Source organism: Hyla sarda, unplaced genomic scaffold (genome assembly GCF_029499605.1).
Source record: "Hyla sarda isolate aHylSar1 unplaced genomic scaffold, aHylSar1.hap1 scaffold_683, whole genome shotgun sequence".
Classification (NCBI taxonomy): Eukaryota; Metazoa; Chordata; class Amphibia; order Anura; family Hylidae; genus Hyla; species Hyla sarda.
Window position 1 is genome coordinate 14,211 of NW_026610700.1, and position 144,179 is coordinate 158,389.

The 144,179-nt window shown below is 47.2% G+C and overlaps 1 protein-coding gene across 1 annotated transcript in view; it reads right to left on the reverse strand.

Moving 5' to 3' along the window:
* LOC130343455 (cyclic AMP-responsive element-binding protein 3-like protein 3) overlaps positions 1-3,405 on the reverse strand; it is a gene marked incomplete at its 3' end in the record, with an annotated part of 11,364 nt that extends 7,959 nt beyond the window's left edge. The window contains exon 1 of the mRNA XM_056554357.1: positions 3,091-3,405. The remainder of the gene's footprint in view (positions 1-3,090) is intronic.
* Positions 3,406-144,179: the final 140,774 nt, after the last annotated feature.

The following is a 144,179-nucleotide window of genomic DNA, read 5'->3' on the forward strand; positions in this document are numbered from 1 at the left end:
GTAATGAGGGATGGGGGGTCTCTGTTTAGTTGTCATGGAGATGATATGGTAATGAGGGATGGGGGGTCTCTGTTTAGTTGTCATGGAGATAATATGGTAATGAGGGATGGGGGGGGTCTCTGTTTAGTTGTCATGGAGATGATATGGTAATGAGGGATGGGGGGGTCTCTGTTTAGTTATCATGGAGATGATATGGTAATGAGGGATGGGGGGTCTCTGTTTAGTTGTCATGGAGATAATATGGTAATGAGGGATGGGGGGGTCTCTGTTTAGTTGTCATGGAGATAATATGGTAATGAGGGATGGGGGGTCTCTGTTTAGTTGTCATGGAGATATGGTAATGAGGGATGGGGGGGGTCTCTGTTTAGTTGTCATGGAGATGATATGGTAATGAGGGATGGGGGTCTCTGTTTAGTTGTCATGGAGATGATATGGTAATGAGGGATGGGGGGGTCTCTGTTTAGTTGTCATGGAGATGATATGGTAATGAGGGATGGGGGGTCTCTGTTTAGTTGTCATGGAGATGATATGGTAATGAGGGATGGGGGGGTCTCTGTTTAGTTGTCATGGAGATAATATGGTAATGAGGGATGGGGGGTCTCTGTTTAGTTGTCATGGAGATATGGTAATGAGGGATGGGGGGTCTCTGTTTAGTTGTCATGGAGATGATATGGTAATGAGGGATGGGGGGGTCTCTGTTTAGTTGTCATGGAGATATGGTAATGAGGGATGGGGGGTCTCTGTTTAGTTGTCATGGAGATGATATGGTAATGAGGGATGGGGGGTCTCTGTTTAGTTGTCATGGAGATAATATGGTAATGAGGGATGGGGGGGGTCTCTGTTTAGTTGTCATGGAGATGATATGGTAATGAGGGATGGGGGGGTCTCTGTTTAGTTATCATGGAGATGATATGGTAATGAGGGATGGGGGGTCTCTGTTTAGTTGTCATGGAGATGATATGGTAATGAGGGATGGGGTCTCTGTTTAGTTGTCATGGAGATAATATGATAATGAGGGATGGGGGGGTCTCTGTTTAGTTGTCATGGAGATGATATGGTAATGAGGGATGGGGGGGTCTCTGTTTAGTTGTCATGGAGATGATATGGTAATGAGGGATGGGGGGTCTCTGTTTAGTTATCATGGAGATGATATGGTAATGAGGGATGGGGGGGTCTCTGTTTAGTTGTCATGGAGATAATATGGTAATGAGGGATGGGGGGGTCTGTTTAGTTGTCATGGAGATGATATGGTAATGAGGGATGGGGGGGGGTCTCTGTTTAGTTGTCATGGAGATGATATGGTAATGAGGGATGGGGGGGTCTCTGTTTAGTTGTCATGGAGATAATATGGTAATGAGGGATGGGGGGGTCTGTTTAGTTGTCATGGAGATGATATGGTAATGAGGGATGGGGGGGGGTCTCTGTTTAGTTGTCATGGAGATGATATGGTAATGAGGGATGGGGGGGGTCTCTGTTTAGTTGTCATGGAGATAATATGGTAATGAGGGATGGGGGGGTCTGTTTAGTTGTCATGGAGATAATATGGTAATGAGGGATGGGGGGGGTCTGTTTAGTTGTCATGGAGATGATATGGTAATGAGGGATGGGGGGGTCTCTGTTTAGTTGTCATGGAGATAATATGGTAATGAGGGATGGGGGGGTCTCTGTTTAGTTGTCATGGAGATGATATGGTAATGAGGGATGGGGGGGTCTCTGTTTAGTTGTCATGGAGATAATATGGTAATGAGGGATGGGGGGTCTCTGTTTAGTTGTCATGGAGATAATATGGTAATGAGGGAGTCTCTGTTTAGTTGTCATGGAGATGATATGGTAATGAGGGATGGGGGGGTCTCTGTTTAGTTGTCATGGAGATGATATGGTAATGAGGGATGGGGGGGGTCTCTGTTTAGTTGTCATGGAGATGATATGGTAATGAGGGATGGGGGGGGTCTCTGTTTAGTTGTCATGGAGATAATATGGTAATGAGGGATGGGGGGGTCTGTTTAGTTGTCATGGAGATGATATGGTAATGAGGGATGGGGTCTCTGTTTAGTTGTCATGGAGATGATATGGTAATGAGGGATGGGGGGGGTCTCTGTTTAGTTGTCATGGAGATAATATGGTAATGAGGGATGGGGGGGTCTGTTTAGTTGTCATGGAGATGATATGGTAATGAGGGATGGGGTCTCTGTTTAGTTGTCATGGAGATGATATGGTAATGAGGGATGGGGGGGGTCTCTGTTTAGTTATCATGGAGATGATATGGTAATGAGGGATGGGGGGTCTCTGTTTAGTTATCATGGAGATAATATGGTAATGAGGGATGGGGGGGGTCTCTGTTTAGTTGTCATGGAGATAATATGGTAATGAGGGATGGGGGGTCTCTGTTTAGTTGTCATGGAGATAATATGGTAATGAGGGATGGGGGGGTCTCTGTTTAGTTGTCATGGAGATGATATGGTAATGAGGGATGGGGGGGTCTCTGTTTAGTTGTCATGGAGATGATATGGTAATGAGGGATGGGGGGTCTCTGTTTAGTTGTCATGGAGATAATATGGTAATGAGGGATGGGGGGTCTCTGTTTAGTTGTCATGGAGATGATATGGTAATGAGGGATGGGGGGGTCTCTGTTTAGTTGTCATGGAGATAATATGGTAATGAGGGATGGGGGGGGTCTCTGTTTAGTTGTCATGGAGATAATATGGTAATGAGGGATGGGGGGTCTGTTTAGTTGTCATGGAGATGATATGGTAATGAGGGATGGGGGGGGTCTCTGTTTAGTTGTCATGGAGATAATATGGTAATGAGGGATGGGGGGGGTCTCTGTTTAGTTGTCATGGAGATAATATGGTAATGAGGGATGGGGGTCTCTGTTTAGTTGTCATGGAGATGATATGGTAATGAGGGATGGGGGGGGGTCTCTGTTTAGTTGTCATGGAGATGATATGGTAATGAGGGATGGGGGGGGTCTCTGTTTAGTTGTCATGGAGATGATATGGTAATGAGGGATGGGGTCTCTGTTTAGTTGTCATGGAGATGATATGGTAATAAGGGGCGGAGTCTCCCCGCTGTAGTAATGAGGGCTCTCACCTCTCCGGTATTTCTCCGGTATAATCACATATAAAGTCACCGCCGTTTCTTCTCCTCCGATCACTTCCCCTCCTCTCGTCTCTTCCGGGTTCCAACACTACACAGATGACGTCATTGTCTCCCTGTCACCGCGCAGCATGCCGGGAGATGTAGTTATCACAGAGCCCGATTACCTGCCACGTCCGCAGCCACGCCTCTTCATCCTGCCTGCTGATTGGCTGAAGGGCATGTGATTTGGAGGTTACGCCCCCTGTATGTGACTTTTAAGGGCGGGAAATCGGATCTATGGCAGCACGTCATGTGATCTCTGCCCCGCCCCTAGACTTCATACGATTGGTCAGGGCTCCTCCTCCAAGACAAAACCGCACGGGCTCCGCCCACTGTGACGTCTGGTTGGGAGGGGTGGAGACAAAGACTGTGATGGAAAGTACCGAGTCCTGAGATACAACTGCGGTACAGCTGAGATACATGAGAGGAAATAATGCGGTACAGCTGAGATACATGAGATACTGCGGTACAGCTGAGATACATGAGAGGAAATACTGCGGTACAGCTGAGATACATGAGATACTGCGGTACAGCTGAGATACATGAGAGGAAATAATGCGGTACAGCTGAGATACATGAGATACTGCGGTACAGCTGAGATACATGAGAGGAAATACTGCGGTACAGCTGAGATACATGAGATACTGCGGTACAGCTGAGATACATGAGAGGAAATAATGCGGTACAGCTGAGATACATGAGATACTGCGGTACAGCTGAGATACATGAGAGGAAATACTGCGGTACAGCTGAGATACATGAGAGGAAATACTGCGGTACAGCTGAGATACATGAGAGGAAATATTGCGGTACAGCTGAGATACATGAGATACTGCGGTACAGCTGAGATACATGAGAGGAAATAATGCGGTACAGCTGAGATACATGAGATACTGCGGTACAGCTGAGATACATGAGAGGAAATACTGCGGTACAGCTGAGATACATGAGATACTGCGGTACAGCTGAGATACATGAGAGGAAATAATGCGGTACAGCTGAGATACATGAGATACTGCGGTACAGCTGAGATACATGAGAGGAAATACTGCGGTACAGCTGAGATACATGAGAGGAAATACTGCGGTACAGCTGAGATACATGAGATACTGCGGTACAGCTGAGATACATGAGAGGAAATAATGCGGTACAGCTGAGATACATGAGAGGAAATAATGCGGTACAGCTGAGATACATGAGATACTGCGGTACAGCTGAGATACATGAGAGGAAATACTGCGGTACAGCTGAGATACATGAGAGGAAATACTGCGGTACAGCTGAGATACATGAGATACTGCGGTACAGCTGAGATACATGAGAGGAAATAATGCGGTACAGCTGAGATACATGAGAGGAAATAATGCGGTACAGCTGAGATACATGAGATACTGCGGTACAGCTGAGATACATGAAAGGAAATACTGCGGTACAGCTGAGATACATGAGATACTGCGGTACAGCTGAGATACATGAGAGGAAATAATGCGGTACAGCTGAGATACATGAGATACTGCGGTACAGCTGAGATACATGAGAGGAAATACTGCGGTACAGCTGAGATACATGAGATACTGCGGTACAGCTGAGATACATGAGAGGAAATACTGCGGTACAGCTGAGATACATGAGATACTGCGGTACAGCTGAGATACATGAGAGGAAATACTGCGGTACAGCTGAGATACATGAGAGGAAATACTGCGGTACAGCTGAGATACATGAGATACTGCGGTACAGCTGAGATACATGAGAGACTGTGATACAGCTAAGATACATGAGATACTGCGGTACAGCTGAGATACATGAGAGGAAATACTGCGGTACAGCTGAGATACATGAGAGGAAATAATGTGGTACAGCTGAGATACATGAGAGGAAATACTGCGATACAGCTGAGATACATGAGATACTGCGGTACAGCTGAGATACATGAGAGGAAATACTGCGGTACAGCTGAGATACATGAGAGGAAATACTGCGATACAGCTGAGATACATGAGATACTGCGGTACAGCTGAGATACATGAGAGGAAATACTGCGGTACAGCTGAGATACATGAGATACTGCGGTACAGCTGAGATACATGAGAGGAAATACTGCGGTACAGCTAAGATACATGAGATACTGCGGTACAGCTGAGATACATGAGAGACTGCGGTACAGCTGAGATACATGAGAGGAAATACTGCGGTACAGCTGAGATACATGAGATACTGCGGTACAGCTGAGATACATGAGATACTGCGGGACAGCTGAGATACATGAGATACTGCGGTACAGCTGAGAAACATGAGAGACTGCGGTACAGCTGAGATACATGAGATACTGCGGTAGAGCTGAGATACATGAGATACTGCGGTACAGCTGAGATACATGAGATACTGTGGTACAGCTGAAATACATGAGAGACTGTGGTACAGCTGAGATACATGAGAGACTGCGGTACAGCTGAGATACATGAGATACTGCGGTGCAGCTGAGATACAACTGCGGTACAGCTGAGATACATGAGAGGAAATACTGCGGTACAGCTGAGATACATGAGATACTGTAGTACAGCTGAGATACTTGAGAGACTGCAGTACAGCTGAGATACATGAGAGACTGCGGTACAGCTGAGATAAATGAGATACTGCGGTACAGCGGAGATACATGAGATACTGCGGTGCAGCTGAGATACAACTGCGGTACAGCTGAAATACATGAGAGGAAATACTGCGATACAGCTGAGATACATGAGAGACTGCAGTACAGCTGAGATACTTGAGAGACTGCGGTACAGCTGAGATACATGAGATACTGCGGTACAGCTGAGATACATGAGATACTGCGGTACAGCTGAGATAAATGAGATACTGCGGTACAGCTGAGATACATTAGATACTTCAATACAGCTGAGATACTGCTGTACAGCTGAGATACATGAGAGGAAATACTGCGGTACAGCTGAGATACATGAGATACTGCGGTACAGCTGAGATACATGAGATACTGTGGTACAGCTGAGATACATGAGATACTGCGGTACAGCTGAGATACATGAGATACTGCGGTACAGCTGAGATACAATAGAGACTGCGGTACAGCTGAGATACATGAGATACTGCGGTACAGCTGAGATACATGAGAGACTGCGGTACAGCTGAGATAAATGAGATACTGCGGTACAGCTGAGATACATGAGATACTTCGATACACCTGAAATACTGCGGTACAGCTGAGATACATGAGATACTGCGGTACAGCTGAGATACATGAGATACTGTGGTACAGCTGAGATACATGAGATACTGCGGTACAGCTGAGATACATGAGATACTGCGGTACAGCTGAGATACAATAGAGACTGCGGTACAGCTGAGATACATGAGATACTGCGGTACAGCTGAGATAAATGAGATACTGCGGTACAGCTGAGATACATGAGAGACTGCGGTACAGCTGAGATAAATGAGATACTGCGGTACAGCTGAGATACATGAGATACTTCGATACACCTGAGATACTGCGGTACAGCTGAGATACATGAGAGACTGCGGTACAGCTGAGATACATGAGAGACTGCGGTACAGCTGAGAATCATGAGATACTGCGGTACAGCTGAGATAAATGAGATACTGCGGTACAGCTGAGATACATGAGATACTTCGATACAGCTGAGATACTGCGGTACAGCTGAGATACATGAGATGCTGCGGTACAGCTGAGATACATGAGATACTGTGGTACAGCTGAGATACATGAGATACTGCGGTACAGCTGAGATACTTGAGAGACTGCGGTACAGCTGAGATACTTGAGAGACTGCGGTACAGCTGAGATACATGAGATACTGCGGTACAGCTGATATACATGAGATACTGCGGTACAGCTGAGATAAATGAGATACTGCGGTACAGCTGAGATACATGAGATACTTCGATACAGCTGAGATACTGCGGTACAGCTGAGATACATGAGATACTGCGGTACAGCTGAGATACATGAGATACTGTGGTACAGCTGAGATACATGAGATACTGCGGTACAGCTGAGATACATGAGATACTGCGGTACAGCTGAGATACAATAGAGACTGCGGTACAGCTGAGATACATGAGATACTGCGGTACAGCTGAGATAAACGAGATACTGCGGTACAGCTGAGATACATGAGAGACTGCGGTACAGCTGAGATAAATGAGATACTGCGGTACAGCTGAGATACATGAGATACTTCGATACAGCTGAGATACTGCGGTACAGCTGAGATACATGAGAGACTGCGGTACAGCTTAGATACATGAGAGACTGCGGTACAGCTGAGAATCATGAGATACTGCGGTACAGCTGAAATACATGAGATACTGCAGTACAGCTGAGATACATGAGATACTGCGGTACAACTGAGATACATGAGAGACTGTGGTACAGCTGAGATACATGAGAGACTGCGATACAGCTGAAATACTGCGGTACAGCTGAGATACATGAGAGACTGCGATACAGCTGAGATACATGAGATACTGCGGTACAGCTGACATACATGAGATACTGCGATACAGCTGAGATACATGAGAGACTGCGATACAGCTGAAATACATGAGATACTGCTGTACATGTCATCCGGTGATTGTTACTCATTATTACTTCTGTCTGTTTTGGTTATTTCAGGAGTCATGTCTGATGTCATCTGATGATTGTTACTCATTATTACTTCTGTCTGTTTTTTGGTTATTTCAGAAGTAATATCTGATGTCATCTGATGATTGTTACTCAGTGTTACTTCTGTCCATTTCGGGTTATTTCAGGAGTCATGTCTGATGTCATCCGGTGATTGTTACTCATTATTACTTCTGTCTGTTTTTGGTTATTACAGGAGTCATGTCTCATGTCATCCGGTGATTGTTACTCATTATTACTTTTGTCTGTTTTTGGTTATTTCAGGAGTCATGTCTGATGTCATCCGGTGATTGTTACTCATTATTACTTCTGTCTGTTTTTGGTTATTTCAGGAGTCATGTCTGATGTCATCTGATGATTGTTACTCATTATTACTTCTGTCTGTTTTTGGTTATTTTTAGGAGTCATGTCTGATGTCATCTGGTGATTTTTACTCATTATTACTTCTGTCTGTTTTTGGTTATTTCAGGAGTCATGTCTGATGTCATCCGATGATTGTTACTCATTATTACTTCTGTCTGTTTTTGGTTATTTTTAGGAGTCATGTCTGATGTCTTCTGATGATTGTTGCTCATTATTACTTCTCTCTGATTTTGGTTATTTCAGGAACCATGTCTGGTGTCATTCGGTGACTGTTACTCATTATTACTTCTGTTCGTTTCGGGTTATTTCAGGAGTCATGTCTGATGTCATCCGGAGATTGTTACTCATTATTACTTTTGTCTGTTTTTGGTTTTTTCAGGAGTCATGTCTGATGTCATCCGGGGATTGTTACTCATTATTACTTCTGTCTGTTTTGGTTATTTCAGGAGTCATGTCTGATGTCATTTGATGATTGTTACTCATTATTACTTCTCTCTGTTTTTGATTGTTTCAGGAGTCATGTCTGATGTCATCCGGGGATTGTTACTCATTATTACTTCTGTTCGTTTCGGGTTATTTCAGGAGTCATGTCTGATGTCATCCGGTGATTTTTACTCATTATTACTTTTGTCTGTTTTTGGTTATTTCCTGAGTCATGTCTGATGTCATCCGGTGATTGTTACTCATTATTACTTCTCTCTGTTTTTGGTTGTTTCCGGAGTCATGTCTCATGTCATCCGGTGATTGTTACTCATTATTACTTCTGTCTGTTTTGGGTTATTTCAGGAGTCATGTCTGATGTCCTCTGATGATTGTTACTCATTATTACTTCTGTCTGTTTTTGGTTATTTCAGGAGTCATGTCTGATGTCATCCGGTGATTGTTACTCATTATTACTTCTCTGTTTCTGGTTATTTCAGGAGTCATGTCTGATGTCATCTGATGATTGTTACTCATTATTACTTCTGTCTGTTTTTGGTTATTTCCGGAGTCATGTCTGATGTCATCCGGTGATTGTTACTCATTATTACTTCTGTCTGTTTTTGGTTATTTCACGAGTCATGTCTCATGTCATCCGGTGATTGTTACTCATTATTACTTCTCTCTGTTTTTGGTTATTTAAGGAGTCATGTCTGATGTCTTCTGATGATTGTTACTCATTATTACTTCTGTCTGTTTTTGGTTATTTCCGGAGTCATGTCTCATGTCATCCGGTGACTGTTACTCATTATTACTTCTCTATGTTTTTGATTGTTTCCGGAGTCATGTCTGATGTCATCTGATGATTGTTATTCATTATTACTTTTGTCTGTTTTTGGTTATTGCCGGAGTCATGTCTCATGTCATCCAGTGATTGTTACTCATTATTATTTCTGTCTGTTTTTGTTTTTTTCCGGAGTTATTTTATGTCTGATGTCATCCGGTGATTGTTACTCATTATTACTTCTCTGTTTCTGGTTATTTCAGGAGTCATGTCTGATGTCATCTGATGATTGTTACTCATTATTACTTCTGTCCGTTTTTGGTTATTTCAGGAGTCATATCTGATGTCATCTAGTGATTGTTACTCATTATTAATTCTGTCCGTTTTGGGTTATTTCAGGAGTCATGTCTGATGTCATCTAGTGATTGTTACTCATTATTACTTCTGTCCGTTTTGGGTTATTTCAGGAGTCATGTCTGATGTCATCTGATTGTTATTCATTATTACTTGTCTGTTTTTGGTTATTTTAGGAGTCATGTCAGATGTCTTCTGATGATAGTTACTCATTATTACTTCTCTCTGTTTTTGGTTATTTCAGGAGTCATGTCTGATGTCATCTGATGATTGTTACTCTTTATAACTTTTCTCTGTTTTTGGTTATTTTAGGAGTCATGTCTGATGTCATCCGGTGATTGTTACTCATTATTACTTCTCTGTTTCTGGTTATTTCAGGAGTCATGTCTGATGTCATCTGATGATTGTTACTCATTATTACTTCTGTCTGTTTTTTGTTATTTTGGAGTCATGTCTGATGTCTTCTGATGATTGTTACTCATTATTACTTCTCTCAGTTTTTTTAGTTATTTCAGGAGTCATGTCTGATGTCATCTGATAATTGTTACTCATTATTACTTCCGTCTGTTTTTTGGTTATTTCAGAAGTAATATCTGATGTCATCTGATGATTGTTACTCAGTGTTACTTCTGTCCATTTCGGGTTATTTCAGGAGTCATGTCTGATGTCATCTGATTGTTACTCATTATTACTTCTGTCTGTTTTTGGTTATTTTAGGAGTCATGTCAGATGTCTTCTGATGATAGTTACTCATTATTACTTCTCTCTGTTTTTGGTTATTTCAGGAGTCATGTCTGATGTCATCTGATGATTGTTACTCTTTATAACTTTTCTCTGTTTTTGGTTATTTTAGGAGTCATGTCTGATGTCATCCGGTGATTGTTACTCATTATTACTTCTCTGTTTCTGGTTATTTCAGGAGTCATGTCTGATGTCATCTTATGATTGTTACTCATTATTACTTCTGTCTGTTTTTTGTTATTTTGGAGTCATGTCTGATGTCTTCTGATGATTGCTACTCATTATTACCTCTCTCAGTTTTTTTAGTTATTTTAGGAGTCATGTCTGATGTCATCTGATGATTGTTACTCATTATTACTTCTGTCTGTTTTTTGTTATTTTGGAGTCATGTCTGATGTCTTCTGATGGTTGTTACTCATTATTACTTCTCTCAGTTTTTTTAGTTATTTCAGGAGTCATGTCTGATGTCATCTGATAATTGTTACTCATTATAACTTCCGTCTGTTTTTTGGTTATTTCAGAAGTAATATCTGATGTCATCTGATGATTGTTACTCAGTGTTACTTCTGTCCATTTCGGGTTATTTCAGGAGTCATGTCTGATGTCATCTGATGATTGTTACTCATTATTACTTCTCTCTGATTTTGGTTATTTCAGGAGTCATGTCTGATGTCATCTGATGATTGTTACTCATTATTACTTCTGTCTGTTTTTGGTTATTTTTAGGAGTCATGTCTGATGTCTTCTGATGATTGTTGCTCATTATTACTTCTCTCTGATTTTGGTTATTTCAGGAGTCATGTCTGGTGTCATTCGGTGACTGTTACTCATTATTACTTCTGTTCGTTTCGGGTTATTTCAGGAGTCATGTCTGATGTCATCTGGAGATTGTTACTCATTATTACTTTTGTCTGTTTTTGGTTATTTCAGGAGTCATGTCTGATGTCATCCGGTGATTGTTACTCATTATTACTTCTGTCTGTTTTGGTTATTTCAGGAGTCATGTCTGATGTCATTTGATGATTGTTACTCATTATTACTTCTCTCTGTTTTTGATTGTTTCAGGAGTCATGTCTGATGTCATCCGGTGATTTTTACTCATTATTACTTTTGTCCGTTTTTGGTTATTTCCTGAGTCATGTCTGATGTCATCCGGTGATTGTTACTCATTATTACTTCTCTCTGTTTTTGGTTGTTTCTGGAGTCATGTCTGATGTCATCCGGTGATTGTTACTCATTATTACTTCTGTCTGTTTTTGGTTATTTCAGGAGTCATGTCTGATGTTATCCGGTGATTGTTACTCATTATTACTTCTCTGTTTCTGGTTATTTCAGGAGTCATGTCTGATGTCATCTGATGATTGTTACTCATTATTACTTCTGTCTGTTTTTTGTTATTTTGGAGTCATGTCTGATGTCTTCTGATGATTGCTATTCATTATTACCTCTCTCAGTTTTTTTTAGTTATTTTAGGAGTCATGTCTGATGTCATCTGATGATTGTTACTCATTATTACTTCTGTCTGTTTTTGGTTATTTTGGAGTCATGTCTGATGTCTTCTGATGATTGTTACTCATTATTACTTCTCTCAGTTTTTTTTAGTTATTTCAGGAGTCATGTCTGATGTCATCTGATAATTGTTACTCATTATTACTTCTGTCTGTTTTTTGGTTATTTCAGAAGTAATATCTGATGTCATCTGATGATTGTTACTCAGTGTTACTTCTGTCCATTTCGGGTTATTTCAGGAGTCATGTCTGATGTCATCTGATGATTGTTACTCATTATTACTTCTGTCTGTTTTTGGTTATTTTTAGGAGTCATGTCTGATGTCTTCTGATGATTGTTACTAATTATTACTTCTCTCTGATTTTGGTTATTTCAGGAGTCATGTCTGGTGTCATCCGGTGACTGTTACTCATTATTACTTCTGTTCGTTTTGGGTTATTTCAGGAGTCATGTCTGATGTCATCCGGTGATTGTTACTCATTATTACTTTTGTCTGTTTTTGGTTATTTCAGGAGTCATGTCTGATGTAATTCGGTGATTGTTACTCATTATTACTTCTGTCTGTTTTGGTTATTTCAGGAGTCATGTCTGATGTCATTTGATGATTGTTACTCATTATTACTTCTCTGTTTCTGGTTATTTCAGGAGTCATGTCTGATGTCATCTGATGATTGTTACTCATTTTTACTTCTGTCTGTTTTTGGTTATTTCCGGAGTCATGTCTGATGTCATCCGGTGATTGTTACTCATTATTACTTCTCTGTTTCTGGTTATTTCAGGAGTCATGTCTGATGTCATCTGATGATTGTTACTCATTTTTACTTCTGTCTGTTTTTGGTTATTTCCGGAGTCATGTCTGATGTCATCCGGTGATTGTTACTCATTATTACTTCTGTCTGTTTTTGGTTATTTCAGGAGTTATGTCTGTTGTCATCCGGTGATTGTTACTCATTATTACTTCTCTGTTTTTGGTTATTTCCGGAGTCATGTCTGATGTCATCTGATGATTGTTACTTATTATTACTTCTCTCTGATTTTGGTTATTACAGGAGTCATGTCTGGTGTCATCCGGTGACTGTTACTCATTATTACTTCTGTTCATTTCGGGTTATTTCAGGAGTCATGTCTGATGTCATCCGGTGATTGTTACTCATTATTACTTCTGTCTGTTTTTGGTTATTTCAGGAGTCATGTCTGATGTCATTTGATGATTGTTACTCATTATTACTTCTCTCTGTTTTTGATTGTTTCAGGAGTCATGTCTGATGTCATCTGGTGATTTTTACTCATTATCACTTTTGTCTGTTTTTGGTTATTTCCGGAGTGATGTCTGATGTCATCCGGTGATTGTTACTCATTATTATTTCTGTCTGTTTTTGGTTATTTCCGGAGTCATGTCTGATGTCATCCGTTGATTGTTACTCATTATTACTTCTGTCTGTTTTTGGTTATTTCCGGAGTCATGTCTGATGTCATCCGGAGATTGTTACTCATTATTACTTCTGTCCGTTTTGGGTTATTTCAGGAGTCATGTCTGATGTCAACAGGTTTTTTGGTTATTTTAGGAGTCATGTCAGATGTCTTCTGATGATTGTTACTCATTATTACTTCTCTCTGTTTTTGGTTATTTCAGGAGTCATGTCTGATTTCATCTGATGATTGTTACTCTTTATTACTTCTATCTGTTTTTGGTTATTTTAGGAGTCATGTCTGATGTCATCTGATAATTGTTACTCATTATTACTTCTGTCTGTTTTTGGTTATTTTGGAGTCATGTCTGATGTCTTCTGATGATTGTTACTCATTATTACTTCTCTCAGTTTTTTTCGTTATTTCAGGAGTCATGTCTGATGTCTTCTGATAATTGTTACTCATTATTACTTCTGTCTGTTTTTTTGTTATTTCAGAAGTAATATCTGATGTCATCTGATGATTGTTACTCAGTGTTACTTCTGTCCATTTCGGGTTATTTCAGGAGTCATGTCTGATGTCATCTGATGATTGTTACCCATTATTACTTCTGTCTGTTTTTGGTTATTTTTAGGAGTCATGTCTGATGTCTTCTGATGATTGTTACTTATTATTACTTCTCTCTGATTTTGGTTATTTCAGGAGTCATGTCTGGTGTCATTCGGTGACTGTAACTCATTATTACTTCTGTTCGTTTCGTGTTATTTCAGGAGTCATGTCTGATGTCATCCGGTGAATGTTACTCATTATTACTTCTGTCTGTTTTGGTTATTTCAGGAGTCATGTCTGATGTCATTTGATGATTGTTACTCATTATTACTTCTCTCTGTTTTTGATTGCTTCAGGAGTCATGTCTGATGTCATCCGGTGATTTTTACTCATTATTACTTTTGTCTGTTTTTGGTTATTTCCTGAGTCATGTCTGATGTCATCCGGTGATTGTTACTCATTATTACTTCTGTCTGCTTTGGGTTATTTCAGGAGTCATGTCTGATGTCATCCGGTGATTGTTACTCATTATTACTTCTCTGTTTCTGGTTATTTCAGGAGTCATGTCTGATGTCATCTGATGATTGTTACTCATTTTTACTTCTGTCTGTTTTTGGTTATTTCCGGAGTCATGTCTGATGTCATCCGGTGATTGTTACTCATTATTACTTCTGTCTGTTTTTGGTTATTTCAGGAGTTATGTCTGTTGTCATCCGGTGATTGTTACTCATTATTACTTCTCTGTTTTTGGTTATTTCCGGAGTCATGTCTGATGTCATCTGATGATTGTTACTTATTATTACTTCTCTCTGATTTTGGTTATTACAGGAGTCATGTCTGGTGTCATCCGGTGACTGTTACTCATTATTACTTCTGTTCATTTCGGGTTATTTCAGGAGTCATGTCTGATGTCATCCGGTGATTGTTACTCATTATTACTTCTGTCTGTTTTTGGTTATTTCAGGAGTCATGTCTGATGTCATTTGATGATTGTTACTCATTATTACTTCTCTCTGTTTTTGATTGTTTCAGGAGTCATGTCTGATGTCATCTGGTGATTTTTACTCATTATCACTTTTGTCTGTTTTTGGTTATTTCCGGAGTGATGTCTGATGTCATCCGGTGATTGTTACTCATTATTATTTCTGTCTGTTTTTGGTTATTTCCGGAGTCATGTCTGATGTCATCCGTTGATTGTTACTCATTATTACTTCTGTCTGTTTTTGGTTATTTCCGGAGTCATGTCTGATGTCATCCGGAGATTGTTACTCATTATTACTTCTGTCCGTTTTGGGTTATTTCAGGAGTCATGTCTGATGTCAACAGGTTTTTTGGTTATTTTAGGAGTCATGTCAGATGTCTTCTGATGATTGTTACTCATTATTACTTCTCTCTGTTTTTGGTTATTTCAGGAGTCATGTCTGATTTCATCTGATGATTGTTACTCTTTATTACTTCTATCTGTTTTTGGTTATTTTAGGAGTCATGTCTGATGTCATCTGATAATTGTTACTCATTATTACTTCTGTCTGTTTTTGGTTATTTTGGAGTCATGTCTGATGTCTTCTGATGATTGTTACTCATTATTACTTCTCTCAGTTTTTTTCATTATTTCAGGAGTCATGTCTGATGTCATCTGATAATTGTTACTCATTATTACTTCTGTCTGTTTTTTTGTTATTTCAGAAGTAATATCTGATGTCATCTGATGATTGTTACTCAGTGTTACTTCTGTCCATTTCGGGTTATTTCAGGAGTCATGTCTGATGTCATCTGATGATTGTTACCCATTATTACTTCTGTCTGTTTTTGGTTATTTTTAGGAGTCATGTCTGATGTCTTCTGATGATTGTTACTTATTATTACTTCTCTCTGATTTTGGTTATTTCAGGAGTCATGTCTGGTGTCATTCGGTGACTGTAACTCATTATTACTTCTGTTCGTTTCGTGTTATTTCAGGAGTCATGTCTGATGTCATCCGGTGAATGTTACTCATTATTACTTCTGTCTGTTTTGGTTATTTCAGGAGTCATGTCTGATGTCATTTGATGATTGTTACTCATTATTACTTCTCTCTGTTTTTGATTGCTTCAGGAGTCATGTCTGATGTCATCCGGTGATTTTTACTCATTATTACTTTTGTCTGTTTTTGGTTATTTCCTGAGTCATGTCTGATGTCATCCGGTGATTGTTACTCATTATTACTTCTGTCTGCTTTGGGTTATTTCAGGAGTCATGTCTGATGTCATCCGGTGATTGTTACTCATTATTACTTCTCTGTTTCTGGTTATTTCAGGAGTCATGTCTGATGTCATCTGATGATTGTTACTCATTTTTACTTCTGTCTGTTTTTGGTTATTTCCGGAGTCATGTCTGATGTCATCCGGTGATTGTTACTCATTATTACTTCTGTCTGTTTTTGGTTATTTCAGGAGTTATGTCTGTTGTCATCCGGTGATTGTTACTCATTATTACTTCTCTGTTTTTGGTTATTTCCGGAGTCATGTCTGATGTCATCTGATGATTGTTACTTATTATTACTTCTCTCTGATTTTGGTTATTACAGGAGTCATGTCTGGTGTCATCTGGTGACTGTTACTCATTATTACTTCTGTTCATTTCGGGTTATTTCAGGAGTCATGTCTGATGTCATCCGGTGATTGTTACTCATTATTACTTCTGTCTGTTTTTGGTTATTTCAGGAGTCATGTCTGATGTCATTTGATGATTGTTACTCATTATTACTTCTCTCTGTTTTTGATTGTTTCAGGAGTCATGTCTGATGTCATCTGGTGATTTTTACTCATTATCACTTTTGTCTGTTTTTGGTTATTTCCGGAGTGATGTCTGATGTCATCCGGTGATTGTTACTCATTATTATTTCTGTCTGTTTTTGGTTATTTCCGGAGTCATGTCTGATGTCATCCGTTGATTGTTACTCATTATTACTTCTGTCTGTTTTTGGTTATTTCCGGAGTCATGTCTGATGTCATCCGGAGATTGTTACTCATTATTACTTCTGTCCGTTTTGGGTTATTTCAGGAGTCATGTCTGATGTCAACAGGTTTTTTGGTTATTTTAGGAGTCATGTCAGATGTCTTCTGATGATTGTTACTCATTATTACTTCTCTCTGTTTTTGGTTATTTCAGGAGTCATGTCTGATTTCATCTGATGATTGTTACTCTTTATTACTTCTATCTGTTTTTGGTTATTTTAGGAGTCATGTCTGATGTCATCTGATAATTGTTACTCATTATTACTTCTGTCTGTTTTTGGTTATTTTGGAGTCATGTCTGATGTCTTCTGATGATTGTTACTCATTATTACTTCTCTCAGTTTTTTTCATTATTTCAGGAGTCATGTCTGATGTCATCTGATAATTGTTACTCATTATTACTTCTGTCTGTTTTTTTGTTATTTCAGAAGTAATATCTGATGTCATCTGATGATTGTTACTCAGTGTTACTTCTGTCCATTTCGGGTTATTTCAGGAGTCATGTCTGATGTCATCTGATGATTGTTACCCATTTTTACTTCTGTCTGTTTTTGGTTATTTTTAGGAGTCATGTCTGATGTCTTCTGATGATTGTTACTTATTATTACTTCTCTCTGATTTTGGTTATTTCAGAAGTCATGTCTGGTGTCATTCGGTGACTGTAACTCATTATTACTTCTGTTCGTTTCGTGTTATTTCAGGAGTCATGTCTGATGTCATCCGGTGAATGTTACTCATTATTACTTCTGTCTGTTTTGGTTATTTCAGGAGTCATGTCTGATGTCATTTGATGATTGTTACTCATTATTACTTCTCTCTGTTTTTGATTGTTTCAGGAGTCATGTCTGATGTCATCCGGTGATTTTTACTCATTATTACTTTTGTCTGTTTTTGGTTATTTCCTGAGTCATGTCTGATGTCATCCGGTGATTGTTACTCATTATTACTTCTGTCTGCTTTGGGTTATTTCAGGAGTCATGTCTGATGTCATCCGGTGATTGTTACTCAATATTACTTCTCTGTTTCTGGTTATTTCAGGAGTCATGTCTGATGTCATCTGATGATTGTTACTCATTTTTACTTCTGTCTGTTTTTGGTTATTTCCGGAGTCATGTCTGATGTCATCCGGTGATTGTTACTCATTATTACTTCTGTCTGTTTTTGGTTATTTCAGGAGTTATGTCTGTTGTCATCCGGTGATTGTTACTCATTATTACTTCTCTGTTTTTGGTTATTTCCGGAGTCATGTCTGATGTCATCTGATGATTGTTACTTATTATTACTTCTCTCTGATTTTGGTTATTACAGGAGTCATGTCTGGTGTCATCCGGTGACTGTTACTCATTATTACTTCTGTTCATTTCGGGTTATTTCAGGAGTCATGTCTGATGTCATCCGGTGATTGTTACTCATTATTACTTCTGTCTGTTTTGGTTATTTCAGGAGTCATGTCTGATGTCATTTGAGGATTGTTACTCATTATTACTTCTCTCTGTTTTTGATTGTTTCAGGAGTCATGTCTGATGTCATCTGGTGATTTTTACTCATTATCACTTTTGTCTGTTTTTGGTTATTTCCGGAGTGATGTCTGATGTCATCCGGTGATTGTTACTCATTATTACTTCTGTCTGTTTTTGGTTATTTCCGGAGTCATGTCTGATGTCATCCGTTGATTGTTACTCATTATTTCTTCTGTCTGTTTTTGGTTATTTCCGGAGTCATGTCTGATGTCATCCGGAGATTGTTACTCATTATTACTTCTGTCCGTTTTGGGTTATTTCAGGAGTCATGTCTGATGTCAACAGGTTTTTTGGTTATTTTAGGAGTCATGTCAGATGTCTTCTGATGATTGTTACTCATTATTACTTCTCTCTGTTTTTGGTTATTTCAGGAGTCATGTCTGATTTCATCTGATGATTGTTACTCTTTATTACTTCTATCTGTTTTTGGTTATTTTAGGAGTCATGTCTGATGTCATCTGATAATTGTTACTCATTATTACTTCTGTCTGTTTTTGGTTATTTTGGAGTCATGTCTGATGTCTTCTGATGATTGTTACTCATTATTACTTCTCTCAGTTTTTTCCGTTATTTCAGGAGTCATGTCTGATGTCATCTGATAATTGTTACTCATTATTACTTCTGTCTGTTTTTTGGTTATTTCAGAAGTAATGTCTGATGTCATCTGATGATTGTTACTCAGTGTTACTTCTGTCCATTTCGGGTTATTTCAGGAGTCATGTCTGATGTCATCTGATGATTGTTTCTCATTATTACTTCTATCTGTTTTTGGTTATTTTTAGGAGTCATGTCTGATGTCTTCAGATGATTGCTACTTATTATTACTTCTCTCTGATTTTGGTTATTTCAGGAGTCATGTCTAGTTTCATCCGGTGACTGTTACTCATTATTACTTCTGTTCGTTTCGTGTTATTTCAGGAGTCATGTCTGATGTCATCCGGTGATTGTTACTCATTATTACTTCTGTCTGTTTCGGTTATTTCAGTAGTCATGTCTGATGTCATTTGATGATTGTTACTCATTATTACTTCTCTATGTTTTTGATTGTTTCAGGAGTCATGTCTGATGTCATCTGGTGATTTTTACTCATTATTACTTTTGTCTGTTTTTGGTTATTTCAGGAGTCATGTCTGATGTCATCCGGTGATTGTTACTCATTATTACTTCTCTCTGTTCTTGGTTATTTCCGGAGTCATGTCTGATGTCATCCGGTGATTGTTACTCATTATTACTTCTGTCTGTTTTTGGTTATTTCAGGAGTCATGTCTGATGTCATCTGATGATTGTTACTCATTATTACTTTTGTCTGTTTTTGGTTATTTTTAGGAGTCATGTCTGATGTCTTCTGATGATTGTTACTTATTATTACTTCTCTCTGTTTTTGATTGTTCCAGGATTCATGTCTGATGTCATCCGGTGATTGTTACTCATTATTACTTCTGTTTGTTTCAGGTTATTTCAGGAATCATGTCTAATGTCATCCGGTGATTGTTTCTCATTATTACTTCTGTCTGTTTTTGGTTACTTCAGGAGTCATGTCTCATGTCATCCGGTGATTGTTACTCATTATTACTTCTCTCTGTTTTTGGTTATTTCAGGAGTCATGTCTGATGTCTTCTGATGATTGTTACTCATTATTACTTCTGTCTGTTTTTGGTTATTACAGGAGTCATGTCTCATGTCATCCGGTGATTGTTACTCATTATTACTTCTCTGTTTCTGGTTATTTCAGGAGTCATGTCTGATGTCATCTGATGATTGTTACTCATTATTACTTCTGTCTGTTTTTGGTTATTTTTAGGAGTCATGTATGATGTCTTCTGATGATTGTTACTTATTATTACTTCTCTCTGATTTTGGTTATTTCAGGAGTAATGTCTGGTGTCATCCGGTGACTGTTACTCATTATTACTTCCGTCTGTTTTGGGTTATTTCTGGAGTCATGTCTGATGTCATCCGGTGATTGTTACTCATTATTACTTCTGTCTGTTTTTGGTTATTTTTAGGAGTCATGTATGATGTCTTCTGATGATTGTTACTTATTATTACTTCACTCTGATTTTGGTTATTTCAGAAGTCATGTCTGGTGTCATCCGGTGACTGTTACTCATTATTACTTCCGTCTGTTTTTGGTTATTTCAGGAGTCATGTCTGATGTCATCTGATGATTGTTACTCATTATTACTTTTGTCTGTTTTTGGTTATTTTTAGGAGTCATAGTTACATAGTTACATAGTTAGTACGGTCGAAAAAAGACATATGTCCATCAAGTTCAACCAGGGAATTAAGGGGTAGGGGTGCGGCGCGATATTGGGGAAGGGATGGGATTTTATATTTCTTCATAAGCATTAATGTTATTTTGTTCCAGGAATGTATCTAATCCTGTTATAAAGCTGTTAATTGTTCCTGCTGTGACCAGTTCCTGAGGTAGACCGTTCCATAAATTCACAGTCCTCACGGTAAAGAAGGCGTGCCGCCCCTTTAGACTAAACCTTTTCTTCTCCAGACGGAGGGAGTGCCCCCTCGTCCTTTGGGGGGGTTTAACCTGGAACAGTTTTTCTCCATATTTTTTGTATGGGCCATTAATATACTTATATACGTTTATCATATCCCCCCCTTATACGTCTCTTCTCAAGACTAAACAATTGTAACTCCTTTAATCGCTCCTCATAGCTAAGATGTTCCAGGCCCCATATTAGTTTAGTCGCTCGTCTCTGCACCCTTTCCAGCTCCGCAGTGTCCCTTTTATGGACTGTGCCCAAAACTGAACAGCATATTCCAGGTGAGGCCGTACCAATGCTTTATAAAGGGGGAGTATTATACACTATAGACTGTACCAATGCTTTATAAAGGGGGAGTATTATACACTATAGACTGTACCAATGCTTTATAAAGGGGGAGTATTATACACTATAGACTGTACCAATGCTTTATAAAGGGGGAGTATTATACACTATAGACTGTACCAATGCTTTATAAAGGGGGAGTATTATACACTATAGACTGTACCAATGCTTTATAAAGGGGGAGTATTATACACTATAGACTGTACCAATGCTTTATAAAGGGGGAGTATTATACACTATAGACTGTACCAATGGTTTATAAAGGGGGAGTATTATACACTATAGACTGTACCAATGCTTTATAAAGGGGGAGTATTATACACTATAGACTGTACCAATGCTTTATAAAGGGGGAGTATTATACACTATAGACTGTACCAATGGTTTATAAAGGGGGAGTATTATACACTATAGACTGTACCAATGCTTTATAAAGGGGGAGTATTATACACTATAGACTGTACCAATGCTTTATAAAGGGGGAGTATTATACACTATAGACTGTACCAATGCTTTATAAAGGGGGAGTATTATACACTATAGACTGTACCAATGCCTTATAAAGGGGGAGTATTATACACTATAGACTGTACCAATGCTTTATAAAGGGGGAGTATTATACACTATAGACTGTACCAATGCTTTATAAAGGGGGAGTATTATACACTATAGACTGTACCAATGGTTTATAAAGGGGGAGTATTATACACTATAGACTGTACCAATGCTTTATAAAGGGGGAGTATTATACACTATAGACTGTACCAATGCTTTATAAAGGGGGAGTATTATACACTATAGACTGTACCAATGGTTTATAAAGGGGGAGTATTATACACTATAGACTGTACCAATGCTTTATAAAGGGGGAGTATTATACACTATAGACTGTACCAATGCTTTATAAAGGGGGAGTATTATACACTATAGACTGTACCAATGCTTTATAAAGGGGGAGTATTATACACTATAGACTGTACCAATGCTTTATAAAGGGGGAGTATTATACACTATAGACTGTACCAATGCTTTATAAAGGGGGAGTATTATACACTATAGACTGTACCAATGCTTTATAAAGGGGGAGTATTATACACTATAGACTGTACCAATGCTTTATAAAGGGGGAGTATTATACACTATAGACTGTACCAATGCTTTATAAAGGGGGAGTATTATACACTATAGACTGTACCAATGCTTTATAAAGAGGGAGTATTATACACTATAGACTGTACCAATGCTTTATAAAGGGGGAGTATTATACACTATAGACTGTACCAATGCTTTATAAAGGGGGAGTATTATACACTATAGACTGTACCAATGCTTTATAAAGGGGGAGTATTATAGACTATAGACTGTACCAATGCTTTATAAAGGGGGAGTATTATACACTATAGACTGTACCAATGCTTTATAAAGGGGGAGTATTATACACTATAGACTGTACCAATGCTTTATAAAGGGGGAGTATTATACACTATAGACTGTACCAATGCTTTATAAAGGGGAGTATTATACACTATAGACTGTACCAATGCTTTATAAAGGGGAGTATTATACACTATAGACTGTACCAATGCTTTATAAAGGGGGAGTATTATACACTATAGACTGTACCAATGCTTTATAAAGGGGGAGTATTATACACTATAGACTGTACCAATGCTTTATAAAGGGGGGGGGGTATTATACACTATAGACTGTACCAATGCTTTATAAAGGGGGAGTATTATACACTATAGACTGTGCCAATGCTTTATAAAGGGGGAGTATTATACACTATAGACTGTACCAATGCTTTATAAAGGGGGAGTATTATACACTATAGACTGTACCAATGCTTTATAAAGGGGGAGTATTATACACTATAGACTGTACCAATGCTTTATAAAGGGGGAGTATTATACACTATAGACTGTACCAATGCTTTATAAAGGGGGAGTATTATACACTATAGACTGTACCAATGCTTTATAAAGGGGGAGTATTATACACTATAGACTGTACCAATGCTTTATAATGGGGGAGTATTATACACTATAGACTGTACCAATGCTTTATAAAGGGGGAGTATTATACACTATAGACTGTACCAATGCTTTATAAAGGGGGAGTATTATACACTATAGACTGTACCAATGCTTTATAAAGGGGGAGTATTATGCACTATAGACTGTACCAATGCTTTATAAAGGGGGAGTATTATACACTATAGACTGTACCAATGCTTTATAAAGGGGGAGTATTATACACTATAGACTGTACCAATGCTTTATAAAGGGGGAGTATTATACACTATAGACTGTACCAATGCTTTATAAAGGGGGAGTATTATACACTATAGACTGTACCAATGCTTTATAAAGGGGGAGTATTATACACTATAGACTGTACCAATGCCTTATAAAGGGGGAGTATTATACACTATAGACTGTACCAATGCTTTATAAAGGGGGAGTATTATACACTATAGACTGTACCAATGCTTTATAAAGGGGGAGTATTATACACTATAGACTGTACCAATGCTTTATAAAGGGGGAGTATTATACACTATAGACTGTACCAATGCTTTATAAAGGGGGAGTATTATACACTATAGACTGTACCAATGCTTTATAAAGGGGGAGTATTATACACTATAGACTGTACCAATGCTTTATAAAGGGGGAGTATTATGTCCCTGTCCCTGGAGTCCAGGCCTCTTTTTATACATGACAATATCCTGTCGGCCTTGGAAGCAGCAGCCTGACATTGTGCTATTCTGTAGTCTGTGATCTACAAGTCCCCCAGATCCTTCTCTACCAGTGACTCTGCCAGTTTAATCCCCCCTAAGACATACGACGCTGCAGGTTATTAGTATACACAGCCCCCCTCTATATACACAGCCCCCCCTCTATATACACAGCCTCCCCTCTATATACACAGCCCCCCTCTATATACACAGCCCCCCTCTATATACACAGCCTCCACTCTATATACACAGCCCCCCCTCTATATACACAGCCCCCCCTCTATATACACTGCCCCCCCTCTATATACACAGCCCCCTCTATATACACAGCCCCCTCTATATACACAGCCCCCCTCTATATACACAGCCCCCCCTCTATATACACAGCCCCCCTCTATATACACAGCCCCCCTCTATATACACAGCCCCCCTCTATATACACAGCCCCCCTCTATATACACAGCCCCCCTCTATATACACAGCCCTCCTCTATATACACAGCCCCCCTCTATATACACAGCCCCCCCTCTATATACACAGCCCCCCTCTATATACACAGCCCCCCTCTATATACACAGCCCCCCTCTATATACACAGCCCCCCTCTATATACACAGCCCCCCCTCTATATACACAGCCCCCCCTCTATATACACAGCCCCCCTCTATATACACAGCCCCCCTCTATATACACAGCCCCCCCTCTATATACACAGCCCCTCCTCTATATACACAGCCCCCCTCTATATACACAGCCCCCCCTCTATATACACAGCCCCCCCTCTATATACACAGCCCCCCTCTATATACACAGCCCCCCCTCTATATACACAGCCCCCCTCTATATACACAGCCCCTCCTCTATATACACAGCCCCCCCTCTATATACACAGCCCCCCCTCTATATACACAGCCCCCCTCTATATATACACAGCCCCCCCCTCTATATACACAGCCCCCCCCCTCTATATACACAGCCCCCCTCTATATACACAGCCCCCCTCTATATACACAGCCCCCCCTCTATATACACAGCCCCCCTCTATATACACAGCCCCCCTCTATATACACAGCCCCCCTCTATATACACAGCCCCCCCTCTATATACACAGCCCCCCCCTCTATATACACAGCCCCCCCTCTATATACACAGCCCCCCTCTATATACACAGCCCCCCTCTATATACACAGCCCCTCCTCTATATACACAGCCCCCCCTCTATATACACAGCCCCCCCTCTATATACACAGCCCCCCTCTATATATACACAGCCCCCCCCTCTATATACACAGCCCCCCCCTCTATATACACAGCCCCCCTCTATATACACAGCCCCCCTCTATATACACAGCCCCCCCTCTATATACACAGCCCCCCTCTATATACACAGCCCCCCTCTATATATACACAGCCCCCCCCTCTATATACACAGCCCCCCCTCTATATACACAGCCCCCCTCTCTATACACAGCCCCCCTCTATATACACAGCCCCCCTCTATATATACACAGCCCCCCCCTCTATATACACAGCCCCCCCTCTATATACACAGCCCCCCTCTATATACACAGCCCCCCTCTATATACACAGCCCCCCTCTATATACACAGCCCCCCTCTATATACACAGCCCCCCTCTATATATACACAGCCCCCCCCTCTATATACACAGCCCCCCCTCTATATACACAGCCCCCCTCTATATATACACAGCCCCCCTCTATATACACAGCCCCCCTCTATATATACACAGCCCCCCTCTATATACACAGCCCCCCTCTATATACACAGCCCCCCTCTATATATACACAGCCCCCCTCTATATACACAGCCCCCCTCTATATACACAGCCCCCCTCTATATACACAGCCCCCCTCTATATATACACAGCCCCCCTCTATATACACAGCCCCCCTCTATATACACAGCCCCCCCTCTATATATACACAGCCCCCTCCTCTATATACACAGCCCCCCCTCTATATATACACAGCCCCCCTCTATATACACAGCCCCCCCTCTATATACACAGCCCCCCTCTATATACACAGCCCCCCTCTATATACACAGCCCCCCTCTATATACACAGCCCCCCTCTATATATACACAGCCCCCCCCCTCTATATACACAGCCCCCCTCTATATACACAGCCCCCCTCTATATACACAGCCCCCCCTCTATATACACAGCCCCCCTCTCTATATACACAGCCCCCCTCTATATACACAGCCCCCCCTCTATATACACAGCCCCCCTCTATATATACACAGCCCTCCCTCTATATACACAGCCCCCCTCTATATACACAGCCCCCCCTCTATATACACAGCCCCCCTCTATATATACACAGCCCCCCCTCTATATATACACAGCCCCCTCTATATACACAGCCCTCCCTCTATATACACAGCCCCCCCTCTATATACACAGCCCCCCCTCTATATACACAGCCCCCTCTATATACACAGCCCCCCCTCTATATACACAGCCCCCTCTATATACTCAGCCCCCCTCTATATATACACAGCCCCCCTCTATATACACAGCCCCCCCACTATATACACAGCCCCCTCTATATACACAGCCCCCCCTCTATATACACAGCCCCCCTCTATATACACAGCCCCCTCTATATACTCAGCCCCCCTCTATATATACACAGCCCCCCTCTATATACACAGCCCCCCTCTATATACACAGCCCCCCTCTGTATATACACAGCCCCCCTCTATATACACAGCCCCCCTCTATATACACAGCCCCCCCTCTATATACACAGCCCCCCCTCTATATATACACAGCCCCCCTCTATATACACAGCCCCCTCTATATACACAGCCCCCCTCTATATACACAGCCCCCCCTCTATATACACAGCCCCCCTCTATATATACACAGCCCCCCCTCTATATATACACAGCCCCCCTCTATATACACAGCCCCCCTCTATATACACAGCCCCCCTCTATATACACAGCCCCCCTCTATATACACAGCCCCCCCCTCTATATACACAGCCCCCCTCTATATACACAGCCCCCCTCTATATACACAGCCCCCCCTCTATATACACAGCCCCCCTCTATATACACAGCCTCCTCTATATACACAGCCTCCTCTATATACACAGCCCCCTCTATATACACAGCCCCTCCTCTATATACACAGCCCCCTCTATATACACAGCCCCCTCTATATACACAGCCCCCCTCTATATACACAGCCTCCTCTATATACACAGCCCCCCCTCTATATACACAGCCCCCCTCTATATACACAGCCTCCCTCTATATACACAGCCCCCCCTCTATATACACAGCCCCCCTCTATATACACAGCCCCCCTCTATATACACAGCCCCCCCTCTATATACACAGCCCCCCCCCTCTATATACACAGCCCCCCCCCTCTATATACACAGCCCCCCCTCTATATACACAGCCCCCCCTCTATATACACAGCCCCCCTCTATATACACAGCCTCCCTCTATATACACAGCCCCCCCTCTATATACATAGCCCCCCCTCTATATACACAGCCCCCCTCTATATACACAGCCCCCCTCTATATACACAGCCCCCACTCTATATACACAGCCCCCCTCTATATACACAGCCCCCCTCTATATACACAGCCCCCCCTCTATATACACAGCCCCCTCTATATACACAGCCCCCCTCTATATACACAGCCCCCCTCTATATACACAGCCCCCCCTCTATATATACACAGCCTCCCTCTATATACACAGCCCCCCCACTATATACACAGCCCCCCCTCTATATACACAGCCCCCCCTCTATATACACAGCCTCCCTCTATATCCACAGCCATTCCTCTATATACACAGCCCCCCTCTATATACACAGCCCCCCTCTATATACACAGCCCCCCTCTATATACACAGCCCCCCTCTATATCCACAGCCCCCCTCTATATACACAGCCCCCCCTCTATATACACAGCCCCCCCTCTATATACACAGCCCCCTCTATATACACAGCCCCCCCCTCTATATACACAGCCCCCTCTATATACACAGCCCCCCTCTATATCCACAGCCCCCCTCTATATACACAGCCCCCCCTCTATATACACAGCCCCCCCTCTATATACACAGCCCCCTCTATATACACAGCCCCCCTCTATATACACAGCCCCCTCTATATACACAGCCCCCCCACTATATACACAGCCCCCCTCTATATACACAGCCCCCCTCTATATACACAGCCCCCTCTATATACACAGCCCCCCCTTTATATACAGAGCCCCCCCTCTATATACACAGCCCCCCCTCTATATACACAGCCCCCCTCTATATACACAGCCCCCCTCTATATACACAGCCCCCCTCTATATACACAGCCCCTCCTCTATATACACAGCCCCCTCTATATGCACAGCCCCCTCTATATACACAGCCTCCTCTATATACACAGCCTCCTCTATATACACAGCCCCCTCTATATACACAGCCCCTCCTCTATATACACAGCCCCCTCTATATACACAGCCCCCTCTATATACACAGCCCCCTCTATATACACAGCCCCCCACTATATACACAGCCCCCCTCTATATACACAGCCCCCCCTCTATATACACAGCCCCCTCTATATACACAGCCCCCTCTATATACAGAGCCCCCCTCTATATACACAGCCCCCCCTCTATATACACAGCCCCCCTCTATATACACAGCCCCCCCTCTATATACACAGCCCCCCTCTATATACACAGCCCCCCCTCTATATACACAGCCCCCCTCTATATACACAGCCCCCCCTCTATATACACAGCCCCCCTCTATATACACAGCCTCCCTCTATATACACAGCCCCCCCTCTATATACACAGCCCCTCCTCTATATACACAGCCCCCCTCTATATACACAGCCCCCCTCTATATACACAGCCCCCACTCTATATACACAGCCCCCCTCTATATACACAGCCCCCCTCTATATACACAGCCCCCCTCTATATACACAGCCCCCTCTATATACACAGCCCCCCTCTATATACACAGCCCCCCTCTATATACACAGCCCCCCCTCTATATATACACAGCCTCCCTCTATATACACAGCCCCCCCACTATATACACAGCCCCCCTCTATATACACAGCCCCCCCTCTATATACACAGCCTCCCTCTATATCCACAGCCATTCCTCTATATACACAGCCCCCCTCTATATACACAGCCCCCCTCTATATACACAGCCCCCCTCTATATACACAGCCCCCCTCTATATCCACAGCCCCCCTCTATATACACAGCCCCCCCTCTATATAAGCCCCCCCTCTATATACACAGCCCCCTCTATATACACAGCCCCCCCTCTATATACACAGCCCCCTCTATATACACAGCCCCCCTCTATATCCACAGCCCCCCTCTATATACACAGCCCCCCTCTATATACACAGCCCCCCCTCTATATACACAGCCCCCCCTCTATATACACAGCCCCCCCTCTATATACACAGCCCCCTCTATATACACAGCCCCCCCACTATATACACAGCCCCCCTCTATATACACAGCCCCCCTCTATATACACAGCCCCCTCTATATACACAGCCCCCCCTTTATATACAGAGCCCCCCCTCTATATACACAGCCCCCCTCTATATACACAGCCCCCCTCTATATACACAGCCCCCCTCTATATACACAGCCCCTCCTCTATATACACAGCCCCTCCTCTATATACACAGCCCCCCTCTATATACACAGCCCCCTCTATATACACAGCCTCCTCTATATACACAGCCTCCTCTATATACACAGCCCCCTCTATATACACAGCCCCTCCTCTATATACACAGCCCCCTCTATATACACAGCCCCCTCTATATACACAGCCCCCTCTATATACACAGCCCCCTCTATATACACAGCCCCCCACTATATACACAGCCCCCCTCTATATACACAGCCCCCCCTCTATATACACAGCCCCCTCTATATACACAGCCCCCTCTATATACAGAGCCCCCCTCTATATACACAGCCCCCCCCTCTATATACACAGCCCCCCTCTATATACACAGCCCCCCTCTATATACACAGCCCCCCTCTATATACACAGCCCCCCCTCTATATACACAGCCCCCCCTCTATATACACAGCCCCCCCTCTATATACACAGCCCCCTCTATATACACAGCCCCCCTCTATATCCACAGCCCCCCTCTATATACACAGCCCCCCTCTATATACACAGCCCCCCCTCTATATACACAGCCCCCCCTCTATATACACAGCCCCCCCTCTATATACACAGCCCCCTCTATATACACAGCCCCCCCACTATATACACAGCCCCCCTCTATATACACAGCCCCCCTCTATATACACAGCCCCCTCTATATACACAGCCCCCCCTTTATATACAGAGCCCCCCCTCTATATACACAGCCCCCCTCTATATACACAGCCCCTCCTCTATATACACAGCCCCTCCTCTATATACACAGCCCCCCTCTATATACACAGCCCCCTCTATATACACAGCCTCCTCTATATACACAGCCTCCTCTATATACACAGCCCCCTCTATATACACAGCCCCTCCTCTATATACACAGCCCCCTCTATATACACAGCCCCCTCTATATACACAGCCCCCTCTATATACACAGCCCCCTCTATATACACAGCCCCCCACTATATACACAGCCCCCCTCTATATACACAGCCCCCCCTCTATATACACAGCCCCCTCTATATACACAGCCCCCTCTATATACAGAGCCCCCCTCTATATACACAGCCCCCCCTCTATATACACAGCCCCCCTCTATATACACAGCCCCCCTCTATATACACAGCCCCCCTCTATATACACAGCCCCCCCTCTATATACACAGCCCCCCTCTATATACACAGCCCCCCCCCTCTATATACACAGCCATTCCTCTGTCAAGGCTTCTACTCACCTCTTCATAAAAGCAGATTAGATTGGTGACACCTTCTATCCTTAGTAAACCCATGCTGGCTATCACTTATAATACTATTATCCCCTATGTATTCCTGTATGTAGTCCCTTATAAGTCCTTCAAACTATTTACCCACAATGCACGTTAAACTTACAGGTCTATAGTTTCCTGGGGAAGACCTAGAGCCCTTCTTGAAGATTGGCACCACATTCGCCTTGCGCCAGTCCCTTGGCACAATACCAGACACCAGAGAATCTCTAAATATCATGAACAGGGGTACAGATATTACTGAACTTACCTCTCTAAGAACTCTTGGGTGTAGTCCATCCAGTCCTGGAGATTTGCTTACATTTATATCACTTAACTTACCTTGTACCATCTCTACATTATGCCAGTTCAGTACATTACATGATGTGTTACCAGCACTGACCTGTACATGATTTGTTACCAGCACTGACCTGTACATGATGTGTTACCAGCACTGACCTGTACATGATGTGTTACCAGCACTGACCTGTACATGATGTGTTACCAGCACTGACCTGTACATGATGTGTTACCAGCACTGACCTGTACATGATGTGTCACCAGCACTGACCTGTACATGATGTGTCACCAGCACTGACCTGTACATGATGTGTTACCAGCACTGACCTGTACATGATGTGTTACCAGCACTGACCTGTACATGATGTGTTACCAGCACTGACCTGTACATGATGTGTTACCAGCACTGACCTGTACATGATGTGTTACCAGCACTGACCTGTACATGATGTGTTACCAGCACTGACCTGTACATGATTTGTTACCAGCACTGACCTGTACATGATGTGTTACCAGCACTGACCTGTACATGATGTGTTACCAGCACTGACCTGTACATGATGTGTTACCAGCACTGACCTGGCCAATGTCAGCTCCTTTTTCCCTAGTATATACAGACCTAAAGAACCCATTCAGTAGCTCCGCCTTCTCCTGATCGCCTGTGACAACCTCCCCATTATCATTATTAAGGGGTCCTACATGCTCTGTCCTTGTTTTTTTTTGCATTTATATATCTAAAAAAATATTTAGGATTAGTTTTGCTTTCTTTGGCCACCTGTCTCTCATTTTGAATTTTTGCTGTTTTTATTACATTTTTACAGATTTTATTAAGCTCCTTGTTGTCACGATTCGGCTGGCGGGTGGTGGATCCTCTGTGCCAGAGAGGGATTGGCGTGGACCGTGCTAGTGGATCGGTTCTAAGTCACTACTGGTATTCACCAGAGCCCGCCGCAAAGCGGGATGGTCTTGCAGCGGCGGTAGCAACCAGGTCGTATCCACCAGCAACGGCTCAACCTCTCTGACTGCTGAAGATAGGCGCGGTACAAGGGAGTAGACAGAAGCAAGGTCGGACGTAGCAGAAGGTCGGGGCAGGCAGCAAGGATCGTAGTCAGGGGCAACGGCAGGAGGTCAGGAACACGGGCTAGGAACAAACAAGGGAACGCTTTCACTAGGCACAAGGGCAACAAGATCCGGCGAGGGAGTGCAGGGGAAGTGAGGTATAAATAGGGAGTGCACAGGTGAGAATACTGATTAGGCCTGCTGCGCCAATCAGTGGCGCAGCGGCCCTTTAACCCCTTAAGGACGCAGGACGTAAATGTACGTCCTGGTGAGGTGGTACTTAACGCACCAGGACGTACATTTACGTCCTAAGCATAACCGCGGGCATCGGAGCGATGCCCGTGTCATGCGCGGCTGATCCCGGCTGCTAATCGCAGCCAGGGACCCGCCGGCAATGGCCGACGCCCGCGATCTCGCGGGCGTCCGCCATTAACCCCTCAGGTGCCGGGATCAATACAGATCCCGGCATCTGCGGCGGTTCGCGATTTAAATGAACGATCGGATCGCCCGCAGCGCTGCTGCGGGGATCCGATCATTCATAACGCCGCACGGAGGTCCCCTCTCCTTCCTCCGTGCGGCTCCCGGCGTCTCCTGCTCTGGTCTGTGATCGAGCAGACCAGAGCAGGAGATGACCGATAATACTGATCTGTTCTATGTCCTATACATAGAACAGATCAGTATTAGCAATCATGGTATTGCTATGAATAGTCCCCTATGGGGACTATTCAAGTGTAAAAAAAAATGTAAAAGTAAAAGTAAAAAAAATGTGAAAAATCCCCTCCCCCAATAAAAAAGTAAAACGTCAGTTTTTTCCTATTTTACCCCCAAAAAGCGTAAAAAACATTTTTTATAGACATATTTGGTATCGCCGCGTGCGTAAATGTCCGAACTATTAAAATAAAATGTTAATGATCCCGTACGGTGAACGGCGTGAATGAAAAAAAATTTAAAAAAAAGTCCAAAATTCCTACTTTTTTAATAAATTTTATTAAAAAAAATTAGAAAAAATGTATTAAAAGTTTTTTATATGCAAATGTGGTATAAAAAAAAAGTACAGATCATGGCGCAAAAAATGAGCCCCCATACCGCCGCTTATACGGAAAAATAAAAAAGTTAGAGGTCATCAAAATAAAGGGATTATAAACGTACTAATTTGGTTAAAAAGTTTGTGATTTTTTTTAAGCGCAACAATAATATAAAAGTATATAATAATGGGTATCATTTTAATCGTATTGACCCTCAGAATAAAGAACACATGTCACTTTTACCATAAATTGTACGGCGTGAAAACAAAACCTTCCAAAATTAGCAAAATTGCGTTTTTCGTTTTAATTTCCCCACAAAAATAGTGTTTTTTGGTTGCGCCATACATTTTATGATATAATGAGTTATGTCATTACAAAGGACAACTGTCCTTAAGGCCAAAATGGGCTGAGTCCTTAAGGGGTTAAATGGCAGAGACCCGGCGCGCGCGCGCCCTAAGGAGCGGGGCCGCGCGCGCCGGGACAACACAGACGGGGAACGGGTCAGGCACGGGAGCCGAGATGCGCATCGCGAGCGGGCGCGTCCCGCATCGCGAATCGCATCCCGGCTGGGAGTAATATCGCAGCGCACCCGGTCAGCAGGTCTGACCGGGGCGCTGTGAATGAGAGAACGCTGCGAGCGCTCCGGGGAGGAGCGGGGACCCGGAGCGCTCGGCGTAACAGTACCCCCCCCCCCTTGGGTCTCCCCCTCTTTTTGGAGCCTGAGAACCTGAGGATAAGACTTTTGTCCAGGATGTTGTCCTCAGGTTCCCAGGATCTCTCTTCTGGGCCACAGCCCTCCCAATCCACCAGAAAAAAATTTTCCCTCTGACCGTCTTGGAGGCCAAAATCTCCTTCACTGAGAAGACGTCAGAAGAACCGGAAACAGGAGTGGGAGAAACAAGTTTGGGAGAGAAGCGGTTAATGATGAGTGGTTTAAGGAGAGAGACATGGAAGGCATTGGGAATACGAAGAGAAGGAGGAAGAAGGAGTTTGTAAGAGACAGGGTTAATCTGGCACAAGACTTTGAAAGGACCAAGATAGCGTGGTCCCAGTTTGTAACTGGGGACACGAAAGCGGACATATTTAGCGGAGAGCCATACCTTGTCTCCGGGAGCAAAAATGGGGGGAGTTCTTCTTTTCTTATCGGCAAATCTTTTCATCCGGGATGAAGCCTGTAAAAGAGAATTTTGGGTCTCTTTCCATATGGTGGAAAGATCACGAGTCACTTCATCCACAGCGGGCAAACCAGAGGGCAAGGGGGTAGGGAGGGGGGGAAGAGGGTGACGGCCGTACACCACGAAAAATGGGGACTTAGCAGAAGATTCGGAGATTCTGAAGTTGTATGAGAATTCGGCCCATGGTAGAAGATCTGCCCAGTCATCCTGGCGGGAGGAAACAAAATGCCGTAAATAGTCACCCAGGACCTGGTTAATTCTTTCTACTTGCCCATTGGATTGGGGATGATAAGAAGAAGAGAAGTTTAGTTTAATCTTGAGCTGTTTACAGAGGGCTCTCCAGAATTTAGACACGAATTGGACGCCTCTATCCGAGACGATCTGCGTGGGCAAACCGTGAAGACGAAAAATGTGTACAAAAAATTGTTTTGCCAACTGAGGCGCTGAAGGAAGACCAGGAAGAGGAATAAAATGTGCCATCTTGGAAAATCGATCAACGACCACCCAAACAGCTGTGTTGCCACGGGATGGGGGTAAGTCTGTGATAAAGTCCATACCAATCAGTGACCAAGGCTGTTCGGGGACAGGCAGAGGATGAAGGAGACCAGTAGGCTTCTGGCGAGGAGTCTTATCCCGGGCACAGACTGTACAGGCCCACACAAAATCAACAACATCCGTTTCCAGAGTCGGCCACCAATAAAAACGAGAGATGAGTTGCAAGGATTTTTTGATGCCCGCATGGCCTGCGAGGTGGGAGGAGTGTCCCCATTTGAGAATCCCGAGACGCTGGTGTGGAGAAACGAAGGTCTTCCCTGGAGGCGTTTGCCTGATGGAGGGTGGAGAAGTGGAGATCAGACAGTCAGGAGGAATGATGTGTTGCGGAGAGACCTCTACTTCAGAGGCATCAGAAGAACGAGAGAGGGCATCGGCCCTAATGTTCTTGTCAGCAGGGCGAAAATTAATTTCAAAGTTAAAACGGGCAAAGAACAACGACCACCTAGCCTGGCGAGGGTTCAGTCGTTGGGCAGACTGGAGATAGGAGAGATTCTTGTGATCAGTGTATATAATAACTGGATATTTGGATCCCTCCAGCAGATGCCTCCATTCCTCAAGTGCCAATTTAATGGCTAGTAGTTCTCGATCCCCGATGGAGTAGTTTCTCTCCGCCGGGGAGAAGGTCCTAGAAAAAAAACCACAAGTCACAGCATGCCCGGAAGAATTTTTTTGTAGAAGGACAGCTCCAGCTCCCACTGAGGAGGCATCTACCTCCAATAGGAAGGGTTTAGATGGGTCAGGTCTGGAGAGCACGGGAGCAGAAGAAAAGGCAGACTTGAGATGTTTAAATGCGTCTTCCGCTTGGGGAGACCAGGACTTAGGATTGGCATTTTTCTTGGTTAAAGCCACGATAGGAGCCACAATAGTGGAAAAGTGTGGAATAAATTGTCTGTAATAATTGGCAAACCCCAAAAAACGTTGGATAGCACGGAGTCCGGAGGGGCGTGGCCAATCTAAGACGGCAGAGAGTTTATCTGGATCCATTTGTAGTCCCTGGCCAGAGACCAAGTATCCTAGGAAAGGAAGAGATTGGCATTCAAAGAGACATTTCTCCATTTTGGCATAAAGTTGATTGTCCCGAAGTCTCTGAAGAACCATGCGGACATGCTGGCGGTGTTCTTCTAGATTGGCAGAAAAAATCAGAATATCGTCTAGATAAACCACAACACAGGAATATAAGAGATCACGAAAAATTTCATTAACAAAGTCTTGGAAGACGGCAGGGGCGTTGCACAGGCCAAAGGGCATGACCAGATACTCAAAGTGTCCATCTCTGGTGTTAAATGCCGTTTTCCATTCGTCCCCCTCCCTGATGCGGATGAGATTATAAGCCCCCCTTAAGTCCAGTTTGGTAAAGATGTGGGCGCCTTGTAGGCGATCAAAGAGTTCTGAGATAAGAGGTAGGGGGTAGCGGTTCTTTACCGTGATTTTATTAAGTCCGCGGTAGTCAATGCAAGGGCGTAGGGAGCCATCTTTTTTGGACACAAAAAAAAATCCAGCTTCGGCAGGAGAGGAGGATTTGCGGATAAACCCCTTTTTTAAATTCTCCTGGATGTACTCTGACATAGCAAGAGTCTCTGGAGCAGACAGAGGATAGATTCTGCCCCGGGGTGGAGTAGTACCCGGGAGGAGGTCAATAGGACAGTCATAAGGCCTGTGAGGAGGCAAAGTCTCAGCTTGCTTTTTGCAAAAGACGTCAGCATAGTCCATATAGGCCTTAGGAAGACCAGATACCGGGGGAACCACAGGGTCACGACAGGGAGTACTGGGAACCGGTTTAAGACAGTCCCTGAGACAAGAAGTACCCCAGTTCTTGATTTCTCCTGTGGACCAATCGAGGGTTGGGGAATGGCGTTGAAGCCACGGTAATCCAAGAAGAATTTCTGAAGTGCAGTTGGAGAGGACCAAAAATTTAATTTTTTCGTGATGAGGTCCGATGCACATTAAGAGAGGTTCCGTGCGGTAGCGCACGGTACAGTCCAATCTTTCATTGTTAACAGAATTGATGTAGAGGGGTCTGGCGAGACTGGTCACTGGGATGTTGAACCTGTTGACGAGAGAGGCCAAAATAAAATTTCCTGCAGATCCGGAATCCAGGAAGGCCATAGCAGAGAAGGAGAAGGTAGAAGAAGAAATCCGCACAGGCACAGTAAGGCGTGGAGAAGCAGAGTAGACATCAAGGACTGTTTCACCTTTGTGCGGAGTCAGCGTACGTCTTTCCAGGCGGGGAGGACGGATAGGACAATCCCTCAGGAAGTGTTCGGTACTGGCGCAGTACAGGCACAGATTCTCCATGCGGCGTCGTGTCCTCTCTTGAGGTGTCAAGCGAGACCGGTCAACTTGCATAGCCTCTACGGCGGGAGGCACAGGAACGGATTGCAGGGGACCAGAGGAGAGAGGAGCCGGGGAGAAAAAACGCCTCGTGCGAACAAAGTCCATATCCTGGCGGAGCTCCTGACGCCTTTCGGAAAAACGCATGTCAATGCGAGTAGCAAGATGAATGAGATCATGCAGGTTAGCAGGAATTTCTCGTGCGGCCAGAACATCTTTAATGTTGCTGGATAGGCCTTTTTTAAAGGTCGCGCAGAGTGCCTCATTATTCCAGGATAATTCTGAAGCAAGAGTACGGAATTGTATGGCGTACTCGCCAACGGAAGAATTACCCTGGACCAGGTTCAGCAGGGCAGTCTCAGCAGAAGAGGCTCGGGCAGGTTCCTCAAAGACACTTCGAATCTCCGTGAAGAAGGAGTGTACAGAGGCAGTGACGGGGTCATTGCGGTCCCAGAGCGGTGTGGCCCATGACAGAGCTTTCCCAGACAGAAGGCTGACTACGAAAGCCACCTTAGACCTTTCAGTAGGAAACTGGTCCGACATCATCTCCAAGTGCAGGGAACATTGTGAAAGAAAGCCACGGCAAAACTTAGAGTCCCCATCAAATTTATCCGGCAAGGATAAACGTAGGCCGGAAGCGGCCACTCGCTGCGGAGGAGGTGCAGGAGCTGGCGGAGGAGATGACTGCTGAAGCTGTGGTAGTAGCTGCTGTAGCATAACGGTCAGTTGAGACAGCTGTTGGCCTTGTTGCGCTATCTGTTGTGACTGCTGGGCGACCACCGTGGTGAGGTCGGCGACAACTGGCAGTGGGACTTCAGCGGGATCCATGGCCGGATCTACTGTCACGATTCAGCTGGCAGGAGGTGGATCCTCTGTGCCAGAGAGGGATTGGCGTGGACCGTGCTAGTGGACCGGTTCTAAGTTGCTACTGGTATTCACCAGAGCCCGCCGCAAAGCGGGATGGTCTTGCAGCGGCGGTAGCAACCAGGTCGTATCCACCAGCAACGGCTCAACCTCTCTGACTGCTGAAGATAGGCGCGGTACAAGGGAGTATACAAGAGCAAGGTCGGACGTAGCAGAAGGTCAGGGCAGGCAGCAAGGATCGTAGTCAGGGGCAACGGCAGGAGGTCTGGAACACAGGCTAGGAACACACAAGGGAACGCTTTCACTAGGCACAAGGGCAACAAGATCCGGCGAGGGAGTGCAGGGGAAGTGAGGTATAAGTAGGGAGTGCAGGGGAAGTGAGGTATAAATAGGGAGTGCACAGGTGAGAATACTGATTAGGCCTGCTGCGCCAATCAGTGGCGCAGCGGCCCTTTAAATGGCAGAGACCCGGCGCGCGCGCGCCCTAAGGAGCGGGGCCACGCGCGCCGGGACAACACAGACTGGGAACGGGTCAGGTACGGGAGCCGAGATGCGCATCGCGAGCGGGCGCGTCCCGCATCGCGAATCGCATCCCGGCTGGGAGTAATATCGCAGCGCACCCGGTCAGCAGGTCTGACCGGGGCGCTGTGAATGAGAGAACGCTGCGAGCGCTCCGGGGAGGAGCGGGGACCCGGAGCGCTCGGCGTAACACTTGTACTGTTTAAATGTTATAGCTGACCCATCAGATTTGTATTTTTTGAAGGCAATTTTTTTGTTGTTTATTGCTCTTTTAACATCATGTGTCAGCCATGTCTGATGTCTTCTGATGATTGTTACTTATTATTACTTCTCTCTGTTTTTGATTGTTTCAGGATTCATGTCTGATGTCATCCGGTGATTGTTACTCATTATTACTTCTGTCTGTTTTGGTTATTTCAGGAGTCATGTCTGATGTCATTTGATGATTGTTACTCATTATTACTTCTCTCTGTTTTTGATTGTTTCATGAGTCATGTCTGATGTCATCTGGTGATTTTTACTCATTATTACTTTTGTCTGTTTTTGGTTATTTCAGGAGTCATGTCTGATGTCATCCGGTGATTGTTACTCATTATTACTTCTGTCTGTTTTTGGTCATTTCAGAAGTAATGTCTGATGTCATCCGGTGATTGTTACTCATTATTACTTCTCTGTTTCTGGTTATTTCAGGAGTCATGTCTGATGTCATCTGATGATTGTTACTCATTATTACTTCTGTCTGTTTTTGGTTATTTCCGGAGTCATGTCTGATGTCATCTGATGATTGTTACTTATTATTACTTCTCTCCGATTTTGGTTATTACAGGAGTCATGTCTGATGTCATCCGGTGACTGTTACTCATTATTACTTCTGTCTGTTTTGGTTATTTCAGGAGTCATGTCTGATGTCATTTGATGATTGTTACTCATTATTACTTCTCTCTGTTTTTGATTGTTTCAGGAGTCATGTCTGATGTCATCTGGTGATTTTTACTCATTATTACTTTTGTCTGTTTTTGGTTATTTCCGGAGTGATGTCTGATGTCATCCGGTGATTGTTACTCATTATTATTTCTGTCTGTTTTTGGTTATTTCCGGAGTCATGTCTGATGTCATCCGTTGATTGTTACTCATTATTATTTCTGTCTGTTTTTGGTTATTTCCGGAGTCATGTCTGATGTCATCCGGTGATTGTTACTCATTATTATTTCTGTCTGTTTTTGGTTATTTCCGGAGTCATGTCTGATGTCATCCGGTGATTGTTACTCATTATTACTTCTGTCTGTTTTTGGTTATTTTAGGAGTCATGTCTGATGTCATCCGGTGATTGTTACTCATTATTACTTCTCTGTTTCTGGTTATTTCAGGAGTCATGTCTGATGTCATCTGATGATTGTTACTCATTATTACTTCTGTCTGTTTTTGGTTATTACCGGAGTCATGTCTCATGTCATCCGGTGATTGTTATTTATTATTACTTCTGTCTGTTTCTGGTTATTTCAGGAGTCATGTCTGATGTCATCTGATGATTGTTACTCATTATTACTTCTGTCTGTTTTTGGTTATTTTTAGGAGTCATGTCTGATGTTTTCTGATGATTGTTACTTATTATTACGTCTCTCTGATTTTGGTTATTTCAGGAGTCATGTCTGATGTCATTTGATAATTGTTACTCATTATTACTTCTGTCTGTTTTTGATTGTTTCAGGAGTCATGTCTGATGTCATCTGATGATTGTTATTCATTATTACTTCTGTCCGTTTTTGGTTATTTCAGGAGTCATATCTGATGTCATTTGATGATTGTTACTCATTATTACTTCTGTCCGTTTTTGGTTATTTCAGGAGTCATATCTGATGTCATCTGATGATTGTTACTCATTATTACTTCTCTCTGTTTTTGGTTATTTCAGGAGTCATATCTGATGTCATCTGATGATTGTTACTCATTATTACTTCTCTCTGTTTTTGGTTATTTCAGGAGTCATGTCTGATGTCATCCGGTGATTGTTATTCATTATTACTTCTGTACGTTTTTGGTTATTTCAGGAGTCATATCTGATGTCATCTGATGATTGTTACTCATTATTACTTCTCTCTGTTTTTGGTTATTTCAGGAGTCATGTCTGATGTCCTCTGATGATTGTTACTCATTATTACTTCTGTCTGTTTTTGGTTATTTTAGGAGTCATGTCTGATGTCTTCTGATTGTTACTCATTATTACTTCTGTCCGTTTTGGTAATTTTAGTAGCTTTGTGGGGTTTTGTAAGGTAACAATGTTGTCCCCGTCTGTAGACCCCTGGATCATGGCCTGGTCTCCATCTCTAGGATCCATAACTTCTCGTTTTAGATTTCGTGTCCACCATTTTGGTTTTGGAAATGTTTTTCTGTAATTTTCTTACTCTGTTAGGATATAAGACAATGGAGGATTCTAACGATCATTCGGGGCAGAGATTGGCGCAGTGGCGGTTTGTACATATCACACACTGTGCAGTGATCTCTGTTATGGACACTGAGATACATGAAAATATACGCCCCTCCCAGAGACTTGATAGCGGGGGCGGAACATGATGTCACGCAGGGGCGGAGTCGTAACGTCCCGATACTCTGGCCCCGTGGTCGGCACCCGGCAGTTTGTGATCTGACAGTGCGCCGTGCAGCTCAAAGAGGTGGGCACCGAATGCAAGATTGCGGGGTTCCCCAGCGGCAGGACCCCCACGGTCAGACATATTATCCCCTATCCTTTGGATAAGGAATAAGGTGTCTTTGGGCCGGAGTACCCCTTTAAACATGCATGGTATAGGCATACAGCTATCCTTCATATAAGAAAGGGATAGGCATAAGTCTATCCTTCATATAAGATAGGGATAGGTATAAGGCTCCTTCATATAAGATAGGGATAGGTATAAGGCTATCCTTCATATAAGATAGGGATAGGTATAAGGCTCCTTCATATAAGATAGGGATAGGTATAAGACTATCCTTCATATAAGATAGGGATAGGCATAAGTCTATCCTTCATATAAGATAGAGATACGTATAAGGATATCCTTCATATAAGATAGAGATAGGTATAAGGCTCCTTCATATAAGATAGGGATAGGTATAAGGCTATCCTTCATATAAGATAGGGATAGGTATAAGGCTATCCTTCATATAAGATAGGGATAGGTATAAGACTATCCTTCATATAAGATAGAGATAGGTATAAGTCTATCCTTCATATAAGATAGAGATAGGTATAAGGCTATCCTTCATATAAGATAGGGATAGGTATAAGGCTATCCTTCATATAAGATAGAGATAGGTATAAGACTATCCTTCATATAAGATAGAGATAGGTATAAGTCTATCCTTCATATAAGATAGAGATAGGTATAAGTCTATCCTTCATATAAGATAGGGATAGGTATAAGGCTATCCTTCATATAAGATAGGGATAGGTATAAGGCTATCCTTCATATAAGATAGAGATAGGTATAAGGCTATCCTTCATATAAGATTGAGATAGGTATAAGGCTATCCTTCATATAAGATAGGGATAGGTATAAGGCTATCCTTCATATAAGATAGAGATAGGTATAAGACTATCCTTCATATAAGATAGAGATAGGTATAAGTCTATCCTTCATATAAGATAGAGATAGGTATAAGGCTATCCTTCATATAAGATTGAGATAGGTATAAGGCTATCCTTCATATAAGATAGGGATAGGTATAAGGCTATCCTTCATATAAGATAGAAATAGGTATAAGACTATCCTTCATATAAGAAAGGGATAGGCATAAGTCTATCCTTCATATAAGATAGGGATAGGTATAAGGCTCCTTCATATAAGATAGGGATAGGTATAAGGCTATCCTTCATATAAGATAGGGATAGGTATAAGACTATCCTTCATATAAGATAGGGATAGGCATAAGTCTATCCTTCATATAAGATAGAGATACGTATAAGGATATCCTTCATATAAGATAGAGATAGGTATAAGGCTCCTTCATATAAGATAGGGATAGGTATAAGGCTATCCTTCATATAAGATAGGGATAGGTATAAGGCTATCCTTCATATAAGATAGGGATAGGTATAAGACTATCCTTCATATAAGATAGGGATAGGTATAAGTCTATCCTTCATATAAGATAGGGATAGGTATAAGGCTATCCTTCATATAAGATAGAGATAGGTATAAGGCTATACTTCATATAAGATAGAGATAGGTATAAGTCTATCCTTCATATAAGATAGAGATAGGTATAAGTCTATCCTTCATATAAGATAGGGATAGGTATAAGGCTATCCTTCATATAAGATAGGGATAGGTATAAGGCTATCCTTCATATAAGATAGAGATAGGTATAAGGCTATCCTTCATATAAGATTGAGATAGGTATAAGGCTATCCTTCATATAAGATAGGGATAGGTATAAGGCTATCCTTCATATAAGATAGAGATAGGTATAAGACTATCCTTCATATAAGATAGAGATAGGTATAAGTCTATCCTTCATATAAGATAGAGATAGGTATAAGGCTATCCTTCATATAAGATTGAGATAGGTATAAGGCTATCCTTCATATAAGATAGGGATAGGTATAAGGCTATCCTTCATATAAGATAGAAATAGGTATAAGACTATCCTTCATATAAGATAGAGATAGGTATAAGTCTATCCTTCATATAAGATAGAGATAGGTATAAGGCTATCCTTCATATAAGATAGGGATAGGTATAAGGCTATCCTTCATATAAGATATAGATAGGTATAAGGCTATACTTCATATAAGATAGAGATAGGTATAAGGCTATCCTTCATATAAGATAGGTATAGGTATAAGACTATCCTTCATAAAAGATAGAGATAGGTATAAGTCTATCCTTCATATAAGATAGAGATAGGTATAAGGCTATCCTTCATATAAGATTGAGATAGGTATAAGGCTATCCTTCATATAAGATAGGGATAGGTATAAGGCTATCCTTCATATAAGATAGAGATAGGTATAAGACTATCCTTCATATAAGATAGAGATAGGTATAAGTCTATCCTTCATATAAGATAGAGATAGGTATAAGGCTATCCTTCATATAAGATAGGGATAGGTATAAGGCTATCCTTCATATAAGATAAAGATAGGTATAAGGCTATACTTCATATAAGATAGAGATAGATATAAGGCTATCCTTCATATAAGATAGGGATAGGTATAAGACTATCCTTCATATAAGATAGAGATAGATATAAGGCTATCCTTCATATAAGATAGGGATAGGTATAAGACTATCCTTCATATAAGATAGAGATAGGTATAAGGCTATCCTTCATATAAGATAGAGATATATTTATAAGGATATCCTTCATATAAGATAGAGATAGGTATATGGCTATCATTCATATAAGATAGAGATAGGTATAAGGCTATCCTTCATATAAGATAGGGATAGGTATAAGGCTATCCTTCATATAAGATAAAGATAGATATAAGGCTATCCTTCATATAAGATAGGGATAGGTATAAGGATATCCTTCATATAAGATAGAGATAGGTATAAGGCTATCCTTCATATAAGATAGAGATAGGTATAAGGCTATCCTTCATATAAAATAGGGATAGGTATAAGGCTCCTTCATATAAGATAGAGATAGGTATAAGGCTATCCTTCATATAAGATAGAGATAGGTATAAGGCTATCCTTCATATAAGATAGAGATAGGTATAAGGCTATCCTTCATATAAAATAGGGATAGGTATAAGGCTCCTTCATATAAAATAGGGATAGGTATAAGGCTCCTTCATATAAGATAGGGATAGGTATAAGCTATCCTTCATATAAGATAGAGATAGGTATAAGTCTATCCTTCATATAAGATAGAGATAGGTATAAGGCTATCCTTCATATAAGATAGAGATAGGTATAAGGCTATCCTTCATATAAGATAGGGATAGGTATAAGGCTATCCTTCATATAAGATAAAGATAGGTATAAGGCTATCCTTCATATAAGATAGAGATAGGTATAAGGCTATCCTTCATATAAGATAGAGATAGTCATAAGGCTATCCTTCATATAAGATAGAGATAGGTATAAGGCTACCCTTCATATAAGATAGAGATAGGTATAAGGCTATCCTTCATATAAGATAGAGATAGTCATAAGGCTATCCTTCATATAAGATAGAGATAGGTATAAGGCTATCCTTCATATAAGATAGGGATAGGAATAAGGCTATCCTTCATATAAGATAGAGATAGGCATAAGGCTATCCTTCATATAAGATAGAGATAAGCATAAGGTTATCCTTCATATAAGATAGAGATAGGTATAAGGCTATCCTTCATATAAGATAGAGATAGATATAAGGTTATCCTTCATATAAGATAGAGATAGGTATAAGGCTATCCTTCATATAAGAGAGATAGGTATAAGTATATCCTTCATATAAAATAGGGATAGGTATAAGGCTATCCTTCATATAAGATAGAGATAGGTATAAGGCTATCCTTCATATAAGATAGAGATAGGTATAAGGCTATCCTTCATATAAGATAGAGATAGTCATAAGGCTATCCTTCATATAAGATAGAGATAGGTATAAGACTATCCTTCATATAAGATAGGGATAGGTATAAGGCTATCCTTCATATAAGATAGAGATAGGTATAAGGCTATCCTTCATACAAGATAGTTGTTACGCCGAGCGCTCCGGGTCCCCGCTCCTCCCCGGAGCGCTCGCAACATCCTCGCTACGGCAGCGCCCCGGTCAGATCCACTGACCGGGTGCGCTGCGATACCGCCTCCAGCCGGGATGCGATTCGCGATGCGGGTGGCGCGCGCCGGGTCTCTGCGATTTAAAGGGCCACTGCGCCCCTGATTGGCGCAGTGGTTCCAATTAGTGTGTTCACCTGTGCACTCCCTACTTATACCTCACTTCCCCTGCACTTCCTTGCCGGATCTTGTTGTCATCGTGCCAGTGAAAGCGTTTCCTTGTGTGTTCCTAGCCTGTGTTCCAGACCTCCTGCCGTTGCCCCCGACTACGATCCTTGCTGCCTGCCCCGACCTTCTGCTACGTCCGACCTTGCTTCTGTCTACTCCCTTGTACCGCGCCTATCTTCAGCAGCCAGAGAGGTGAGCCGTTGCTAGTGGATACGACCTGGTCACTACCGCCGCAGCAAGACCATCCCGCTTTGCGGCGGGCTCTGGTGAATACCAGTAGTGACTTAGAACCGATCCACTAGCACGGTCCACGCCAATCCCTCTCTGGCACAGAGGATCCACCTCCAGCCAGCCGGCATCGTGACAGTAGATCCGGCCATGGATCCCGCTGAAGTTCCTCTGCCAGTTGTCGCTGACCTCACCACGGTGGTCGCCCAGCAGTCACAACAGATAGCGCAACAAGGCCACCAGCTGTCTCAACTGACCGTGATGCTACAGCAGCTTCTACCACAGCTTCAGCAATCATCTCCTCCGCCAGCTCCTGCACCTCCTCCGCAGCGAGTGGCCGCTTCAGGCCTACGACTATCCTTGCCGGATAAATTTGATGGGGACTCTAAATTCTGCCGTGGCTTTCTTTCCCAATGTTCCCAGCACTTGGAGATGATGTCGGACCAGTTCCCTACTGAAAGGTCTAAGGTGGCTTTCGTAGTCAGCCTTCTGTCTGGGAAAGCTCTGTCATGGGCCACACCGCTCTGGGACCGCAATGACCCCGTCACTGCCTCTGTACACTCCTTCTTCTCGGAAATTCGTAGTGTCTTTGAGGAACCTGCCCGAGCCTCTTCTGCTGAGACTGCCCTGCTGAACCTGGTCCAGGGTAATTCTTCTGTTGGCGAGTACGCCATACAATTCCGTACTCTTGCTTCAGAATTATCCTGGAATAATGAGGCCCTCTGCGCGACCTTTAAAAAAGGCCTATCCAGCAACATTAAAGATGTTCTGGCCGCACGAGAAATCCCTGCTAACCTACATGAACTCATCCATCTAGCCACTCGCATTGACATGCGTTTTTCCGAAAGGCGTCAGGAGCTCCGCCAGGATATGGACTTTGTTCGCACGAGGCGTTTTTTCTCCCCGGCTCCTCTCTCCTCTGGTCCTCTGCAATCCGTTCCTGTGCCCCCCGCCGTGGAGGCTATGCAGGTCGACCGGTCTCGCTTGACACCTCAAGAGAGGACACGACGCCGCATGGAGAATCTGTGCCTGTACTGTGCCGGTACCGAACACTTCCTGAAGGATTGTCCTATCCGTCCTCCCCGCCTGGAAAGACGTACGCTGACTCCGCACAAAAGTGAGACAGTCCTTGATGTGAACTCTGCTTCTCCACGCCTTACTGTGCCTGTGCGGATATCTGCCTCTACCTTCTCCTTCTCCACTAAGGCCTTCTTGGATTCCGGATCTGCAGGAAATTTTATTTTGGCCTCTCTCATCAACAGGTTCAACATCCCGGTGACCAGTCTCGCCAGACCCCTCTACATCAATTGTGTTAACAATGAAAGATTGGACTGTACCATACGTTACCGCACGGAGCCCCTCCTAATGTGCATCGGACCTCATCACGAAAAAATTTAGTTTTTGGTCCTCTCAAATTGCACTTCCGAAATTCTCCTTGGACTACCATGGCTTCAACGCCATTCCCCAACCCTTGATTGGTCCACAGGGGAGATCAAGAGCTGGGGTACCTCTTGTTTCAAGGACTGCCTTAAACCGGTTCCCAGTACTCCCTGCCGTGACCCTGTGGTTCCCCCTGTAACCGGTCTCCCTAAGGTCTATATGGACTATGCTGACGTATTTTGCAAAAAACAAGCTGAGACTTTACCTCCTCACAGGCCTTATGACTGTCCTATTGACCTCCTCCCGGGCACTACTCCACCCCGGGGCAGAATTTATCCTCTGTCCGCCCCAGAGACTCTTGCTATGTCTGAATACATCCAGGAAAATTTAAAAAAGGGGTTTATCCGCAAATCCTCCTCTCCTGCCGGAGCTGGATTTTTCTTTGTGTCCAAAAAAGATGGCTCCCTACGTCCTTGCATTGACTACCGCGGACTTAATAAAATCACGGTAAAGAACCGCTACCCCCTACCTCTTATCTCTGAACTCTTTGATCGCCTACAAGGTGCCCACATCTTTACCAAACTGGACTTAAGAGGTGCTTATAATCTCATCCGCATCAGGGAGGGGGACGAATGGAAAACGGCATTTAACACTAGAGATGGACACTTTGAGTATCTGGTCATGCCCTTTGGCCTGTGCAACGCCCCTGCCGTCTTCCAAGACTTTGTTAATGAAATTTTTCGTGATCTCTTATATTCCTGTGTTGTGGTTTATCTAGACGATATTCTGATTTTTTCTGCCAACTTAGAAGAACACCGCCAGCATGTCCGCATGGTTCTTCAGAGACTTCGAGACAATCAACTTTATGCCAAAATGGAGAAATGTCTGTTTGAATGTCAATCTCTTCCTTTCCTAGGATACTTGGTCTCTGGCCAGGGACTACAAATGGACCCAGATAAACTCTCTGCCGTCTTAGATTGGCCACGCCCCTCCGGACTCCGTGCTATCCAACGTTTTTTGGGGTTCGCCAATTATTACAGACAATTTATTCCACATTTTTCCACCATTGTGGCTCCTATCGTGGCTTTAACCAAGAAGAATGCCAATCCTAAGTCCTGGTCTCCCCAAGCGGAAGACGCTTTTAAACGGCTCAAGTCTGCCTTTTCTTCTGCTCCCGTGCTCTCCAGACCTGACCCATCTAAACCCTTCCTATTGGAGGTTGATGCCTCCTCAGTGGGAGCTGGAGCGGTCCTTCTACAAAAAAATTCTTCCGGGCATGCTGTTACTTGTGGGTTTTTTTCTAGGACCTTCTCTCCGGCGGAGAGGAACTACTCCATCGGGGATCGAGAGCTACTAGCCATTAAATTAGCACTTGAGGAATGGAGGCATCTGCTGGAGGGATCAAGATTTCCAGTTATTATTTACACCGATCACAAGAACCTCTCCTACCTCCAGTCTGCCCAACGGCTGAATCCTCGCCAGGCCAGGTGGTCTCTGTTTTTTGCCCGTTTTAATTTTGAAATTCACTTTCGCCCTGCCGACAAGAACATTAGGGCCGATGCTCTCTCTCGTTCCTCGGATGCCTCGGAAGTAGAGCTCTCTCCGCAACACATCATTCCTCCTGACTGCCTGATCTCCACTTCTCCAGCCTCCATCAGGCAAACTCCTCTAGGGAAGACCTTCGTCTCTCCACGCCAACGCCTCGGAATCCTCAAATGGGGTCACTCCTCCCACCTCGCAGGCCATGCGGGCATCAAAAAATCCTTGCAACTCATCTCTCGTTTCTATTGGTGGCCGACTCTGGAGACGGATGTTGTTGATTTTGTGCGGGCCTGCACTGTCTGTGCCCGGGATAAGACTCCTCCCCAGAAGCCTGCTGGTCTCCTTCATCCTCTGCCTGTCCCCGAACAGCCTTGGTCTCTGATTGGTATGGACTTTATTACAGACTTACCCCCATCCCGTGGTAACACTGTTGTTTGGGTGGTCGTTGATCGATTTTCCAAGATGGCACATTTTATTCCTCTTCCTGGTCTTCCTTCAGCGCCTCAGTTGGCAAAACAATTTTTTGTACACATTTTTCGTCTTCACGGTTTGCCCACGCAGATCGTCTCGGATAGAGGCGTCCAATTCGTGTCAAAATTCTGGAGGGCTCTCTGTAAACAACTCAAGATTAAATTAAACTTTTCTTCTGCTTATCATCCTCAATCCAATGGGCAAGTAGAAAGAATTAACCAGGTCCTGGGTGACTATTTACGGCATTTTGTTTCCTCCCGCCAGGATGACTGGGCAGATCTTCTACCTTGGGCCGAATTCTCGTACAACTTCAGAGTCTCTGAATCTTCTTCCAAATCCCCATTTTTCGTGGTGTACGGCCGTCACCCTCTTCCCCCCCTCCCTACTCCCTTGCCCTCTGGTCTGCCCGCTGTGGATGAAATAACTCGTGATCTTTCCACCATATGGAAAGAGACCCAAAATTCTCTTTTACAGGCTTCATCGCGCATGAAAAAGTTTGCCGATAAGAAAAGAAGAGCTCCCCCCATTTTTTCTCCTGGAGACAAGGTATGGCTCTCCGCTAAATATGTCCGCTTCCGTGTCCCCAGCTACAAATTGGGACCACGCTATCTTGGTCCTTTCAAAATCCTGTGCCAAATTAATCCTGTCTCTTACAAACTTCTTCTTCCTCCTTCTCTTCGTATTCCTAATTCCTTTCATGTCTCTCTTCTTAAACCACTCATCATCAACCGTTTCTCTCCCAAACTTGTTTCTCCCACTCCTATTTCCGGCTCTTCGGACATCTTCTCCGTAAAGGAGATACTGGCCTCCAAGAAGGTCAGAGGGAAAACTTTTTTTTTGGTTGATTGGGAGGGTTGTGGTCCTGAAGAGAGATCCTGGGAACCTGAGGACAATATCCTAGACAAAAGTCTGGTCCTCAGGTTCTCAGGCTCCAAGAAGAGGGGGAGACCCAAGGGGGGGTACTGTTACGCCAAGCGCTCCGGGTCCCCGCTCCTCCCCGGAGCGCTCGCAACATCCTCGCTACGGCAGCGCCCCGGTCAGATCCACTGACCGGGTGCGCTGCGATACCGCCTCCAGCCGGGATGCGATTCGCGATGCGGGTGGCGCCCGCTCGCGATGCGCACCCCGGCTCCCGTACCTGACTCGCTCTCCGTCGGTCCTGTCCCGGCGCGCGCGGCCCCGCTCCCTAGGGCGCGCGCGCGCCGGGTCTCTGCGATTTAAAGGGCCACTGCGCCCCTGATTGGCGCAGTTGTTCTAATTAGTGTGTTCACCTGTGCACTCCCTATTTATACCTCACTTCCCCTGCACTCCCTACTTATACCTTACTTCCCCTGCACTCCCTCGCCGGATCTTGTTGCCATCGTGCCAGTGAAAGCGTTTCCTTGTGTGTTCCTAGCCTGTGTTCCAGACCTCCTGCCGTTGCCCCTGACTACGATCCTTGCTGCCTGCCCCGACCTTCTGCTACGTCCGACCTTGCTTCTGTCTACTCCCTTGTACCGCGCCTATCTTCAGCAGTCAGAGAGGTTGAGCCGTTGCTAGTGGATACGACCTGGTTACTACCGCCGCTGCAAGACCATCCCGCTTTGCGGCGGGCTCTGGTGAATACCAGTAGTAACTTAGAACCGGTCCACTAGCACGGTCCACGCCAATTCCTCTCTGGCACAGAGGATCCACCTCCTGCCAGCCGAATCGTGACAATAGTGATAGGTATAAGGATATCCTTCATATAAGATAGGGATAGGTATAAGTCTATCCTTCATATAAGATAGTGATATTATATAGAGGAGTGTCTGTATTACATGTGTGATATTACATAGAGGAGTGTCTGTATTACATGTGTGATATTATATAGAGGAGTGTCTGTATTACATGTGTGATATTATATAGAGTAGTGTCTGTATTACATGTGTGATATTATATAGAGGAGTGTCTGAATTACTTGTGTGATATTATATTGAGGAGTATCTGTATTACTTGTGTGATATTATATAGAGTAGTGTCTGTATTACATGTGTGATATTATATAGAGGAGTGTCTGTATTACATGTGTGATATTATATAGAGTAGTGTCTGTATTACATGTGTGATATTATATAGAGGAGTGTCTGTATTACATGTGTGATATTATATAGAGGAGTGTCTGAATTACTTGTGTGATATTATATTGAGGAGTATCTGTATTACATGTGTGATATTACATAGAGGAGTGTCTGTATTACATGTGTGATATTATATAGAGTGTCTGTATTACATGTGTGATATTATATAGAGTGTCTGTATTACTTGTGTGATATTACATAGAGGAGTGTCTGTATTACTTGTTTGATATTATATAGAGGAGTGTCTGTATTACTTGTGTGATATTACATAGAGGAGTGTCTGTATTACTTGTTTGATATTATATAGAGGAGTGTCTGTATTACTTGTGTGATATTATATTGAGGAGTATCTGTATTACATGTGTGATATGACATAGAGGAGTGTCTGTATTACATGTGTGATATTATATAGAGTAGTGTCTGTATTACATGTGTGATATTATATAGAGTGTCTGTATTACATGTGTGATATTATATAGAGTGTCTGTATTACATGTGTGATATTATATAGAGTAGTGTCTGTATTACATGTGTGATATTATATAGAGTGTCTGTATTACATGTGTGATATTATATAGAGTGTCTGTATTACTTGTGTGATATTACATAGAGGAGTGTCTGTATTACTTGTTTGATATTATATAGAGGAGTGTCTGTATTACATGTGTGATATTATATAGAGGAGTGTCTGTATTACATGTGTGATATTATATAGAGGAGTGTCTGTATTACATGTGTGATATTATATAGAGGAGTGTCTGAATTACATGTGTGATATTATATAGAGGAGTGTCTGTATTACTTGTGTGATATTATATAGAGGAGTGTCTGTATTACATGTGTGATATTATATAGAGGAGTGTCTGTATTACATGTGTGATATTATATAGAGGAGTGTCTGTATTACTTGTGTGATATTATATAGAGTGTCTGTATTACATGTGTGATATTATATAGAGGAGTGTCTGATTACATGTGTGATATTATATAGAGGAGTGTCTGTATTACGTGTGTGATATTATATAGAGGAGTGTCTGTATTACGTGTGTGATATTATATAGAGGAGTGTCTGTATTACTTGTTTGATATTATATAGAGGAGTGTCTGTATTACATGTGTGATATTACATAGAGGAGTGTCTGAGTTACATGTGTGATATTACATAGAGGAGTGTCTGTATTACTTGTGTGATATTACATAGAGGAGTGTCTGTATTACATGTGTGATATTACATAGAGGAGTGTCTGTATTACTTGTGTGATATTATATAGAGTGTCTGTATTACATGTGTGATATTATATAGAGTAGTGTCTGTATTACATGTGTGATATTATATAGAGTGTCTGTATTACATGTGTGATATTATATAGAGTGTCTGTATTACATGTGTGATATTATATAGAGTAGTGTCTGTATTACATGTGTGATATTATATAGAGTGTCTGTATTACATGTGTGATATTATATAGAGTGTCTGTATTACTTGTTTGATATTACATAGAGGGGTGTCTGTATTACTTGTTTGATATTATATAGAGGAGTGTCTGTATTACATGTGTGATATTATATAGAGGAGTGTCTGTATTACATGTGTGTTATTATATAGAGGAGTGTCTGTATTACATGTGTGATATTATATAGAGGAGTGTCTGAATTACATGTGTGATATTATATAGAGGAGTGTCTGTATTACATGTGTGATATTATATAGAGGAGTGTCTGTATTACATGTGTGATATTATATAGAGGAGTGTCTGTATTACTTGTGTGATATTATATAGAGTGTCTGTATTACATGTGTGATATTATATAGAGGAGTGTCTGATTACATGTGTGATATTATATAGAGGAGTGTCTGTATTACGTGTGTGATATTATATAGAGGAGTGTCTGTATTACGTGTGTGATATTATATAGAGGAGTGTCTGTATTACTTGTTTGATATTATATAGAGGAGTGTCTGTATTACATGTGTGATATTATATAGAGGAGTGTCTGAGTTACATGTGTGATATTACATAGAGGAGTGTCTGTATTACTTGTGTGATATTACATAGAGGAGTGTCTGTATTACATGTGTGATATTACATAGAGGAGTGTCTGTATTACTTGTGTGATATTATATAGAGTGTCTGTATTACATGTGTGATATTATATAGAGGAGTGTCTGTATTACATGTGTGATATTATATAGAGGAGTGTCTGTATTACATGTGTGATATTATATAGAGGAGTGTCTGAATTACATGTGTGATATTACATAGAGGAGTGTCTGTATTACATGTGTGATATTACATAGAGGAGTGTCTGTATTACTTGTGTGATATTATATAGAGTGTCTGTATTACATGTGTGATATTATATAGAGGAGTGTCTGTATTACATGTGTGATATTATATAGAGGAGTGTCTGTATTACATGTGTGATATTATATAGAGGAGTGTCTGAATTACATGTGTGATATTATATAGAGGAGTGTCTGTATTACATGTGTGATATTACATAGAGGAGTTTCTGTATTACATGTGTGATATTATATAGAGGAGTGTCTGAGTAACATGTGTGATATTGTCACGATGCCGGCTGGCAGGTAGTGGATCCTCTGTGCCAGAGAGGGATTGGCGTGGACCGTGCTAGTGGATCGGTTCTAAGTCACTACTGGTTTTCACCAGAGCCCGCCGCAAAGCGGGATGGTCTTGCTGCGGCGGTAGTGACCAGGTCGTATCCACTAGCAACGGCTCAACCTCTCTGGCTGCTGAAGATAGGCGCGGTACAAGGGAGTAGACAGAAGCAAGGTCGGACGTAGCAGAAGGTCGGGGCAGGCAGCAAGGATCGTAGTCAGGGGCAACGGCAGGAGGTCTGGAACACAGGCTAGGAACACACAAGGAACGCTTTCACTGGCACAATGGCAACAAGATCCGGCAGGGAAGTGCAGGGGAAGTGAGGTGATATAGGGAAGTGCACAGGTGAAGACACTAATTGGAATCACTGCGCCAATCAGCGGCGCAGTGGCCCTTTAAATCGCAAAGACCCGGCGCGCGCGCGCCCTAGGGAGCGGGGCCGCGCGCGCCGGGACAGGACCGAGGGAGAGCGAGTCAGGTACGGGAGCCGGGGTGCGCATCGCGAGCGGGCGCTACCCGCATCGCGAATCGCATCCCGGCTGGAAGCAGAATCGCAGCGCCCCGGGTCAGTGGGTCTGACCGGAGCGCTGCAGCGGAGAGAGTGTAGCGAGCGCTCCGGGGAGGAGCGGGGACCCGGAGCGCTCGGCGTAACAGTACCCCCCCCCTTGGGTCTCCCCCTCTTCTTAGGGCCTGAGAACCTGAGGAGCAGACTTTTATCTAGGATGTTGTCCTCAGGTTCCCAGGATCTCTCTTCAGGGCCACAACCCTCCCAGTCCACTAAAAAAAAAGTTTTCCCTCTGACCTTTTTAGAGGCTAAGATCTCTTTGACAGAGAAGATGTCCGAGGAGCCGGAAACAGGAGTGGGAGGAACAGATTTGGGAGAAAAACGGTTGAGGATGAGTGGTTTAAGAAGAGAGACGTGAAAGGCATTAGGGATACGAAGAGAAGGAGGAAGAAGAAGTTTGTAAGAGACAGGATTAATTTGACACAAAATTTTGAAAGGACCAAGATAGCGTGGTCCCAACTTGTAGCTAGGGACACGGAAGCGGACATATTTAGCGGAGAGCCATACCTTGTCTCCAGGGGAAAAAACGGGAGGAGCTCTTCTTTTCTTATCCGCGAACTTCTTCATGCGTGAAGAAGCCTGTAAGAGAGAATTTTGGGTCTCTCTCCATATAATGGAAAGGTCACGAGAAATTTCATCCACAGCGGGCAGACCAGAGGGCAAGGGGGTAGGGAGGGGGGGAAGAGGGTGACGGCCGTACACCACGAAAAATGGGGATTTGGAGGAAGATTCAGAGACTCTGAAGTTATACGAGAATTCGGCCCATGGAAGGAGATCTGCCCAGTCATCCTGGCGGGAGGAAACAAAATGTCGCAAATAATCACCCAAGACTTGGTTAATTCTTTCTACTTGTCCATTGGACTGGGGATGATATGCAGAAGAAAAATTTAATTTAATCTTGAGTTGTTTACAGAGAGCCCTCCAGAATTTAGACACGAATTGGACGCCTCTATCCGAGACGATCTGCGTAGGCAACCCGTGAAGACGAAAAATGTGTACAAAAAATTGTTTAGCCAACTGAGGAGCTGAAGGAAGACCAGGAAGAGGGATGAAATGTGCCATTTTGGAGAATCGATCAACGACCACCCAAATAACAGTGTTGCCACGGGAAGGGGGTAAATCAGTAATAAAATCCATACCAATCAGAGACCAAGGCTGTTCGGGGACAGGCAGGGGATGAAGAAAACCAGCGGGCTTCTGGCGAGGAGTCTTATCCCGGGCACAGATAGTGCAGGCTCGCACAAAGTCCCCAACATCCGTCTCCAGAGTCGGCCACCAATAGAAGCGGGAGATGAGTTGCACAGATTTCTTGATGCCCCCATGACCAGCGAGATGGGAGGAGTGACCCCATTTGAGGATTCCGAGGCGTTGGCGTGGAGAAACAAAGGTCTTTCCTGGAGGAGTTTGCCTGATGGAGGCTGGAGAAGTGGAGATCAGGCAGTCAGGTGGAATGATGTGTTGCGGAGAGAGTTCAACTTCTGAGGCATCCGAGGAACGAGAGAGAGCATCGGCCCTAATGTTCTTATCGGCAGGACGAAAGTGAATCTCAAAACTAAATCGGGCAAAGAACAGAGACCACCGGGCCTGGCGAGGATTCAGCCGTTGGGCAGACTGGAGGTAGGAGAGGTTCTTGTGGTCGGTGTAAATAATAACTGGAAATCTTGATCCCTCCAGCAGATGCCTCCATTCCTCAAGTGCTAATTTAATGGCTAGAAGCTCTCGATCCCCGATGGAGTAGTTCCTCTCCGCCGGAGAGAAGGTCCTAGAAAAAAACCCACAAGTGACAGCATGCCCGGAAGAATTTTTTTGTAAAAGAACAGCTCCAGCTCCCACTGAGGAGGCATCAACCTCCAATAGGAAGGGTTTGGAAGGGTCAGGTCTGGAGAGCACGGGAGCCGAAGAAAAGGCAGACTTGAGTCGTTTAAAGGCGTCTTCCGCTTGAGGAGGCCAAGACTTGGGATCGGCATTTTTTTTGGTTAAAGCCACGATAGGAGCCACAACGGTAGAAAAATGTGGAATAAATTGCCTGTAATAATTGGCGAACCCCAAAAAGCGTTGGATAGCACGGAGTCCGGAGGGGCGTGGCCAATCTAAGACGGCAGAGAGTTTGTCTGGATCCATCTGTAGTCCCTGGCCAGAGACCAAATATCCTAGGAAAGGAAGAGATTGGCATTCAAACAGACATTTCTCCATTTTGGCATAGAGTTGATTGTCACGAAGTCTCTGAAGAACCATACGGACATGCTGGCGGTGTTCTTCTAGATTGGCAGAAAAAATTAGGATATCGTCCAGATATACAACAACACAGGAGTATAACAGATCACGAAAAATTTCATTGACAAAGTCTTGGAAGACAGCAGGGGCGTTGCACAGGCCAAAGGGCATGACCAGATACTCAAAGTGTCCATCTCTGGTGTTAAACGCCGTTTTCCACTCATCCCCCTCTCTGATGCGGATGAGGTTATAGGCGCCTCTTAAGTCCAATTTAGTAAAGATGTGGGCACCTTGGAGGCGATCAAAGAGTTCAGAGATGAGGGGTAGGGGGTAGCGGTTCTTAACCGTGATTTTATTAAGACCGCGGTAGTCAATGCAAGGACGTAGGGAGCCATCTTTTTTGGACACAAAGAAAAATCCGGCTCCGGCAGGAGAGGAGGATTTACGGATAAAGCCCTTTTTTAAATTTTCCTGGACATACTCAGACATGGCAAGAGTCTCTGGGGCAGAGAGAGGATAAATTCTGCCCCGGGGTGGAGTAGTGCCCGGGAGGAGGTCGATAGGGCAATCATAAGGCCTGTGAGGGGGTAGAGTCTCAGCTTGTTTTTTGCAGAAAACATCCGCGAAGTCCATATAGGCCTTAGGGAGACCGGTTACTGAGGGAACCACAGAGTCACGGCAAGGGTTACTGGGAACCGGTCTTAGACAGTCCTTGGAACAAGAGGGCCCCCAACTCTTGATCTCCCCAGTGGACCAGTCCAGGGTTGGGGAATGAAGTTGAAGCCAGGGAAGTCCAAGGAGAATTTCCGAGGTGCAATTGGGGAGGACCAAAAGTTCAATCCTCTCGTGATGAGATCCGATGCTCATTAGAAGGGGCTCCGTGCGGAAGCGTATGGTACAGTCCAATCTTTCATTGTTTACACAATTGATGTAAAGGGGTCTGGCGAGACTGGTCACTGGGATGTTGAACTTGTTGACGAGAGAGGCCAAAATAAAATTTCCTGCAGATCCAGAGTCCAAGAAGGCCACGGTAGAGAAGGAGAAGGTAGAGGCAGATATCCGCACAGGCACAGTAAGACGTGGAGAAGCAGAGTAGACATCAAGGACTGTCTCACCTTTGTGCGGAGTCAGCGGACGTCTTTCCAGGCGGGGAGGACGGATAGGACAATCCCTCAGGAAGTGTTCGGTACTAGCACAGTACAGGCAGAGATTCTCCATGCGGCGTCGTGTCCTCTCTTGAGGTGTCAGGCGAGACCGGTCGACCTGCATAGCCTCCACGGCGGGAGGCACAGGAACAGATTGCAGGGGACCAGAGGAGAGAGGAGCCGAGGAGAAGAAACGCCTCGTGCGAACAGAGTCCATATCTTGGCGGAGCTCCTGACGCCTTTCGGAAAAACGCATGTCAATTCGAGTGGCTAGGTGAATGAGTTCATGAAGATTAGCAGGCATTTCTCGTGCGGCCAGAACATCTTTAATGTTGCTGGATAGGCCTTTTTTAAAGGTCGCGCAGAGGGCCTCATTATTCCAGGATAATTCTGAAGCAAGAGTACGGAATTGTACGGCATACTCGCCAACGGAAGAATTACCCTGGACCAGGTTCAGCAGGGCAGTCTCAGCAGAAGAGGCTCGGGCAGGTTCCTCAAAGACACTTCGGATTTCCGAGAAGAAGGAGTGTACAGAGGCAGTGACGGGGTCATTGCGGTCCCAGAGCGGTGTGGCCCATGACAGGGCTTTTCCGGACAGAAGGCTGACTACGAAAGCCACCTTAGACCTTTCAGTGGGAAACAGGTCCGACATCATCTCCAGATGCAGGGAACATTGGGAAAGAAAGCCACGGCAAAATTTAGAGTCCCCATCAAATTTATCCGGCAAGGATAGGCGTAGCCCAGGAGCGGCCACTCGCTGCGGAGGAGGTGCAGGAGCTGGCGGAGGAGATGACTGCTGAAGCTGTGGTAGTAGCTGCTGTAGCATAACGGTCAGTTGAGACAGCTGTTGGCCTTGTTGCGCTATCTGTTGTGACTGCTGGGCGACCACCGTGGTGAGGTCAGCGACAACTGGCAGAGGAACTTCAGCGGGATCCATGGCCGGATCTACTGTCACGATGCCGGCTGGCAGGTAGTGGATCCTCTGTGCCAGAGAGGGATTGGCGTGGACCGTGCTAGTGGATCGGTTCTAAGTCACTACTGGTTTTCACCAGAGCCCGCCGCAAAGCGGGATGGTCTTGCTGCGGCGGTAGTGACCAGGTCGTATCCACTAGCAACGGCTCACCTCTCTGGCTGCTGAAGATAGGCGCGGTACAAGGGAGTAGACAGAAGCAAGGTCGGACGTAGCAGAAGGTCGGGGCAGGCGGCAAGGATCGTAGTCAGGGGCAACGGCAGGAGGTCTGGAACACAGGCTAGGAACACACAAGGAACGCTTTCACTGGCACAATGGCAACAAGATCCGGCAGGGAAGTGCAGGGGAAGTGAGGTGATATAGGGAAGTGCACAGGTGAAGACACTAATTGGAATCACTGTGCCAATCAGCGGCGCAGTGGCCCTTTAAATCGCAAAGACCCGGCGCGCGCGCGCCCTAGGGAGCGGGGCCGCGCGCGCCGGGACAGGACCGAGGGAGAGCGAGTCAGGTACGGGAGCCGGGGTGCGCATCGCGAGCGGGCGCTACCCGCATCGCGAATCGCATCCCGGCTGGAAGCAGAATCGCAGCGCCCCGGGTCAGTGGGTCTGACCGGAGCGCTGCAGCGGAGAGAGTGTAGCGAGCGCTCCGGGGAGGAGCGGGGACCCGGAGCGCTCGGCGTAACAGATATTATATAGAGGAGTGTTTGTATTACATGTGTGATATTATATAGAGGAGTGTATGTATTACATGTGTGATATTACATAGAGGAGTGTCTGTATTACATGTGTGATATTATATAGTGGAGTGTCTGTATTACATGTGTGATATTACATGAGGAGTGCCTGTATTGCATGTGTGATATTACATAGAGGAGTGTCTGTATTACTTGTGTGATATTATATAGAGGAGTGTCTGTATTACATGTGTGATATTATATATAGGAGTGTCTGTATTACATGTGTGATATTATATAGAGGAGTGTCTGTATTACTTGTGTGATATTACATAGCGGAGTGTCTGTATTACATGTGTGATATTACATAGAGGAGTGTCTGTATTACATGTGTGATATTACATAGAGGAGTGTCTGTATTACTTGCGCGATATTACATAGAGGAGTGTCTGTATTACATGTGTGATATTATATAGAGGAGTGTCTGTATTACATGTGTGATATTATATAGAGGAGTGTCTGTATTACTTGTGTGATATTACATAGTGGAGTATCTGTATTACTTGTGTGATATTATATAGAGGAGTGTCTGAATTACATGTGTGATATTACATAGAGGAGTGTCTGAATTACATGTGTGATATTATATAGAGGAGTGTCTGTATTATATGTGTGATATTACATAGAGGAGTTTCTGTATTACATGTGTGATATTATATAGAGGAGTGTCTGAGTAACATGTGTGATATTATATAGAGGAGTGTTTGTATTACATGTGTGATATTATATAGAGGAGTGTATGTATTACATGTGTGATATTACATAGAGGAGTGTCTGTATTACATGTGTGATATTACATAGAGGAGTGTCTGTATTACATGTGTGATATTACATGAGGAGTGCCTGTATTGCATGTGTGATATTGCATAGAGGAGTGTCTGTATTACTTGTGTGATATTATATAGAGGAGTGTCTGTATTACATGTGTGATATTATATAGAGGAGTGTCTGTATTACATGTGTGATATTATATAGAGGAGTGTCTGTATTACGTGTGTGATATTATATAGAGGAGTGTCTGTATTACTTGTTTGATATTATATAGAGGAGTGTCTGTATTACATGTGTGATATTATATAGAGGAGTGTCTGTATTACATGTGTGATATTATATAGAGGAGTGTCTGTATTACATGTGTGATATTATATAGAGGAGTGTCTGAATTACATGTGTGATATTATATAGAGGAGTGTCTGTATTACTTGTGTGATATTATATAGAGTGTCTGTATTACATGTGTGATATTATATAGAGGAGTGTCTGTATTACATGTGTGATATTATATAGAGGAGTGTCTGTATTACATGTGTGATATTATATAGAGGAGTGTCTGAATTACATGTGTGATATTACATAGAGGAGTGTCTGAATTACATGTGTGATATTATATAGAGGAGTGTCAGTATTACATGTGTGATATTATATAGAGGAGTGTCTGAGTAACATGTGTGATATTATATAGAAGAGTGTCTGAGTAACATGTGTGATATTATATAGAGGAGTGTCTGTATTACGTGTGTGATATTATATAGAGGAGTGTCTGTATTACTTGTTTGATATTATATAGAGGAGTGTCTGTATTACGTGTGTGATATTATATAGAGGAGTGTCTGTATTACTTGTGTGATATTATATAGAGGAGTGTCTGTATTACATGTGTGATATTATATAGAGGAGTGTCTGTATTACATGTGTGATATTACATAGAGGAGTGTCTGTATTACATGTGTGATATTATATAGAGTAGTGTCTGTGTTACATGTTTGATATTATATAGAGTGTCTGTATTATATGTGTGATATTATATAGAGTAGTGTCTGTATTACATGTGTGATATTATATAGAGGAGTGTCTGTATTACATGTGTGATATTATATAGAGGAGTGTCTGTATTACATGTGTGATATTATATAGAGGAGTGTCTGTATTACATGTGTGATATTATATAGAGGAGTGTCTGAATTACATGTGTGATATTATATAGAGGAGTGTATGTATTACTTGTGTGATATTACATAGAGGAGTGTCTGTATTACATGTGTGATATTATATAGAGGAGTGTCTGAATTACATGTGTGATATTATATAGAGTGTCTGTATTACATGTGTGATATTATATAGAGGAGTGTCTGTATTACATGTGTGATATTATATAGAGGAGTGTCTGTATTACATGTGTGATATTATATAGAGGAGTGTCTGTATTACATGTGTGATATTATATAGAGAAGTGTCTGTATTACATGTGTGATATTATATAGAGGAGTGTCTGTATTACATGTGTGATATTACATAGAGGAGTGTCTGTATTACATGTGTGATATTACATAGAGGAGTTTCTGTATTACATGTGTGCTATTATATAGAGGAGTGTCTGTATTACATGTGTGATATTATATAGAGGAGTTTCTGTATTACATGTGTGATATTACATAGAGGAGTGTCTGAGTAACATGTGTGATATTATATAGAGGAGTGTTTGTATTACATGTGTGATATTATATAGAGGAGTGTATGTATTACATGTGTGATATTACATAGAGGATTGTCTGTATTACATGTGTGATATTACATAGAGGAGTGTCTGTATTGCATGTGTGATATTACATAGAGGAGTGTCTGTATTACTTGTGTGATATTATATAGAGGAGTGTCTGTATTACACGTGTGATATTATATAGAGGAGTGTCTGTATTACATGTGTGATATTATATGGGGAGTATCTGTATTACATGTGTGATATTATATAGAGGAGTGTCTGTATTACATGTGTGATATTATATAGAGGAGTGTCTGAATTACATGTGTGATATTATATAGAGTGTCTGTATTACATGTGTGATATTATATAGAGGAGTGTCTGTATTACATGTGTGATATTATATAGAGGAGTGTCTGTATTACTTGTGTGATATTATATAGAGTGTCTGTATTACATGTGTGATATTATATAGAGGAGTGTCTGTATTACATGTGTGATATTATATAGTGGAGTGTCTGTATTACATGTGTGATATTATATGAGGAGTGTCTGTATTACATGTGTGATATTATATAGAGGAGTGTCTGTATTACATGTGTGATATTATATAGAGGAGTGTCTGTATTACATGTGTGATATTACATAGAGGAGTGTCTGTATTACTTGCGTGATATTACATAGAGGAGTGTCTGTATTACATGTGTGATATTATATAGAGGAGTGTCTGTATTACATGTGTTGTATGATATTGAGGTGTCTGTATTACACGTGTTGTATGATATATGTCTGTATTACACGTGTTGTATGATATGGAAGTGTCTGTATTACATGTGTTGTATGATATGTGTCTGTATTACATGTGTTGTATGATATGTGTCTGTATTACACGTGTTGTATGATATGTGTCTGTATTACACGTGTTGTATGATATGTGTCTGTATTACACGTGTTGTATGATATGTGTCTGTACTACACGTGTTGTATGATATGTGTCTGTATTACACGTGTTGTATGATATGTGTCTGTATAACATGTGTTGTATGATATGGAGGTGTCTGTATTACATGTGTTGTATGATATGTGTCTGTATTACATGTGTTGTATGATATGTGTCTGTATTACATGTGTTGTATGATATGGAGGTGTCTGTATTACATGTGTTGTATGATATAGAGGTGTCTGTATTACATGTGTTGTATGATATAGAGGTGTCTGTATTACATGTGTTGTATGATATGGAGGTGTCTGTATTACATGTGTTGTATGATATGGGGGTGTCTGTATTACATGTGTTTTATGATATGGAGGAGTCTGTATTACATGTGTTGTATGATATTTGTCTGTATTACATGTTGTATGATATGGAGGTGTCTGTGTTACACGTGATGTATGATATGGAGGTGTCTGTATTACATGTGTTGTATGATATAGAGGAGTCTGTATTACATGTGTTGTATGATATGGGGGTGTCTGTATTACATGTGTTGTATGATATGGAGGAGTCTGTATTACATGTGTTGTATGATATAGAGGTGTCTGTATTACATGTGTTGTATGATATGGAGGAGTCTGTATTACATGTGTTGTATGATATGGAGGAGTCTGTATTCCATGTGTTGTATGATATGGAGGTGTCTGTATTACACGTGTTGTATGATATGGGGGTGTCTGTATTAGATGTGTTGTATGATATGGAGGTGTCTGTATTACACGTGTTGTATGATATGGAGGTGTCTGTATTACACGTGTTGTATGATATGGGGGTGTCTGTATTACACGTGTTGTATGATATGTGTCTGTATTACATGTGTTGTATGATATGGAGGTGTCTGTATTACATGTGTTGTATGATATGTGTCTGTATTACATGTGTTGTATGATATGGAGATGTCTGTATTACACGTGTTGTATGATATGTGTCTGTATTACATGTGTTGTATGATATGTGTCTGTATTACATGTGTTGTATGATATGGACGTGTCTGTATTACATGTGTTGTATGATATAGAGGAGTCTGTATTACACGTGTTGTATGATATGGAGGTGTCTGTATTACACGTGTTGTATGATATGTGTCTGTATTACATGTGTTGTATGATATGGACGTGTCTGTATTACATGTGTTGTATGATATGGAGGTGTCTGTATTACATGTGTTGTATGATATGTGTCTGTATTACATGTGTTGTATGATATAGAGGAGTCTGTATTACATGTGTTGTATGATATGGAGGTGTCTGTATTACATGTGTTGTATGATATAGAGGTGTCTGTATTACATGTGTTGTATGATATAGAGGAGTCTGTATTACATGTGTTGTATGATATAGAGGAGTCTGTATTACATGTGTTGTATGATATGGAGGTGTCTGTATTACATGTGTTGTATGATATGTGTCTGTATTACATGTGTTGTATGACATAGAGGTGTCTGTATTACATGTGTTGTATGATATGGAGGTGTCTGTATTACATGTGTTGTATGATATCGAGGTGTCTGTATTACATGTGTTGTATGAAATAGAGGAGTCTGTATTACACGTGTTGTATGATATGGAGGTGTCTGTATTACATGTGTTGTATGATATCGAGGTGTCTGTATTACATGTGTTGTATGAAATAGAGGAGTCTGTATTACACGTGTTGTATGATATAGAGGAGTCTGTATTACATGTGTTGTATGATATGGAGGTGTCTGTATTACATGTGTTGTATGATATGTGTCTGTATTACATGTGTTGTATGATATAGAGGAGTCTGTATTACATGTGTTGTATGATATGGAGGAGTCTGTATTACACGTGTTGTATGATATAGAGGAGTCTGTATTACATGTGTTGTATGCTATGGAGGAGTCTGTATTACATGTGTTGTATGATATGGAGGTGTCTGTATTACATGTGTTGTATGATATGGAGGTGTCTGTATTACATGTGTTGTATGATATGTGTCTGTATTACATGTGTTGTATGATATGTGTCTGTATTACATGTGTTGTATGATATAGAGGAGTCTGTATTACATGTGTTGTATGATATGGAGGTGTCTGTATTACATGTGTTGTATGATGTAGAGGTGTCTGTATTACATGTGTTGTATGATATAGAGGAGTCTGTATTACACGTGTTGTATGATATAGAGGAGTCTGTATTACATGTGTTGTATGATATGGAGGTGTCTGTATTACATGTGTTGTATGATATGTGTCTGTATTACATGTGTTGTATGACATAGAGGTGTCTGTATTACATGTGTTGTATGATATTGAGGTGTCTGTATTACATGTGTTGTATGATATAGAGGAGTCTGTATTACACGTGTTGTATGATATAGAGGAGTCTGTATTACATGTGTTGTATGTTATGGAGGAGTCTGTATTACATGTGTTGTATGATATTGAGGTGTCTGTATTACATGTGTTGTATGATATAGAGGAGTCTGTATTACACGTGTTGTATGATATAGAGGAGTCTGTATTACATGTGTTGTATGTTATGGAGGAGTCTGTATTACATGTGTTGTATGATATAGAGGTGTCTGTATTACATGTGTTGTATGATATGGAGGTGTCTGTATTACATGTGTTGTATGATATGGAGGTGTCTGTATTACATGTGTTGTATGATATGTGTGTGTATTACATGTGTTGTATGATATGTGTCTGTATTACATGTGTTGTATGATATGTGTCTGTATTACATGTGTTGTATGATATAGAGGAGTCTGTATTACACGTGTTGTATGATATAGAGGAGTGTCTGTATTACATGTGTTGTATGATATGGAGGTGTCTGTATTGCACGTGTTGTATGATATGTGTCTGTATTACATGTGTTGTATGAAACAGAGGAGTCTGTATTACACGTGTTGTATGATATAGAGGAGTCTGTATTACATGTGTTGTATGATATAGAGGAGTCTGTATTACATGTGTTGTATGATATAGAGGTGTCTGTATTACATGTGTTGTATGATATAGAGGTGTCTGTATTACATGTGTTGTATGATATAGAGGAGCCTGTATTACACGTGTTGTATGATATGTGTCTGTATTACATGTGTTGTATGATATAGAGGTGTCTGTATTACATGTGTTGTATGATATGTGTCTGTATTACATGTGTTGTATGATATGGAGGTGTCTGTATTACATGTGTTGTATGATATAGAGGAGTCTGTATTACACGTGTTGTATGATATTTGTCTGTATTACATGTGTTTTATGATATGTGTCTGTATTACACGTGTTGTATGATATGTGTCTGTATTACATGTGTTGTATGATATAGAGGTGTCTGTATTACATGTGTTGTATGATATGGAGGTGTCTGTATTACATGTGTTGTATGATATAGAGGTGTCTGTATTACACGTGTTGTATGATATAGAGGAGTCTGTATTACATGTGTTGTATGATATGGGGGTGTCTGTATTACATGTGTTGTATGATATGTGTCTGTATTACATGTGTTGTATGATATGTGTCTGTATTACATGTGTTGTATGATATGTGTCTGTATTACACGTGTTGTATGATATGTGTCTGTATTACATGTGTTGTTTGATATGTGTCTGTATTACACGTGTTGTATGATATGTATCTGTATTACACGTGTTGTATGATATGTGTCTGTATTACACGTGTTGTATATATGTCTGTATTACACGTGTTGTATGATATGTGTCTGTATTACATGTGTTGTATGATATGTGTCTGTATTACACGTGTTGTATGATATGTGTCTGTATTACATGTGTTGTATGATATGTGTCTGTATTACATGTGTTGTACGATATGTGTCTGTATTACATGTGTTGTATGATATGTGTCTGTATTACACGTGTTGTATGATATGTGTCTGTATTACACGTGTTGTATGATATGGAGGTGTCGGTATTACATGTGTTGTATGATATGTGTCTGTATTACACGTGTTGTATGATATGTGTCTGTATTACATGTGTTGTATGATATGTGTCTGTATTACATGTGTTGTATGATATGGAGGTGTCTGTATTACATGTGTTGTATGATATGTGTCTGTATTACATGTGTTGTATGATATGGAGGTGTCTGTATTACATGTGTTGTATGATATGTGTCTGTATTACACGTGTTGTATGATATGTGTCTGTATTACACGTGTTGTTTGATATGTGTCTGTATTACATGTGTTGTATGATATGTGTCTGTATTACACGTGTTGTATGATATGTGTCTGTATTACACGTGTTGTATGATATGTGTCTGTATTACATGTGTTGTATGATATGTGTCTGTATTACACGTGTTGTATGATATGTGTCTGTATTACACGTGTTGTATGATATATGTCTGTATTACACGTGTTGTATGATATGGAGGTGTCGGTATTACATGTGTTGTATGATATGTGTCTGTATTACATGTGTTGTATGATATGTGTCTGTATTACACGTGTTGTATGATATGTGTCTATATTACACGTGTTGTATGATATGGAGGTGTCGGTATTACATGTGTTGTATGATATGGAGGTGTCTGTATTACATGTGTTGTATGATATGGAGGTGTCTGTATTACATGTGTTGTATGATATGTGTCTGTATTACACGTGTTGTATGATATGGAGGTGTCGGTATTACATGTGTTGTATGATATGTGTCTGTATTACATGTGTTGTATGATATGTGTCTGTATTACACGTGTTGTATGATATGGAGGTGTCGGTATTACATGTGTTGTATGATATGTGTCTGTATTACATGTGTTGTATGATATGTGTCTGTATTACACGTGTTGTATGATATGTGTCTATATTACACGTGTTGTATGATATGGAGGTGTCAGTATTACATGTGTTGTATGATATGGAAGTGTCTGTATTACACGTGTTGTATGATATGTGTCGGTATTACATGTGTTGTATGATATGGAGGTGTCTGTATTACACGTGTTGTATGATATGTGTCTGTATTACATGTGTTGTATGATATGGAGGTGTCTGTATTACACGTGTTGTATGATATGGAGGTGTCGGTATTACATGTGTTGTATGATATGGAGGTGTCTGTATTACATGTGTTGTATGATATGGAGGTGTCTGTATTACATGTGTTGTATGATATGTGTCTGTATTACACGTGTTGTATGATATGGAGGTGTCGGTATTACATGTGTTGTATGATATGTGTCTGTATTACATGTGTTGTATGATATGTGTCTGTATTACACGTGTTGTATGATATGGAGGTGTCGGTATTACATGTGTTGTATGATATGTGTCTGTATTACATGTGTTGTATGATATGTGTCTGTATTACACGTGTTGTATGATATGTGTCTATATTACACGTGTTGTATGATATGGAGGTGTCAGTATTACATGTGTTGTATGATATGGAAGTGTCTGTATTACACGTGTTGTATGATATGTGTCGGTATTACATGTGTTGTATGATATGGAGGTGTCTGTATTACACGTGTTGTATGATATGTGTCTGTATTACATGTGTTGTATGATATGGAGGTGTCTGTATTACACGTGTTGTATGATATGTGTCTGTATTACATATTGATGGGGGGGGGGGACCAGAGGAAGCCCCCGGGGGTCAGTAGTCATGGAGGAGCGGCCCCTGTCCCTCTGTATTATTTAGATTTAGTGTTGGCGGAGAGATTCTTCCTCTTACAAAGTTCCCCAAATTATTCTGCAAATCGTTCAGATGTAACTTCCCCTTCTGCCTCCTCATGTTGTGTCCGGACGTCACTGGATGAAATACAGACGTGTCCTGCCGGGCCCCTAGAATCTGCCCAATGCCCATCACCCCAGGCATCTGCAGGGCCTTGTATTCATCTACTAGGCCCCGCCCTCTCACCATCCAGGTCCATGTATTCTGTACTGATAGATCTCCACCAGGCCCCGCCCTCTCACCATCCAGGTCCATGTATTCTGTACTGATAGATCTCCACCAGGCCCCGCCCTCTCACCATCCAGGTCCATGTATTCTGTACTGATAGAACTCTACTAGGCCCCGCCCTCTCACCATCCAGGTCCATGTATTCTGTACTGATAGATCTCCATCAGGCCCCGCCCTCTCACCATCCAGGTCCATGTATTCTGTACTGATAGAACTCTACTAGGCCCCGCCCTCTCACCATCCAGGTCCATGTATTCTGTACTGATAGAACTCTACTAGGCCCCGCCCTCTCACCATCCAGGTCCATGTATTCTATACTGATAGATCTCCACCAGGCCCCGCCCTCTCACCATCCAGGTCCATGTATTCTGTACTGATAGATCTCCACCAGGCCCCGCCCTCTCACCATCCAGGTCCTTGTATTCTGTACTGATAGATCTTCACCAGGCCCCGCCCTCTCACCATCCAGGTCCATGTATTCTGTACTGATAGAACTCCACCAGGCCCCGCCCTCTCACCATCCAGGTCCATGTATTCTGTACTGATAGAACTCTACTAGGCCCCGCCCTCTCACCATCCAGGTCCATGTATTCTGTACTGATAGAACTCTACTAGGCCCCGCCCTCTCACCATCCAGGTCCATGTATTCTGTACTGATAGAACTCCACCAGGCCCCGCCCTCTCACCATCCAGGTCCATGTATTCTGTACTGATAGAACTCTACTAGGCCCCGCCCTCTCACCATCCAGGTCCATGTATTCTGTACTGATAGAACTCTACTAGGCCCCGCCCTCTCACCATCCAGGTCCATGTATTCTGTACTGATAGATCTCCACCAGGCCCCGCCCTCTCACCATCCAGGTCCATGTATTCTGTATTGATAGAACTCTACTAGGCCCCGCCCTCTCACCATCCAGGTCCATGTATTCTGTACTGATAGAACTCTACTAGGCCCCGCCCTCTCACCATCCAGGTCCATGTATTCTGTACTGATAGAACTCTACTAGGCCCCGCCCTCTCACCATCCAGGTCCTTGTATTCTGTACTGATAGATCTCCACCAGGCCCCGCCCTCTCACCATCCAGGTCCATGTATTCTGTACTGATAGAACTCTACTAGGCCCCGCCCTCTCACCATCCAGGTCCTTGTATTCTGTACTGATAGAACTCCACCAGGCCCCGCCCTCTCATCATTCAGGTCCATGTATTCTGTACTGATAGATCTCCACCAGGCCCCGCCCTCTCACCATCCAGGTCCATGTATTCTGTACTGATAGAACTCTACTAGGCCCCGCCCTCTCACCATCCAGGTCCATGTATTCTGTACTGATAGATCTCCACCAGGCCCCGCCCTCTCACCATCCAGGTCCATGTATTCTGTACTGATAGATCTCCACCAGGCCCCGCCCTCTCACCATCCAGGTCCATGTATTCTGTACTGATAGAACTCCACCAGGCCCCGCCCTCTCACCATCCAGGTCCATGTATTCTGTACTGATAGGACTCCACCAGGCCCCGCCCTCTCACCATCCAGGTCCATGTATTCTGTACTGATAGATCTCTACTAGGCCCCGCCCTCTCACCATACAGGTCCATGTATTCTGTACTGATAGATCTCCACCAGGCCCCGCCCTCTCACCATCCAGGTCCTTGTATTCTGTACTGATAGGACTCCACCAGGCCCCGCCCTCTCACCATCCAGGTCCATGTATTCTGTACTGATAGGACTCCACCAGGCCCCGCCCTCTCACCATCCAGGTCCTTGTATTCTGTACTGATAGAACTCTACTAGGCCCCGCCTTCTCACCATCCAGGTCCATGTATTCTGTACTGATAGGACTCCACCAGGCCCCGCCCTCTCACCATCCAGGTCCTTGTATTCTGTACTGATAGAACTCTTCTAGGCCCCGCCTTCTCACCATCCAGGTCCATGTATTCTGTACTGATAGAACTCTTCTAGGCCCCGCCTTCTCACCATCCAGGTCCATGTATTCTGTACTGATAGATCTCCACTAGGCCCCGCCCTCTCACCATCCAGGTCCATGTATTCTGTACTGATAGATCTCCACCAGGCCCCGCCCTCTCATCATCCAGGTCCATGTATTCTGTACTGATAGATCTCCACCAGGCCCCGCCCTCTCACCATCCAGGTCCATGTATTCTGTACTGATAGAACTCCACCAGGCCCCGCCCTCTCACCATCCAGGTCCATGTATTCTGTACTGATAGATCTCCATCAGGCCCCGCCCTCTCACCAACCAGGTCCATGTATTCTGTACTGATAGATCTCCACCAGGCCCCGCCCTCTCACCATCCAGGTCCATGTATTCTGTACTGATAGATCTCTACTAGGCCCCGCCCTCTCACCATCCAGGTCCATGTATTCTGTACTGATAGATCTCTACTAGGCCCCGCCCTCTCACCATCCAGGTCCATGTATTCTGTACTGATAGAACTCCACTAGGCCCCGCCCTCTCACCATCCAGGTCCATGTATTCTGTACTGATAGAACTCCACCAGGCCCCGCCCTCTCACCATCCAGGTCCATGTATTCTGTACTGATAGATCTCCACCAGGCCCCGCCCTCTCATCATCCAGGTCCATGTATTCTGTACTGATATATCTCCACCAAGCCCCGCCCTCTCACCATCCAGGTCCATATATTCTGTACTGATAGAACTCTACTAGGCCCCGCCCTCTCACCATCCAGGTCCATGTATTCTGTACTGATATATCTCCACCAGGCCCCGCCCTCTCACCATTCAGGTCCATATATTCTGTACTGATAGATCTCCACCAGGCCCCGCCCTCTCACCATCCAGGTCCATGTATTCTGTACTGATAGAACTCTACTAGGCCCCGCCCTCTCACCATCCAGGTCCATGTATTCTGTACTGATAGATCTCCACCAGGCCCCGCCCTCTCACCATCCAGGTCCATGTATTCTGTACTGATAGGACTCCACCAGGCCCCGCCTTCTCACCATCCAGGTCCTTGTATTCTGTACTGATAGAACTCTACTAGGCCCCGCCCTCTCACCATCCAGGTCCATGTATTCTGTACTGATAGAACTCTACTAGGCCCCGCCCTCTCACCATCCAGGTCCATGTATTCTGTACTGATAGATCTCCACCAGGCCCCGCCCTCTCACCATCCAGGTCCATGTATTCTGTACTGATAGATCTCCACTAGGCCCCGCCCTCTCACCATACAGGTCCTTGTATTCTGTACTGATAGATCTCCACCAGGCCCCGCCCTCTCACCATCCAGGTCCATGTATTCTGTACTGATAGAACTCTACTAGGCCCCGCCCTCTCACCATCCAGGTCCTTGTATTCTGTACTGATAGAACTCTACTAGGCCCCGCCCTCTCACCATCCAGGTCCATGTATTCTGTACTGATAGAACTCCACCAGGCCCCGCCCTCTCACCATCCAGGTCCATGTATTCTGTACTGATAGATCTCCACCAGGCTCCGCCCTCTCACCATCCAGGTCCATGTATTCTGTACTGATAGAACTCTACTAGGCCCCGCCCTCTCACCATCCAGGTCCTTGTATTCTGTCCTGATAGATCTCCACCAGGCCCCGCCCTCTCACCATCCAGGTCCATGTATTCTGTACTGATAGGACTCCACCAGGCCCCGCCCTCTCACCATCCAGGTCCTTGTATTCTGTACTGATAGATCTCCACCAGGCCCCGCCCTCTCACCATCCAGGTCCATGTATTCTGTACTGATAGATCTCCACCAGGCCCCGCCCTCTCACCATCCAGGTCCTTGTATTCTGTACTGATAGATCTCCACTAGGCCCCGCCCTCTCACCATCCAGGTCCATGTATTCTGTACTGATGGAACTCTACTAGGCCCCGCCCTCTCACCATCCAGGTCCATGTATTCTGTACTGATAGAACTCTACTAGGCCCCGCCCTCTCACCATCCAGGTCCATGTATTCTGTACTGATAGATCTCCACCAGGCCCCGCCCTCTCACCATCCAGGTCCTTGTATTCTGTACTGATAGATCTCCACTAGGCCCCGCCCTCTCACCATCCAGGTCCATGTATTCTGTACTGATAGAACTCTACTAGGCCCCGCCCTCTCACCATCCAGGTCCATGTATTCTGTACTGATAGATCTCCACCAGGCCCCGCCCTCTCACCATCCAGGTCTATATATTCTGTACTGATAGAACTCCACTAGGCCCCGCCCTCTCACCATCCAGGTCCATGTATTCTGTACTGATAGATCTCCACCAGGCCCCGCCCTCTCATCATCCAGGTCCATGTATTCTGTACTGATAGATCTCCACCAGGCACCGCCCTCTCACCATCCAGGTCCATGTATTCTGTACTGATAGATCTCCACCAGGCCCCGCCCTCTCATCATCCAGGTCCATGTATTCTGTACTGATAGAACTCCACTAGGCCCCGCCCTCTCACCATCCAGGTCCTTGTATTCTGTACTGATAGATCTCCACCAGGCCCCGCCCTCTCACCATCCAGGTCCTTGTATTCTGTACTGATAGATCTCCACCAGGCCCCGCCCTCTCATCATCCAGGTCCATGTATTCTGTACTGATAGAACTCCACCAGGCCCCGCCCTCTCACCATCCAGGTCCATGTATTCTGTACTGATAGAACTCTACTAGGCCCCGCCCTCTCACCATCCAGGTCCATGTATTCTGTACTGATAGGACTCCACCAGGCCCCGCCCTCTCACCATCCAGGTCCTTGTATTCTGTCCTGATAGATCTCCATCAGGCCCCGCCCTCTCACCATCCAGGTCCATGTATTCTGTACTGATAGAACTCTACTAGGCCCCGCCCTCTCACCCTCCAGGTCCTTGTATTCTGTACTGATAGATCTCCACCAGGCCCCGCCCTCTCACCATCCAGGTCCATGTATTCTGTACTGATAGAACTCCACCAGGCCCCGCCCTCTCACCATCCAGGTCCATGTATTCTGTACTGATAGATCTCTACTAGGCCCCGCCCTCTCACCATCCAGGTCCATGTATTCTGTACTGATAGAACTCCACCAGGCCCCGCCCTCTCACCATCCAGGTCCTTGTATTCTGTACTGATAGATCTCCACCAGGCCCCGCCCTCTCACCATCCAGGTCCATGTATTCTGTACTGATAGAACTCTACTAGGCCCCGCCCTCTCACCATCCAGGTCCATGTATTCTGTACTGATAGATCTCCACCAGGCCCCGCCCTCTCACCATCCAGGTCCATATATTCTGTACTGATAGAACTCCACCAGGCCCCGCCCTCTCACCATCCAGGTCCATGTATTCTGTACTGATAGATCTCCACCAGGCCCCGCCCTCTCACCATCCAGGTCTATATATTCTGTACTGATAGAACTCCACTAGGCCCCGCCCTCTCACCATCCAGGTCCATGTATTCTGTACTGATAGATCTCCACCAGGCCCCGCCCTCTCACCATCCAGGTCCTTGTATTCTGTACTGATAGAACTCTACTAGGCCCCGCCCTCTCATCATCCAGGTCCATGTATTCTGTACTGATAGAACTCTACTAGGCCCCGCCCTCTCACCATCCAGGTCCATGTATTCTGTACTGATAGATCTCCACCAGGCCCCGCCCTCTCATCATCCAGGTCCATGTATTCTGTACTGATAGAACTCCACCAGGCCCCGCCCTCTCACCATCCAGGTCCATGTATTCTGTACTGATAGAACTCCACTAGGCCCCGCCCTCTCACCATCCAGGTCCATGTATTCTGTACTGATAGAACTCTACTAGGCCCCGCCCTCTCACCATCCAGGTCCATGTATTCTGTACTGATAGGACTCCACCAGGCCCCGCCCTCTCACCATCCAGGTCCATGTATTCTGTACTGATAGATCTCCACCAGGCCCCGCCCTCTCACCATCCAGGTCCATGTATTCTGTACTGATAGAACTCCACTAGGCCCCGCCCTCTCACCATACAGGTCCATGTATTCTGTACTGATAGATCTCCACCAGGCCCCGCCCTCTCACCATCCAGGTCCATGTATTCTGTACTGATAGAACTCCACCAGGCCCCGCCCTCTCACCATCCAGGTCCATGTATTCTGTACTGATAGAACTCTACTAGGCCCCGCCCTCTCACCCTCCAGGTCCTTGTATTCTGTACTGATAGATCTCCACCAGGCCCCGCCCTCTCACCATCCAGGTCCATGTATTCTGTACTGATAGATCTCTACTAGGCCCCGCCCTCTCACCATCCAGGTCCATGTATTCTGTACTGATAGAACTCCACCAGGCCCCGCCCTCTCACCATCCAGGTCCATGTATTCTGTACTGATAGATCTCCACCAGGCCCCGCCCTCTCACCATCCAGGTCCATGTATTCTGTACTGATAGAACTCTACTAGGCCCCGCCCTCTCACCATCCAGGTCCATGTATTCTGTACTGATAGAACTCCACCAGGCCCCGCCCTCTCACCATCCAGGTCCATGTATTCTGTACTGATAGAACTCCACCAGGCCCCGCCCTCTCACCATCCAGGTCCATGTATTCTGTACTGATAGATCTCTACTAGGCCCCGCCCTCTCACCATCCAGGTCCTTGTATTCTGTACTGATAGATCTCCACCAGGCCCCGCCCTCTCACCATCCAGGTCCATGTATTCTGTACTGATAGATCTCCACCAGGCCCCGCCTTCTCACCATCCAGGTCCTTGTATTCTGTACAGATAGAACTCTACTAGGCCCCGCCCTCTCACCATCCAGGTCCATGTATTCTGTACTGATAGAACTCTACTAGGCCCCGCCCTCTCACCATCCAGGTCCATGTATTCTGTACTGATAGATCTCCACCAGGCCCCGCCCTCTCACCATCCAGGTCCATGTATTCTGTACTGATAGATCTCCACCAGGCCCTGCCCTCTCACCATCCAGGTCTATATATTCTGTACTGATAGAACTCCACTAGGCCCCGCCCTCTCACCATCCAGGTCCATGTATTCTGTACTGATAGATCTCCACCAGGCCCCGCCCTCTCATCATCCAGGTCCATGTATTCTGTACTGATAGATCTCCACCAGGCCCCGCCCTCTCATCATCCAGGTCCATGTATTCTGTACTGATAGATCTCCACCAGGCCCCGCCCTCTCATCATCCAGGTCCATGTATTCTGTACTGATAGAACTCCACCAGGCCCCGCCCTCTCACCATCCAGGTCCATGTATTCTGTACTGATAGATCTCCACCAGGCCCCGCCCTCTCACCATCCAGGTCCATGTATTCTGTACTGATAGAACTCTACTAGGCCCCACCCTCTCACCATCCAGGTCCATGTATTCTGTACTGATAGGACTCCACCAGGCCCCGCCCTCTCACCATCCAGGTTTTTGTATTCTGTCCTGATAGATCTCCACCAGGCCCCGCCCTCTCATCATCCAGGTCCATGTATTCTGTACTGATAGATCTCCACCAGGCCCCGCCCTCTCATCATCCAGGTCCATGTATTCTGTACTGATAGAACTCCACCAGGCCCCGCCCTCTCATCATCCAGGTCCATGTATTCTGTACTGATAGATCTCCACCAGGCCCCGCCCTCTCACCATCCAGGTCCATGTATTCTGTACTGATAGAACTCCACCAGACCCCGCCCTCTCACCATCCAGGTCCATGTATTCTGTACTGATAGATCTCTACTAGGCCCCGCCCTCTCACCATCCAGGTCCATGTATTCTGTACTGATAGGACTCCACCAGGCCCCGCCCTCTCACCATCCAGGTCCATGTATTCTGTACTGATAGAACTCTACTAGGCCCCGCCCTCTCACCCTCCAGATCCATATATTCTGTACTGATAGATCTTCACCAGGCCCCGCCCTCTCACCATCCAGGTCCATGTATTCTGTACTGATAGATCTCTACTAGGCCCCGCCCTCTCACCATCCAGGTCCTTGTATTCTGTACTGATAGATCTCCACCAGGCCCCGCCCTCTCACCATCCAGGTCCATGTATTCTGTACTGATAGAACTCCACCAGGCCCCGCCCTCTCACCATCCAGGTCCATGTATTCTGTACTGATAGAACTCTACTAGGCCCCGCCCTCTCACCATCCAGGTCCTTGTATTCTGTACTGATAGATCTCCACCAGGCCCCGCCCTCTCACCATCCAGGTCCTTGTATTCTGTACTGATAGAACTCTACTAGGCCCCGCCCTCTCACCATCCAGGTCCATGTATTCTGTACTGATAGAACACCACCAGGCCCCGCCCTCTCACCATCCAGGTCCTTGTATTCTGTCCTGATAGATCTCCACCAGGCCCCGCCCTCTCACCATCCAGGTCCATGTATTCTGTACTGATAGAACTCCACCAGGCCCCGCCCTCTCACCATCCAGGTCCTTGTATTCTGTACTGATAGATCTCCACCAGGCCCCGCCCTCTCACCATCCAGGTCCTTGTATTCTGTACTGATAGATCTCCACCAGGCCCCGCCCTCTCACCAACCAGGTCCATGTATTCTGTACTGATAGAACTCCACCAGGCCCCGCCCTCTCACCATCCAGGTCCATGTATTCTGTACTGATAGATCTCCACCAGGCCCCGCCCTCTCACCATCCAGGTCCTTGTATTCTGTACTGATAGAACTACACCAGGCCCCGCCCTCTCACCATCCAGGTCCATGTATTCTGTACTGATAGAACTCTACTAGGCCCCGCCCTCTCACCATCCAGGTCCATGTATTCTGTACTGATAGAACTCTACTAGGCCCCCGCCCTCTCACCGTCTAGGTCCATGTATTCTGTACTGATAGAACTCTACTAGGCCCCGCCCTCTCACCATCCAGGTCTATATATTCTGTACTGATAGATCTCCACCAGGCCCCGCCCTCTCACCATCCAGGCCCATGTATTCTGTACTGATAGATCTCCTCCAGGCCCCGCCCTCTCATCATCCAGGTCCATGTATTCTGTACTGATAGATCTCCACCAGGCCCCGCCCTCTCATCATCCAGGTCCATGTATTCTGTACTGATAGAACTCTACTAGGCCCCGCCCTCTCACCATCCAGGTCCATGTATTCTGTACTGATAGAACTCTACTAGGCCCCGCCCTCTCACCATCCAGGTCCATGTATTCTGTACTGATAGAACTCCACCAGGCCCCGCCCTCTCACCATCCAGGTCCATGTATTCTGTACTGATAGATCTCCACCAGGCCCCGCCCTCTCACCATCCAGGTCCATGTATTCTGTACTGATAGAACTCTACTAGGCCCCGCCCTCTCACCATCCAGGTCCATGTATTCTGTACTGATAGAACTCTACTAGGCCCCGCCCTCTCACCATCCAGGTCCTTGTATTCTGTACTGATAGAATTCTACTAGGCCCCTCCCTCTCACCATCCAGGTCCTTGTATTCTGTACTGATAGAACTCTACTAGGCCCCGCCCTCTCACCATCCAGGTCCTTGTATTCTGTACTGATAGAACTCTATTAGGCCCCGCCCTCTCACCATTCAGGTCCATATATTCTGTACTGATAGAACTACACCAGGCCCCGCCCTCTCAATATCCAGGTCCATGTATTCTGTACTGATAGAACTCTACTAGGCCCCGCCCTCTCACCATCCAGGTCCATGTATTCTGTACTGATAGAACTCTACTAGGCCCCGCCCTCTCACCGTCTAGGTCCATGTATTCTGTACTGATAGAACTCTACTAGGCCCCGCCCTCTCACCATCCAGGTCTATATATTCTGTACTGATAGATCTCCACCAGGCCCCGCCCTCTCACCATCCAGGTCCATGTATTCTGTACTGATAGATCTCCACCAGGCCCCGCCCTCTCACCATCCAGGTCCTTGTATTCTGTACTGATAGAACTCTATTAGGCCCCGCCCTCTCACCATCCAGGTCCATGTATTCTGTACTGATAGAACTCTACTAGGCCCCGCCCTCTCACCATCCAGGTCCTTGTATTCTGTACTGATAGAACTCTATTAGGCCCCGCCCTCTCACCATTCAGGTCCATGTATTCTGTACTGATAGAACTACACCAGGCCCCGCCCTCTCACCATCCAGGTCCATGTATTCTGTACTGATAGAACTCTACTAGGCCCCGCCCTCTCACCATCCAGGTCCATGTATTCTGTACTGATAGAACTCTACTAGGCCCCGCCCTCTCACCGTCTAGGTCCATGTATTCTGTACTGATAGAACTCTACTAGGCCCCGCCCTCTCACCATCCAGGTCTATATATTCTGTACTGATAGATCTCCACCAGGCCCCGCCCTCTCACCATCCAGGCCCATGTATTCTGTACTGATAGATCTCCTCCAGGCCCCGCCCTCTCATCATCCAGGCCCATGTATTCTGTACTGATAGAACTCCACCAGGCCCCGCCCTCTCACCATCCAGGTCCATGTATTCTGTACTGATAGATCTCCACCAGGCCCCGCCCTCTCACCATCCAGGTCCATGTATTCTGTACTGATAGAACTCTACTAGGCCCCGCCCTCTCACCATCCAGGTCCATGTATTCTGTACTGATAGAACTCTACTAGGCCCCGCCCTCTCACCATCCAGGTCCATGTATTCTGTACTGATAGATCTCCACCAGGCCCCGCCCTCTCACCATCCAGGTCCATGTATTCTGTACTGATAGAACTCTACTAGGCCCCGCCTTCTCACCATCCAGGTCCATGTATTCTGTACTGATAGAACTCCACCAGGCCCCGCCCTCTCACCATCCAGGTCCATGTATTCTGTACTGATAGAACTCTACTAGGCCCCGCCCTCTCACCATCCAGGTCCATGTATTCTGTACTGATAGAACTCCACCAGGCCCCGCCCTCTCACCATCCAGGTCCATGTATTCTGTACTGAGAGAACTCTACTAGGCCCCGCCCTCTCACCATCCAGGTCCATGTATTCTGTACTGATAGATCTCCACCAGGCCCCGCCCTCTCACCATCCAGGTCCATGTATTCTGTACTGATAGAACTCTACTAGGCCCCGCCCTCTCACCATCCAGGTCCATGTATTCTGAACTGATAGATCTCTACTAGGCCCCGCCCTCTCACCATCCAGGTCCATGTATTCTGTACTGATAGAACTCTACTAGGCCCCGCCCTCTCACCATCCAGGTCCATGTATTCTGTACTGATAGAACTCTACTAGGCCCCGCCCTCTCACCATCCAGGTCCATGTATTCTGTACTGATAGAACTCTACTAGGCCCCGCCCTCTCACCATCCAGGTCCATGTATTCTGTACTGATAGATCTCCACCAGGCCCCGCCCTCTCATCATCCAGGTCCATGTATTCTGTACTGATAGAACTCCACCAGGCCCCGCCCTCTCACCATCCAGGTCCATGTATTCTGTACTGATAGAACTCTACTAGGCCCCGCCCTCTCACCATCCAGGTCCATGTATTCTGTACTGATAGAACTCCACCAGGCCCCGCCCTCTCACCATCCAGGTCCATGTATTCTGTACTGATAGATCTCCACCAGGCCCCGCCCTATCACCATCCAGGTCCATGTATTCTGTACTGATAGAACTCTACTAGGCCCCGCCCTCTCACCATCCAGGTCCATGTATTCTGTACTGATAGAACTCCTCCAGGCCCCGCCCTCTCATCATCCAGGTCCATGTATTCTGTACTGATAGATCTCCACCAGGCCCCGCCCTCTCACCATCCAGGTCCATGTATTCTGTACTGATAGAACTCTACTAGGCCCCGCCCTCTCACCATCCAGGTCCATGTATTCTGTACTGATAGAACTCCACCAGGCCCCGCCCTCTCACCATCCAGGTCCATGTATTCTGTACTGATAGATCTCCACCAGGCCCTGCCCTCTCACCATCCAGGTCCATGTATTCTGTACTGATAGAACTCCACTAGGCCCCGCCCTCTCACCATCCAGGTCCATGTATTCTGTACTGATAGAACTCTACTAGGCCCCGCCCTCTCACCATCCAGGTCCATGTATTCTGTAATGATAGATCTTCACCAGGCCCCGCCCTCTCACCATCCAGGTCCATGTATTCTGTACTGATAGATCTCCACCAGGCCCCGCCCTCTCACCATCCAGGTCCATGTATTCTGTACTGATAGAACTTTACTAGGCCCCGCCCTCTCACCCTCCAGGTCCATGTATTCTGTACTGATAGATCTCCACCAGGCCCCGCCCTCTCACCATCCAGGTCCATGTATTCTGTACTGATAGAACTCTACTAGGCCCCGCCCTCTCACCATCCAGGTCCATGTATTCTGTACTGATAGAACTCTACTAGGCCCCGCCCTCTCACCATCCAGGTCCATGAATTCTGTACTGATAGATCTCCACCAGGCCCCGCCCTCTCACCATCCAGGTCCATGTATTCTGTACTAATAGATCTCCACCAGGCCCCGCCCTCTCACCATCCAGGTCCATGAATTCTGTACTGATAGATCTCCACCAGGCCCCGCCCTCTCACCATCCAGGTCCATGTATTCTGTACTGATAGATCTCCACCAGGCCCCGCCCTCTCACCATACAGGTCCATGTATTCTGTACTGATAGAACTCTACTTGGCCCCGCCCTCTCACCATCCAGGTCCATGTATTCTGTACTGATAGATCTCTACTAGGCCCCGCCCTCTCACCATCCAGGTCCATGTATTCTGTACTGATAGAACTCCACCAGGCCCCGCCCTCTCACCATCCAGGTCCTTGTATTCTGTACTGATAGGACTCTACTAGGCCCCGCCCTCTCACCATCCAGGTCCATGTATTCTGTACTGATAGATCTCCACCAGGCCCCGCCCTCTCACCATCCAGGTCCTTGTATTCTGTACTGATAGAACTCTACTTGGCCCCGCCCTCTCACCATCCAGGTCCATGTATTCTGTACTGATAGATCTCTACTAGGCCCCGCCCTCTCACCATCCAGGTCCATGTATTCTGTACTGATAGAACTCCACCAGGCCCCGCCCTCTCACCATCCAGGTCCATGTATTCTGTACTGATAGAACTCTACTAGGCCCCGCCCTCTCACCCTCCAGGTCCTTGTATTCTGTACTGATAGATCTCCACCAGGCCCCGCCCTCTCACCATCCAGGTCCATGTATTCTGTACTGATAGATCTCTACTAGGCCCCGCCCTCTCACCATCCAGGTCCATGTATTCTGTACTGATAGAACTCCACCAGGCCCCGCCCTCTCACCATCCAGGTCCATGTATTCTGTACTGATAGATCTCCACCAGGCCCCGCCCTCTCACCATCCAGGTCCATGTATTCTGTACTGATAGAACTCTACTAGGCCCCGCCCTCTCACCATCCAGGTCCATGTATTCTGTACTGATAGAACTCCACCAGGCCCCGCCCTCTCACCATCCAGGTCCATGTATTCTGTACTGATAGATCTCCACCAGGCCCCGCCCTCTCACCATCCAGGTCCATGTATTCTGTACTGATAGATCTCTACTAGGCCCCGCCCTCTCACCATCCAGGTCCTTGTATTCTGTACTGATAGATCTCCACCAGGCCCCGCCCTCTCACCATCCAGGTCCATGTATTCTGTACTGATAGATCTCCACCAGGCCCCGCCTTCTCACCATCCAGGTCCTTGTATTCTGTACTGATAGATCTCCACCAGGCCCCGCCCTCTCACCATCCAGGTCCATGTATTCTGTACTGATAGAACTCTACTAGGCCCCGCCCTCTCACCATCCAGGTCCATGTATTCTGTACTGATAGAACTCTACTAGGCCCCGCCCTCTCACCATCCAGGTCCATGTATTCTGTACTGATAGATCTCCACCAGGCCCCGCCCTCTCACCATCCAGGTCCATATATTCTGTACTGATAGAACTCCACCAGGCCCCGCCCTCTCACCATCCAGGTCCATGTATTCTGTACTGATAGATCTCCACCAGGCCCCGCCCTCTCACCATCCAGGTCTATATATTCTGTACTGATAGATCTCCACCAGGCCCCGCCCTCTCATCATCCAGGTCCATGTATTCTGTACTGATAGATCTCCACCAGGCCCCGCCCTCTCATCATCCAGGTCCATGTATTCTGTACTGATAGATCTCCACCAGGCCCCGCCCTCTCATCATCCAGGTCCATGTATTCTGTACTGATAGAACTCCACTAGGCCCCGCCCTCTCACCATACAGGTCCATGTATTCTGTACTGATAGATCTCCACCAGGCCCCGCCCTCTCACCATCTAGGTCCATGTATTCTGTACTGATAGAACTCTACTAGGCCCCACCCTCTCACCATCCAGGTCCATGTATTCTGTACTGATAGGACTCCACCAGGCCCCGCCCTCTCACCATCCAGGTCCTTGTATTCTGTCCTGATAGATCTCCACCAGGCCCCGCCCTCTCATCATCCAGGTCCATGTATTCTGTACTGATAGATCTCCACCAGGCCCCGCCCTCTCACCATCCAGGTCCATGTATTCTGTACTGATAGATCTCCACCAGGCCCCGCCCTCTCACCATCCAGGTCCATGTATTCTGTACTGATAGAACTCTACTAGGCCCCGCCCTCTCACCATCCAGGTCCATGTATTCTGTACTGATAGATCTCCACCAGGCCCCGCCCTCTCACCATCCAGGTCCATGTATTCTGTACTGATAGAACTCTACTAGGCCCCGCCCTCTCACCCTCCAGATTCATGTATTCTGTACTGATAGATCTTCACCAGGCCCCGCCCTCTCACCATCCAGGTCCATGTATTCTGTACTGATAGATCTCCACCAGGCCCCGCCCTCTCACCATCCAGGTCCATGTATTCTGTACTGATAGATCTCCACCAGGCCCCGCCCTCTCACCATCCAGGTCCATGTATTCTGTACTGATAGATCTCCACCAGGCCCCGCCCTCTCACCATCCAGGTCCATGTATTCTGTACTGATAGAACTCTACTAGGCCCCGCCCTCTCACCATCCAGGTCCATGTATTCTGTACTGATAGATCTCCACCAGGCCCCGCCCTCTCACCATCCAGGTCCATGTATTCTGTACTAATAGATCTCCACCAGGCCCCGCCCTCTCACCATCCAGGTCCATGAATTCTGTACTGATAGATCTCCACCAGGCCCCGCCCTCTCACCATCCAGGTCCATGTATTCTGTACTGATAGATCTCCACCAGGCCCCGCCCTCTCACCATACAGGTCCATGTATTCTGTACTGATAGAACTCTACTTGGCCCCGCCCTCTCACCATCCAGGTCCATGTATTCTGTACTGATAGATCTCTACTAGGCCCCGCCCTCTCACCATCCAGGTCCATGTATTCTGTACTGATAGAACTCCACCAGGCCCCGCCCTCTCACCATCCAGGTCCTTGTATTCTGTACTGATAGGACTCTACTAGGCCCCGCCCTCTCACCATCCAGGTCCATGTATTCTGTACTGATAGATCTCCACCAGGCCCCGCCCTCTCACCATCCAGGTCCTTGTATTCTGTACTGATAGAACTCTACTTGGCCCCGCCCTCTCACCATCCAGGTCCATGTATTCTGTACTGATAGATCTCTACTAGGCCCCGCCCTCTCACCATCCAGGTCCATGTATTCTGTACTGATAGAACTCCACCAGGCCCCGCCCTCTCACCATCCAGGTCCATGTATTCTGTACTGATAGAACTCTACTAGGCCCCGCCCTCTCACCCTCCAGGTCCTTGTATTCTGTACTGATAGATCTCCACCAGGCCCCGCCCTCTCACCATCCAGGTCCATGTATTCTGTACTGATAGATCTCTACTAGGCCCCGCCCTCTCACCATCCAGGTCCATGTATTCTGTACTGATAGAACTCCACCAGGCCCCGCCCTCTCACCATCCAGGTCCATGTATTCTGTACTGATAGATCTCCACCAGGCCCCGCCCTCTCACCATCCAGGTCCATGTATTCTGTACTGATAGAACTCTACTAGGCCCCGCCCTCTCACCATCCAGGTCCATGTATTCTGTACTGATAGAACTCCACCAGGCCCCGCCCTCTCACCATCCAGGTCCATGTATTCTGTACTGATAGAACTCCACCAGGCCCCGCCCTCTCACCATCCAGGTCCATGTATTCTGTACTGATAGATCTCTACTAGGCCCCGCCCTCTCACCATCCAGGTCCTTGTATTCTGTACTGATAGATCTCCACCAGGCCCCGCCCTCTCACCATCCAGGTCCATGTATTCTGTACTGATAGATCTCCACCAGGCCCCGCCTTCTCACCATCCAGGTCCTTGTATTCTGTACTGATAGATCTCCACCAGGCCCCGCCCTCTCACCATCCAGGTCCATGTATTCTGTACTGATAGAACTCTACTAGGCCCCGCCCTCTCACCATCCAGGTCCATGTATTCTGTACTGATAGAACTCTACTAGGCCCCGCCCTCTCACCATCCAGGTCCATGTATTCTGTACTGATAGATCTCCACCAGGCCCCGCCCTCTCACCATCCAGGTCCATATATTCTGTACTGATAGAACTCCACCAGGCCCCGCCCTCTCACCATCCAGGTCCATGTATTCTGTACTGATAGATCTCCACCAGGCCCCGCCCTCTCACCATCCAGGTCCATGTATTCTGTACTGATAGAACTCTACTAGGCCCCGCCCTCTCACCATCCAGGTCCATGTATTCTGTACTGATAGATCTCCACCAGGCCCCGCCCTCTCACCATCCAGGTCCATGTATTCTGTACTGATAGAACTCTACTAGGCCCCGCCCTCTCACCCTCCAGATCCATGTATTCTGTACTGATAGATCTTCACCAGGCCCCGCCCTCTCACCATCCAGGTCCATGTATTCTGTACTGATAGATCTCCACCAGGCCCCGCCCTCTCACCATCCAGGTCCATGTATTCTGTACTGATAGATCTCCACCAGGCCCCGCCCTCTCACCATCCAGGTCCATGTATTCTGTACTGATAGATCTCTACTAGGCCCCGCCCTCTCACCATCCAGGTCCTTGTATTCTGTACTGATAGATCTCCACCAGGCCCCGCCCTCTCACCATCCAGGTCCATGTATTCTGTACTGATAGATCTCCACCAGGCCCCGCCCTCTCACCATCCAGGTCCATGTATTCTGTACTGATAGAACTCTACTAGGCCCCGCCCTCTCACCCTCCAGGTCCATGTATTCTGTACTGATAGAACTCCACCAGGCCCCGCCCTCTCACCATCCAGGTCCATGTATTCTGTACTGATAGAACTCTACTAGGCCCCGCCCTCTCACCATCCAGGTCCTTGTATTCTGTACTGATAGATCTCCACCAGGCCCCGCCCTCTCACCATCCAGGTCCTTGTATTCTGTACTGATAGAACTCTACTAGGCCCCGCCCTCTCACCATCCAGGTCCATGTATTCTGTACTCATAGGACTCCACCAGGCCCCGCCCTCTCACCATCCAGGTCCATGTATTCTGTACTGATAGAACTCCACCAGGCCCCGCCCTCTCACCATCCAGGTCCTTGTATTCTGTACTGACAGATCTCCACCAGGCCCCGCCCTCTCACCATCCAGGTCCTTGTATTCTGTACTGATAGATCTCCACCAGGCCCCGCCCTCTCACCATCCAGGTCCTTGTATTCTGTACTGATAGATCTCCACCAGGCCCCGCCCTCTCACCAACCAGGTCCATGTATTCTGTACTGATAGAACTCCACCAGGCCCCGCCCTCTCACCATCCAGGTCCATGTATTCTGTACTGATAGATCTCCACCAGGCCCCGCCCTCTCACCATCCAGGTCCTTGTATTCTGTACTGATAGAACTACACCAGGCCCCGCCCTCTCACCATCCAGGTCCATGTATTCTGTACTGATAGAACTCTACTAGGCCCCGCCCTCTCACCGTCTAGGTCCATGTATTCTGTACTGATAGATCTCCACCAGGCCCCGCCCTCTCACCATCCAGGTCCATGTATTCTGTACTGATAGAACTCTACTAGGCCCCGCCCTCTCACCATCCAGGTCTATATATTCTGTACTGATAGATCTCCTCCAGGCCCCGCCCTCTCATCATCCAGGTCCATGTATTCTGTACTGATAGATCTCCACCAGGCCCCGCCCTCTCATCATCCAGGTCCATGTATTCTGTACTGATAGAACTCTACTAGGCCCCGCCCTCTCACCATCCAGGTCCATGTATTCTGTACTGATAGATCTCCACCAGGCCCCGCCCTCTCACCATCCAGGTCCTTGTATTCTGTACTGATAGAACTCTACTAGGCCCCGCCCTCTCACCATCCAGGTCCATGTATTCTGTACTGATAGAACTCTACTAGGCCCCGCCCTCTCACCATCCAGGTCCATGTATTCTGTACTGATAGAACTCCACCAGGCCCCGCCCTCTCACCATCCAGGTCCATGTATTCTGTACTGATAGATCTCCACCAGGCCCCGCCCTCTCACCATCCAGGTCCATGTATTCTGTACTGATAGAACTCTACTAGGCCCCGCCCTCTCACCATCCAGGTCCATGTATTCTGTACTGATAGAACTCTACTAGGCCCCGCCCTCTCACCATCCAGGTCCATGTATTCTGTACTGATAGAACTCTACTAGGCCCCGCCCTCTCACCATCCAGGTCCTTGTATTCTGTACTGATAGAACTCTACTAGGCCCCTCCCTCTCACCATCCAGGTCCTTGTATTCTGTACTGATAGAACTCTACTAGGCCCCGCCCTCTTACCATCCAGGTCCATGTATTCTGTACTGATAGAACTCTATTAGGCCCCGCCCTCTCACCATTCAGGTCCATATATTCTGTACTGATAGAACTCTACTAGGCCCCGCCCTCTCACCATCCAGGTCCTTGTATTCTGTACTGATAGAACTCTATTAGGCCCCGCCCTCTCACCATTCAGGTCAATATATTCTGTACTGATAGATCTCCACCAGGCCCCGCCCTCTCAATATCCAGGTCCATGTATTCTGTACTGATAGAACTCTACTAGGCCCCGCCCTCTCACCATCCAGGTCCATGTATTCTGTACTGATAGAACTCTACTAGGCCCCGCCCTCTCACCGTCTAGGTCCATGTATTCTGTACTGATAGAACTCTACTAGGCCCCGCCCTCTCACCATCCATGTCTATATATTCTGTACTGATAGATCTCCACCAGGCCCCGCCCTCTCACCATCCAGGTCCATGTATTCTGTACTGATAGATCTCCACCAGGCCCCGCCCTCTCACCATCCAGGTCCTTGTATTCTGTACTGATAGAACTCTATTAGGCCCCGCCCTCTCACCATCCAGGTCCATGTATTCTGTACTGATAGAACTCTACTAGGCCCCGCCCTCTCACCATCCAGGTCCTTGTATTCTGTACTGATAGAACTCTATTAGGCCCCGCCCTCTCACCATTCAGGTCCATGTATTCTGTACTGATAGAACTACACCAGGCCCCGCCCTCTCACCGTCCAGGTCCATGTATTCTGTACTGATAGAACTCTACTAGGCCCCGCCCTCTCACCATCCAGGTCCATGTATTCTGTACTGATAGAACTCTACTAGGCCCCGCCCTCTCACTGTCTAGGTCCATGTATTCTGTACTGATAGAACTCTACTAGGCCCCGCCCTCTCACCATCCAGGTCTATATATTCTGTACTGATAGATCTCCACCAGGCCCCGCCCTCTCACCATCCAGGCCCATGTATTCTGTACTGATAGATCTCCTCCAGGCCCCGCCCTCTCATCATCCAGGCCCATGTATTCTGTACTGATAGAACTCCACCAGGCCCCGCCCTCTCACCATCCAGGTCCATGTATTCTGTACTGATAGATCTCCACCAGGCCCCGCCCTCTCACCATCCAGGTCCATGTATTCTGTACTGATAGAACTCTACTAGGCCCCGCCCTCTCACCATCCAGGTCCATGTATTCTGTACTGATAGAACTCTACTAGGCCCCGCCCTCTCACCATCCAGGTCCATGTATTCTGTACTGATAGATCTCCACCAGGCCCCGCCCTCTCACCATCCAGGTCCATGTATTCTGTACTGATAGAACTCTACTAGGCCCCGCCTTCTCACCATCCAGGTCCATGTATTCTGTACTGATAGAACTCCACCAGGCCCCGCCCTCTCACCATCCAGGTCCATGTATTCTGTACTGATAGATCTCTACTAGGCCCCGCCCTCTCACCATCCAGGTCCATGTATTCTGTACTGATAGAACTCCACCAGGCCCCGCCCTCTCACCATCCAGGTCCATGTATTCTGTACTGATAGATCTCCACCAGGCCCCGCCCTCTCACCATCCAGGTCCATGTATTCTGTACTGATAGAACTCTACTAGGCCCCGCCCTCTCACCATCCAGGTCCATGTATTCTGAACTGATAGATCTCTACTAGGCCCCGCCCTCTCACCATCCAGGTCCATGTATTCTGTACTGATAGAACTCTACTAGGCCCCGCCCTCTCACCATCCAGGTCCATGTATTCTGTACTGATAGAACTCTACTAGGCCCCGCCCTCTCACCATCCAGGTCCATGTATTCTGTACTGATAGAACTCTACTAGGCCCCGCCCTCTCACCATCCAGGTCCATGTATTCTGTACTGATAGATCTCCACCAGGCCCCGCCCTCTCATCATCCAGGTCCATGTATTCTGTACTGATAGAACTCCACCAGGCCCCGCCCTCTCACCATCCAGGTCCATGTATTCTGTACTGATAGAACTCTAGTAGGCCCCGCCCTCTCACCATCCAGGTCCATGTATTCTGTACTGATAGAACTCCACCAGGCCCCGCCCTCTCACCATCCAGGTCCATGTATTCTGTACTGATAGATCTCCACCAGGCCCCGCCCTATCACCATCCAGGTCCATGTATTCTGTACTGATAGAACTCTACTAGGCCCCGCCCTCTCACCATCCAGGTCCATGTATTCTGTACTGATAGAACTCCTCCAGGCCCCGCCCTCTCATCATCCAGGTCCATGTATTCTGTACTGATAGATCTCCACCAGGCCCCGCCCTCTCACCATCCAGGTCCATGTATTCTGTACTGATAGAACTCTACTAGGCCCCGCCCTCTCACCATCCAGGTCCATGTATTCTGTACTGATAGATCTTCACCAGGCCCCGCCCTCTCACCATCCAGGTCCATGTATTCTGTACTGATAGATCTCCACCAGGCCCCGCCCTCTCACCATCCAGGTCCTTGTATTCTGTACTGATAGAACTCTACTAGGCCCCGCCCTCTCACCATCCAGGTCCATGTATTCTGTACTGATAGAACTCTACTAGGCCCCGCCCTCTCACCATCCAGGTCCATGTATTCTGTACTGATAGAACTTTACTAGGCCCCGCCCTCTCACCCTCCAGGTCCATGTATTCTGTACTGATAGATCTCCACCAGGCCCCGCCCTCTCACCATCCAGGTCCATGTATTCTGTACTGATAGAACTCTACTAGGCCCCGCCCTCTCACCATCCAGGTCCATGTATTCTGTACTGATAGAACTCTACTAGGCCCCGCCCTCTCACCATCCAGGTCCATGAATTCTGTACTAATAGATCTCCACCAGGCCCCGCCCTCTCACCATCCAGGTCCATGAATTCTGTACTGATAGATCTCCACCAGGCCCCGCCCTCTCACCATCCAGGTCCATGTATTCTGTACTGATAGATCTCCACCAGGCCCCGCCCTCTCACCATACAGGTCCATGTATTCTGTACTGATAGAACTCTACTTGGCCCCGCCCTCTCACCATCCAGGTCCATGTATTCTGTACTGATAGATCTCTACTAGGCCCCGCCCTCTCACCATCCAGGTCCATGTATTCTGTACTGATAGAACTCCACCAGGCCCCGCCCTCTCACCATCCAGGTCCTTGTATTCTGTACTGATAGGACTCTACTAGGCCCCGCCCTCTCACCATCCAGGTCCATGTATTCTGTACTGATAGATCTCCACCAGGCCCCGCCCTCTCACCATCCAGGTCCTTGTATTCTGTACTGATAGAACTCTACTAGGCCCCGCCCTCTCACCATCCAGGTCCATGTATTCTGTACTGATAGAACTCTACTAGGCCCCGCCCTCTCACCATCCAGGTCCATGTATTCTGTACTGATAGAACTCTACTAGGCCCCGCCCTCTCACCATCCAGGTCCTTGTATTCTGTACTGATAGAACTCCTCCAGGCCCCGCCCTCTCACCATCCAGGTCCATGTATTCTGTACTGATAGAACTCTACTAGGCCCCGCCCTCTCACCATACAGGTCCTTGTATTCTGTACTGATAGAACTCCTCCAGGCCCCGCCCTCTCACCATCCAGGTCCATGTATTCTGTACTGATAGAACTCCACCAGGCCCCGCCCTCTCACCATCCAGGTCCATGTATTCTGTACTGATAGAACTCCACCAGGCCCCGCCCTCTCACCATCCAGGTCCATGTATTCTGTACTGATAGAACTCTACTAGGCCCCGCCCTCTCACCATCCAGGTCCATGTATTCTGTACTGATAGAACTCTACTAGGCCCCGCCCTCTCACCATCCAGGTCCATGTATTCTGTACTGATAGAACTCCACCAGGCCCCGCCCTCTCACCATCCAGGTCCATGTATTCTGTACTGATAGATCTCCACCAGGCCCCGCCCTCTCACCATCCAGGTCCATGTATTCTGTACTGATAGAACTCTACTAGGCCCCGCCCTCTCACCATCCAGGTCCATGTATTCTGTACTGATAGAACTCTACTAGGCCCCGCCCTCTCACCATCCAGGTCCTTGTATTCTGTACTGATAGAACTCTACTAGGCCCCTCCCTCTCACCATCCAGGTCCTTGTATTCTGTACTGATAGAACTCTACTAGGCCCCGCCCTCTCACCATCCAGGTCCTTGTATTCTGTACTGATAGAACTCTATTAGGCCCCGCCCTCTCACCATTCAGGTCCATATATTCTGTACTGATAGAACTACACCAGGCCCCGCCCTCTCAATATCCAGGTCCATGTATTCTGTACTGATAGAACTCTACTAGGCCCCGCCCTCTCACCATCCAGGTCCATGTATTCTGTACTGATAGAACTCTACTAGGCCCCGCCCTCTCACCGTCTAGGTCCATGTATTCTGTACTGATAGAACTCTACTAGGCCCCGCCCTCTCACCATCCAGGTCTATATATTCTGTACTGATAGATCTCCACCAGGCCCCGCCCTCTCACCATCCAGGTCCATGTATTCTGTACTGATAGATCTCCACCAGGCCCCGCCCTCTCACCATCCAGGTCCTTGTATTCTGTACTGATAGAACTCTATTAGGCCCCGCCCTCTCACCATCCAGGTCCATGTATTCTGTACTGATAGAACTCTACTAGGCCCCGCCCTCTCACCATCCAGGTCCTTGTATTCTGTACTGATAGAACTCTATTAGGCCCCGCCCTCTCACCATTCAGGTCCATGTATTCTGTACTGATAGAACTACACCAGGCCCCGCCCTCTCACCATCCAGGTCCATGTATTCTGTACTGATAGAACTCTACTAGGCCCCGCCCTCTCACCATCCAGGTCCATGTATTCTGTACTGATAGAACTCTACTAGGCCCCGCCCTCTCACCGTCTAGGTCCATGTATTCTGTACTGATAGAACTCTACTAGGCCCCGCCCTCTCACCATCCAGGTCTATATATTCTGTACTGATAGATCTCCACCAGGCCCCGCCCTCTCACCATCCAGGCCCATGTATTCTGTACTGATAGATCTCCTCCAGGCCCCGCCCTCTCATCATCCAGGCCCATGTATTCTGTACTGATAGAACTCCACCAGGCCCCGCCCTCTCACCATCCAGGTCCATGTATTCTGTACTGATAGATCTCCACCAGGCCCCGCCCTCTCACCATCCAGGTCCATGTATTCTGTACTGATAGAACTCTACTAGGCCCCGCCCTCTCACCATCCAGGTCCATGTATTCTGTACTGATAGAACTCTACTAGGCCCCGCCCTCTCACCATCCAGGTCCATGTATTCTGTACTGATAGATCTCCACCAGGCCCCGCCCTCTCACCATCCAGGTCCATGTATTCTGTACTGATAGAACTCTACTAGGCCCCGCCTTCTCACCATCCAGGTCCATGTATTCTGTACTGATAGAACTCCACCAGGCCCCGCCCTCTCACCATCCAGGTCCATGTATTCTGTACTGATAGATCTCTACTAGGCCCCGCCCTCTCACCATCCAGGTCCATGTATTCTGTACTGATAGAACTCCACCAGGCCCCGCCCTCTCACCATCCAGGTCCATGTATTCTGTACTGATAGATCTCCACCAGGCCCCGCCCTCTCACCATCCAGGTCCATGTATTCTGTACTGATAGAACTCTACTAGGCCCCGCCCTCTCACCATCCAGGTCCATGTATTCTGAACTGATAGATCTCTACTAGGCCCCGCCCTCTCACCATCCAGGTCCATGTATTCTGTACTGATAGAACTCTACTAGGCCCCGCCCTCTCACCATCCAGGTCCATGTATTCTGTACTGATAGAACTCTACTAGGCCCCGCCCTCTCACCATCCAGGTCCATGTATTCTGTACTGATAGAACTCTACTAGGCCCCGCCCTCTCACCATCCAGGTCCATGTATTCTGTACTGATAGATCTCCACCAGGCCCCGCCCTCTCATCATCCAGGTCCATGTATTCTGTACTGATAGAACTCCACCAGGCCCCGCCCTCTCACCATCCAGGTCCATGTATTCTGTACTGATAGAACTCTAGTAGGCCCCGCCCTCTCACCATCCAGGTCCATGTATTCTGTACTGATAGAACTCCACCAGGCCCCGCCCTCTCACCATCCAGGTCCATGTATTCTGTACTGATAGATCTCCACCAGGCCCCGCCCTATCACCATCCAGGTCCATGTATTCTGTACTGATAGAACTCTACTAGGCCCCGCCCTCTCACCATCCAGGTCCATGTATTCTGTACTGATAGAACTCCTCCAGGCCCCGCCCTCTCATCATCCAGGTCCATGTATTCTGTACTGATAGATCTCCACCAGGCCCCGCCCTCTCACCATCCAGGTCCATGTATTCTGTACTGATAGAACTCTACTAGGCCCCGCCCTCTCACCATCCAGGTCCATGTATTCTGTACTGATAGATCTTCACCAGGCCCCGCCCTCTCACCATCCAGGTCCATGTATTCTGTACTGATAGATCTCCACCAGGCCCCGCCCTCTCACCATCCAGGTCCTTGTATTCTGTACTGATAGAACTCTACTAGGCCCCGCCCTCTCACCATCCAGGTCCATGTATTCTGTACTGATAGAACTCTACTAGGCCCCGCCCTCTCACCATCCAGGTCCATGTATTCTGTACTGATAGAACTTTACTAGGCCCCGCCCTCTCACCCTCCAGGTCCATGTATTCTGTACTGATAGATCTCCACCAGGCCCCGCCCTCTCACCATCCAGGTCCATGTATTCTGTACTGATAGAACTCTACTAGGCCCCGCCCTCTCACCATCCAGGTCCATGTATTCTGTACTGATAGAACTCTACTAGGCCCCGCCCTCTCACCATCCAGGTCCATGAATTCTGTACTAATAGATCTCCACCAGGCCCCGCCCTCTCACCATCCAGGTCCTTGTATTCTGTACTGATAGAACTCTATTAGGCCCCGCCCTCTCACCATCCAGGTCCATGTATTCTGTACTGATAGAACTCTACTAGGCCCCGCCCTCTCACCATCCAGGTCCTTGTATTCTGTACTGATAGAACTCTATTAGGCCCCGCCCTCTCACCATTCAGGTCCATGTATTCTGTACTGATAGAACTACACCAGGCCCCGCCCTCTCACCATCCAGGTCCATGTATTCTGTACTGATAGAACTCTACTAGGCCCCGCCCTCTCACCATCCAGGTCCATGTATTCTGTACTGATAGAACTCTACTAGGCCCCGCCCTCTCACCGTCTAGGTCCATGTATTCTGTACTGATAGAACTCTACTAGGCCCCGCCCTCTCACCATCCAGGTCTATATATTCTGTACTGATAGATCTCCACCAGGCCCCGCCCTCTCACCATCCAGGCCCATGTATTCTGTACTGATAGATCTCCTCCAGGCCCCGCCCTCTCATCATCCAGGCCCATGTATTCTGTACTGATAGAACTCCACCAGGCCCCGCCCTCTCACCATCCAGGTCCATGTATTCTGTACTGATAGATCTCCACCAGGCCCCGCCCTCTCACCATCCAGGTCCATGTATTCTGTACTGATAGAACTCTACTAGGCCCCGCCCTCTCACCATCCAGGTCCATGTATTCTGTACTGATAGAACTCTACTAGGCCCCGCCCTCTCACCATCCAGGTCCATGTATTCTGTACTGATAGATCTCCACCAGGCCCCGCCCTCTCACCATCCAGGTCCATGTATTCTGTACTGATAGAACTCTACTAGGCCCCGCCTTCTCACCATCCAGGTCCATGTATTCTGTACTGATAGAACTCCACCAGGCCCCGCCCTCTCACCATCCAGGTCCATGTATTCTGTACTGATAGATCTCTACTAGGCCCCGCCCTCTCACCATCCAGGTCCATGTATTCTGTACTGATAGAACTCCACCAGGCCCCGCCCTCTCACCATCCAGGTCCATGTATTCTGTACTGATAGATCTCCACCAGGCCCCGCCCTCTCACCATCCAGGTCCATGTATTCTGTACTGATAGAACTCTACTAGGCCCCGCCCTCTCACCATCCAGGTCCATGTATTCTGAACTGATAGATCTCTACTAGGCCCCGCCCTCTCACCATCCAGGTCCATGTATTCTGTACTGATAGAACTCTACTAGGCCCCGCCCTCTCACCATCCAGGTCCATGTATTCTGTACTGATAGAACTCTACTAGGCCCCGCCCTCTCACCATCCAGGTCCATGTATTCTGTACTGATAGAACTCTACTAGGCCCCGCCCTCTCACCATCCAGGTCCATGTATTCTGTACTGATAGATCTCCACCAGGCCCCGCCCTCTCATCATCCAGGTCCATGTATTCTGTACTGATAGAACTCCACCAGGCCCCGCCCTCTCACCATCCAGGTCCATGTATTCTGTACTGATAGAACTCTAGTAGGCCCCGCCCTCTCACCATCCAGGTCCATGTATTCTGTACTGATAGAACTCCACCAGGCCCCGCCCTCTCACCATCCAGGTCCATGTATTCTGTACTGATAGATCTCCACCAGGCCCCGCCCTATCACCATCCAGGTCCATGTATTCTGTACTGATAGAACTCTACTAGGCCCCGCCCTCTCACCATCCAGGTCCATGTATTCTGTACTGATAGAACTCCTCCAGGCCCCGCCCTCTCATCATCCAGGTCCATGTATTCTGTACTGATAGATCTCCACCAGGCCCCGCCCTCTCACCATCCAGGTCCATGTATTCTGTACTGATAGAACTCTACTAGGCCCCGCCCTCTCACCATCCAGGTCCATGTATTCTGTACTGATAGATCTTCACCAGGCCCCGCCCTCTCACCATCCAGGTCCATGTATTCTGTACTGATAGATCTCCACCAGGCCCCGCCCTCTCACCATCCAGGTCCTTGTATTCTGTACTGATAGAACTCTACTAGGCCCCGCCCTCTCACCATCCAGGTCCATGTATTCTGTACTGATAGAACTCTACTAGGCCCCGCCCTCTCACCATCCAGGTCCATGTATTCTGTACTGATAGAACTTTACTAGGCCCCGCCCTCTCACCCTCCAGGTCCATGTATTCTGTACTGATAGATCTCCACCAGGCCCCGCCCTCTCACCATCCAGGTCCATGTATTCTGTACTGATAGAACTCTACTAGGCCCCGCCCTCTCACCATCCAGGTCCATGTATTCTGTACTGATAGAACTCTACTAGGCCCCGCCCTCTCACCATCCAGGTCCATGAATTCTGTACTAATAGATCTCCACCAGGCCCCGCCCTCTCACCATCCAGGTCCATGAATTCTGTACTGATAGATCTCCACCAGGCCCCGCCCTCTCACCATCCAGGTCCATGTATTCTGTACTGATAGATCTCCACCAGGCCCCGCCCTCTCACCATACAGGTCCATGTATTCTGTACTGATAGAACTCTACTTGGCCCCGCCCTCTCACCATCCAGGTCCATGTATTCTGTACTGATAGATCTCTACTAGGCCCCGCCCTCTCACCATCCAGGTCCATGTATTCTGTACTGATAGAACTCCACCAGGCCCCGCCCTCTCACCATCCAGGTCCTTGTATTCTGTACTGATAGGACTCTACTAGGCCCCGCCCTCTCACCATCCAGGTCCATGTATTCTGTACTGATAGATCTCCACCAGGCCCCGCCCTCTCACCATCCAGGTCCTTGTATTCTGTACTGATAGAACTCTACTAGGCCCCGCCCTCTCACCATCCAGGTCCATGTATTCTGTACTGATAGAACTCTACTAGGCCCCGCCCTCTCACCATCCAGGTCCATGTATTCTGTACTGATAGAACTCTACTAGGCCCCGCCCTCTCACCATCCAGGTCCTTGTATTCTGTACTGATAGAACTCCTCCAGGCCCCGCCCTCTCACCATCCAGGTCCATGTATTCTGTACTGATAGAACTCTACTAGGCCCCGCCCTCTCACCATACAGGTCCTTGTATTCTGTACTGATAGAACTCCACCAGGCCCCGCCCTCTCACCATCCAGGTCCATGTATTCTGTACTGATAGAACTCCACCAGGCCCCGCCCTCTCACCATCCAGGTCCATGTATTCTGTACTGATAGAACTCTACTAGGCCCCGCCCTCTCACCATCCAGGTCCATGTATTCTGTACTGATAGAACTCTACTAGGCCCCGCCCTCTCACCATCCAGGTCCATGTATTCTGTACTGATAGAACTCCACCAGGCCCCGCCCTCTCACCATCCAGGTCCATGTATTCTGTACTGATAGATCTCCACCAGGCCCCGCCCTCTCACCATCCAGGTCCATGTATTCTGTACTGATAGATCTCCACCAGGCCCCGCCCTCTCACCATCCAGGTCCATGTATTCTGTACTGATAGATCTCCACCAGGCCCCGCCCTCTCACCATCCAGGTCCATGTATTCTGTACTGATAGATCTCTACTAGGCCCCGCCCTCTCACCATCCAGGTCCATGTATTCTGTACTGATAGAACTCTACTAGGCCCCGCCCTCTCACCATCCAGGTCCTTGTATTCTGTACTGATAGAACTCTACTAGGCCCCTCCCTCTCACCATCCAGGTCCTTGTATTCTGTACTGATAGAACTCTACTAGGCCCCGCCCTCTCACCATCCAGGTCCTTGTATTCTGTACTGATAGAACTCTATTAGGCCCCGCCCTCTCACCATTCAGGTCCATATATTCTGTACTGATAGAACTACACCAGGCCCCGCCCTCTCAATATCCAGGTCCATGTATTCTGTACTGATAGAACTCTACTAGGCCCCGCCCTCTCACCATCCAGGTCCATGTATTCTGTACTGATAGAACTCTACTAGGCCCCGCCCTCTCACCGTCTAGGTCCATGTATTCTGTACTGATAGAACTCTACTAGGCCCCGCCCTCTCACCATCCAGGTCTATATATTCTGTACTGATAGATCTCCACCAGGCCCCGCCCTCTCACCATCCAGGTCCATGTATTCTGTACTGATAGATCTCCACCAGGCCCCGCCCTCTCACCATCCAGGTCCTTGTATTCTGTACTGATAGAACTCTATTAGGCCCCGCCCTCTCACCATCCAGGTCCATGTATTCTGTACTGATAGAACTCTACTAGGCCCTGCCCTCTCACCATCCAGGTCCATGTATTCTGTACTGATAGAACTCCACCAGGCCCCGCCCTCTCACCATCCAGGTCCATGTATTCTGTACTGATAGAACTCTACTAGGCCCCGCCCTCTCACCATCCAGGTCCATGTATTCTGTACTGATAGAACTCTATTAGGCCCCGCCCTCTCACCATTCAGGTCCATGTATTCTGTACTGATAGAACTACACCAGGCCCCGCCCTCTCACCATCCAGGTCCATGTATTCTGTACTGATAGAACTCTACTAGGCCCCGCCCTCTCACCATCCAGGTCCATGTATTCTGTACTGATAGAACTCTACTAGGCCCCGCCCTCTCACCGTCTAGGTCCATGTATTCTGTACTGATAGAACTCTACTAGGCCCCGCCCTCTCACCATCCAGGTCTATATATTCTGTACTGATAGATCTCCACCAGGCCCCGCCCTCTCACCATCCAGGCCCATGTATTCTGTACTGATAGATCTCCTCCAGGCCCCGCCCTCTCATCATCCAGGCCCATGTATTCTGTACTGATAGAACTCCACCAGGCCCCGCCCTCTCACCATCCAGGTCCATGTATTCTGTAGTGATAGATCTCCACCAGGCCCCGCCCTCTCACCATACAGGTCCATGTATTCTGTACTGATAGAACTCTACTAGGCCCCGCCCTCTCACCATCCAGGTCCATGTATTCTGTACTGATAGAACTCTACTAGGCCCCGCCCTCTCACCATCCAGGTCCATGTATTCTGTACTGATAGATCTCCACCAGGCCCCGCCCTCTCACCATCCAGGTCCATGTATTCTGTACTGATAGAACTCTACTAGGCCCCGCCTTCTCACCATCCAGGTCCATGTATTCTGTACTGATAGAACTCCACCAGGCCCCGCCCTCTCACCATCCAGGTCCATGTATTCTGTACTGATAGATCTCTACTAGGCCCCGCCCTCTCACCATCCAGGTCCATGTATTCTGTACTGATAGAACTCCACCAGGCCCCGCCCTCTCACCATCCAGGTCCATGTATTCTGTACTGATAGATCTCCACCAGGCCCCGCCCTCTCACCATCCAGGTCCATGTATTCTGTACTGATAGAACTCTACTAGGCCCCGCCCTCTCACCATCCAGGTCCATGTATTCTGAACTGATAGATCTCTACTAGGCCCCGCCCTCTCACCATCCAGGTCCATGTATTCTGTACTGATAGAACTCTACTAGGCCCCGCCCTCTCACCATCCAGGTCCATGTATTCTGTACTGATAGAACTCTACTAGGCCCCGCCCTCTCACCATCCAGGTCCATGTATTCTGTACTGATAGAACTCTACTAGGCCCCGCCCTCTCACCATCCAGGTCCATGTATTCTGTACTGATAGATCTCCACCAGGCCCCGCCCTCTCATCATCCAGGTCCATGTATTCTGTACTGATAGAACTCCACCAGGCCCCGCCCTCTCACCATCCAGGTCCATGTATTCTGTACTGATAGAACTCTAGTAGGCCCCGCCCTCTCACCATCCAGGTCCATGTATTCTGTACTGATAGAACTCCACCAGGCCCCGCCCTCTCACCATCCAGGTCCATGTATTCTGTACTGATAGATCTCCACCAGGCCCCGCCCTATCACCATCCAGGTCCATGTATTCTGTACTGATAGAACTCTACTAGGCCCCGCCCTCTCACCATCCAGGTCCATGTATTCTGTACTGATAGAACTCCTCCAGGCCCCGCCCTCTCATCATCCAGGTCCATGTATTCTGTACTGATAGATCTCCACCAGGCCCCGCCCTCTCACCATCCAGGTCCATGTATTCTGTACTGATAGAACTCTACTAGGCCCCGCCCTCTCACCATCCAGGTCCATGTATTCTGTACTGATAGATCTTCACCAGGCCCCGCCCTCTCACCATCCAGGTCCATGTATTCTGTACTGATAGATCTCCACCAGGCCCCGCCCTCTCACCATCCAGGTCCTTGTATTCTGTACTGATAGAACTCTACTAGGCCCCGCCCTCTCACCATCCAGGTCCATGTATTCTGTACTGATAGAACTCTACTAGGCCCCGCCCTGTCACCATCCAGGTCCATGTATTCTGTACTGATAGAACTTTACTAGGCCCCGCCCTCTCACCCTCCAGGTCCATGTATTCTGTACTGATAGATCTCCACCAGGCCCCGCCCTCTCACCATCCAGGTCCATGTATTCTGTACTGATAGAACTCTACTAGGCCCCGCCCTCTCACCATCCAGGTCCATGTATTCTGTACTGATAGAACTCTACTAGGCCCCGCCCTCTCACCATCCAGGTCCATGAATTCTGTACTAATAGATCTCCACCAGGCCCCGCCCTCTCACCATCCAGGTCCATGTATTCTGTACTGATAGATCTCCACCAGGCCCCGCCCTCTCACCATACAGGTCCATGTATTCTGTACTGATAGAACTCTACTTGGCCCCGCCCTCTCACCATCCAGGTCCATGTATTCTGTACTGATAGATCTCCACCAGGCCCCGCCCTCTCACCATCCAGGTCCATGTATTCTGTACTGATAGAACTCCACTAGGCCCCGCCCTCTCACCATCCAGGTCCATGTATTCTGTACTGATAGATCTCTACTAGGCCCCGCCCTCTCACCATCCAGGTCCATGTATTCTGTACTGATAGAACTCCACCAGGCCCCGCCCTCTCACCATCCAGGTCCTTGTATTCTGTACTGATAGGACTCTACTAGGCCCCGCCCTCTCACCATCCAGGTCCATGTATTCTGTACTGATAGATCTCCACCAGGCCCCGCCCTCTCACCATCCAGGTCCTTGTATTCTGTACTGATAGAACTCTACTAGGCCCCGCCCTCTCACCATCCAGGTCCATGTATTCTGTACTGATAGAACTCTACTAGGCCCCGCCCTCTCACCATCCAGGTCCATGTATTCTGTACTGATAGAACTCTACTAGGCCCCGCCCTCTCACCATCCAGGTCCTTGTATTCTGTACTGATAGATCTCCTCCAGGCCCCGCCCTCTCACCATCCAGGTCCATGTATTCTGTACTGATAGAACTCTACTAGGCCCCGCCCTCTCACCATACAGGTCCTTGTATTCTGTACTGATAGAACTCCACCAGGCCCCGCTCTCTCACCATCCAGGTCCATGTATTCTGTACTGATAGATCTCCACCAGGCCCCGCCCTCTCACCATCCAGGTCCATGTATTCTGTACTGATAGAACTCTACTAGGCCCCGCCCTCTCACCATCCAGGTCCATGTATTCTGTACTGATAGAACTCTACTAGGCCCCGCCCTCTCACCATCCAGGTCCATGTATTCTGTACTGATAGATCTCCACCAGGCCCCGCCCTCTCATCATCCAGGTCCATGTATTCTGTACTGATAGAACTCCACCAGGCCCCGCCCTCTCACCATCCAGGTCCATGTATTCTGTACTGATAGAACTCTAGTAGGCCCCGCCCTCTCACCATCCAGGTCCATGTATTCTGTACTGATAGAACTCCACCAGGCCCCGCCCTCTCACCATCCAGGTCCATGTATTCTGTACTGATAGATCTCCACCAGGCCCCGCCCTATCACCATCCAGGTCCATGTATTCTGTACTGATAGAACTCTACTAGGCCCCGCCCTCTCACCATCCAGGTCCATGTATTCTGTACTGATAGAACTCCTCCAGGCCCCGCCCTCTCATCATCCAGGTCCATGTATTCTGTACTGATAGATCTCCACCAGGCCCCGCCCTCTCACCATCCAGGTCCATGTATTCTGTACTGATAGAACTCTACTAGGCCCCGCCCTCTCACCATCCAGGTCCATGTATTCTGTACTGATAGATCTTCACCAGGCCCCGCCCTCTCACCATCCAGGTCCATGTATTCTGTACTGATAGATCTCCACCAGGCCCCGCCCTCTCACCATCCAGGTCCTTGTATTCTGTACTGATAGAACTCTACTAGGCCCCGCCCTCTCACCATCCAGGTCCATGTATTCTGTACTGATAGAACTCTACTAGGCCCCGCCCTCTCACCATCCAGGTCCATGTATTCTGTACTGATAGAACTTTACTAGGCCCCGCCCTCTCACCCTCCAGGTCCATGTATTCTGTACTGATAGATCTCCACCAGGCCCCGCCCTCTCACCATCCAGGTCCATGTATTCTGTACTGATAGAACTCTACTAGGCCCCGCCCTCTCACCATCCAGGTCCATGTATTCTGTACTGATAGAACTCTACTAGGCCCCGCCCTCTCACCATCCAGGTCCATGAATTCTGTACTAATAGATCTCCACCAGGCCCCGCCCTCTCACCATCCAGGTCCATGTATTCTGTACTGATAGATCTCCACCAGGCCCCGCCCTCTCACCATCCAGGTCCATGTATTCTGTACTGATAGATCTCCACCAGGCCCCGCCCTCTCACCATACAGGTCCATGTATTCTGTACTGATAGAACTCTACTTGGCCCCGCCCTCTCACCATCCAGGTCCATGTATTCTGTACTGATAGATCTCCACCAGGCCCCGCCCTCTCACCATCCAGGTCCATGTATTCTGTACTGATAGAACTCCACTAGGCCCCGCCCTCTCACCATCCAGGTCCATGTATTCTGTACTGATAGATCTCTACTAGGCCCCGCCCTCTCACCATCCAGGTCATTGTATTCTGTACTGATAGAACTCCACCAGGCCCCGCCCTCTCACCATCCAGGTCCTTGTATTCTGTACTGATAGGACTCTACTAGGCCCCGCCCTCTCACCATCCAGGTCCATGTATTCTGTACTGATAGATCTCCACCAGGCCCCGCCCTCTCACCATCCAGGTCCTTGTATTCTGTACTGATAGAACTCTACTAGGCCCCGCCCTCTCACCATCCAGGTCCATGTATTCTGTACTGATAGAACTCTACTAGGCCCCGCCCTCTCACCATCCAGGTCCATGTATTCTGTACTGATAGAACTCTACTAGGCCCCGCCCTCTCACCATCCAGGTCCTTGTATTCTGTACTGATAGATCTCCTCCAGGCCCCGCCCTCTCACCATCCAGGTCCATGTATTCTGTACTGATAGAACTCTACTAGGCCCCGCCCTCTCACCATACAGGTCCTTGTATTCTGTACTGATAGAACTCCACCAGGCCCCGCTCTCTCACCATCCAGGTCCATGTATTCTGTACTGATAGATCTCCACCAGGCCCCGCCCTCTCACCATCCAGGTCCATGTATTCTGTACTGATAGAACTCTACTAGGCCCCGCCCTCTCACCATCCAGGTCCATGTATTCTGTACTGATAGAACTCCACCAGGCCCCGCCCTCTCACCATCCAGGTCCTTGTATTCTGTACTGATAGATCTCCACCAGGCCCCGCCCTCTCACCATCCAGGTCCATGTATTCTGTACTGATAGGACTCCACCAGGCCCCGCCCTCTCACCATCCAGGTCCATGTATTCTGTACTGATAGAACTCCACCAGGCCCCGCCCTCTCACCATCCAGGTCCATGTATTCTGTACTGATAGATCTCCACCAGGCCCCGCCCTCTCACCATCCAGGTCCATGTATTCTGTACTGATAGAACTCTACTAGGCCCCGCCCTCTCACCATCCAGGTCCATGTATTCTGTACTGATAGATCTCCACCAGGCCCCGCCCTCTCACCATCCAGGTCCATGTATTCTGTACTGATAGAACTCTACTAGGCCCCGCCCTCTCACCCTCCAGATTCATGTATTCTGTACTGATAGATCTTCACCAGGCCCCGCCCTCTCACCATCCAGGTCCATGTATTCTGTACTGATAGATCTCCACCAGGCCCCGCCCTCTCACCATCCAGGTCCATGTATTCTGTACTGATAGATCTCCACCAGGCCCCGCCCTCTCACCATCCAGGTCCATGTATTCTGTACTGATAGATCTCCACCAGGCCCCGCCCTCTCACCATCCAGGTCCATGTATTCTGTACTGATAGAACTCTACTAGGCCCCGCCCTCTCACCATCCAGGTCCATGTATTCTGTACTGATAGATCTCCACCAGGCCCCGCCCTCTCACCATCCAGGTCCATGTATTCTGTACTAATAGATCTCCACCAGGCCCCGCCCTCTCACCATCCAGGTCCATGAATTCTGTACTGATAGATCTCCACCAGGCCCCGCCCTCTCACCATCCAGGTCCATGTATTCTGTACTGATAGATCTCCACCAGGCCCCGCCCTCTCACCATACAGGTCCATGTATTCTGTACTGATAGAACTCTACTTGGCCCCGCCCTCTCACCATCCAGGTCCATGTATTCTGTACTGATAGATCTCTACTAGGCCCCGCCCTCTCACCATCCAGGTCCATGTATTCTGTACTGATAGAACTCCACCAGGCCCCGCCCTCTCACCATCCAGGTCCTTGTATTCTGTACTGATAGGACTCTACTAGGCCCCGCCCTCTCACCATCCAGGTCCATGTATTCTGTACTGATAGATCTCCACCAGGCCCCGCCCTCTCACCATCCAGGTCCTTGTATTCTGTACTGATAGAACTCTACTTGGCCCCGCCCTCTCACCATCCAGGTCCATGTATTCTGTACTGATAGATCTCTACTAGGCCCCGCCCTCTCACCATCCAGGTCCATGTATTCTGTACTGATAGAACTCCACCAGGCCCCGCCCTCTCACCATCCAGGTCCATGTATTCTGTACTGATAGAACTCTACTAGGCCCCGCCCTCTCACCCTCCAGGTCCTTGTATTCTGTACTGATAGATCTCCACCAGGCCCCGCCCTCTCACCATCCAGGTCCATGTATTCTGTACTGATAGATCTCTACTAGGCCCCGCCCTCTCACCATCCAGGTCCATGTATTCTGTACTGATAGAACTCCACCAGGCCCCGCCCTCTCACCATCCAGGTCCATGTATTCTGTACTGATAGATCTCCACCAGGCCCCGCCCTCTCACCATCCAGGTCCATGTATTCTGTACTGATAGAACTCTACTAGGCCCCGCCCTCTCACCATCCAGGTCCATGTATTCTGTACTGATAGAACTCCACCAGGCCCCGCCCTCTCACCATCCAGGTCCATGTATTCTGTACTGATAGAACTCCACCAGGCCCCGCCCTCTCACCATCCAGGTCCATGTATTCTGTACTGATAGATCTCTACTAGGCCCCGCCCTCTCACCATCCAGGTCCTTGTATTCTGTACTGATAGATCTCCACCAGGCCCCGCCCTCTCACCATCCAGGTCCATGTATTCTGTACTGATAGATCTCCACCAGGCCCCGCCTTCTCACCATCCAGGTCCTTGTATTCTGTACTGATAGATCTCCACCAGGCCCCGCCCTCTCACCATCCAGGTCCATGTATTCTGTACTGATAGAACTCTACTAGGCCCCGCCCTCTCACCATCCAGGTCCATGTATTCTGTACTGATAGAACTCTACTAGGCCCCGCCCTCTCACCATCCAGGTCCATGTATTCTGTACTGATAGATCTCCACCAGGCCCCGCCCTCTCACCATCCAGGTCCATATATTCTGTACTGATAGAACTCCACCAGGCCCCGCCCTCTCACCATCCAGGTCCATGTATTCTGTACTGATAGATCTCCACCAGGCCCCGCCCTCTCACCATCCAGGTCCATGTATTCTGTACTGATAGAACTCTACTAGGCCCCGCCCTCTCACCATCCAGGTCCATGTATTCTGTACTGATAGATCTCCACCAGGCCCCGCCCTCTCACCATCCAGGTCCATGTATTCTGTACTGATAGAACTCTACTAGGCCCCGCCCTCTCACCCTCCAGATCCATGTATTCTGTACTGATAGATCTTCACCAGGCCCCGCCCTCTCACCATCCAGGTCCATGTATTCTGTACTGATAGATCTCCACCAGGCCCCGCCCTCTCACCATCCAGGTCCATGTATTCTGTACTGATAGATCTCCACCAGGCCCCGCCCTCTCACCATCCAGGTCCATGTATTCTGTACTGATAGATCTCTACTAGGCCCCGCCCTCTCACCATCCAGGTCCTTGTATTCTGTACTGATAGATCTCCACCAGGCCCCGCCCTCTCACCATCCAGGTCCATGTATTCTGTACTGATAGAACTCCACCAGGCCCCGCCCTCTCACCATCCAGGTCCATGTATTCTGTACTGATAGAACTCTACTAGGCCCCGCCCTCTCACCATCCAGGTCCTTGTATTCTGTACTGATAGATCTCCACCAGGCCCCGCCCTCTCACCATCCAGGTCCTTGTATTCTGTACTGATAGAACTCTACTAGGCCCCGCCCTCTCACCATCCAGGTCCATGTATTCTGTACTCATAGGACTCCACCAGGCCCCGCCCTCTCACCATCCAGGTCCATGTATTCTGTACTGATAGAACTCCACCAGGCCCCGCCCTCTCACCATCCAGGTCCTTGTATTCTGTACTGATAGATCTCCACCAGGCCCCGCCCTCTCACCATCCAGGTCCTTGTATTCTGTACTGATAGATCTCCACCAGGCCCCGCCCTCTCACCATCCAGGTCCTTGTATTCTGTACTGATAGATCTCCACCAGGCCCCGCCCTCTCACCAACCAGGTCCATGTATTCTGTACTGATAGAACTCCACCAGGCCCCGCCCTCTCACCATCCAGGTCCATGTATTCTGTACTGATAGATCTCCACCAGGCCCCGCCCTCTCACCATCCAGGTCCTTGTATTCTGTACTGATAGAACTACACCAGGCCCCGCCCTCTCACCATCCAGGTCCATGTATTCTGTACTGATAGAACTCTACTAGGCCCCGCCCTCTCACCGTCTAGGTCCATGTATTCTGTACTGATAGATCTCCACCAGGCCCCGCCCTCTCACCATCCAGGTCCATGTATTCTGTACTGATAGAACTCTACTAGGCCCCGCCCTCTCACCATCCAGGTCTATATATTCTGTACTGATAGATCTCCTCCAGGCCCCGCCCTCTCATCATCCAGGTCCATGTATTCTGTACTGATAGATCTCCACCAGGCCCCGCCCTCTCATCATCCAGGTCCATGTATTCTGTACTGATAGAACTCTACTAGGCCCCGCCCTCTCACCATCCAGGTCCATGTATTCTGTACTGATAGATCTCCACCAGGCCCCGCCCTCTCACCATCCAGGTCCTTGTATTCTGTACTGATAGAACTCTACTAGGCCCCGCCCTCTCACCATCCAGGTCCATGTATTCTGTACTGATAGAACTCTACTAGGCCCCGCCCTCTCACCATCCAGGTCCATGTATTCTGTACTGATAGAACTCCACCAGGCCCCGCCCTCTCACCATCCAGGTCCATGTATTCTGTACTGATAGATCTCCACCAGGCCCCGCCCTCTCACCATCCAGGTCCATGTATTCTGTACTGATAGAACTCTACTAGGCCCCGCCCTCTCACCATCCAGGTCCATGTATTCTGTACTGATAGAACTCTACTAGGCCCCGCCCTCTCACCATCCAGGTCCTTGTATTCTGTACTGATAGAACTCTACTAGGCCCCTCCCTCTCACCATCCAGGTCCTTGTATTCTGTACTGATAGAACTCTACTAGGCCCCGCCCTCTTACCATCCAGGTCCATGTATTCTGTACTGATAGAACTCTATTAGGCCCCGCCCTCTCACCATTCAGGTCCATATATTCTGTACTGATAGAACTCTACTAGGCCCCGCCCTCTCACCATCCAGGTCCTTGTATTCTGTACTGATAGAACTCTATTAGGCCCCGCCCTCTCACCATTCAGGTCAATATATTCTGTACTGATAGATCTCCACCAGGCCCCGCCCTCTCAATATCCAGGTCCATGTATTCTGTACTGATAGAACTCTACTAGGCCCCGCCCTCTCACCATCCAGGTCCATGTATTCTGTACTGATAGAACTCTACTAGGCCCCGCCCTCTCACCGTCTAGGTCCATGTATTCTGTACTGATAGAACTCTACTAGGCCCCGCCCTCTCACCATCCAGGTCTATATATTCTGTACTGATAGATCTCCACCAGGCCCCGCCCTCTCACCATCCAGGTCCATGTATTCTGTACTGATAGATCTCCACCAGGCCCCGCCCTCTCACCATCCAGGTCCTTGTATTCTGTACTGATAGAACTCTATTAGGCCCCGCCCTCTCACCATCCAGGTCCATGTATTCTGTACTGATAGAACTCTACTAGGCCCCGCCCTCTCACCATCCAGGTCCTTGTATTCTGTACTGATAGAACTCTATTAGGCCCCGCCCTCTCACCATTCAGGTCCATGTATTCTGTACTGATAGAACTACACCAGGCCCCGCCCTCTCACCATCCAGGTCCATGTATTCTGTACTGATAGAACTCTACTAGGCCCCGCCCTCTCACCATCCAGGTCCATGTATTCTGTACTGATAGAACTCTACTAGGCCCCGCCCTCTCACTGTCTAGGTCCATGTATTCTGTACTGATAGAACTCTACTAGGCCCCGCCCTCTCACCATCCAGGTCTATATATTCTGTACTGATAGATCTCCACCAGGCCCCGCCCTCTCACCATCCAGGCCCATGTATTCTGTACTGATAGATCTCCTCCAGGCCCCGCCCTCTCATCATCCAGGCCCATGTATTCTGTACTGATAGAACTCCACCAGGCCCCGCCCTCTCACCATCCAGGTCCATGTATTCTGTACTGATAGATCTCCACCAGGCCCCGCCCTCTCACCATCCAGGTCCATGTATTCTGTACTGATAGAACTCTACTAGGCCCCGCCCTCTCACCATCCAGGTCCATGTATTCTGTACTGATAGAACTCTACTAGGCCCCGCCCTCTCACCATCCAGGTCCATGTATTCTGTACTGATAGATCTCCACCAGGCCCCGCCCTCTCACCATCCAGGTCCATGTATTCTGTACTGATAGAACTCTACTAGGCCCCGCCTTCTCACCATCCAGGTCCATGTATTCTGTACTGATAGAACTCCACCAGGCCCCGCCCTCTCACCATCCAGGTCCATGTATTCTGTACTGATAGATCTCTACTAGGCCCCGCCCTCTCACCATCCAGGTCCATGTATTCTGTACTGATAGAACTCCACCAGGCCCCGCCCTCTCACCATCCAGGTCCATGTATTCTGTACTGATAGATCTCCACCAGGCCCCGCCCTCTCACCATCCAGGTCCATGTATTCTGTACTGATAGAACTCTACTAGGCCCCGCCCTCTCACCATCCAGGTCCATGTATTCTGAACTGATAGATCTCTACTAGGCCCCGCCCTCTCACCATCCAGGTCCATGTATTCTGTACTGATAGAACTCTACTAGGCCCCGCCCTCTCACCATCCAGGTCCATGTATTCTGTACTGATAGAACTCTACTAGGCCCCGCCCTCTCACCATCCAGGTCCATGTATTCTGTACTGATAGAACTCTACTAGGCCCCGCCCTCTCACCATCCAGGTCCATGTATTCTGTACTGATAGATCTCCACCAGGCCCCGCCCTCTCATCATCCAGGTCCATGTATTCTGTACTGATAGAACTCCACCAGGCCCCGCCCTCTCACCATCCAGGTCCATGTATTCTGTACTGATAGAACTCTAGTAGGCCCCGCCCTCTCACCATCCAGGTCCATGTATTCTGTACTGATAGAACTCCACCAGGCCCCGCCCTCTCACCATCCAGGTCCATGTATTCTGTACTGATAGATCTCCACCAGGCCCCGCCCTATCACCATCCAGGTCCATGTATTCTGTACTGATAGAACTCTACTAGGCCCCGCCCTCTCACCATCCAGGTCCATGTATTCTGTACTGATAGAACTCCTCCAGGCCCCGCCCTCTCATCATCCAGGTCCATGTATTCTGTACTGATAGATCTCCACCAGGCCCCGCCCTCTCACCATCCAGGTCCATGTATTCTGTACTGATAGAACTCTACTAGGCCCCGCCCTCTCACCATCCAGGTCCATGTATTCTGTACTGATAGATCTTCACCAGGCCCCGCCCTCTCACCATCCAGGTCCATGTATTCTGTACTGATAGATCTCCACCAGGCCCCGCCCTCTCACCATCCAGGTCCTTGTATTCTGTACTGATAGAACTCTACTAGGCCCCGCCCTCTCACCATCCAGGTCCATGTATTCTGTACTGATAGAACTCTACTAGGCCCCGCCCTCTCACCATCCAGGTCCATGTATTCTGTACTGATAGAACTTTACTAGGCCCCGCCCTCTCACCCTCCAGGTCCATGTATTCTGTACTGATAGATCTCCACCAGGCCCCGCCCTCTCACCATCCAGGTCCATGTATTCTGTACTGATAGAACTCTACTAGGCCCCGCCCTCTCACCATCCAGGTCCATGTATTCTGTACTGATAGAACTCTACTAGGCCCCGCCCTCTCACCATCCAGGTCCATGAATTCTGTACTAATAGATCTCCACCAGGCCCCGCCCTCTCACCATCCAGGTCCATGAATTCTGTACTGATAGATCTCCACCAGGCCCCGCCCTCTCACCATCCAGGTCCATGTATTCTGTACTGATAGATCTCCACCAGGCCCCGCCCTCTCACCATACAGGTCCATGTATTCTGTACTGATAGAACTCTACTTGGCCCCGCCCTCTCACCATCCAGGTCCATGTATTCTGTACTGATAGATCTCTACTAGGCCCCGCCCTCTCACCATCCAGGTCCATGTATTCTGTACTGATAGAACTCCACCAGGCCCCGCCCTCTCACCATCCAGGTCCTTGTATTCTGTACTGATAGGACTCTACTAGGCCCCGCCCTCTCACCATCCAGGTCCATGTATTCTGTACTGATAGATCTCCACCAGGCCCCGCCCTCTCACCATCCAGGTCCTTGTATTCTGTACTGATAGAACTCTACTAGGCCCCGCCCTCTCACCATCCAGGTCCATGTATTCTGTACTGATAGAACTCTACTAGGCCCCGCCCTCTCACCATCCAGGTCCATGTATTCTGTACTGATAGAACTCTACTAGGCCCCGCCCTCTCACCATCCAGGTCCTTGTATTCTGTACTGATAGAACTCCTCCAGGCCCCGCCCTCTCACCATCCAGGTCCATGTATTCTGTACTGATAGAACTCTACTAGGCCCCGCCCTCTCACCATACAGGTCCTTGTATTCTGTACTGATAGAACTCCTCCAGGCCCCGCCCTCTCACCATCCAGGTCCATGTATTCTGTACTGATAGAACTCCACCAGGCCCCGCCCTCTCACCATCCAGGTCCATGTATTCTGTACTGATAGAACTCCACCAGGCCCCGCCCTCTCACCATCCAGGTCCATGTATTCTGTACTGATAGAACTCTACTAGGCCCCGCCCTCTCACCATCCAGGTCCATGTATTCTGTACTGATAGAACTCTACTAGGCCCCGCCCTCTCACCATCCAGGTCCATGTATTCTGTACTGATAGAACTCCACCAGGCCCCGCCCTCTCACCATCCAGGTCCATGTATTCTGTACTGATAGATCTCCACCAGGCCCCGCCCTCTCACCATCCAGGTCCATGTATTCTGTACTGATAGAACTCTACTAGGCCCCGCCCTCTCACCATCCAGGTCCATGTATTCTGTACTGATAGAACTCTACTAGGCCCCGCCCTCTCACCATCCAGGTCCTTGTATTCTGTACTGATAGAACTCTACTAGGCCCCTCCCTCTCACCATCCAGGTCCTTGTATTCTGTACTGATAGAACTCTACTAGGCCCCGCCCTCTCACCATCCAGGTCCTTGTATTCTGTACTGATAGAACTCTATTAGGCCCCGCCCTCTCACCATTCAGGTCCATATATTCTGTACTGATAGAACTACACCAGGCCCCGCCCTCTCAATATCCAGGTCCATGTATTCTGTACTGATAGAACTCTACTAGGCCCCGCCCTCTCACCATCCAGGTCCATGTATTCTGTACTGATAGAACTCTACTAGGCCCCGCCCTCTCACCGTCTAGGTCCATGTATTCTGTACTGATAGAACTCTACTAGGCCCCGCCCTCTCACCATCCAGGTCTATATATTCTGTACTGATAGATCTCCACCAGGCCCCGCCCTCTCACCATCCAGGTCCATGTATTCTGTACTGATAGATCTCCACCAGGCCCCGCCCTCTCACCATCCAGGTCCTTGTATTCTGTACTGATAGAACTCTATTAGGCCCCGCCCTCTCACCATCCAGGTCCATGTATTCTGTACTGATAGAACTCTACTAGGCCCCGCCCTCTCACCATCCAGGTCCTTGTATTCTGTACTGATAGAACTCTATTAGGCCCCGCCCTCTCACCATTCAGGTCCATGTATTCTGTACTGATAGAACTACACCAGGCCCCGCCCTCTCACCATCCAGGTCCATGTATTCTGTACTGATAGAACTCTACTAGGCCCCGCCCTCTCACCATCCAGGTCCATGTATTCTGTACTGATAGAACTCTACTAGGCCCCGCCCTCTCACCGTCTAGGTCCATGTATTCTGTACTGATAGAACTCTACTAGGCCCCGCCCTCTCACCATCCAGGTCTATATATTCTGTACTGATAGATCTCCACCAGGCCCCGCCCTCTCACCATCCAGGCCCATGTATTCTGTACTGATAGATCTCCTCCAGGCCCCGCCCTCTCATCATCCAGGCCCATGTATTCTGTACTGATAGAACTCCACCAGGCCCCGCCCTCTCACCATCCAGGTCCATGTATTCTGTACTGATAGATCTCCACCAGGCCCCGCCCTCTCACCATCCAGGTCCATGTATTCTGTACTGATAGAACTCTACTAGGCCCCGCCCTCTCACCATCCAGGTCCATGTATTCTGTACTGATAGATCTCCACCAGGCCCCGCCCTCTCACCATCCAGGTCCATGTATTCTGTACTGATAGAACTCTACTAGGCCCCGCCTTCTCACCATCCAGGTCCATGTATTCTGTACTGATAGAACTCCACCAGGCCCCGCCCTCTCACCATCCAGGTCCATGTATTCTGTACTGATAGATCTCTACTAGGCCCCGCCCTCTCACCATCCAGGTCCATGTATTCTGTACTGATAGAACTCCACCAGGCCCCGCCCTCTCACCATCCAGGTCCATGTATTCTGTACTGATAGATCTCCACCAGGCCCCGCCCTCTCACCATCCAGGTCCATGTATTCTGTACTGATAGAACTCTACTAGGCCCCGCCCTCTCACCATCCAGGTCCATGTATTCTGAACTGATAGATCTCTACTAGGCCCCGCCCTCTCACCATCCAGGTCCATGTATTCTGTACTGATAGAACTCTACTAGGCCCCGCCCTCTCACCATCCAGGTCCATGTATTCTGTACTGATAGAACTCTACTAGGCCCCGCCCTCTCACCATCCAGGTCCATGTATTCTGTACTGATAGAACTCTACTAGGCCCCGCCCTCTCACCATCCAGGTCCATGTATTCTGTACTGATAGATCTCCACCAGGCCCCGCCCTCTCATCATCCAGGTCCATGTATTCTGTACTGATAGAACTCCACCAGGCCCCGCCCTCTCACCATCCAGGTCCATGTATTCTGTACTGATAGAACTCTAGTAGGCCCCGCCCTCTCACCATCCAGGTCCATGTATTCTGTACTGATAGAACTCCACCAGGCCCCGCCCTCTCACCATCCAGGTCCATGTATTCTGTACTGATAGATCTCCACCAGGCCCCGCCCTATCACCATCCAGGTCCATGTATTCTGTACTGATAGAACTCTACTAGGCCCCGCCCTCTCACCATCCAGGTCCATGTATTCTGTACTGATAGAACTCCTCCAGGCCCCGCCCTCTCATCATCCAGGTCCATGTATTCTGTACTGATAGATCTCCACCAGGCCCCGCCCTCTCACCATCCAGGTCCATGTATTCTGTACTGATAGAACTCTACTAGGCCCCGCCCTCTCACCATCCAGGTCCATGTATTCTGTACTGATAGATCTTCACCAGGCCCCGCCCTCTCACCATCCAGGTCCATGTATTCTGTACTGATAGATCTCCACCAGGCCCCGCCCTCTCACCATCCAGGTCCTTGTATTCTGTACTGATAGAACTCTACTAGGCCCCGCCCTCTCACCATCCAGGTCCATGTATTCTGTACTGATAGAACTCTACTAGGCCCCGCCCTCTCACCATCCAGGTCCATGTATTCTGTACTGATAGAACTTTACTAGGCCCCGCCCTCTCACCCTCCAGGTCCATGTATTCTGTACTGATAGATCTCCACCAGGCCCCGCCCTCTCACCATCCAGGTCCATGTATTCTGTACTGATAGAACTCTACTAGGCCCCGCCCTCTCACCATCCAGGTCCATGTATTCTGTACTGATAGAACTCTACTAGGCCCCGCCCTCTCACCATCCAGGTCCATGAATTCTGTACTAATAGATCTCCACCAGGCCCCGCCCTCTCACCATCCAGGTCCATGAATTCTGTACTGATAGATCTCCACCAGGCCCCGCCCTCTCACCATCCAGGTCCATGTATTCTGTACTGATAGATCTCCACCAGGCCCCGCCCTCTCACCATACAGGTCCATGTATTCTGTACTGATAGAACTCTACTTGGCCCCGCCCTCTCACCATCCAGGTCCATGTATTCTGTACTGATAGATCTCTACTAGGCCCCGCCCTCTCACCATCCAGGTCCATGTATTCTGTACTGATAGAACTCCACCAGGCCCCGCCCTCTCACCATCCAGGTCCTTGTATTCTGTACTGATAGGACTCTACTAGGCCCCGCCCTCTCACCATCCAGGTCCATGTATTCTGTACTGATAGATCTCCACCAGGCCCCGCCCTCTCACCATCCAGGTCCTTGTATTCTGTACTGATAGAACTCTACTAGGCCCCGCCCTCTCACCATCCAGGTCCATGTATTCTGTACTGATAGAACTCTACTAGGCCCCGCCCTCTCACCATCCAGGTCCATGTATTCTGTACTGATAGAACTCTACTAGGCCCCGCCCTCTCACCATCCAGGTCCTTGTATTCTGTACTGATAGAACTCCTCCAGGCCCCGCCCTCTCACCATCCAGGTCCATGTATTCTGTACTGATAGAACTCTACTAGGCCCCGCCCTCTCACCATACAGGTCCTTGTATTCTGTACTGATAGAACTCCACCAGGCCCCGCCCTCTCACCATCCAGGTCCATGTATTCTGTACTGATAGAACTCCACCAGGCCCCGCCCTCTCACCATCCAGGTCCATGTATTCTGTACTGATAGAACTCTACTAGGCCCCGCCCTCTCACCATCCAGGTCCATGTATTCTGTACTGATAGAACTCTACTAGGCCCCGCCCTCTCACCATCCAGGTCCATGTATTCTGTACTGATAGAACTCCACCAGGCCCCGCCCTCTCACCATCCAGGTCCATGTATTCTGTACTGATAGATCTCCACCAGGCCCCGCCCTCTCACCATCCAGGTCCATGTATTCTGTACTGATAGAACTCTACTAGGCCCCGCCCTCTCACCATCCAGGTCCATGTATTCTGTACTGATAGAACTCTACTAGGCCCCGCCCTCTCACCATCCAGGTCCTTGTATTCTGTACTGATAGAACTCTACTAGGCCCCTCCCTCTCACCATCCAGGTCCTTGTATTCTGTACTGATAGAACTCTACTAGGCCCCGCCCTCTCACCATCCAGGTCCTTGTATTCTGTACTGATAGAACTCTATTAGGCCCCGCCCTCTCACCATTCAGGTCCATATATTCTGTACTGATAGAACTACACCAGGCCCCGCCCTCTCAATATCCAGGTCCATGTATTCTGTACTGATAGAACTCTACTAGGCCCCGCCCTCTCACCATCCAGGTCCATGTATTCTGTACTGATAGAACTCTACTAGGCCCCGCCCTCTCACCGTCTAGGTCCATGTATTCTGTACTGATAGAACTCTACTAGGCCCCGCCCTCTCACCATCCAGGTCTATATATTCTGTACTGATAGATCTCCACCAGGCCCCGCCCTCTCACCATCCAGGTCCATGTATTCTGTACTGATAGATCTCCACCAGGCCCCGCCCTCTCACCATCCAGGTCCTTGTATTCTGTACTGATAGAACTCTATTAGGCCCCGCCCTCTCACCATCCAGGTCCATGTATTCTGTACTGATAGAACTCTACTAGGCCCTGCCCTCTCACCATCCAGGTCCATGTATTCTGTACTGATAGAACTCCACCAGGCCCCGCCCTCTCACCATCCAGGTCCATGTATTCTGTACTGATAGAACTCTACTAGGCCCCGCCCTCTCACCATCCAGGTCCATGTATTCTGTACTGATAGAACTCTATTAGGCCCCGCCCTCTCACCATTCAGGTCCATGTATTCTGTACTGATAGAACTACACCAGGCCCCGCCCTCTCACCATCCAGGTCCATGTATTCTGTACTGATAGAACTCTACTAGGCCCCGCCCTCTCACCATCCAGGTCCATGTATTCTGTACTGATAGAACTCTACTAGGCCCCGCCCTCTCACCGTCTAGGTCCATGTATTCTGTACTGATAGAACTCTACTAGGCCCCGCCCTCTCACCATCCAGGTCTATATATTCTGTACTGATAGATCTCCACCAGGCCCCGCCCTCTCACCATCCAGGCCCATGTATTCTGTACTGATAGATCTCCTCCAGGCCCCGCCCTCTCATCATCCAGGCCCATGTATTCTGTACTGATAGAACTCCACCAGGCCCCGCCCTCTCACCATCCAGGTCCATGTATTCTGTAGTGATAGATCTCCACCAGGCCCCGCCCTCTCACCATACAGGTCCATGTATTCTGTACTGATAGAACTCTACTAGGCCCCGCCCTCTCACCATCCAGGTCCATGTATTCTGTACTGATAGAACTCTACTAGGCCCCGCCCTCTCACCATCCAGGTCCATGTATTCTGTACTGATAGATCTCCACCAGGCCCCGCCCTCTCACCATCCAGGTCCATGTATTCTGTACTGATAGAACTCTACTAGGCCCCGCCTTCTCACCATCCAGGTCCATGTATTCTGTACTGATAGAACTCCACCAGGCCCCGCCCTCTCACCATCCAGGTCCATGTATTCTGTACTGATAGATCTCTACTAGGCCCCGCCCTCTCACCATCCAGGTCCATGTATTCTGTACTGATAGAACTCCACCAGGCCCCGCCCTCTCACCATCCAGGTCCATGTATTCTGTACTGATAGATCTCCACCAGGCCCCGCCCTCTCACCATCCAGGTCCATGTATTCTGTACTGATAGAACTCTACTAGGCCCCGCCCTCTCACCATCCAGGTCCATGTATTCTGAACTGATAGATCTCTACTAGGCCCCGCCCTCTCACCATCCAGGTCCATGTATTCTGTACTGATAGAACTCTACTAGGCCCCGCCCTCTCACCATCCAGGTCCATGTATTCTGTACTGATAGAACTCTACTAGGCCCCGGCCTCTCACCATCCAGGTCCATGTATTCTGTACTGATAGAACTCTACTAGGCCCCGCCCTCTCACCATCCAGGTCCATGTATTCTGTACTGATAGATCTCCACCAGGCCCCGCCCTCTCATCATCCAGGTCCATGTATTCTGTACTGATAGAACTCCACCAGGCCCCGCCCTCTCACCATCCAGGTCCATGTATTCTGTACTGATAGAACTCTAGTAGGCCCCGCCCTCTCACCATCCAGGTCCATGTATTCTGTACTGATAGAACTCCACCAGGCCCCGCCCTCTCACCATCCAGGTCCATGTATTCTGTACTGATAGATCTCCACCAGGCCCCGCCCTATCACCATCCAGGTCCATGTATTCTGTACTGATAGAACTCTACTAGGCCCCGCCCTCTCACCATCCAGGTCCATGTATTCTGTACTGATAGAACTCCTCCAGGCCCCGCCCTCTCATCATCCAGGTCCATGTATTCTGTACTGATAGATCTCCACCAGGCCCCGCCCTCTCACCATCCAGGTCCATGTATTCTGTACTGATAGAACTCTACTAGGCCCCGCCCTCTCACCATCCAGGTCCATGTATTCTGTACTGATAGATCTTCACCAGGCCCCGCCCTCTCACCATCCAGGTCCATGTATTCTGTACTGATAGATCTCCACCAGGCCCCGCCCTCTCACCATCCAGGTCCTTGTATTCTGTACTGATAGAACTCTACTAGGCCCCGCCCTCTCACCATCCAGGTCCATGTATTCTGTACTGATAGAACTCTACTAGGCCCCGCCCTCTCACCATCCAGGTCCATGTATTCTGTACTGATAGAACTTTACTAGGCCCCGCCCTCTCACCCTCCAGGTCCATGTATTCTGTACTGATAGATCTCCACCAGGCCCCGCCCTCTCACCATCCAGGTCCATGTATTCTGTACTGATAGAACTCTACTAGGCCCCGCCCTCTCACCATCCAGGTCCATGTATTCTGTACTGATAGAACTCTACTAGGCCCCGCCCTCTCACCATCCAGGTCCATGAATTCTGTACTAATAGATCTCCACCAGGCCCCGCCCTCTCACCATCCAGGTCCATGTATTCTGTACTGATAGATCTCCACCAGGCCCCGCCCTCTCACCATACAGGTCCATGTATTCTGTACTGATAGAACTCTACTTGGCCCCGCCCTCTCACCATCCAGGTCCATGTATTCTGTACTGATAGATCTCCACCAGGCCCCGCCCTCTCACCATCCAGGTCCATGTATTCTGTACTGATAGAACTCCACTAGGCCCCGCCCTCTCACCATCCAGGTCCATGTATTCTGTACTGATAGATCTCTACTAGGCCCCGCCCTCTCACCATCCAGGTCCATGTATTCTGTACTGATAGAACTCCACCAGGCCCCGCCCTCTCACCATCCAGGTCCTTGTATTCTGTACTGATAGGACTCTACTAGGCCCCGCCCTCTCACCATCCAGGTCCATGTATTCTGTACTGATAGATCTCCACCAGGCCCCGCCCTCTCACCATCCAGGTCCTTGTATTCTGTACTGATAGAACTCTACTAGGCCCCGCCCTCTCACCATCCAGGTCCATGTATTCTGTACTGATAGAACTCTACTAGGCCCCGCCCTCTCACCATCCAGGTCCATGTATTCTGTACTGATAGAACTCTACTAGGCCCCGCCCTCTCACCATCCAGGTCCTTGTATTCTGTACTGATAGATCTCCTCCAGGCCCCGCCCTCTCACCATCCAGGTCCATGTATTCTGTACTGATAGAACTCTACTAGGCCCCGCCCTCTCACCATACAGGTCCTTGTATTCTGTACTGATAGAACTCCACCAGGCCCCGCTCTCTCACCATCCAGGTCCATGTATTCTGTACTGATAGATCTCCACCAGGCCCCGCCCTCTCACCATCCAGGTCCATGTATTCTGTACTGATAGAACTCTACTAGGCCCCGCCCTCTCACCATCCAGGTCCATGTATTCTGTACTGATAGAACTCTACTAGGCCCCGCCCTCTCACCATCCAGGTCCATGTATTCTGTACTGATAGATCTCCACCAGGCCCCGCCCTCTCATCATCCAGGTCCATGTATTCTGTACTGATAGAACTCCACCAGGCCCCGCCCTCTCACCATCCAGGTCCATGTATTCTGTACTGATAGAACTCTAGTAGGCCCCGCCCTCTCACCATCCAGGTCCATGTATTCTGTACTGATAGAACTCCACCAGGCCCCGCCCTCTCACCATCCAGGTCCATGTATTCTGTACTGATAGATCTCCACCAGGCCCCGCCCTATCACCATCCAGGTCCATGTATTCTGTACTGATAGAATTCTACTAGGCCCCGCCCTCTCACCATCCAGGTCCATGTATTCTGTACTGATAGATCTTCACCAGGCCCCGCCCTCTCACCATCCAGGTCCATGTATTCTGTACTGATAGATCTCCACCAGGCCCCGCCCTCTCACCATCCAGGTCCTTGTATTCTGTACTGATAGAACTCTACTAGGCCCCGCCCTCTCACCATCCAGGTCCATGTATTCTGTACTGATAGAACTCTACTAGGCCCCGCCCTCTCACCATCCAGGTCCATGTATTCTGTACTGATAGAACTTTACTAGGCCCCGCCCTCTCACCCTCCAGGTCCATGTATTCTGTACTGATAGATCTCCACCAGGCCCCGCCCTCTCACCATCCAGGTCCATGTATTCTGTACTGATAGAACTCTACTAGGCCCCGCCCTCTCACCATCCAGGTCCATGTATTCTGTACTGATAGAACTCTACTAGGCCCCGCCCTCTCACCATCCAGGTCCATGAATTCTGTACTAATAGATCTCCACCAGGCCCCGCCCTCTCACCATCCAGGTCCATGTATTCTGTACTGATAGATCTCCACCAGGCCCCGCCCTCTCACCATCCAGGTCCATGTATTCTGTACTGATAGATCTCCACCAGGCCCCGCCCTCTCACCATACAGGTCCATGTATTCTGTACTGATAGAACTCTACTTGGCCCCGCCCTCTCACCATCCAGGTCCATGTATTCTGTACTGATAGATCTCCACCAGGCCCCGCCCTCTCACCATCCAGGTCCATGTATTCTGTACTGATAGAACTCCACTAGGCCCCGCCCTCTCACCATCCAGGTCCATGTATTCTGTACTGATAGATCTCTACTAGGCCCCGCCCTCTCACCATCCAGGTCATTGTATTCTGTACTGATAGAACTCCACCAGGCCCCGCCCTCTCACCATCCAGGTCCTTGTATTCTGTACTGATAGGACTCTACTAGGCCCCGCCCTCTCACCATCCAGGTCCATGTATTCTGTACTGATAGATCTCCACCAGGCCCCGCCCTCTCACCATCCAGGTCCATGTATTCTGTACTGATAGAACTCTACTAGGCCCCGCCCTCTCACCATCCAGGTCCATGTATTCTGTACTGATAGATCTTCACCAGGCCCCGCCCTCTCACCATCCAGGTCCATGTATTCTGTACTGATAGATCTCCACCAGGCCCCGCCCTCTCACCATCCAGGTCCTTGTATTCTGTACTGATAGAACTCTACTAGGCCCCGCCCTCTCACCATCCAGGTCCATGTATTCTGTACTGATAGAACTCTACTAGGCCCCGCCCTCTCACCATCCAGGTCCATGTATTCTGTACTGATAGAACTTTACTAGGCCCCGCCCTCTCACCCTCCAGGTCCATGTATTCTGTACTGATAGATCTCCACCAGGCCCCGCCCTCTCACCATCCAGGTCCATGTATTCTGTACTGATAGAACTCTACTAGGCCCCGCCCTCTCACCATCCAGGTCCATGTATTCTGTACTGATAGAACTCTACTAGGCCCCGCCCTCTCACCATCCAGGTCCATGAATTCTGTACTAATAGATCTCCACCAGGCCCCGCCCTCTCACCATCCAGGTCCATGTATTCTGTACTGATAGATCTCCACCAGGCCCCGCCCTCTCACCATCCAGGTCCATGTATTCTGTACTGATAGATCTCCACCAGGCCCCGCCCTCTCACCATACAGGTCCATGTATTCTGTACTGATAGAACTCTACTTGGCCCCGCCCTCTCACCATCCAGGTCCATGTATTCTGTACTGATAGATCTCCACCAGGCCCCGCCCTCTCACCATCCAGGTCCATGTATTCTGTACTGATAGAACTCCACTAGGCCCCGCCCTCTCACCATCCAGGTCCATGTATTCTGTACTGATAGATCTCTACTAGGCCCCGCCCTCTCACCATCCAGGTCATTGTATTCTGTACTGATAGAACTCCACCAGGCCCCGCCCTCTCACCATCCAGGTCCTTGTATTCTGTACTGATAGGACTCTACTAGGCCCCGCCCTCTCACCATCCAGGTCCATGTATTCTGTACTGATAGATCTCCACCAGGCCCCGCCCTCTCACCATCCAGGTCCTTGTATTCTGTACTGATAGAACTCTACTAGGCCCCGCCCTCTCACCATCCAGGTCCATGTATTCTGTACTGATAGAACTCTACTAGGCCCCGCCCTCTCACCATCCAGGTCCATGTATTCTGTACTGATAGAACTCTACTAGGCCCCGCCCTCTCACCATCCAGGTCCTTGTATTCTGTACTGATAGATCTCCTCCAGGCCCCGCCCTCTCACCATCCAGGTCCATGTATTCTGTACTGATAGAACTCTACTAGGCCCCGCCCTCTCACCATACAGGTCCTTGTATTCTGTACTGATAGAACTCCACCAGGCCCCGCTCTCTCACCATCCAGGTCCATGTATTCTGTACTGATAGATCTCCACCAGGCCCCGCCCTCTCACCATCCAGGTCCATGTATTCTGTACTGATAGAACTCTACTAGGCCCCGCCCTCTCACCATCCAGGTCCATGTATTCTGTACTGATAGAACTCCACCAGGCCCCGCCCTCTCACCATCCAGGTCCTTGTATTCTGTACTGATAGATCTCCACCAGGCCCCGCCCTCTCACCATCCAGGTCCATGTATTCTGTACTGATAGGACTCCACCAGGCCCCGCCCTCTCACCATCCAGGTCCATGTATTCTGTACTGATAGAACTCCACCAGGCCCCGCCCTCTCACCATCCAGGTCCATGTATTCTGTACTGATAGATCTCCACCAGGCCCCGCCCTCTCACCATCCAGGTCCATGTATTCTGTACTGATAGATCTCCACCAGGCCCCGCCCTCTCACCATCCAGGTCCATGTATTCTGTACTGATAGAACTCTACTAGGCCCCGCCCTCTCACCATCCAGGTCCTTGTATTCTGTACTGATAGATCTCCTCCAGGCCCCGCCCTCTCACCATCCAGGTCCATGTATTCTGTACTGATAGAACTCTACTAGGCCCCGCCCTCTCACCATACAGGTCCTTGTATTCTGTACTGATAGAACTCCACCAGGCCCCGCTCTCTCACCATCCAGGTCCATGTATTCTGTACTGATAGATCTCCACCAGGCCCCGCCCTCTCACCATCCAGGTCCATGTATTCTGTACTGATAGAACTCTACTAGGCCCCGCCCTCTCACCATCCAGGTCCATGTATTCTGTACTGATAGAACTCCACCAGGCCCCGCCCTCTCACCATCCAGGTCCTTGTATTCTGTACTGATAGATCTCCACCAGGCCCCGCCCTCTCACCATCCAGGTCCATGTATTCTGTACTGATAGGACTCCACCAGGCCCCGCCCTCTCACCATCCAGGTCCATGTATTCTGTACTGATAGAACTCTACTAGGCCCCGCCCTCTCACCATCCAGGTCCTTTATGTTCCTGATATATGCCAAGGTGTTGACCAGGTCATTTCCAGACCACATTCTTCTGTCTGCTTCCTGTAACCTTCTCCCTGTATGTAGTTTGGTAATAACCCGCCTGCCCTGACCTCTGCCCTCCTGATTTAGGATAATGTAGGCAGTAGAGACCACTCTCGGGGAAAAGTAATGTAGACAGTGGAGACCACTCTCAGGGAAAAGTAATGTAGACAGTGGAGACCACTCTCGGGAATAGTAATGTAGACAGAGGAGACCACTCTCAGGAATAGTAATGTAGACAGTGGAGACCACTCTCAGGAATAGTAATGTAGACAGTGGAGACCACTCTCAGGGAAAAGTAATGTAGACAGCGGAGACCACTCTCAGGAATAGTAATGTAGACAGAGGAGACCACTCTCAGGAATAGTAATGTAGACAGAGGAGACCACTCTCAGGAATAGTAATGTAGACAGAGGAGACCACTCTCAGGAATAGTAATGTAGACAGAGGAGACCACTCTCAGGAATAGTAATGTAGACAGTGGAGACCACTCTCAGGAAAGTATTGTAGACAGTGGAGACCACTCTCAGGAATAGTAATGTAGACAGAGGAGACCACTCTCAGGGAAAAGTAATGTAGACAGTGGAGACCACTCTCAGGAATAGTAATGTAGACAGAGGAGACCACTCTCAGGAATAGTAATGTAGACAGTAGAGACCACTCTCAGGAATAGTAATGTAGACAGAGGAGACCACTCTCAGGAATAGTAATGTAGACAGTGGAGACCACTCTCAGGAATAGTAATGTAGACAGTAGAGACCACTCTCAGGAAAGTATTGTAGACAGAGGAGACCACTCTCAGGAATAGTAATGTAGGCAGTAGAGACCACTCTCAGGAAAATAATGTAGACAGTGGAGACCACTCTCAGGAATAGTAATGTAGACAGTAGAGACCACTCTCAGGAATAGTAATGTAGACAGTAGAGACCACTCTCAGGAAAGTATTGTAGACAGAGGAGACCACTCTCAGGAATAGTAATGTAGGCAGTAGAGACCACTCTCAGGAAAATAATGTAGACAGTGGAGACCACTCTCAGGAATAGTAATGTAGACAGTAGAGACCACTCTCAGGAATAGTAATGTAGACAGTAGAGACCACTCTCAGGAATAGTAATGTAGACAGTGGAGACCACTCTCAGGAATAGTAATGTAGACAGTGGAGACCACTCTCAGGAAAGTATTGTAGACAGTGGAGACCACTCTCAGGAATAGTAATGTAGACAGTGGAGACCACTCTCAGGAATAGTAATGTAGACAGAGGAGACCACTCTCAGGAATAGTAATGTAGACAGAGGAGACCACTCTCAGGAAAGTATTGTAGACAGTAGAGACCACTCTCAGGAAAGTATTGTAGACAGTAGAGACCACTCTCAGGAATAGTAATGTAGACAGAGGAGACCACTCTCAGGAATAGTAATGTAGACAGTGGAGACCACTCTCAGGAAAGTATTGTAGACAGTAGAGACCACTCTCAGGAAAGTATTGTAGACAGTAGAGACCACTCTCAGGAATAGTAATGTAGACAGTGGAGACCACTCTCAGGAATAGTAATGTAGACAGTGGAGACCACTCTCAGGAATAGTAATGTAGACAGTAGAGACCACTCTCAGGAAAGTATTGTAGACAGTGGAGACCACTCTCAGGGAAAAGTAATGTAGACAGTGGAGACCACTCTCAGGAATAGTAATGTAGACAGTGGAGACCACTCTCAGGAATAGTAATGTAGACAGAGGAGACCACTCTCAGGGAAAAGTAATGTAGACAGTAGAGACCACTCTCAGGAATAGTAATGTAGACAGTAGAGACCACTCTCAGGAATAGTAATGTAGACAGAGGAGACCACTCTCAGGAATAATAATGTAGACAGTGGAGACCACTCTCAGGAATAGTAATGTAGACAGTAGAGACCACTCTCAGGGAAAAGTATTGTAGACAGTGGAGACCACTCTCAGGGAAAAGTAATGTAGACAGAGGAGACCACTCTCAGGAATAGTAATGTAGACAGTGGAGACCACTCTCAGGAATAGTAATGTAGACAGTGGAGACCACTCTCAGGAATAGTAATGTAGACAGTAGAGACCACTCTCAGGAATAGTAATGTAGACAGAGGAGACCACTCTCAGGAATAGTAATGTAGACAGTGGCGACCACTCTCAGGAATAGTAATGTAGACAGTGGAGACCACTCTCAGGAATAGTAATGTAGACAGTAGAGACCACTCTCAGGAATAGTAATGTAGACAGAGGAGACCACTCTCAGGAATAGTAATGTAGACAGTGGCGACCACTCTCAGGAATAGTAATGTAGACAGTGGCGACCACTCTCAGGAATAGTAATGTAGACAGTGGAGACCACTCTCAGGAATAGTAATGTAGACAGAGGAGACCACTCTCAGGGAAAAGTAATGTAGACAGAGGAGACCACTCTCAGGAATAGTAATGTAGACAGTGGAGACCACTCTCAGGGAAAAGTAATGTAGACAGTAGAGACCACTCTCAGGAATAGTAATGTAGACAGTGGAGACCACTCTCAGGAATAGTAATGTAGACAGTGGAGACCACTCTCAGGGAAAAGTAATGTAGACAGTGGCGACCACTCTCAGGAATAGTAATGTAGACAGTGGCGACCACTCTCAGGAATAGTAATGTAGACAGTGGCGACCACTCTCAGGAATAGTAATGTAGACAGTGGAGACCACTCTCAGGGAAAAGTAATGTAGACAGTAGAGACCACTCTCAGGAATAGTAATGTAGACAGTAGAGACCACTCTCAGGAATAGTAATGTAGACAGTGGAGACCACTCTCAGGAATAGTAATGTAGACAGTAGAGACCACTCTCAGGGAAAAGTATTGTAGACAGTGGAGACCACTCTCAGGGAAAAGTAATGTAGACAGTGGAGACCACTCTCAGGGAAAAGTAATGTAGACAGTGGAGACCACTCTCAGGGAAAAGTATTGTAGACAGTGGAGACCACTCTCAGGGAAAAGTAATGTAGACAGTGGAGACCACTCTCAGGAATAGTAATGTAGACAGAGGAGACCACTCTCAGGGAAAAGTAATGTAGACAGTGGAGACCACTCTCAGGGAAAAGTATTGTAGACAGTGGAGACCACTCTCAGGGAAAAGTAATGTAGACAGTGGAGACCACTCTCAGGAATAGTAATGTAGACAGTAGAGACCACTCTCGGGAATAGTAATGTAGACAGTGGAGACCACTCTCAGGGAAATGTATTGTAGACAGTGGAGACCACTCTCAGGAATAGTAATGTAGACAGTGGAGACAACTCTCAGGAATAGTAATGTAGACAGTAGAGACCACTCTCAGGAATAGTAATGTAGACAGAGGAGACCACTCTCGGGAATAGTAATGTAGACAGTGGAGACCACTCTCAGGAATAGTAATGTAGACAGAGGAGACCACTCTCAGGGAAAAGTAATGTAGACAGCGGAGACCACTCTCGGGAATAGTAATGTAGACAGAGGAGACCACTCTCGGGAATAGTAATGTAGACAGAGGAGACCACTCTCAGGGAAAAGTAATGTAGACAGTGGAGACCACTCTCAGGAATAGTAATGTAGACAGTAGAGACCACTCTCGGGAATAGTAATGTAGACAGAGGAGACCACTCTCAGGAATAGTAATGTAGACAGAGGAGACCACTCTCAGGGAAATGTATTGTAGACAGTGGAGACCACTCTCAGGAATAGTAATGTAGACAGAGGAGACCACTCTCAGGGAAAAGTAATGTAGACAGTGGAGACCACTCTCAGGGAAATGTATTGTAGACAGTGGAGACCACTCTCAGGGAAAAGTAATGTAGACAGTGGAGACCACTCTCAGGGAAAAGTAATGTAGACAGTAGAGACCACTCTCAGGGAAATGTATTGTAGACAGTGGAGACCACTCTCAGGAATAGTAATGTAGACAGTAGAGACCACTCTCAGGGAAATGTATTGTAGACAGTGGAGACCACTCTCAGGAATAGTAATGTAGACAGTGGAGACCACTCTCAGGAATAGTAATGTAGACAGTGGAGACCACTCTCAGGAATAGTAATGTAGACAGTGGAGACCACTCTCAGGGAAAAGTAATGTAGACAGTGGCGACCACTCTCAGGAATAGTAATGTAGACAGAGGAGACCACTCTCAGGAATAGTAATGTAGACAGAGGAGACCACTCTCAGGAATAGTAATGTAGACAGAGGAGACCACTCTCAGGGAAAAGTAATGTAGACAGAGGATACCTCTCTCAGGGAAAAGTAATGTAGACAGTGGAGACCACTCTCAGGGAAAAGTAATGTAGACAGTAGAGACCACTCTCAGGAATAGTAATGTAGACAGTGGAGACCACTCTCAGGAATAGTAATGTAGACAGTGGAGACCACTCTCAGGGAAATGTAATGTAGACAGAGGAGACCACTCTCAGGAATAGTAATGTAGACAGTGGAGACCACTCTCAGGAATAGTAATGTAGACAGAGGAGACCACTCTCAGGAATAGTAATGTAGACAGAGGAGACCACTCTCAGGAATAGTAATGTAGACAGTAGAGACCACTCTCAGGGAAAAGTAATGTAGACAGAGGAGACCTCTCTCAGGGAAAAGTAATGTAGACAGTGGAGACCACTCTCAGGAATAGTAATGTAGACAGAGGAGACCACTCTTAGGAATAGTAATGTAGACAGTAGAGACCACTCTCAGGGAAAAGTAATGTAGACAGAGGAGACCACTCTCAGGAAAGTATTGTAGACAGTAGAGACCACTCTCAGGGAAAAGTAATGTAAACAGTAGAGACCACTCTCAGGAATAGTAATGTAGACAGTAGAGACCACTCTCAGGAAAGTATTGTAGACAGAGGAGACCACTCTCAGGAATAGTAATGTAGACAGTAGAGACCACTCTCAGGAATAGTAATGTAGACAGTGGAGACCACTCTCAGGAATAGTAATGTAGACAGTGGAGACCACTCTCAGGAATAGTAATGTAGACAGTGGAGACCACTCTCAGGAATAGTAATGTAGACAGTAGAGACCACTCTCAGGGAAAAGTAATGTAGACAGTAGAGACCACTCTCAGGAATAGTAATGTAGACAGTAGAGACCACTCTCAGGAATAGTAATGTAGACAGTGGAGACCACTCTCAGGGAAAAGTAATGTAGACAGTAGAGACCACTCTCAGGAATAGTAATGTAGACAGTAGAGACCACTCTCAGGAAAGTATTGTAGACAGTGGAGACCACTCTCAGGAATAGTAATGTAGACAGTGGCGACCACTCTCAGGAATAGTAATGTAGACAGTGGAGACCACTCTCAGGAATAGTAATGTAGACAGTAGAGACCACTCTCAGGAAAGTATTGTAGACAGAGGAGACCACTCTCAGGAATAGTAATGTAGACAGTGGAGACCACTCTCGGGAATAGTAATGTAGACAGAGGAGACCACTCTCAGGAATAGTAATGTAGACAGAGGAGACCACTCTCAGGAATAGTAATGTAGACAGTGGCGACCACTCTCAGGAATAGTAATGTAGACAGTGGAGACCACTCTCAGGAATAGTAATGTAGACAGTAGAGACCACTCTCAGGGAAAAGTAATGTAGACAGAGGAGACCACTCTCAGGAATAGTAATGTAGACAGTAGAGACCACTCTCAGGGAAAAGTAATGTAGACAGTAGAGACCACTCTCAGGGAAAAGTAATGTAGACAGAGGAGACCACTCTCAGGGAAAAGTAATGTAGACAGAGGAGACCACTCTCAGGAAAGTATTGTAGACAGTAGAGACCACTCTCAGGGAAAAGTAATGTAGACAGTAGAGACCACTCTCAGGAATAGTAATGTACACAGTGGAGACCACTCTCAGGAATAGTAATGTAGACAGTAGAGACCACTCTCAGGAATAGTAATGTAGACAGTGGAGACCACTCTCAGGAATAGTAATGTAGACAGTGGAGACCACTCTCGGGAATAGTAATGTAGACAGCGGAGACCACTCTCAGGGAAAAGTAATGTAGACAGTGGCGACCACTCTCAGGAATAGTAATGTAGACAGTGGCGACCACTCTCAGGAATAGTAATGTAGACAGTGGCGACCACTCTCAGGAATAGTAATGTAGACAGTGGAGACCACTCTCAGGAATAGTAATGTAGACAGTGGAGACCACTCTCAGGAAAGTAATGTAGACAGTAGAGACCACTCTCAGGAATAGTAATGTAGACAGTGGCGACCACTCTCAGGGAAAAGTAATGTAGACAGTGGAGACCACTCTCAGGAATAGTAATGTAGACAGAGGAGACCACTCTCAGGAAAGTATTGTAGACAGTGGCGACCACTCTCAGGAATAGTAATGTAGACAGTGGCGACCGCTCTCAGGAATAGTAATGTAGACAGAGGAGACCACTCTCAGGGAAAAGTAATGTAGACAGAGGAGACCACTCTCAGGAATAGTAATGTAGACAGTGGAGACCACTCTCAGGGAAAAGTAATGTAGACAGTGGAGACCACTCTCAGGAATAGTAATGTAGACAGTGGAGACCACTCTCAGGAATAGTAATGTAGACAGAGGAGACCACTCTCAGGAATAGTAATGTAGACAGAGGAGACCACTCTCAGGGAAAAGTAATGTAGACAGTGGCGACCACTCTCAGGAATAGTAATGTAGACAGTAGAGACCACTCTCGGGAATAGTAATGTAGACAGAGGAGACCACTCTCAGGAAAGTATTGTAGACAGTGGAGACCACTCTCAGGAATAGTAATGTAGACAGTGGCGACCACTCTCAGGAATAGTAATGTAGACAGAGGAGACCACTCTCAGGGAAAAGTAATGTAGACAGTGGAGACCACTCTCAGGGAAAAGTAATGTAGACAGTGGAGACCACTCTCAGGGAAAAGTAATGTAGACAGTGGAGACCACTCTCAGGGAAAAGTAATGTAGACAGTGGAGACCACTCTCAGGAATAGTAATGTAGACAGAGGAGACCACTCTCAGGAAAGTATTGTAGACAGTAGAGACCACTCTCAGGGAAAAGTAATGTAGACAGTAGAGACCACTCTCAGGGAAAAGTAATGTAGACAGTAGAGACCACTCTCAGGGAAAAGTAATGTAGACAGTGGAGACCACTCTCAGGAATAGTAATGTAGACAGTGGCGACCACTCTCAGGAATAGTAATGTAGACAGTGGCGACCACTCTCAGGAATAGTAATGTAGACAGTGGCGACCACTCTCAGGAATAGTAATGTAGACAGTAGAGACCACTCTCGGGAATAGTAATGTAGACAGAGGAGACCACTCTCAGGAAAGTATTGTAGACAGTGGAGACCACTCTCAGGAATAGTAATGTAGACAGTGGAGACCACTCTCAGGGAAAAGTAATGTAGACAGTGGAGACCACTCTCAGGGAAAAGTAATGTAGACAGTGGAGACCACTCTCAGGGAAAAGTAATGTAGACAGTGGAGACCACTCTCAGGGAAAAGTAATGTAGACAGTGGAGACCACTCTCAGGAATAGTAATGTAGACAGTGGAGACCACTCTCAGGAAAGTATTGTAGACAGTGGCGACCACTCTCAGGGAAAAGTAATGTAGACAGAGGAGACCACTCTCAGGGAAAAGTAATGTAGACAGAGGAGACCACTCTCAGGGAAAAGTAATGTAGACAGTGGCGACCACTCTCAGGAAAGTATAGTAGACAGTGGAGACCACTCTCAGGAATAGTAATGTAGACAGTGGCGACCACTCTCAGGAAAAGTAATGTAGACAGAGGAGACCACTCTCAGGAATAGTAATGTAGACAGAGGAGACCACTCTCAGGGAAAAGTAATGTAGACAGTGGAGACCACTCTCAGGAATAGTAATGTAGACAGTGGCGACCACTCTCAGGAATAGTAATGTAGACAGTGGCGACCACTCTCAGGAATAGTAATGTAGACAGTGGCGACCACTCTCAGGAATAGTAATGTAGACAGTGGAGACCACTCTCAGGGAAAAGTAATGTAGACAGTGGAGACCACTCTCAGGGAAAAGTAATGTAGACAGTGGAGACCACTCTCAGGGAAAAGTAATGTAGACAGTGGAGACCACTCTCAGGAAAGTATTGTAGACAGTGGAGACCACTCTCGGGAATAGTAATGTAGACAGTGGAGACGACTCTCAGGGAAAAGTAATGTAGACAGAGGAGACCACTCTCAGGGAAAAGTAATGTAGACAGAGGAGACCACTCTCAGGAATAGTAATGTAGACAGAGGAGACCACTCTCAGGGAAAAGTAATGTAGACAGCGGAGACCACTCTCGGGAATAGTAATGTAGACAGAGGAGACCACTCTCAGGAATAGTAATGTAGACAGAGGAGACCACTCTCAGGAATAGTAATGTAGACAGTGGAGACCACTCTCAGGAATAGTAATGTAGACAGTGGAGACCACTCTCAGGGAAAGGAATTGTAGACAGTGGAGACCACTCTCAGGGAAAAGTAATGTAGACAGCGGAGACCACTCTCAGGGAAAGGAATTGTAGACAGTGGAGACCACTCTCAGGAATAGTAATGTAGACAGTGGAGACCACTCTCAGGGAAAAGTAATGTAGACAGTGGAGACCACTCTCGGGAATAGTAATGTAGACAGAGGAGACCACTCTCAGGGAAAAGTAATGTAGACAGTGGAGACCACTCTCAGGAATAGTAATGTAGACAGTGGAGACCACTCTCAGGAATAGTAATGTAGACAGAGGAGACCACTCTCAGGAATAGTAATGTAGACAGTGGAGACCACTCTCAGGAATAGTAATGTAGACAGTGGCGACCACTCTCAGGAATAGTAATGTAGACAGTGGAGACCACTCTCAGGAATAGTAATGTAGACAGAGGAGACCACTCTCAGGAATAGTAATGTAGACAGTGGAGACCACTCTCGGGAATAGTAATGTAGACAGAGGAGACCACTCTCAGGGAAAAGTAATGTAGACAGTGGAGACCACTCTCAGGAATAGTAATGTAGACAGAGGAGACCACTCTCAGGGAAAAGTAATGTAGACAGTGGAGACCACTCTCAGGGAAAAGTAATGTAGACAGTGGAGACCACTCTCAGGGAAAAGTATTGTAGACAGTAGAGACCACTCTCAGGGAAAAGTAATGTAGACAGTGGAGACCACTCTCGGGAATAGTAATGTAGACAGAGGAGACCACTCTCAGGAAAGTATTGTAGACAGTGGAGACCACTCTCAGGAATAGTAATGTAGACAGTGGAGACCACTCTCAGGGAAAAGTCATGTAGACAGTGGAGACCACTCTCAGGAATAGTAATGTAGACAGTGGCGACCACTCTCAGGAATAATAATGTAGACAGAGGAGACCACTCTCAGGAATAGTAATGTAGACAGTGGAGACCACTCTCAGGAATAGTAATGTAGACAGAGGAGACCACTCTCAGGGAAAAGTAATGTAGACAGAGGAGACCACTCTCAGAGAAAAGTAATGTAGACAGAGGAGACCACTCTCAGGGAAAAGTAATGTAGACAGTGGAGACCACTCTCAGGAAAGTATTGTAGACAGAGGAGACCACTCTCAGGGAAAAGTAATGTAGACAGTGGAGACCACTCTCAGAGAAAAGTAATGTAGACAGTGGAGACCACTCTCAGGAAAGTATTGTAGACAGCGGAGACCACTCTCAGGGAAAAGTAATGTAGACAGTGGAGACCACTCTCAGGAAAAGTAATGTAGACAGAGGAGACCACTCTCGGGAATAGTAATGTAGACAGAGGAGACCACTCTCAGGAATAGTAATGTAGACAGTGGAGACCACTCTCGGGAATAGTAATGTAGACAGTGGCGACCACTCTCAGGAATAGTAATGTAGACAGTGGAGACCACTCTCAGGGAAAGGAATTGTAGACAGTGGAGACCACTCTCAGGGAAAAGTAATGTAGACAGAGGAGACCACTCTTAGGAATAGTAATGTAGACAGTGGAGACCACTCTCAGGAATAGTAATGTAGACAGTGGAGACCACTCTCAGGGAAAGGAATTGTAGACAGTGGAGACCACTCTCAGGGAAAAGTAATGTAGACAGAGGAGACCACTCTTAGGAATAGTAATGTAGACAGTGGAGACCACTCTCAGGAATAGTAATGTAGACAGTGGAGACCACTCTCAGGAATAGTAATGTAGACAGTAGAGACCACTCTCAGGGAAAAGTATTGTAGACAGTGGAGACCACTCTCAGGGAAAAGTAATGTAGACAGCGGAGACCACTCTCGGGAATAGTAATGTAGACAGAGGAGACCACTCTCGGGAATAGTAATGTAGACAGAGGAGACCACTCTCAGGGAAAAGTAATGTAGACAGTGGAGACCACTCTCAGGAATAGTAATGTAGACAGTAGAGACCACTCTCGGGAATAGTAATGTAGACAGAGGAGACCACTCTCAGGAATAGTAATGTAGACAGTGGCGACCACTCTCAGGAATAGTAATGTAGACAGAGGAGACCACTCTCAGGAATAGTAATGTAGACAGTGGAGACCACTCTCAGGAATAGTAATGTAGACAGAGGAGACCACTCTCAGGAATAGTAATGTAGACAGAGGAGACCACTCTCAGGAATAGTAATGTAGACAGTGGCGACCACTCTCAGGAATAGTAATGTAGACAGAGGAGACCACTCTCAGGGAAAAGTAATGTAGACAGAGGAGACCACTCTCAGAGAAAAGTAATGTAGACAGAGGAGACCACTCTCAGGGAAAAGTAATGTAGACAGTGGAGACCACTCTCAGGAAAGTATTGTAGACAGAGGAGACCACTCTCAGGAATAGTAATGTAGACAGTGGAGACCACTCTCAGGGAAAAGTAATGTAGACAGTGGAGACCACTCTCAGGGAAAAGTAATGTAGACAGTGGAGACCACTCTCAGGAAAGTATTGTAGACAGCGGAGACCACTCTCAGGGAAAAGTAATGTAGACAGTGGAGACCACTCTCAGGGATAGTAATGTAGACAGTAGAGACCACTCTCAGGAATAGTAATGTAGACAGAGGAGACCACTCTCGGGAATAGTAATGTAGACAGAGGAGACCACTCTCAGGAATAGTAATGTAGACAGTGGAGACCACTCTCAGGAATAGTAATGTAGACAGTGGAGACCACTCTCAGGAATAGTAATGTAGACAGTGGAGACCACTCTCAGGAATAGTAATGTAGACAGAGGAGACCACTCTCGGGAATAGTAATGTAGATAGAGGAGACCACTCTCAGGGAAAAGTAATGTAGACAGTGGAGACCACTCTCGGGAATAGTAATGTAGACAGAGGAGACCACTCTCAGGGAAAAGTAATGTAGACAGTGGAGACCACTCTCAGGAATAGTAATGTAGACAGTGGCGACCACTCTCAGGAATAGTAATGTAGACAGAGGAGACCACTCTCAGGAATAGTAATGTAGACAGAGGAGACCACTCTCAGGAATAGTAATGTAGACAGAGGAGACCACTCTCAGGAATAGTAATGTAGACAGAGGAGACCACTCTCAGGGAAAAGTAATGTAGACAGAGGAGACCACTCTCAGGGAAAAGTAATGTAGACAGTGGCGACCACTCTCGAGGAAGTATTGTAGACAGTGGAGACCACTCTCAGGGAAAAGTAATGTAGACATTGGAGACCACTCTCAGGAAAGTATTGTAGACAGTGGAGACCACTCTCGGGGAAGTATTGTAGACAGTGGAGACCACTCTCAGGGAAAAGTAATGTAGACAGCGGAGACCACTCTCAGGGAAAAGTAATGTAGACAGTGGAGACCACTCTCGGGAATAGTAATGTAGACAGAGGAGACCACTCTCAGGGAAAAGTAATGTAGACAGTGGAGACCACTCTCAGAGAAAGTAATGTAGACAGTAGAGACCACTCTCAGGGAAAAGTAATGTAGACAGTGGAGACCACTCTCAGGGAAAAGTAATGTAGACAGTGGAGACCACTCTCGAGTAAGTATTGTAGACAGTGGAGACCACTCTCAGGGAAAAGTAATGTAGACAGAGGAGACCACTCTCAGGGAAAAGTAATGTAGACAGTGGAGACCACTCTCGGGGAAGTATTGTAGACAGTGGAGACCACTCTCAGGGAAAGTAATGTAGACAGTGGAGACCACTCTCAGGGAAAAGTAATGTAGACAGTGGAGACCACTCTTGGGAAAAGTAATGTAGACAGTGGAGACCACCCTCAGGAAAGTAATGTAGACAGTGGAGACCACTCTTGGGAAAAGTAATGTAGACAGTGGAGACCACTCTCAGGAAAGTATTGTAGACAGTGGAGACCACTCTCAGGAAAGTATTGTAGACAGTGGAGACCACTCTCAGGAAAATAATGTAGACAGTGGAGACCACTCTTGGGAAAAGTAATGTAGACAGTGGAGACCACTCTCAGGAAAGTAATGTAGACAGAGGAGACCACTCTCAGAGAAAAGTAATGTAGACAGAGGAGACCACTCTCAGGGAAAAGTAATGTAGACAGTGGAGACCACTCTCAGGAAAGTATTGTAGACAGTGGAGACCACTCTCAGGAAAGTATTGTAGACAGTGGAGACCACCCTCAGGGAAAAGTATTGTAGACAGAGGAGACCACTCTCAGGAATAGTAATGTAGACAGTGGAGACCACTCTCAGGAAAAGTAATGTAGACAGTAGAGACCACTCTCGGGAATAGTAATGTAGACAGAGGAGACCACTCTCAGGAATAGTAATGTAGACAGTGGCGACCACTCTCAGGAATAGTAATGTAGACAGAGGAGACCACTCTCAGGAATAGTAATGTAGACAGTGGAGACCACTCTCAGGAATAGTAATGTAGACAGAGGAGACCACTCTCAGGAATAGTAATGTAGACAGAGGAGACCACTCTCAGGAATAGTAATGTAGACAGTGGCGACCACTCTCAGGAATAGTAATGTAGACAGAGGAGACCACTCTCAGGGAAAAGTAATGTAGACAGAGGAGACCACTCTCAGGGAAATGTAATGTAGACAGAGGAGACCACTCTCAGGGAAAAGTAATGTAGACAGTGGAGACCACTCTCAGAGAAAAGTAATGTAGACAGAGGAGACCACTCTCAGGGAAAAGTAATGTAGACAGTGGAGACCACTCTCAGGAAAGTATTGTAGACAGAGGAGACCACTCTCAGGAATAGTAATGTAGACAGTGGAGACCACTCTCAGGGAAAAGTAATGTAGACAGTGGAGACCACTCTCAGGGAAAAGTAATGTAGACAGTGGAGACCACTCTCAGGAAAGTATTGTAGACAGCGGAGACCACTCTCAGGGAAAAGTAATGTAGACAGTGGAGACCACTCTCAGGAATAGTAATGTAGACAGAGGAGACCACTCTCGGGAATAGTAATGTAGACAGAGGAGACCACTCTCAGGAATAGTAATGTAGACAGTGGAGACCACTCTAAGGGAATAGTAATGTAGACAGAGGAGACCACTCTCGGGAATAGTAATGTAGATAGAGGAGACCACTCTCAGGGAAAAGTAATGTAGACAGTGGAGACCACTCTCGGGAATAGTAATGTAGACAGAGGAGACCACTCTCAGGGAAAAGTAATGTAGACAGTGGAGACCACTCTCAGGAATAGTAATGTAGACAGTGGCGACCACTCTCAGGAATAGTAATGTAGACAGAGGAGACCACTCTCAGGAATAGTAATGTAGACAGAGGAGACCACTCTCAGGAATAGTAATGTAGACAGAGGAGACCACTCTCAGGAATAGTAATGTAGACAGAGGAGACCACTCTCAGGGAAAAGTAATGTAGACAGAGGAGACCACTCTCAGGGAAAAGTAATGTAGACAGTGGCGACCACTCTCGAGGAAGTATTGTAGACAGTGGAGACCACTCTCAGGGAAAAGTAATGTAGACAGTGGAGACCACTCTCAGGAAAGTATTGTAGACAGTGGAGACCACTCTCGGGGAAGTATTGTAGACAGTGGAGACCAATCTCAGGGAAAAGTAATGTAGACAGCGGAGACCACTCTCAGGGAAAAGTAATGTAGACAGTGGAGACCACTCTCGGGAATAGTAATGTAGACAGAGGAGACCACTCTCAGGGAAAAGTAATGTAGACAGTGGAGACCACTCTCAGAGAAAGTAATGTAGACAGTAGAGACCACTCTCAGGGAAAAGTAATGTAGACAGTGGAGACCACTCTCAGGGAAAAGTAATGTAGACAGTGGAGACCACTCTCGAGTAAGTATTGTAGACAGTGGAGACCACTCTCAGGGAAAAGTAATGTAGACAGAGGAGACCACTCTCAGGGAAAAGTAATGTAGACAGTGGAGACCACTCTCGGGGAAGTATTGTAGACAGTGGAGACCACTCTCAGGGAAAGTAATGTAGACAGTAGAGACCACCCTCAAGGAAAAGTAATGTAGACAGTGGAGACCACTCTCAGGGAAAAGTAATGTAGACAGTGGAGACCACTCTTGGGAAAAGTATTGTAGACAGAGGAGACTACTCTCAGGAAAATATTATAGACAGTGGAGACCACTCTTGGGAAAAGTAATGTAGACAGTGGAGACCACCCTCAGGAAAGTAATGTAGACAGTGGAGACCACTCTTGGGAAAAGTAATGTAGACAGTGGAGACCACTCTCAGGAAAGTATTGTAGACAGTGGAGACCACTCTCAGGAAAGTTGTCACGATTCGGCTTCCAGGTAGTGGATCCTCTGTGCCAGAGAGGGATTGGCGTGGACCGTGCTAGTGGACCGGTTCTAAGCCACTACTGGTTTTCACCAGAGCCCGCCGCAAAGCGGGATGGTCTTGCTGCGGCGGTAGTGACCAGGTCGTATCCACTAGCAACGGCTCACCTCTCTGGCTGCTGAAGATAGGCGCGGTACAAGGGAGTAGGCAGAAGCAAGGTCAGACGTAGCAGAAGGTCGGGGGCAGGCGGCAAGGTTCGTAGTCAGGATGGGTAGCAGAAGTTCAGGTACACAGGCTTTGGACACACTAAACGCTTTCACTGGCACAAGGCAACAAGATCCGGCAAGGGAGTGCAAGGGAGGAGACTAGATAAAGGCAGGGAGCAGGTGGGAGCCAATTAAGCTAATTGGGCCAGGCACCAATCATTGGTGCACTGGCCCTTTAAGTCTCAGAGAGCTGGCGCGCGCGCGCCCTAGAGAGCGGAGCCGCGCGCGCCAGCACATGACAGCAGGGGACCGGGACGGGTAAGTGACCTGGGATGCGATTCGCGAGCGGGCGCGTCCCGCTGTGCGAATCGCATCCCCAACGGCCAACACAGTGCAGCGCTCCTGGTCAGCGGGACTGACCGGGGCGCTGCAGGGAGAAAGACGCCGTGAGCGCTCCGGGGAGGAGCGGGGACCCGGAGCGCTAGGCGTAACAGTACCCCCCCCCTTAGGTCTCCCCTTCTCTTTGTCCGGTAACTGCCTCCCCTGGGATGAGGACACCGGGAAAGAATGGAGGGTTTCCTCAACGGCAGGCAGTACAGCAGGAGTGGGAATGGGGAGGGAGGGCAGAGGGCGAGGCCTGGCACGGGGCAGTGTGACACCAGGACGGGGGCCATGGGGAGGCACAGAGGCTTGCCTGATGGGACTGGGAGGGGGGGAGAGGCACTTCCTGTGGCAGGCAGAGTCCCAGTTCCTGATCTCCCCGGTGGTCCAATCAATGGTGGGGGAATGAAGCCGGAGCCAAGGCAGACCGAGGAGGACCTCAGAAGTACAGTTGGGGAGAATGAAGAACTCAATCCTTTCGTGGTGGGGTCCGATAGACATCAGGAGGGGTTCTGTGCGGTAACGCACGGTGCAGTCCAATCTGGCTCCGTTGACCGCGGAAATGTAGAGCGGTTTGACGAGACGGGTCACCGGGATGCTGAATCTATTAACAAAGGACTCCAACAAAAAATTCCCGGAGGCACCAGAGTCCAAGCAGGCCACGGCTGAGATGGAGGAGTTGGCTGTAGAGGAAATCCGCACGGGCACCGTGAGACGTGGAGAAGAAGACTTAGAAGCAAAAGATGCCACACCCACGTGAGCTGGGTGCGTGCGTGCGTTTCCCAGGCGTGGAGGACGGATAGGGCAATCCACCAAGAAATGCTCAGTACTGGCACAGTACAGACAGAGATTTTCTTCTCTACGGCGATTCCTCTCTTCCTGGGTCAGGCGAGACCGATCCACTTGCATGGCCTCCTCGGCGGGAGGCCCAGGCGAAGACTGCAAAGGATGCTGTGGGAGAGGTGCCCAGAGATCTAAGTCTTTTTCCTGGCGGAGCTCTTGGTGTCGCTCAGAAAAACGCATGTCAATGCGGGTAGCCAAATGGATGAGTTCTTGGAGGTTGGCAGGAATCTCTCGTGCGGCCAGCACATCCTTGATGCGACTGGATAGGCCTTTTTTAAAGGTCGCGCAGAGAGCCTCATTATTCCAGGATAGTTCAGAAGCAAAAGTACGGAATTGTATGGCGTACTCGCCAACGGAAGAATTACCCTGGACCAGGTTCAGCAAGGCAGTCTCAGCAGAAGAGGCTCGGGCAGGTTCCTCAAAGACACTTCGGACTTCAGCAAAGAAGGACTGGACTGTGGCTGTGGCAGGATCATTGCGGTCCCAGAGCGGTGTGGCCCAAGACAAGGCCTTTCCTGAAAGAAGACTTACTACGAACGCCACCTTAGACCGTTCTGTAGGAAACAAGTCTGACAACATCTCCATATGCAGGGAACACTGAGACAAAAATCCACGGCAGAGTCTGGAGTCCCCATCAAATTTGTCCGGCAGGGACAAGCGGAGGTTAGGAGCGGCCACTCGCTGCGGAGGAGGTGCAGGAGCTGGCGGAGGAGATGGTTGTTGCTGTAGCAGAGGCAGAATTTGCTGTAACATGGCGGTCAACTGCGACAGCTGCAGTCCTTGTTGGGCAATCTGCTGCGATTGCTGAGCGACCACCGTGGGAAGATCAGCGAGACTTGGCAGCGGCACCTCAGCGGGATCCATGGCCGGATCTACTGTCACGATTCGGCTTCCAGGTAGTGGATCCTCTGTGCCAGAGAGGGATTGGCGTGGACCGTGCTAGTGGACCGGTTCTAAGCCACTACTGGTTTTCACCAGAGCCCGCCGCAAAGCGGGATGGTCTTGCTGCGGCGGTAGTGACCAGGTCGTATCCACTAGCAACGGCTCACCTCTCTGGCTGCTGAAGATAGGCGCGGTACAAGGGAGTAGGCAGAAGCAAGGTCAGACGTAGCAGAAGGTCGGGGGCAGGCGGCAAGGTTCGTAGTCAGGATGGGTAGCAGAAGTTCAGGTACACAGGCTTTGGACACACTAAACGCTTTCACTGGCACAAGGCAACAAGATCCGGCAAGGGAGTGCAAGGGAGGAGACTAGATAAAGGCAGGGAGCAGGTGGGAGCCAATTAAGCTAATTGGGCCAGGCACCAATCATTGGTGCACTGGCCCTTTAAGTCTCAGAGAGCTGGCGCGCGCGCGCCCTAGAGAGCGGAGCCGCGCGCGCCAGCACATGACAGCAGGGGACCGGGACGGGTAAGTGACCTGGGATGCGATTCGCGAGCGGGCGCGTCCCGCTGTGCGAATCGCATCCCCAACGGCCAACACAGTGCAGCGCTCCTGGTCAGCGGGACTGACCGGGGCGCTGCAGGGAGAAAGACGCCGTGAGCGCTCCGGGGAGGAGCGGGGACCCGGAGCGCTAGGCGTAACAAAAGTATTGTAGACAGTGGAGACCACTCTCAGGAAAATAATGTAGACAGTGGAGACCACTCTTGGGAAAAGTAATGTAGACAGTGGAGACCACTCTCAGGAAAGTAATGTAGACAGTGGAGACCACTCTTGGGAAAAGTAATGTAGACAGTGGAGACCACTCTCAGGAAAGTATTGTAGACAGTGGAGACCACTCTCAGGAAAGTATTGTAGACAGTGGAGACCACCCTCAGGGAAAAGTATTGTAGACAGAGGAGACCACTCTTGGGAAAAGTATTGTAGACAGTGGAGACCACCCTCAGGGAAAAGTAATGTAGACAGTGGAGATCCCTCTCGGGGAAGTATTGCAGAAAGTGGGGACCACTCTCGGGGAAGTAATGTAGACAGTGGAGACCCCTCTCGGGCAGTCCTGTAGACATTTCTTGTAGAGGGTCCACCCTCCTCTGTGTAGTTGACAGAACTCATGATCCCTTAAACTTTGATCTCCTGTTTAGCCCAACACAAAATCCCTGGTCACCCAGCAGGCCCACCTCTTCTAGAGCCTCCGCCCCTACAGACAACTCTTGGGTGACCCCGAGTCAGGCTCTTGGGAAGTATTGTAGACAGTGGCGACCACTCTCGGGAATAGTAATGTAGACAGTAGAGACCACTCTTGGGTGACCCTGGGTCAGGCTCATCATTGCTCAGGATATCCTCCTCAGTGTGACATTTACTCAGTAGTGAAGGACAATATTCCAGGAAATGTTCTGTCCATAGATAACTTCATATGATAATGGTTTATATAAACATAAGATGGTCACCAGGTGGAAGGATACGACCTTGTGTCCTCATTTACTGAACATCAATCTGGAAGCCGCTCTAAGGTTCACAGCCCGTAAATGTCAGTTGTACCTAATGATTTCGATGGGATTGGCCAACCAGAAAATGGTGGAGGCCTCCTGACCTTCTCCATGGCCGATGATGGGTGATAAAGATCAGGTCTGAGGAATTTCAACTGCCTGATCCATTTGTTCTCAGGTAGATAACCAGCTCCAAGAGAAGTTTAGGGGAGAGGAGGCAGAAATAATGGAGGAGGACAGAGGAGTCTGGAGGAGGAGAACAGAGGAGTTTGGGGAGTGTACAGAGTAGACTGAAGGAGGAGGAATACAGAGGAGTCTGGAGGAGGAGGAGGACAGAGGAGTCTGGAGGAGGAGGACAGAGGAACCTAGAGGAGGACAGAGGAGTGATGGGGATATTTTTGGTGTTAGTTTTGGAGGTGGTCGTGGTGGTGTTTGTTTCAGTGGTGTTATGGTGGGGTGTAGCAGTAAGTAGCCTACTTTTCAGCTGCATGTACAGTGGGGGAAAAAAAGTATTTAGTCACCCCCCCCCCAATTGTACAAGTTCTCCCCCTTATAAAGATGAGTCTGTAATTATCATCATAGGTTATAACCAACTATGAGACAGAATGAGAAATAATCCATAAATTACATTGTCTGATTATTAAAGAATTAATTTGTAAATTATGGTGGAAAATAAGTATTTGGTCACCTACAAACAAGTAAGATTTCTGTCTCTCACAGACCTGTAACTTCTTCTATAAGAGTCTCCTCTGTCCTCCACTCATTACCTGTATTAATGGCTCCTGATGTGAACTTGTTATCAGTATAAAAGACACCTGTCCACAACCTCAGTCACACTCCAAACTCCACTATGGCCAAGACCAAAGAGCTGGCGAAGGACACCAGAAACAAAATTGTAGACCTGCACCAGGCTGGGAAGACTGAATCTGCAATAGGCAAGCAGCTTAGTGTGAAGCAATCAACTGTGGGGGCAATTATTAGAAAATGGAAGACATACAAGACCACTAATAATCTCCCTCCATCTGGGGCTCCACACAAGATCTCACCCCGTGGTGTCAAAATGATCACAAGAACGGTGAGCAAAAATCCCAGAACCACACGGGGGACCTAGTGAATGACCTGCAGGGAGCTGGGACCAAAGTAACAAAGGCTACCACCAGTAACACTACACCGCCAGGGACTCAAATCATGCAGTGCCAGACTCGTCCCCCTGCTTAAGCCAGTACATGTCTGGGCCCGTCCGAAGTTTGCTAGAGAGCATTTGGATGATCCAGAAGAGGATTGGGAGAATGTCATATGGTCAGATGAAACCAAAATAGAACTTTTTGGTAAAAACTCAACTCGTCGTGTTTGGAGGAGAAAGAATGCTGAGTTGCATCCAAAGAACACAATACCTACTGTGAAGCATGGGTGGGGGGGGGGGGGGGACATCAGGCTTTGGGGCTGTTTTTCAGCAAAAGGGACCAGGATGACTGATCCGTGCAAGGAAAAGAATGAATGGGGCCATGTATCGTGAGATTTTG